General features: G+C 32.1%; 9 protein-coding genes across 13 annotated transcripts; 5 read left to right on the top strand and 4 right to left on the bottom strand.

The window, feature by feature from the left end:
• The first annotated feature begins 5,951 nt into the window (after positions 1 to 5,951).
• On the top strand, positions 5,952 to 8,295 carry LOC7483120 (protein DETOXIFICATION 48). The gene is made up of 2 exons (XM_002310111.4): positions 5,952 to 6,628; positions 6,756 to 8,295. The coding sequence occupies exons 1-2, from the start codon at positions 6,470 to 6,472 to the stop codon at positions 8,175 to 8,177; spliced, it is 1,581 nt and encodes a 526-aa protein (XP_002310147.3). The 5' UTR covers positions 5,952 to 6,469; the 3' UTR covers positions 8,178 to 8,295.
• A 12,745-nt stretch (positions 8,296 to 21,040) lies between these two features.
• Positions 21,041 to 21,917, top strand: LOC7483121 (calmodulin-like protein 30). Its single transcript, XM_002310112.4, has one exon. The coding sequence runs from the start codon at positions 21,079 to 21,081 to the stop codon at positions 21,691 to 21,693; it is 615 nt and encodes a 204-aa protein (XP_002310148.2). The 5' UTR covers positions 21,041 to 21,078; the 3' UTR covers positions 21,694 to 21,917.
• A 9,616-nt stretch (positions 21,918 to 31,533) lies between these two features.
• Positions 31,534 to 32,440, bottom strand: LOC7483122 (cell number regulator 1). Its single transcript, XM_002310693.4, has 3 exons — positions 32,159 to 32,440; positions 31,842 to 32,054; positions 31,534 to 31,746 (listed from the first exon to the last, which is right to left on the bottom strand). Exons 1-3 carry the CDS (start codon positions 32,391 to 32,393, stop codon positions 31,667 to 31,669), a joined length of 528 nt encoding a protein of 175 aa, XP_002310729.4. The 5' UTR covers positions 32,394 to 32,440; the 3' UTR covers positions 31,534 to 31,666.
• An 8,111-nt stretch (positions 32,441 to 40,551) lies between these two features.
• On the top strand, positions 40,552 to 41,580 carry LOC7483123 (uncharacterized). The gene is made up of 2 exons (XM_002310114.3): positions 40,552 to 41,119; positions 41,256 to 41,580. The coding sequence occupies exons 1-2, from the start codon at positions 40,646 to 40,648 to the stop codon at positions 41,307 to 41,309; spliced, it is 528 nt and encodes a 175-aa protein (XP_002310150.1). The 5' UTR covers positions 40,552 to 40,645; the 3' UTR covers positions 41,310 to 41,580.
• Positions 41,581 to 45,632: 4,052 nt separating this feature from the next.
• Positions 45,633 to 49,599, bottom strand: LOC7483124 (B3 domain-containing protein Os01g0234100). 2 transcript variants are annotated; one of them, XM_002310694.4, is made up of 7 exons: positions 49,364 to 49,599; positions 49,095 to 49,175; positions 48,213 to 48,244; positions 47,950 to 48,112; positions 47,645 to 47,851; positions 46,650 to 46,740; positions 45,633 to 46,547 (listed from the first exon to the last, which is right to left on the bottom strand). In XM_002310694.4, exons 1-7 carry the CDS (start codon positions 49,457 to 49,459, stop codon positions 45,784 to 45,786), a joined length of 1,434 nt encoding a protein of 477 aa, XP_002310730.3. In that variant the 5' UTR covers positions 49,460 to 49,599; the 3' UTR covers positions 45,633 to 45,783. The 2 variants fall into 2 exon arrangements, with proteins under 2 accessions (XP_002310730.3, XP_006380709.2); XM_006380647.3 differs by having other exon boundaries at positions 47,950 to 48,106.
• A 12,116-nt stretch (positions 49,600 to 61,715) lies between these two features.
• On the top strand, positions 61,716 to 66,400 carry LOC7469757 (uncharacterized membrane protein At3g27390). Of its 4 annotated transcripts, none has more exons than XM_024604916.2 (10): positions 61,716 to 61,983; positions 62,071 to 62,232; positions 62,403 to 62,511; positions 62,683 to 62,893; positions 63,002 to 63,135; positions 63,487 to 63,775; positions 63,854 to 63,960; positions 64,082 to 64,247; positions 65,065 to 65,513; positions 66,074 to 66,400. In XM_024604916.2, exons 2-10 carry the CDS (start codon positions 62,142 to 62,144, stop codon positions 66,225 to 66,227), a joined length of 1,710 nt encoding a protein of 569 aa, XP_024460684.1. In that variant the 5' UTR covers positions 61,716 to 61,983; positions 62,071 to 62,141; the 3' UTR covers positions 66,228 to 66,400. The 4 variants fall into 4 exon arrangements, with proteins under 4 accessions (XP_024460684.1, XP_002310151.2, XP_024460685.1 ...); XM_002310115.4 differs by having other exon boundaries at positions 61,716 to 61,997; positions 62,098 to 62,232; XM_052454797.1 differs by lacking the exon at positions 61,716 to 61,983 and having other exon boundaries at positions 62,012 to 62,232.
• Positions 66,401 to 69,502: 3,102 nt separating this feature from the next.
• Positions 69,503 to 71,110, bottom strand: LOC7483125 (cyclin-dependent kinase inhibitor 1). Its single transcript, XM_002310695.4, has 4 exons — positions 70,501 to 71,110; positions 70,329 to 70,384; positions 69,958 to 70,158; positions 69,503 to 69,797 (listed from the first exon to the last, which is right to left on the bottom strand). Exons 1-4 carry the CDS (start codon positions 70,834 to 70,836, stop codon positions 69,728 to 69,730), a joined length of 663 nt encoding a protein of 220 aa, XP_002310731.3. The 5' UTR covers positions 70,837 to 71,110; the 3' UTR covers positions 69,503 to 69,727.
• Positions 71,111 to 96,440: 25,330 nt separating this feature from the next.
• Positions 96,441 to 98,867, bottom strand: LOC7477953 (patatin-like protein 3). Its single transcript, XM_002310696.3, has 7 exons — positions 98,539 to 98,867; positions 98,196 to 98,377; positions 97,875 to 98,061; positions 97,615 to 97,776; positions 97,207 to 97,509; positions 96,793 to 96,968; positions 96,441 to 96,680 (listed from the first exon to the last, which is right to left on the bottom strand). The coding sequence occupies exons 1-7, from the start codon at positions 98,674 to 98,676 to the stop codon at positions 96,605 to 96,607; spliced, it is 1,224 nt and encodes a 407-aa protein (XP_002310732.1). The 5' UTR covers positions 98,677 to 98,867; the 3' UTR covers positions 96,441 to 96,604.
• A 26,583-nt stretch (positions 98,868 to 125,450) lies between these two features.
• LOC7477954 (uncharacterized) lies at positions 125,451 to 129,547 on the top strand. Its single transcript, XM_002310116.4, has 6 exons — positions 125,451 to 125,738; positions 126,374 to 126,609; positions 126,692 to 126,950; positions 128,325 to 128,504; positions 128,593 to 128,748; positions 129,108 to 129,547. The coding sequence occupies exons 1-6, from the start codon at positions 125,709 to 125,711 to the stop codon at positions 129,273 to 129,275; spliced, it is 1,029 nt and encodes a 342-aa protein (XP_002310152.2). The 5' UTR covers positions 125,451 to 125,708; the 3' UTR covers positions 129,276 to 129,547.
• The last annotated feature ends 14,632 nt before the right edge of the window (positions 129,548 to 144,179 follow it).

The raw sequence follows: 144,179 nt of genomic DNA, 5'->3' as shown, positions 1-144,179 counted from the left end.
CTATTTAAAAACTAGTTTATTCTTTTTCTAAGATTAAAAAAAAACATGTTTATTCTAATGTTGTAGGAATTTTTCCAAGCCAATTAGAAAAATATGGACTCATTAGATGCAAATATGACTTGAAGATACTTAAACTTATATTAATGTAACCAAGTCTTTATAGAATTTATTTTGGCATCACAAAAATAAATTTTATTCAAAATTACATTTAATTTCCAAATTTTACCATCTAAAATTACCTTTATTGCCAAAACCTATATATTGAAGAATACCTTATAAGAAATTATTTTATCAATGGTTTTATCACTCAATTCTTTTTTATAGGGAGAAATGCTCTTGCAATTTTAATCACCAAAAAGCTTTTTACCCATTATTAGCTAAAGTGATAAGCTTGTAATTTTAAAAGAAGTGTGTTTAACAATCAAGAATTAACTTGTTTGGCTTGATTAACTTATTTTATACTCAAGTTGTTTGTAACAATTATTTTTTTTTCAAAAAGAGAGATATAGCCATTCCTAATAGATGAAAGAACACATCAAAAATAAAAATATTCTATCTCCATCTATCTTGTACGAGTAACGGCTATTTTTGGGGTTTTTCATATATAAATATCACTTTTTTACTTAATGTGAGTTACCTCACAAAAAACAAGCTTATATTTATACATCACTTTTATGCTTACAAATTCTCTTATTTAAAAAGCTTTCATTATTTTTATAATCCTTTCAAAGCTTTAAATCTTCCTTACATCAAATTATTATTTCACACTCTCGTGTTAGATTACTTTCATAAAAAATTAAGCTCAATCTTATTATAAGGTGTGAGAATTATTGCGAGAGAAATATTTGCTGTAAAAGTGCAAGTGACATTTTAACCACTGGAAAAAAATATTAGTTGTGAGCCATTGAAAATGTTTAATCTTAATTATTGAAAAAGATTGTGAGTAGAAGGTTTAATCTTGATCATTGAAAAAGATTATGAAAAGCTTTCTAATCTTGATTCCATAACAAAATTAGTGTATCGGTAACGTCTCACCCATTAAAAAGACCGTGAATGGATAATGAATACTTGAATAAAAAATAAAGGAGTGAAGTGAGCGGTTTTCCAAACCACTATAAATTTGATGCATGTTTTCATGAAAACATTAAATTGGTTATACATTCATGCACAAGATGATGAAAATAAGCCGCGTTGGAAGGGTGACACTTTTTGAGTCTTTTGGAAAGCAACAAAATTTTGTTTGTCAACTTTGTATCCTTGACCAAATGAAATAAGAAATTGGACATATACATTGGAACTTATAAATGTGCTATTTGGTGATGTAATATTGTGGATCTATTTGCTATTCGGTGCCTTCCTTTTTGATGTGCCAAGAGGGGAGAAAAATATGGTGCTTGCATGCATAATATTAATTATTTAGGAGAAAAAAACATGGTATTTATGGTTGAATGTGGACTGTGATATGTATGAATTTTAATCCTCAAGTTATTAAGATATGATATGATGTTATTGATGGCATGAGATTAAGATTTATAATGATATATTTATGACATGCTATATTTTTAGTATATCTTAAACATGCATTTTGACAAGGGGAGCTTCTAATATTTTAAGATGCAAATTGCGAGTGATATGGAGACATAATATTAATTATCATCTTTATCTTCTTATAATATTAATTGTTTGTCATCATAAAATAGGAAGAGATTGTTAGCTCAAAGGTCTTTAATATCCATGAATTAATTATTTCGATGATAACAACAATTATTGAATTTAATACATATATCAAAAGTTTTAATGTTGTAGGATTTTTTTGCATTAATTTAAAGTAATATTAGCTTCTTGGATGCAAATATGACTTGAAGACGCCTAAACTTATATATATTAATGTAATCAAGTCTTTATAAAATTTAATTTGGTATCACAAAAATGAATTTTATTCAAAATTATTTTTAGATGCTGAATTTTACCATCCAAAATTACTTTAATTGCCAAAACTTATATATAGTGAAGAATACTTTATAAGAAATTCTTTTATTAAAATATTTTGGTGTTATCACTCAATTATTTTTAAATGAAGAGCATGAACGTTATCACATGTGCTCTGCACTTTTAATCACCAAAAAGCATGTTATACATTATTAGCTAAAACGATATACTTCTAATTTTGAAAGAAATATATTTAACACTTAAGAGTTAACTTATTTGACTTGATTAACTTATTTTATACTCAAGTTGTTTATAACAAATCATTTCTTTCCAAAAAGATAGATATAATGGTTCCTAATAGATAAAAGAACACATCAAAAATCAAAATATTTTATCTCTATCTATCTTGTGTGAGTAACGATCATGTGTGGGTTTTCCACATATAAATACCACTATTTCATTTCAAGTGAATTACCTCACAACAAAAAAAAACATATATATATATATATATATATTCTTACAACACTTGATGCTTACAAACTTTTTTTTTCTAAAAAGCTTTTATTATTTTCATAATCCTTTCAAAGCTTTAAACCTTGCATCAATTCACTATTTCACACTGATGAGTTAGATTACTTTAATAAAGACTTGAGTTACTCTTAATGTAATTTTCTCTTATCGTAAGGTGTGAGGATTTTTATGAGAGAAATAATTATTGTGAAAGTATAAGTGACTTTTTAACCACTCGAGAAAATATTGGTCATGAGCCTTTAAAATGTTTAAACTTGATCCTTGAAAAGATTGAAAGGTTTTCTAATATTGATTCCATAAAAAGATTAGTGTATTGGTAATTAAGATCTCATTTGTTGAGAAGACCGTGATGAATAATGAATACTTGAATGGAGATTCAAGAATTGAAGTGCGTGATTGTCTGAACCACTATAAAATTGATGTGTCTCTCTTGCTCTTTATATCTCTTTATCTATGCATTGCTTAGTTAATTGTTTTTGCTCAATGTTTGAGGTATTAAAGGGTTAGAAATCTTAAATTATCAAAGTTTCAGTTAAACTTAATTCATCCCTCTTAGATGCTATTTTAGACTTTCATATTTTATTTTAGGTTATTTATGATCTTGGGTAACATATTGATATTTTATTTTTGAAAATTAGCACCCTTTTTTTATAAAAAAATATTAATGAAATAACACAATTTTAAAAAATAATTGACAAATAACACAATTTATACATGTCGCAATTGGAAAAAGCGATATTTAAGCTTGTCGCTATTTAAAATCATGACATTTTAAAACAAAACTGTAAAATGGGCTACATACGAGGAGAGAGGAGATATAAGAGAGAAGAGAGAAGAGAGAAGAGAGAAGAGAGAAGAGAGAAGAGATAAAATAGAATTTAAGAAAAAGACTCAGAAGGCATACCCAAGTTTCGATTACGACACCACCGATATCATCAAAAAGATCTCGACAAGATGAATTCAATGGCATCAATAAAGGTCACCACCGATGACATGAGTGTCACACTTTTCGTCCAAAGGTGGCAGGTGACTCACTTGCTTTTGATGGCAAGTGTGTCCCACTTGGTTTACCGTTGGTGACCTTTCTTAGTGTCGTTGAATTTATCTTGTTGAAATATTTCTGATGGTATCGATGGTGTTATAATCAGAGCTTTATTTGTGTCTCTACGGTTTTTTTTCTATCTTTTCTCTCTCCTCTCTCTTCATAAATTATAATGAGGAGAGAGAAAAAAAGAAAAAAAAAAGAAAAAGACCTTAGAGGTACACCGAAGCTTCAATTACAACACCACTGGTATTATAAAAAAGATCTCGATGAGACGAATCTAACAACAACAAAGAATGTTACTAATGGTGATCAAGTGGGCCACACTTGCCACCAAAGGCAAGTGAGCCACTCACCATCCTTGGATGACTAGGGTGTTTGGCGTTGCGGTTGGACTGCGCTTTTGAAAAATTCTGATTTTTTTTCTTCAAATTAGTTTTTATTTTATTTTTGGATCATTTTGATGTGCCAATGTCAAGAATATTTTTATTTAAAAAAAAACATTACTTTCATGCATTGCCAAATGAAAGAAGTTTGAAAAGTAATCTCAACCATTATCTCAAACACCCCTGACAAATATGATATACTTAGGTCACCGCTGATGACTTTTCTTGGTGTTGTTGGATTCGTTTTATCGAGATCTTTTTGATGATACAAATAGTGTCGTGACAAGAGCTTCGGTGTGCCGAGGTCTCTTTTTTATTTTTTATCTCTTTTTTTTCTCCTCATTTTTTTTTGTATAGTCCATTTCATAATTTGTTTTTTGAAATGTTACAATTCTGAATAGTAACAAGATTGAATAGTAACAAGATTGAATATTGTGTTTTTCAATCATAATATTTATAAATTATGTTATTTTGCTATTTTTCTTAAATTATGATATTCTATCAATATTAAAAAAAATTATAATAAGCAAAAAAAGTCTAATATATTTCGCATTAATCGATCAAATGTTGACGGTTCGCTGTGTGAAGGGTCTGAAAGTTTGAAAACCATTCATTAATTGTAGTGGGTCGCAACAACTTTGTAGAAGTTTTTGGAGCATTTAGTCATGTGAGCTTTCAATGCCAATGCTTGCCCATTTTCGGCAAGGAACCTTTTTAAGAGTTCCCTAAGCATCTCTTTTTAATTGGAGCATTGTAATTATAGGGCGAGGCCATGTCTATTAGAAAGGAAGAAAGCAGACATAAGAGACTCTTGTTGTTGTTGCGTACGCTGTATATACATTTATTATGTTGCTTGTTTTGCTGTAAAAATTAAATCGACTGTGTCCCTACGCCAGTATTTCGTAGTAGAAGAAATTAAAGATATGAAGCTTATGGTGTGGCCACGGACCACTTGTCCTGGTCCCATGTTACCAGATATTATCGAGGGAAACTATTGATTTTAGGCGCCCATAGTAGGTTAATTAGCCTGTGTTTTGAAGGTAAAGAGTAGTAGCTAGTTCAATGGTAATCCTTTCCCAATTCAATTGTTTTTTTTTTTTTTTTTGATAATATCCACCCACAAGAATGATTGCTAAGATAGCAGAAAAGGATAACAGTAGAGAAGATACTCGTAGGTTCTCTTGTCCTGCTTGAACTCTTAAAGCTATTCACAATAAACAGCAGGCACCCTGGATGATTGATTACTCAAAAACAGTATGCTATTATTCACAAAGAGCTAGCAGACAGATTAAGAGAGTTGGTTTCATGATTTGACAGTGATTTTATTTTATATAATATTCCAGTTTTGACCCAATTTCTTCAAGTCCACACGCCAAGAATTTTTCCACTTCTAGTCTTTGTAACTTTATGTCACATGGAATATGAAGGTGCAGATTCAAAGTTATGTGGCTAGAAATAAAATCTATGGGTATGTGGTATCTAAGCCTGGAAGACGAGAATCATTGAGCCCTTGTACAAGGTTTAGTTGCCTCAGAAGGAAATTTGACACCACATTAATGCACTGTAAATGTAAATATAAACGGTATCTCTTGCATAGCTGGCCGGGCTACAGAAAAAGACTGTATATAGCAAGAAAGTCAGAAGAAGAACCTCATTCTTGAAGCAAATGGCCAAATGCGCCAGACTGCCACTCTCTGCCAGTGGCTTTTAGTCGAAACCAGGCGTGTGTGAACGATGTTTGAAGCTCGGAATCTTAGCCTTTGCTTCTACTTCGCTTATGCATGTATTGCACGAAGACTCCCACAAGCTTCGTAGGTGATATAGAATCACCAAACCCACAGCCTTCTTACTTTTACCCAAGCCAATTGATTTCATGCATTGCATGGCTGTCCAAAGGCACGTGGCAAGTACAGCACACACGTGCTAGCCACTTATGATATAGTAGGTGAGAAGACCCGATCCATGAAGTGTGGCCCACCGAGGCCTCTCTTATTTTTGAGATGGTGCGTGGGGCAAGGAGGACAATATGAAATTGGCAGAAAGAATGGGTGTTTCAGGCATAAATTGATTTGGATGATAGGTTGACAGCTTTTCATCTTTGGCATTTGGATTTTGGAGGGGCTGCCAGCAACTGTTTAATTTTGCAAGTGAAGGCACATACTTTCACTCTATCATTTATATTTACCAGAAAAGATAAAAACCAAAAAAGCTTGTAGGTTGGTTTAGTTTGAGAGTCCCGACGAACCCTTGAAGAAAAGGACGAGCCATCCGCATGGCCACCTCCCATCCTTATCCTCCTCACGCTCGTCTATTCTTCACCACCAAACCCTAACTAATCTGGTGATAAATACTAGAGAGAGAGGCTAGAGTGGAGTAAAATTGAAGTGTGAGAGAAATATTACAGAGAGGCCGTGATCTTTGAGTACTGAGCTTTATATGTACACACATATGTTAATGAGATACAAGGAGTTAATAAAAGAATGTCCTCTGATAACAAAACTTAAACCCTGAAAGTACTGTCACCTCATAAATACCATCAGTTAGACATTTGAGCCCAAGGCAAATCTTCATCTTCTGAAAAATGAATGATCAAGGGATTTCAGCTTCAATTCCTCTTTTAGGCCATTATAGTTGTCAAAAATCAAGTTTACTACTAGGAAGTGATAAGAGTGTCTTACCAGATAAGCAAGGATATTGTCTTCACTGCAAAGATCAAGCGTGGCGTCCTTCCCTTTCCCAGGTTAGTTTCACTGACGCCGCCATTCTTATACTTTTGTTTGTTTTCTTTGAAGTTGTTTTCATGGGGTTAAAACTAATTAAAGAACTCAAAACTCCAATTGTTTCTCCTTTGTGTCTCTTTCATTTAGGTGGTTGCAGAGATCAAAGAGCTCTGTACCATAGCTTTTCCTATGATCATCACGGGCCTACTTATATATGGAAAATCTGCCATTTCTATGCTTTTCATGGGGAAATTAGGGAAAGAGGTTTTAGCAGGAGGGTCTCTCTCCATTGGCATAGCAAACATCACTGGCTACTCTGTCATTTCCGGTCTAGCTATGGGCATGGAGGCCATCTCCTCTCAAGCCTGTGGAGCCAAGCAATGGCCTCTTATGGGCCAAACCCTTCAGCAAACGATAGCAATTCTCATCTTGGCATGCATACCCATATCTCTTCTTTGGCTCAACTTTGAACCTGTCCTTATCTTCTGTGGCCAAGACCGAGCCATCTCTTCTATTGCCTCTACTTACCTCGTATTTTCGCTACCAGATCTAGTCCTCCAATCTTTCATTAACCCTCTCAAAATTTACCTAAGAACCCAGAACATAACCCTCCCTCTCATGCTCAGTGCAGCTTTTTCACTAGCTCTTCATGTCCCTATCAGTTACATCCTGACTTATCGTTTCAGCCTTGGCATTCGAGGCATTGCTGTGGCAGTAGCCATAACAGACTTGAATCTGCTCGCTGCCCTTCTGCTTTACCTTTACTTCTCCGGCATCTGTAGAAAGTCATGGCAAGGCTGGTCCCTCCAATGCTTCGATGAATGGAAGCCGATTCTTAGCCTAGCCATCCCTAGTTGCATCTCTGTGTGCTTAGAATGGTGGTGGTATGAACTTATGATAGTCCTTTCAGGAATACTTGCAAATGCTCCTGAGGCAGTTGCCACTATGGGAATTCTAATACAAGCAACTTCTCTTGTCTATATCTTCCCTTCGGCCCTTAGCCTTGCCGTATCAACTCGAGTTGGCAACGAGTTAGGCGCAAACCAGCCCAACAAAGCCAAAATGTCTTCTATAATCGCATTATTTTGTGCCGTTTTGATGAGTATTATCGCCATGTTGTTCATGACATTAACGAGGCATGCTTGGGGTCAGATTTTTACCACCGATAAAGCCATACTGTCATTGACAGCGACAACAATGCCGGTGGTTGGGCTCTGTGAGCTAGGGAACTGCCCACAGACCACCGGTTGTGGGGTGTTGAGGGGCAGTGCTAGGCCAACTCTTGGTGCCAACATAAATTTGGGTTCCTTCTATGGTGTTGGATTGCCTATAGCTATGTTAATGGGCATCGGTATGGGTTTGGGCTTGCTGGGCTTCTGGTTCGGCTTACTGGTAGCCCAAGCTGTTTGTGCTATTGTCATGGTGGTGGTGCTAACCAGAACAGATTGGAAAATGCAGGCAAATCGAGCCAGAGAGCTTACTGGTATTGATAGTGAGGATGAAGCAGAGAGCAAAACGCTCGATGGATCAGTATCAATCATACGAGTGGATGACTTGATTATTGCTTAGTATTTTAGTTTTCTCATGAGTTTTATATATTTAAATTTTGTATTATAGTGTTTAGTACAGCCTATGCTCACATTTGAGCCTTCTTTTTTGGTTTGAATTTAACGTCAATATTTAGGTATATGGAATTTTCATTTGTCTTCCTTTCAAGTACGAGGCAGTAGTCTCATTGGGTGAGCACAATAATTAGATCATGCGTTATAGTAATTAATTTGGGGCCCTTTGCGGTTTTTTTTTTCCTTCAAATTTTTGGAGCCAGTAACCCTAGACGGAGAAGGGAAGGCAGCATAAGAAAAAGGGCAGCCCCCTTCCAATTCCAAGGCAAGTATATAAAAGCACGGTCACACTGACCACTAGTTTTCGAAAGAATGAAAGCATAAATTGGTTCTTACACCATCTCTAGAATAGGTAATTAGCGAAAAAACTTCTAAAAAAAATTGGAGTTTAATAGGTGATTCGCTATTTAGAACTTTTTTTTATTTTTTCATTTATTTTTATTCTTAAACTTGAATTTTCTTTCAATTGTTTATGACATGATGAGATAATATTAAGTTTGAAATTGTTATGGAAAAACCAAATTAAAAAACAAGGAACTGAAATGTAAAACACAAAAAATATATGGTTAATTTTAAATTCAAGAAAATTTTTATTTTGATTTAAAAGTTCATTTTATTTATTTTTTTAGTATCTGAAACTAAGAAATAAGAAAGAAAGTGGCTAAAAAACAATAGATGAGTGAGAAAATTATCGGTTGTCATGATTCTAACAACTAAAATGGTCAATCTTGATATTAAAGGGTTTTATTCAATAAAATGAGTTCGATGGTGGTGGTTTTTGACCTTCATCTTGCTGAAAAAGTAGACCGGGGTCTATTAAGACTTTTTGGGTTTGATTGATTTTTTATTTTTTTAGTGATTTTAAAATGTTTCGGAGTTGTTAATTGGTTTATAGAGGATTTAATTTTGTTTTGAAGGTTTTTCAGATACAATCAACTTTAAAATTGGGTTTTAAGGTCTAAAAACTTAGTTACATGATACTTTAAAGATATTAATTTGATTTCTTATGAATATCTTCCTCTTATGTTTTATATGAACTAATTGTATTTGAATGAAATTTTTATAGAAATAGAAATGATTTATTATTAACAACTACAATTACTCGCTAAGATAAAATGAATGAAAACATTTAAAATAAAAAAGGATAATAGATGTAAAACATTTACATGTGCATCTATTTTTTATTTTTTACTTTATATAAAGATTAGTTATATACTTTAATATTTAAGTAGTGTTAACAATTCTTTTTAGATTTATCAATTGATATTTTTTTTAATTTATTATATGAGGCATAAACAATATTTCTTCATTGCTCAATTAAAAATTAATTATGATACATGAAAACATACCCATAACACAATTTTTTTCTTTTTACATTAGAAATTAACTTAAAATCGCACCTATAGCATAACATAAGTAGATCGCTCTTGTATTTTTTAATTTGCATTAACAACTCTTTTATATTTTATCAATTCATATAGTTTTTAATTTATTTTATTAAGTGTAAACAATATCTTTGTATTTTTTTTAAATCACGATACAATAAACAATATCCGTAACATTAACACTTTTTTTACTATGTTAAAATTTAACTTGAAATCCTATGTGTGATGTTATGCGGATTATAAAATTGGTGTTAACTATATAGTTTTAAGAAGGCATTAGCATTATTCAAAATAAAGAGGTATTCCCTGGCTGACTTTGTGTGTTTTTGAAGGTGTGGTGCAAGATACTTTTCACTTGAAAAATACATTTGAATATTTATTTTTAAATTTTTTATAAAAAAAATACTAAATTAATTTGATACTTTTTCTAAACAAATACTCTTCTAAAACTCACCAAAAAAACAATTAGAACACAATACTAAATAGGAATGATGTAGACACAAGGCGAGCAGTAGCGAAGCCAAGTTAGATAGGCTTTTATTTTATCTTTGTGGTTTTGTCCGATTTCCAAAGTAATAAAGGCCTAGTAAAGGAGCTTGAGCCGATTGTTTTACTACCATTATTTAGTTGATTTTTCTATACCGCAAATGAAAAAAATAATCTTGGTCAAGGAGGATGTTCAGATAAATAGCACAGGCTTGTTGGTAACTAGAATAGAGGCCTAGATGAGATAAGTCTAACTTTTTCTTTCTTCTCGTAACTAGAAAAAGATGCTAGGGTAATGGTGACGTAAGCAAATATACTTAGAAAATATCCCAAATGAGTTGGGCGAAGTTCTTTGTGCACCAGACATGTAGCTTACCGAATCAGTAATTTATACACAGAAGTCATGGGTGATCATAGGTCCAATGCTCTAGCAAAACCAATTCCTAAGGCTCGGGTACATATTCATCATGCCAGTCTGATCTAGTATTGTAGAGAATAATCCGGACTGAAGCAATACTTCTAGATTCGCTCAACTTATAATCTTGTTTCCATTGTAATTTCATTGAATTGTCTTATAAAACTAGACCGAATCAAATAAAAAACCAGTACAAACCAACCAGTTTCGATTTGGTCCAATTCAAATTTTTTAGGAGTAAAATCCGCAAAACCTTTCAATTATAAGACAATTCACAATGAACATCCATTTTCAATGGATCAATTTTGTTGCAAAATCAGGAAAATTGATTAAGAGTTTAGAACAATACAAGATTTATAACCGTAGTTTAAAAAAAATACATCAAGCTAACTTTACACTAATATATAAAGATACAATTTTAACTGGATAGTTAATTGTTCTAAGAGTTGAATCTGTAAATACAAAAAAAAAATAAAAATAGTAGAAGCTAATCTCTTATCTTGAAACATTGAGGGATACACATGTGCATAATAAGCTAATAACTTATCATTGATCCATTTTGACTTCTCTTTCATGTGTACATACAAACTTTTTGTTGTTTGGTTGTACAAGCTTCGATTATTGTTCAAACACTTTTATTACACATAAAGTTTTATCGATAACATGTAAGGCTCAAAAAAGAAAAAAAAATAGAAGCCTTCAAGTGATGTTGATGAGAATCTATATCAAAGGTAGAAAACATAATATTTTTTTTCATTTGAGATTGGGTTGGGTTGAATTTCTTTTCTCAGCGTTGGGTCCTGCTGCCCAACAGGACCCAATAGTGTTGGGAAAAATACTGTGCATGTACTATAGATATAGACTCATTGTACTGTGGACCACATTGTAGACATAAAGTGTTTGCACCGTGGACGACATTGTAGCACCATGAGGTATTGTCTTTTGTGTTTTTTAGTCAAAAAATGCTGTTAAGTCTGGCTTGGCTTGGTCACTAGACCCAATGCTGCTGGGTCACTCTCCTCCTTAAAACCATCATGTAACCCCATTGACTTTACTAGTTCTTGTCGGTCACCTTTCAAGCTCCAAGAGCGAAGACATACCTTAAGAAAGCTTGAGATCGAACTTGGCTTGATCTCTCTTAGTAACTCATCATCATCATAACCCGCCAAACACACCAAATCAATTCAACAGTAACTCCACTATGTTTAGAATTTTTGTTCTTCCCGAGTCCAGGAACTAAGTCACCATCATCGCCAGCAGTTTCAAAGAAGGAGAAGGTTATAGTTGAAAAGGGTTTTTACTTTCATCCTTCACCTTTGAACACACCAAGAGGGAGTGAGTCGCCTGAACTACTAACTCTGTTTTCATTGATTTCATCGAGCCAAAGTAATCAAGATTAGGTGTTAAAAAAATGGTTACAGGAGAACATATTGGGCCTCGCTCTGCGGCCAGACCCAATGATATTGGGTTCGGTTACCCAATAGGACCCAATAGCGTTGGGTCCTGCTTCATACTTTATGAAGTTAGCGAGCTACAATGTTGTGAGGGCTTTCATTTGTGCGTTAAAGGGCAGTTTTTGTTATAGCACTAGGAATCGGCGCCTTTAGTCTAAGCTAAAAAAAGAGCGGCCTCCCCCAATCTCTTTGAGACATTTCTGCTATGTTCGGTGCCTCCTTCTTCATTCCAGGAGCTCCAATAGTCAACCGCTTACTTGATGAAATGCCTAATGCTCCAGACTCTGATTGTACCTATTAAAAATCTTTGGATGATCATCATTACTTTACTTCTATCCCAAGATGCAAGGAGATTTCTTACTCTCTAGTGAAGAAAGTTAGAGAGTCAGGTGAGATTTTACTAAAGGAAGGATTGTAAGGCAACTTTCAAAAGGTGCTAGTGATAGAAGAGAAGGAAAGAAACGTTGGTTCCTGCCTCTAGCAGGACTTAATAGCATTGGGTCTGGCTTGGCTGCCAGACCTAAAGCTATTTTAAGTCTGACTTGGCCGCTAAACCCAAAACACTTAGTATATTCTCTATACTCTTTATATTTTTTATACATTTGAAAAACATTTATCATTAACCCGCTGCGAAGCAAGGGCAATATGCAAGTACTATTTTAAAACTCATCGGAACATAATTAAAAACACAATACTAAATAGTAACGATGTAGACACAAGTCAGGAGCAGTAGCGAAGCCAAGCTGGATAGGCTTTTATTTTGTCTTTGAGATTTTTTTTTATTTCCAAAGTAATAGAGGCCCAGTAAAGGAGCTTGAGCTAATTGTTTTACTACCATTATTCAGTTGGTTCTTCTATACTGCAAATGAAAAAAAATAATCTTGGTCAAGGGAGGGTGTTTAGACAAATAGCACAAGTTGAGAGGTAACTAGAATAGTGGCATAGAAGAGACAAGTCTAACTTTTTCTCTTCCCTCATAACTAGAAAAAGATGCTAGTGTAGTGATGAAGTAAGATGATATATTTAGAAAATATCCCAAATGGGCTCGGCGAAGTTCTTTGTGCACCAAACATGTAGCTTATCGAATCAGTAACTGATACATAGAAGTCATGGGTGATCACTAGTTCGATGCTCTAGGAAAAACCAATTTCTAAGGATCGAGTACATATTCATCATGCCATGTTGATATAGTAATGTAGAGAACAATCCGAACTGAGGCAATCTTTCTAGATTCGCTCCCTTTATAATCTTGTTTCCCATTGTAATTTCTATTGAATTGTCTTATAAAACTAGATCGAACCAAATCAAAAACCAGTTCAAACCAACCAGTTTCGATTTAGTCTAATTCAATTTTTTTAGAAGTAAAATCAGCAAAACCTTTAGTTATAAGACAATTCACAATGAACATCCATTTTCAATGGATCAATTTTGTTGCAAAATCAGGAAAATTGATTAAAAGTTTAGAACAATACAAGATTTATAACCAAAGCTTTAAAAAAATACATCAAACTAGCTCTACACTAATAAATAAAGATACATCTAATAGGATAGTTAATTGTTCTAAGAGTGAATCTGTAAATACAAGAGAGCAAAAATAGTAAGAACTAATCCCTTATCTTAAGACATCAAGGAATATACACGCGCATTAATACGCTTATAACTTATCATTGATGCATTTTGACTTCTCTTTCCTATGCGCATACAAATTTTTTGTTGTTTGGTTGTACAAGCTTTGATTATTGTTCAAACACTTTTTTTACACATAAATTTATCATGTAAGGCTAAAAATAGAAAAAGATAGAAGCTTTCAAGTGATGTTGATGAGAAGCTATATCAAAGATAGAAAAACTAAAGATCCACGGTCATCACCGTAAAAAGTCCCAAGTGCAATAGAAGTAAGAAACCTATCTTTATTTGTTGCAGCTTCTCTACCATGGTTTCTTCTAGCTTTAGATTAAACTAGAGAAACGGGTTTTGGAGCTTTCAAGTGATGTTGATGAGAAGCTAGATCAAAGACAGAAAAAAAAGGTCCACGGTCATCACCATAAAAAGTCCCAGGCAGAAGCAAGAGACTCATCTTTATTTGTTGGAGCTTCTCAACAATGTTTTCTTTGGGCTTTAGCTTAAACTAGAGAAAGGGTTGTAAAGAAATAATGATTTTCAAGAAAGTAATGAGAGAGAGAGAGAGAGAGAGAGAGAGAGAGAGAGAGAGAGAGAGAGAGAGAGAGAGAGAGAATGGGAGACACGACATTGCAGACTGAATTTTTAAGCGAGGGAGACCACTAAAAGAACAAAAGATTTTGTTTTTCACTATGAGAGAGGAATGAAATTTTCTAATCTAGACGAGAGATAGAAAAGGGGCAGCTACTTTTAGAGTTAGAAACAAATTTAGCTTTTATACCTATTTTTTAAAGTAAATTCTATGTTGATTCAACCGTTCCTAGCTATTTGATTAATTGTAATTGATTTCTGGTTTCTTTGCTCACGCATGCCTTCCTCCATGTATCATTAGTAGTTCCCTGTGAGTGCAGCATACACTTTTCTTTTTTTTTCACTCGGGGGTATGGTGATTTTTTTTTAAGAATATAACCTTCTTAAAGCACAAACCACACCTCACAAAAGTAAAAAAATACATGTTTTTTATATGAATCTCACAAAAAAAAACCAACCATACCTCCAAACCAAATACCTCCGACTTCTCTTTTAAAAGCTGTTTTAGGGGGGCGTACTATAAGAATGTGTTTGTTTTTTAGGTAACTTTTGTGATTGTGGTTTGGATAAAAATAAGTTTTAAAAAAGTGTAGTTAACTGTGGTTAGTTGGATTTAGATATGTGTTTGATAAAAATTATAGTTGAAGTTTATGTGTAGCAAAAAAACATGTATAAAATGTTTCTGTTGTGTTTGAGAGTATGGTTGCAGTTATTTTTTAAAGTGTTTTTTTATTTGGAAATGCATTAAAATAATTTTTTTTTATTTTTTAAAAATTATTTTTAATATCAGCGCATTAAAATGATTTGAAAACACCAAAAAATATTAATTTGAAGCAGAGAAAAAAATAAAAATTTTCAAATTTTTTCTAAAACGCTTTTGAAACGCAAAAATAAATAGCATTGTACGAAACTCAATTAAAAAAAATATATAAAAACTATTTCACAAAAATTACATTTCAAACTCTATTTTTTAATGAACCGCACAACATAAAATATAATTTAATATATTATCAAATACCTTATTATATTTGTTTCACCACAAACACAACAGTTCTACTCAAGGTTATCAATTCCGTTTCGGTAAGTGTTTTATTTTTTCAATTGGAATGGAATGTTTCAGTTTCGGAGTGTTTCGGCATACCGTTTCAGGGTTGTACTGTTCATATATATATATAACAAACATAATTCAAATTCAAGATAAATTAATTATAAATTATGCAATACAAACACAATGCCAGACAAATATAATTTCAAAATTTAAAATAGTTCTAAATAGTCAAGATTAAATAGATCTTTAACTTAAAGTAATTCAACTTAAACAAAATATCAAAATATTATGAAAGTAAAATGTTTTAACATAAATATTTTAAATATAAAGTTAGGTCAATGTTATCATGGCTAATGGAATCTAAAGCATCCCTTATTTTGCTCAAATTCCTACAATGTATAAACATGAAAAAAACAATATGAATATAAATCATATATATTAGTGATAAATCTAATTTTAAAAAATTAATATCATTGTTAATGAAAATAGTAATAATAATTTTCAATATTATTATTAATATCATTGTTATTGGAAATAGTAATGAAAAAGAGCTTTTTATATTTGGGTGGTTTAATTAATTAAATTGAACAAGGTTCAATTTGATTCAATGGCTTTTCAAGAGCGGAACGAAATATATGGAATAAAACCGGAACGTTCCGGCTGAAATTTAGCAGAAAAATCCGGAACAGACCGAGATTTAAAATGAGAGATTAAGGTTTTAGGATTAGAAAAAAATTTAACAACCAAGAATTATTTAAGATTAATTTTTTATTTATTTATAATTAATGATAGACATGTTAATATTTTATGTTAAAGTATTTATATTGAAGAAGAATTTTCAACTAGATCCTAATATATTTAATTTGGTCTTAAAGTACTAATTAACCTATTTTTAAGCAATTTCTAACACATTTTAAATCTATGTACTAGTTAAGCACTTCAAATATTTTCTTCTAAGTTGGTCTCTCTTGCTATTCCTATATTTGTTCTAGACAAATCTAATATGTCTTCCAAGAATATATGTGAAAATAATTATAAGGAAAATCACTTTTTTCCTCTTGTATTTGTGATAATTGTATTCATCTTACTTCTTGACTAAAATTGATGAAATGTTAATCAATTTTCTCCAATTAAAAACTAGTCTTTGAAAAAGATCAAATTGCACTTCATTGGGAAATATGGATTGAATTGATCTTTCTTCCAAAAAATGGCTATTCATGCTGTAATGTTGTTTGGAAAGTTTAAATGATCGTTTCAGTAACTTTGGGTGATTTGGTGTTTGTGATTGTTCTGAACAATTCTAACATCTCAAGGAAGGAATTTTCAAAAAAGGTTATTTCAGTCTTTATGTTTGCAAAAATAAAAAAAATATATTCAATTTGTTTTGGGTTTTTTTGTGCTGTCTCTTATGTCTCAACTAAGAGGACTTTGAATTTCAAAATCGAACACTAAGAATTAATCACTCAATAAAAGTTATTGTTACCCATTTTTAGGTCCCCACAAAAAAAAAATACAAAGAAAAATAAAAAATATTAAGAAGAAATCTAAAAAAATAATAGCAGCGAAAAGAGAATGTCAGAGTGTCTAGAAAATGGCTAGAAATTGATTGAGGAGGTTTAAAAATACAAGGATTGAAAATTGACAGTATATTTTTGACTAATGAGAGCTCTGTTGACAAGAAAAATTCAATTTGAGGAAAACAAAGTTCAAAATCAGATGTTTATAGACTCGATTAAATTTTCAAGTCAATTTGGGCTTTATTTGGAAAAAATTAAAGTTCAGGGGTTCAATTACAATTTATCCAAGGACTTGCTACAAAATTTCAGAACTTGAGTGACCAAACTGAAAATGATCATTTCACATCTCAAAACAGTACCGTTTCAAAGGAGACTGTTCATCACCTTCTTTATTACACCAGGGAAGCCATTTCAGCAGGAAAAAGAAGAAACAATTAGCCTCAGCTGCCCACAATTCAATACTTTACTGAAACGTATGGCATTTATTCGGCTATAAAGCCAAAGAAAAAACAAACGCCCCTGCCATCGCCAACCGTTACCATTACTTCTGAAATAACGGTCCTGCATGTCTTTATTATCAGGGAAAACACATGCATTCTCTGGCCATAAAAGCCAGAGAAAGGACCGAACACAGGCGGGGGAAAAACAAAAAAAAACACAGGAGAAAAGAAACAGAGGGGAGGAGAGCAGAGAAATCCAGAGGGGGACGAATGAATAGGACTGAAAAACAAAGGGCACGCCCTCGACTTCTTCTTCAGTAGCAGTTCCAAAGCTCCATCTTCAACAGCCATTGCACCAGAAACAAAGCATTCTAGGGGAAACAAAAGGGGGGAGGCACGAAAAAGAAAAGAAAAGAGAGGGAGTAAAAGACAGGAGAAGGAAAACACAGAGAACGAGAGAGAGAATAGGAGAACAGGGGGAGAAAAAAAAACAGAGAGAACATGGGAGAACAGGGGAGCTAAAAAAAACAGAAGAAGAAGAGAAAAAGAAACTGAGAGGGCTGGACGGAAAAGAAAATGGATACAAAGTGAAGAACAAAAAAACACACAGACATGGAGGATGCACATGAGAATACAAGAAAAAAAAGACAAAAGAGAACAGGGAGGAGAGAGACCGAAAAACCAGTAAAGATAGAGAGGGACGAAGACACAAAGATAAAACTCAAGAGACGGACGCCAACAGAGAATAGAGAGGAAAAGCTAAAATAGAAGAAAGCGCTGACAAACCAGCCATCACGCCTTCGTCCCTACATTTCCGCCTCCAGGTTTGTTCCCCTCGTCTCTGTGCATGGATTTTCATTTGCATTTTACTATTCAAGTGAATTATAATTCACCTAAAAAGTAACTGAGGAAGCTCACGTGTGCCTCTTGTTTGCCCAACCATATCACTGGCTCGGGCTAGTGACCCGGTTGGGCCTGTTGGGTCCAGCCTAGCCACATGGGCTGAGCTAGACCCGACCCCTAAAAAAAACAGAGAGAGAGAGATTTGTGGTTTTTTGGCGTATTTATTTTAAGGTCTGTATTTTTATATTATAAAAATATAAATCTGGTATTAAAATACCTGATTTTCTATGAAATGTTACAAAAATATATATATCTGAAAAAACTAAAAAAAAAAAGGATTTTGTTTTCATGCATACGGCCAAGTCTCTCAAAGATAAAAAAAAAATCATATCGTAATTTCATACAACATAGAAAATTTCAAAAAAATATGTCTTAGCATGCATTTTCGGCTTTAATAACAAGTTTATTAAAGTCACGAGAACTAGGCTAATATTTCAAAAAAAAAAAAATTTCTTTTGGTATCCAGGATTATGATCTTATATGTAAGACATACTCTTGATATTAAATAGAAAAGTTTATTTTGTTTTTATTGATGCTAGAGCAATTAGGTTTTCTTTACCTGATAAGATAAAGATCTCTTTACTGAGGAGAACTTTTCTTCTCTTTTTAAGAAGTCATTGACAAGACAACTTTCAAAATCTTTAAATCACATCAAACCATGAAGCAACTTACCTCAGGTAGGGTGTGTTAGGGGTGCTAATACCTTTTCTAGATACAACTAGTCCCTTACCCGTGAATCTCTGACAAAGACCAACACACTCGGGTTTCCTAGTGACCCTGAACCAAATATTAAGTGGCGATTCCCAAGAAAGAAAGAAACAAACAAACGAAACTCGCCATCGACGCTACGCGCGAGCACGTGCGACAAAAAGTATCAAAAGATAACTAAAATTTAAGAAGAAGAAAATTTGTTGTAAATAAAAGAAAATATAATTATAGAGTTGTTCTTGATCTGAGTAAGATTCTTGATATGAGAATATATTTTTAGGTTTTTTTATGGTTATGAAAATTATTGTCTACTAATTATAAGCTTACTATTACAAGCTTATTGATTCTCAGCCTACTAAGGCTGCGTTTGGAAACACGGTTGTACCCGCGTTTCTAAAAAATTAATTTTGTTTGCTAAAAATTAATTTTTTTGGTATGTTTTGGATTGTTTTGATGCGCTGATCTTAAAAATGATTTTAAAAAATGAAAAACATCATTTTGATATATTTTAGCATGAAAAACACTTTGAAAAGCAACCACAATCACATTCCCAAACTGGCCCTAAATCTATTAGCCTACAAAGTTATCAACCTACTTGATAAACAAGTTTTGAAAACTTTGTGAGCTTGGTTGAATTGCATATCAATTGTTAGTTTAATTATATATGATGAATGATTTGTTCCTTTCTAATATCCTTTTTCAAATTGGAGATCTAAAAGTAACTGCTATTTCAATATATATTATTCTTTGTTTTAAGGATTTTGCAATACATAAACTCATATTTTCCTTCGTGTTGATCCATTCCTTGCTTTAAGATCTTATTCCTTGCTTTAAGAATCTTATAGTTTATAGATATTTTTTTTTAATGTAAGTCTAGACTTCTATCAAGTCTAATTCACAATTAGGCTTGGCTTGTTTTTCCTGTCTCAAACTTAATCTCTTCTGGTTAATTTTGTGTATAACACTTATTTCCTCCTTAAACAGCTCATTAATAACTGATTTGTTTCCTAAATTATGAGTTAATTGAAAATTAAAGAGACTTTAATGCCTTCATTTACATTTATATTAATTGGTTTTTCTTAGGATGATTTGAATATCCTAATCTCTAATTTCTCTTAATTTAAAACTCGTTTAATTTTTGTTCTCTTACATCTTGAGATGATTTTGACATTTAATTACACTCAATTTCTTCTATCTGTAATCCTTAAATTGAATCCAGTGTTTTTTCCTTGAACTTTAGATCTTTCTCTTTCAAATTCTGAATCAATGTAACTTGCTTTTTATTCTCTTTTCTCTTCTCATTTTCTATTTCTTTTGATACCTACTCTTTTATCCAATAGGTTAGTAACTCTGTATAATATTGTAGACTGTTACCTCTTCAAAGTTTCTTTTTTTTAATTGCCTATTTATTATAAGAGACTTTCTTTTTCTTCTAGGCTTTTTTCTTTAAAGAATTGATTCTCTACTTCCTTCTTCAATAGAGACCTTTACCAATTCTTTCTTTTCTTCTAAGTTTTATGGTAATTTTGATCTTTTCAATGCCATAGTTTTTTTTTAAAAAAATAAATAGAACACTTCAATTGTGATCGCTAATTATTTCAAAAATTTTTGTGCTTGATTTAACTAAGAAGACTTTTAATTTCAAAGTTTAGCACCTATCATTATTGGTGTCTTGTGAGAATCCAAATTCCCGTCACTCAAATGCCTTTTTCATACAAGAGATTCAAATATATTGCAAGGTCTAGCCACACTTCAACTCTATTTTATTTTAAAAAGTAACCGCGTTACGCGATAAGGCTAACAAATCCTTCATGCAATATTCCTCAGAACCAAATTCACTTGAATTTTCCGATCCTGGTCATCTCTCTTCCAAATAGATTAATGAAAAGGAAGCACCGATTCTTTCTTTTCTCTTCCACTATGCGGACTTTGAACTTGGTATCTTACCGAAAGGAGGGCTAGCTAGATGCGAATCAACTTGCAAGAGAAAGTAAAGAATAACCTTTTCCTCTACTTTCACTTTTCCCTTTTATATGCTTGTTGACCTCTTCTTCCTCCCCTCATGAATTCAGCATGAGATTTTCCTCAACTTGCATGAAAGCTACAGTGCAAGTACATCCATACTTTTACTCCATCGATCATAGCATAGAATGAGAACCTTTTCTTTCATGATATCATGATATTCTTCCGCGTAGAGGATATAAAGTTAAATGGAATCAGGAGCTTAAATAAGTACTGAGGTTATAAAGAATTTGAATACAGCTACTCATCATATACAAAAATGTCGCACTTGAGTTTTCTCAATTTTCATGGTCTTCCAAGAAATTCCTCCTCATCATCACTAACACCAACCGAGTCAAGAATTTATAGGGAGAAGAGGCAAAGCTGTAGTGTTTCAAAATCCATGCAACAAAACGTAATCCTGGGACAAAGCTCTAATGAGTCAAAATCTTTCCAACCGAATGTGGAAGAGATGAAATGGGTGTTTGACAAGTTTGACCTCAACAAAGATGGCAAGATTTCTCGTCAGGAGTACAAATCAGCACTGAGGGCCTTAGGCAAGGGACTAGAGGAATCTGAAATGGTCAAGGCATTTCAGGCTACTGATATTGATGGGGATGGGTACATAGACTTCAAAGAATTCATGGAAATGATGCATAACATGGGAGATGGAGTAAAGAGCAGTGACATTGAAAGTGCTTTTCGAGTGTTTGACTTGGATGGGAATGGAAAAATAAGTGCAGAAGAATTAATGGAGGTCTTGAAGAGGTTGGGAGAGAGGTCTAGCTTGGATGCTTGTCGTAAAATGATTCGAGCAGTGGATGGTGATGGGGATGGTTTGATAGACATGAATGAATTCATGGGCATGATGACCCGTACCATGAAAATGTGTTAGGGTCCATTTGGGCCGGATTTTTATCTATGATGACTCTCTTGTCTGCAACAAAGACCTGATTGTTATTTAGAGTTGATTTCTCTTCTTTGTTAAAGTTGGCAATTCATTCCCCCGAGCATTGTATCCTCGGAGGAATAATTCGATGTATCTGGAGTTGTGTTCTTCCTTTAATATAAAGTTGAGATTCATGAATAATTTTTATAATGAATCTCATGTTAACGTGAGAGGAGGAAATGCGTACAACTTAGAGTATATTTAATAACTTCTCGTATCCGTATAATTGTAATAATTACATGCTTGGATAAATTGAGCCCGGAATTTCTTCAAATAGCTAGTCTTACTTATATCATTTTCATATGATCCTCTTCTGTAGTAAGGAGACAACTAGATTTCTTAGTTATCCCTATCAGAAAATTAGCAAATATAAACGGACACACTAATAAAATATTTTCATCAATAGATTGCGGTGAATTTTTCCGACTAAATATGCCATTGCAGTATCCATTGATAAACACCGATGTTGTAATGTGCATGAAGTTATATATTACAATAGTAATCATTATAGGAATATGGTTATGAATGCGATGAGACTAAATCAGGGCTATGTTGTTTAGTCGTAGATGAAGAACCTAATGCATAAGTGACTAGGTTTTTTTATTTTAAAAAAACTCTGATGAACTATTATAGGATGAGTGCATAAATCATAGTAAATTATTTGCTATTGCACAAGTTTTCACCATCAAATCATATCATGGGCAAGTGAGGCCGGTTATGACAGAATTGTTGAATGAGTGAAAAGCATTTTACGTGAAGGGAATTGGCTGAAAGAGAACTTTCATGCTGCTAAATCCATAATAAAACCCCACGGTCTAGGATACTAGAAAATTGATATATATCCAAATTTCTGCACGTTGTACTACCTTGAAAATAAAGAGTTGATCGAGTATAGAACATGTGAGCATGCTCGTTATAAACCCAGAATTCGCAGGGAAATGACTCTTGTCACACATAGAAAACTTAAATATTTCTCAATCACACCTAGACTGCAAATGTTATTTATGTCACTGAAGACTGCTGAGCACATGACATGACATTATTCACATGATGCGATGGATGGAGTGATGATGCACTCTTCCTATGGTGAAGCTTGAAAACATTTTATGGGATACATCCTTAATTTTAAATGGAATCAGGTAACATGCATCTTGGGTTATGTAGAGACATGGATTCAATCCATTCGGGTCATTCGCTACTCCTTACTCTTGTTGGCTGATGATTTTCATGGTTTACAACCTGTCACCGGTGATATGTATAAGGCAGAAGTTCATGTTTTTATCCATGGTCATACCAGATCCTAATAGTCCGAGTTGGAATATAGATGCTTGTGTTCATTCGTTGATTGACATATGATGTATTGAGGAAACATGATTTTCAAATGAAGGTAGCATTGATATAGATTATCAATGATTATAGTACATATGAAATGGTTTCTAGTTGAAGCACCTATGAAAAAATAGCATGTCCATACTATATGAAAAATAACAAGGCTTTCACGTTAACAAATGATAGTAAAACATCTTTTTTTGATTGCCACTAGCGGTTCTTGCCAACAAATCACTTGGTTGGCAGAGATGAAAGGGATGTTGCATCGCCGCTACTGTCGGGTGAAGAATTGTATGACGTGGTGTCAGAGTACGATGACATTGTGTTTGGTTTTTACTCCGGTAAATAAAATTTTTCTGGTTTTAGTTTGACCCCTAATTGGATAAAACAAGGTATTTTATAGGAGTTTTCTTATTAGAAGACCAAATCCAAAGGATTTTTGCTTATATTTAAAAAAATATTTTTGACAAGAAAATATTATTCACTTTTAATATAATGATAAAAAAACAAAAAAGGGTAAATATATCCAAATTATTATTAGGGATAATAAATATTATTCACTTTTAATATAAGGATAAAAAACCTAAAAAGGGTTAATATCCAAAATATTATTATGAATAATAAATATTATTTACTTTTAATATAAGAATAAAAAAAAACTAAAAGTGGTTAATATCCAAAATATTATTAGGGATAATTTTTTTTTACTCAATTTAATATAAGGATAAAAAGCTTGTATGAGATTAATATCCAAAATATTATTGTAAATAATACAACTCATTCACTTTTAATATAAGGATAAAATTCACAAGTAATTTCATCTGAAATATCCAAAAAATCAAGTTTTACCTAAAAACACGCCTCGACGATAATTAAGGATATTTCACCTTCCCAAACCGATAAAACCAGGCTTTGTTCATTGAAAAAAATGCGCTATAATAGACCAATAAAAATAGACATCATTAGACCATAGCAAACAATAATAATAATAATAAAAAAATACAGCTTACCTTAGGTGGGGCATATTAGGGGTATTAATATCTTCTCTTTAAACTAGTTCCTTATCTAGAATCTCTAGGAAAAAAAAAAGCAATTAGGATTCTTAGTAGCCGTAATACTAGGTGGAGACTCTCCAACCAACTAAAAAGACCTTTCAAACCCTTGCCCGGGAAGGGTTGTTGCGACATCACGCTCTCATGACGAGGGTACGACATATGAAATGTTAAAATCACAACCCATATGATTAACCTAATAACAAATGAAATATTGGGTATGGACTATAAGGGTATGGTAGGAGGTGTGGATAACTTTAAATAATTGTGTCATTCTATATGTTCAAATGTGGTTATAACCTTTCTTTGACTAGTTTTGCAAAAAAAGAAAAAAACATATTCACAAACTGTCACACCTGACATCGCGGCGGCCTTAAAAATTATATAATCTTTGAAAAAAATGGATTTCTGGCATCCTGTTCTTTAATGGGGATATTCTCTGTTTAAGGAGTCGCCACCTAGCATTATGGTCACTAGGAACCCTAACTGGTCAATAGAGATTATATGGTTCGGGACTGGTTACATAAAAAGGAAGATATTATCACCCCTTAAACATCCTGCCTGAGGCAGGCTGCATTGCTAGTTTCATCTTAAATTGCTAAATGTTTATTAATTTATGCTATGAAAATTTGCTTATAATATTCCTGACTCTGGCGCTAGTGAATATTCAACTACGGATATTTCCAACTCTGGCGTTGGTAAATATTACGTAGCTATAAAATAAATTAGATCAATATTTTTTTATTCCCAACTCTAGCACCAGTGAATAAATAAATAATAATAAATTTATTTTTACGCATGCACATATTTTTTATTTTTTCTAGCTAAATAAAATAAAATACAACGAATAAAAATAATATAAATTTAAACCGGTATTTTTATTCCTGACTCTGGCGTCAGTGAATAAACCAATAAATTTACATTATTTTTATTCATCTAAATAAAATAAAATACAACGAATAAAAATAATATAAATTTAAACCGGTATTTTTATTCCTGACTCTGGCGTCAGTGAATAAACCAATAGATTTATATTATTTTTATTCATGCATACACATTTTTTTTATTTATTATTTCTTTCTATCTTTTTTATTTTTCTATTTTTTATTTTTTTTGGACTGAAATTAGTCACTGGCTCAAATCAGTACCAAGTAGCAGGCGTGCATGACAGCGCACGCCTGCTAAAGAAACAAAGGAATTGTAAAAGTAAAATTCACTGCTACAGTAGCATGTGAATTATAATTCACAGCTACTGTAGCAAAGCAAATGAAATATAAGGCAACAGAGAAGAACGAAGGAACTTACCTGATGCGCGGAGACGAAGTCGAAAACGAGGGTAATGGCCTGGTCAATGCTTCTGTTTTTCTTCTCTGATTTTCTGGTCCTTATTCTCTGTTTTTTCCTTCCCCGGCCTCTGCTGCGCTGCTGTTGTTGTAGGAGCACATGCTGAACGGCTCACAATATGGCATAAAGGAAGATGATATGTTGGGGAAGAAGAAGTTGCACCGCTGATTTACTAGTGCGGTCGTTGCTGGTGCAGAAGGAAGAAGCTTGTTGCTGTTGCCAGGGGAATTAATCCTGTTTTCTTTGCAGTTCACGGCTGAGAAAACCAAATGTCATTGCAACGTGCTGCTGGAATGAATATTAACTGGGGGCTGCTACGGGAAGAAGAGAGGAAAAAAGCTGGGGGGAGGGGGCAGCGGCGGCTAGCCTAGGACTCGGCTGTGCCTTTTTTTTTTTTTGTAAATGTCTTTTTTATGTTTTTGTAGGTTTCTGGTAATGGCTTTCTTTTGGTTTTTTTTTTTTAGGGTTTTTCTCTAATCATCCCCCCCTCTTCTTCGCATAGACTGGGATCAGTATTTATAGTGTAAGAGTCTTATCGCTTGTAAGAAGTAAAGTCTCAATCAAACTCATTCTCTTTTTTGAAATTCAAATTAGAATCGAATTCGAAATCAGACAACTTTCATTATCTTGAAGGTAAGGATTATCTTGAAAATAAGGATCATTTCGAAAGTAAGGATTATCTCAAAGATAACGATAGAATGGCAAAAGCACATTATAGTCCTTAATTTTCACGCAAGTTGATAAATCACACTTTTCATCGAAATAAGTCTCTGATCTTTTAATTTTACATTTTAAACCCTGTAAAAATTAAATTAAAAGTCAATGGGCCAAAATTGGGTTATGACACAAACTATAGGATAACTTCACCCAAACAGTTAGGTGATACTTATGGCTTTTAAGAAGTTTCTATCCTTTATATAAAAACTCCATCGATATATATTTTTAAAGCTATGAGATGAGGGGATGTACAGATGGTAGCAAAGACACTGTCTGGTTCTTCATATTTCGTTGTTGCCAATGTAGTCCTTTAAATAACATATTTCAAAGGAGATTAGAATCCATATCTAATTGGAGGGGTAAGTGGATAGTTGTGAGGTATGTAGGAGATGATATATTGATAGGAAAGTATTAGAAGTGGGGGTCTAGTTTTAGTTAAAGAATGCCCCACACCATATTGTAATTTAATTCTTATTTTAACCAATTCCAAAAGATATTTTTATGATCAACTCCATTCTAGTTAGGAAAGATACAACATGATGCTTTTAGGTAGTAAAGAGTGAGTGGAGAAATATATTTGAGGGTATGAAACAAGGGTTTAATATGTTTGATTTTCTAGTGTCTTTACTTTTTAGGTGGAAGCGTATGTATAAGTAATGCTAATAGGAGTAAGAGATAATCAAAGAGAAAGATAGAAGTCAATGATAGTGAAGAAGAGACTACTCAAGAGAAATCAGAGACCCTTTTCTAGTGAGATAGATCAAAGAATAGATGATCATGCTTCTGCTAGATTGACATCCAAGTATAGGCATACTGCCACTTCACCCACCAAGTTGACCACTCATATATCTCTTACAGCTTCATCTGTTCCCACTATAAATATAACATTGCATGGAATCGTTCACAAGTCCAACCAATAAGCTTTTCTAAATTTTCTCCTTCTATCTTAGAAAACACTACATAAGGTGTTTCTCAATTTTAGACCATTGGTTTTTCCCAAACCCTAAATATTATACTGTCTAAACAAGAGAGTAATAAAGTAAGGGCTTTTTTTATATATATATATAGAATCCTTGTTTCCAAGGAATGAATACAAAGAGACCCTAACAACCTTATCTTGTGTTTTCTAGACTCCTCATGAAATGAATCACTTTTACACATAATTTTAGTGATCATTTAGGTCATACTCAATAGTTGCTTTTCGAAGTAAGCTTTCTAAAATTCCTTTTTTATTCTTTTTTTTTTTATGAATTCCTTCCTTCTTTTATGTGTGTGTGTGTGTGTTATTTGTAATTTTTTTTTACTGCAAACCTTTCAAATGGATGCAACTAAAAAGGAAAATCTAAATAGGCATGTTACCTTTATTAAGAGGAAGCTTCAAGAATCTATAAGAGTTTGTACTAAACTCCAGGGGTAGCTTCGCGAGATAGAAACCTCATACCATATATCAATTAAAGATAAAGATACTTTTATTTCTGACTTGATGGTAGGACGCGGTGAAATGGCTAGTATTGAGGATGAACTAGCCACAACTAAAAGAAATGTTGCAGAAGATAAAACTTTATTAAACGCTCCTTTTGTTGAGCTTGCTTCTTTTAAGGAAGAATTGTTCAAGCTGCAGAAGATTAGGAATGGTCTTGAGAAGTTTATGGCCATTCATGGAAATATAACTACTTTATGTAATAATGTTGAGGATGAGCTATTGTTTTTATGGGTGATGTCCATTTTGATAATAGGGCCAAGAGAAATATTATGAAACTTTTGCATGCCTTTCTCATTCTTGTTCTTGACTATGATAGGATCTTTCCCTATCATGTCGCAGCAGCGACTTGCAAGGAATAATTTTCTTATGAATAAGAGAGAACTAGCTCCCAGCTTTTCTCATATCTGTTTGTATGGTCAAGAGCTATGTTGTGTGTTGGTTTTTTTTATTAGCTCATGTTATATGTGTTTTCAAATAAAATATAAAACATATTTTCAACAAAAATATGTAGTTTTTGTTATTTTATCTTTTTGTATCATAACTTTGTGTTCAAAATAAAATGTGTTGTTGAAACTAGGGATATTATATGGAATTTAGTAAGGAGACACTAAATATAAAGGCATAGAGATATAGAGATTTAAAATGTATCATGGAGACAATTCTTAATGAGAATACAAATCTATCATTGGACACAATCTAATCCTAATGAAAATAACTTAGAGATAATTAATAAAATATGGTGCCAAACCCAATCATGGAAGTAGATAACTTGAAACATGATGGGTGATACAAAGGCTTTAATGACATAAAATTTCTTAAAGTAAACATAAAATGAATTCATCATATAATGATAAAAAAAAAAAGGGTTTAGAGACCTGGTGGTGTTCTAACAAAAGTATATCTTTTGGTGGTTGAAGTGCTACGTGTGTGGGAGATTTTTCTTTTACTCATCCTACAAGTGGTAAGTGTTAGCAGTAATTATTCATGCTACTTTAAATGGGTCATTCCATTTTGGTGCTAACTTTTCTCTTCCTTTAACATTCCATGTTACCTCTAGTTTTCTCAATACCATGTCTCATACTTTGAAACACATGTTTTTCACCCCAACATTATGGTATTGGGCGGCTCAATGTCTACAAGTTTCATTTATCATTACAACTATATGTCAAGCTTTCTTAATCAAATCTAAGTTGGCCTTCAACCTGTTATTTTTTATATACATAAATAAGTGTAACACCCTGTAACTGGGACAACTTATTTCAGCGGGGATAACAGTTTCAGTCTTATATGTTAAGAGAAAAGGTGTCTTGCCCATTGAGTTCTTTTAAGTGGTTTTGTATGCCGATAAAATCTCATCAAACAATTCATTATACTATCTTTTGTCTTTTAATATCTTCTTCTTTAAACCATTCAATAATAGTTTATTTGCTAGCTCACTTGTCTACTTATTTTTTGTTAAGGAGAACCTATGTTCGATTATTTATTAGTGTTGATTATTGCATTAATCTCATGGAGAAGGGGTCTTCCTAACATAACATTATACATTAGGTAAATTTTGATCATCATGAATATATGTGGAAGCATACAATAGTTGAGGTATGTGTCGATGGTCATAGAAAAATCCAAGGCACCCTTCACTAACACTTTTCTCTCCTTAATCTCTATTAGATGATTCTTTACTAGAATTAACTTAAAGGTGTCCATGCCTATTTGTATCAGGGCATCCTTTGAAAAGATGTTCATAACACTTCCATCATCAACAAACACTTTATGCACATTATAGTTAATGTAGGACAGTAGAGATAACCAAGCATTTTCATGAGAAAATGTCACTTCTTCCTCATCCTCAAGAGTAAACATAATAAGTTTATGTCAAGGATTTTGTATTTTTATATGAGTATATGCTTCATATAGGCCTTATTCTTTCCAGTGGAATCTCTATCAGTTGAGACTCCCAATATCATATTGATTTTTGAGAAAGAAACTTGAAAGTATCAGGTTTTTCTTTTGGTTACTCATGGTGTTTTAGTTCTCTTTTCATAAACTATTGGAGATAGTCTTTAGCTACAAGACTTTTTATTTCCTTTTTAAAGCATAGCATTTTACTGGAACTAATTATATATAGTTTGCTTTATATTGAGAAGACACTTGTAAGGTAGAGCATATAGTTGCTCCTAAAAAGAGTAATTACGCACACCACTAATGAGTGCTTTTATCGCCATAGATTCTAGCAAGTTTTTTATTTTTGACACCTTCTCATCAAATCGTTTTAAGCCATAGTGCTTTCTCTTTCTTATTAAGTGATGTTAAAAAGTTTTATGGAGCTTTTCTTCATATTTATATTGATGCTAAAGTGATCAATTAGTTTATGACACATGTCAACAAAGCTAATTATAGAGATTGGCTCTATACTGTGACCTCAAACTTGGGACGACCCATAAAAAGTGATGGGGAGAATTTTACATATAATGTTAGTATCTTGGATCACTAATTCAAGATTGTTTCTAATATTTTGAATGTGCTCTCTATGATCAAATAGGCCATTGTAGTTGTTCAAATTCATCTTTGTAACTATAGAATCTCTAATGAGATGTTTTTTCAACATGTTTTAACAAAATCAAGGTTTTTTTGTCCTCATCCATGCATGGGTTTTTTGGCTTTGGACTACTAGGATGGGATTCTGATAAATAATAGGTTTATTGTTGAGAACTCTAACTCATGGCCTTGCCTTCTAATCTATAAAGATCTTGTTTTAGTGACGATATTTGCTTCTTGGAACGATATGGGTGTTATGCTTACTTTCCTCCACTTCATTTCGCTTATTTTCTTCAATGAAATGGAGTTTCCTATGCAACGAAAATGTTAGAGGAGTAGGTTGTTGAAAAATTGGTGGTCAATGAACAAGGAAAGTTGCTGGAACTCGACGAAGTTGAAGAAGATAATGGAAGGTCTGTAACTCTTCCACCTAGTGTTTCTATGTTATCAACCATGAAAAATCTCAAGTGATAAAAGGAATGGGAAAAAGTTTGGATAATAACCAAACAAACTTTTCTTTTAAGATTTATATAGACGACGCCACTGATAAAGTCAGTGAAAAACTTCAATGAATCCCTCTAGGTTTTTTCATGGCTAACAACGAGTTGAGCTATGTTGGTTTGAGGTCACCCATAAAAAAAACTCTTTAATGCTTAAGTTAGTTTTTAGACTATTTGTTGTTTAAAGGATAACATGAAAACATTATTTAGAAGATAGAAGAGGTGATTTTTCATTTGTATGTGGTTTAGAGATGAGTTTTCCTACCTCTTGTTGGCGATTGAGTTTTATAGAAACGTGTTCCACAACTTACCTTTCCCAAGATAAAGGTGTGACTTAGAGGCGGCAAGGCTATTTCATAGCTCACCCAGTTAGGTAACTACGTTGAAAATGTCTTTACTTGTGAAATAAGAGAGTCTTCACTGGTTTAGAAAACGATAATTCATTGGTCGTTTTGTTCCAATAAAAAGTGTGGGTTTCACTATTTTATTTATTTAATTGTATGGTAAAATTTATTATGTGTAGAGCATACTCAAATAAAATAATATAGAAAAATAGGTAAGAGAAAAATATGTATAAAAATACAAGACAGATCTTCCTCCACTTAACTGGGTTGCATCTAGGCGAGCTAGGCCTTTCAACCAGAGATCTCTTTTTTATGTATAGTACAAGCACCAACCTTTCAAGAGTCGTCATCGAACTTCAACCTATATATCCCTTTCCCTTTTCCATCTTAGAATTCATAGTATTTAATGATCAGTCTCAAATTTACTCTTTGCATTCATGTTGATTATTGCATAAACGAAAAATGTTTTGGGGAACCAAATCAATCCAAACAGCTAGCATCTAAGCACAATATATTTTATTAAAGTTCAAGATATATCATACGAATAGCGAGGGAAAATTAGATGGATGGATGGAGAAAATATTTGTAGAAATACAGGAGTAGTTTCTTTCAATATCATCTGCTCATGCCCCCACCAACAACTGGAGGGGCAACTGTAATTCCCCTGTTTTGTCTATCCATGTTAGCGTGCCAACCTTCAAATTAAACACAGTCAAATGAGTACAATGGTATCAGCTAATAGGATTAATGTTAGTTCTTAAGTATTGTAAGAGAGGTAATTCGTACTTACCAATCCCCATATCAAAACCACGATTCCTGAGTTCTCTATATTCCTGACAAAGTGCACAAGGCTCATAGAAGAAGTGAACCAAGCAATCTACACAAGGAGCCTCTTCCAAGTCATATTGTCCTCTCAATCTTGACCGATAGAAGCACGAGTACAAGCATGACAAACCTGTAAAACCCAGCAGCAGACCATAAACTGCACCACTTGCTGCATAAGCTGCATGAAAAGGCCAAAAGCAAATATTTCATCACTTAAAAAACAACATTTTAACTTGAGAAATTCACTATCTATATGCAGGTTTGCGTTGGATGAGGGCTTACATATTGAACCCTTATTGACTACCTCAGCAATTTGTTCAAAGGTAACACATGGACACATGCAAGTAACGAGACAATTTGCCGGGTCATCGCAACAATGGCAAAGACCAGTAGACCACCGTGTTGCGGTGGCGGTGGCTGAGGAGATATATGGAGGGTAAGGTTGTCTAGTAGAGATGTTCATTGGATACCCTTGGGGTGCATATTTTGGGTTGTCTTGATATACTGGAGGATGCATTTCTTCAAGTTGCTGTTGGCTCTAGTTATGTGAAGAGAGAACTGAGACTAAGAAACCTTATAGTTCTAAAAACGAAGTCATTTTTCTGATAGCTTAGGATAGTTTTATCACTCCTAGATATTACTTCAAGTTCCAAGATTAATTGCTGTCAGTCTTTGACCAGATTTGGGTAGCCCAAATAAAGCAAATCCTAGTTGGGTTACAATTTTTCTTTCCTTTTCTTCATGTCACACAAAGCTCATTTAATTACGCTCCAAATCTCAACACAAGTTCATATAATTTCTCCTCTAAGGACACTGAAAAAAATCATGGCTCTCGGAAGAAAATCTGAAAGTTGGCTTGTGGTCGTGGGCTGTCGAGACTGCTGGAATCTTTAGTAATTAACATCAGAACGATTGGTGGTGGGGGTCATTATAAACTTCAAATTATTAACATTATAGGCTCTCTTTGTTTTTTGTACAGAGGAAATATGTTAATTAAAGATAATTAGCATTTATAACAATTATCTAAAAAAACAATAATTTTTTTATCATAAATTCATAGCTGGTGCCTGGTGGAGGTGGAAATTAATGAGTGTGTGTATCTTTTATCGATGCATATACATTTCTTTCTTGCGAAGAATCTTTCAAGAAGAAGGACCAACTTGTTTTTAGTTTAGTTTCTGAAGACTCTCTATCCAAGCAACCAAAGTCGCAACTTTCATGATATCTTTATCTTCGAAAGAAGAGGGAGAAGGGGAGAGAGAGAGGGGCAGCACTTGGCTTCATAGGGAGGCGGTATTGGCGGACTACACAAATCATCACAGCTTACATGCTCGGCTTAAATCTGATTTTTAAAAAAAATTCAAATTAAGGTCATCATACTTGGATTCCACCTTTCTCAATTCTTTTCGTTTCGCCTTGCCATTTATTTTTTCCTTATTGAGAAATACACTTATATTCATTTATTTTACTTCTATTAAATTCCATAAGACAAAGACATAATATTGACAATTGATTAATTATGATAAAAGAGCAAAAATTATTATATATCGAGTACTCTTCTGTTGGATAACTCAAAATTAATATAAAGGGGACATGTATTTTACTTCATTATTGGCTATAATAGTTTTGAGGAATGTTATTAAACTTAATTTAGTTTGACGGGTTGATTTGGTAATTTGTCAATCTAAAATTTGATCTAAATTAGTTTTTTTTTTAAAAAAAAACATTTATCAAATTAAACTTGGATAACTTAGTAGGTCAACATGTGTCCTAATTGATTTAATTAAACCCGAGTGAGACCCAACCAAGTTAATTTTAAGAATTTAATTTTTATTTTTTATCCAAAACAATGTCACGTTATTTTTTTCTTTTATTTTTTGTCCAAAACAATATTATTTTATTTAGAAAAAACAATATATATATATATCGTTTTGTGTTGATATTGACATCCTTAGCTGGGTTAGACGAAAGATTTAGTATGATAACTATAGTTTTCATCATGGCTTTATTTTTCTATAAATAAATTAAAAAAAAAACCATGTCTTCAAATATGACAAGGAAAGAGAAACAGAAAAGAACGGGGAAGAACAAGCATCACTTTGAAGAAGAAGAAGAAGAAGAAATGGCTGAGAAGGTAGGGCTGCTTTTGTCGAACTCCACAATATTTATGTGCTTGTTATTAAAAGTGCATGTCGTTTTCTTTTCTTTTCCTTTTCTTTTAATTAGAATGAGGGCAGAGGGCAAAGGCCATGGAAGAACAAGATTACATTCTCCGACGTCTTTAATTATTTTATGGTAATGCATGCCAATATGAGTGTGCAACTTCGCTGATGTCAATTATTTTATGCTTATGTACGAGTGTTATGCCTCATTTTACTTTATATTTGGAAGTATTAATTTCTTCCGTATGAATATTGGAGCTAAAATTTAAAGTATATTATTTTATAAAAGAGTCAGTAACGAATCTCGACTATCTGAGACCTTTAATTAACTCTTTATTATATTATATAGAAGTCTATTAAAATTATCATGATTTTATTCTTTCCGGCCAATAAAAAATTATTCGATACTACACCTAGCTATTTTATTTTTTTTAATTGCAATATGATAAATCATATTGAGGTGCCTTCTTTGACTCAAGTTTCTTCAACATTTCTCATTCATCACATGTATCAAAATGAGTCTTCCTTTACATTTTGTACACTATATATATTCTACTATTAGTTAGTCTGACCAGGTAGAGAACATGCATTTCACCACGAGAATAAAGTTGTGAGCTTGAGTTCTAAGTGTTCAAGATATTATTAAATCTATTAAAGATAATACTGATACTGAAGATAAACATGGTCAACGATTACTATCATGATTAGAGATCACTGATACTGAAGATAATCATGATCTCTGATCATATCTGCACAAGAGATTATCACTGATACTGAAGATAATCATGATCAATAATTATTGATACTGAAGATAATAATAATCAGAGATTGATATCATAATCAGGGATCCATGATACTGATGAGATCATGATCAGGGATCACTGATACTGAAGATAATCGTGATCTCTAATCATATCTACACAAGATATTACTGATACTGAAGATAATGATAATCATATCTGCAACAGATATTTTAGGAATTAAGTGTATATTTTATCATTAATTGGATTTTTAATGATAGGATTTTTGAATCAGGGATTGTAATATATATATAAGATTATGATGTAATAGTATAGCAATTAACCAAGCAAATATATTTATGTAATACTTCTTCCGCACATCTTTCTCTCTTTATTCTTTTATCTTTCACTAAGAACCATGGAAATTAAGAAAAGATGCAACCAAAACTAAAGAAATGGAAAGGACAGAATATATTCGGTGCTCCACTACAGCACACTCGAGCATAATTATCTCCCCTTTTTTTTTTTTTTTTGGTGAAGCAATTATCTCCTTTTATGTGCTCGATCGTACGTAATTCTCAAGCAGAACAGCTAACTACAACGATATTTTGCCATAGCAAACAGTACTCCATATTCCAAAAACAACATGGCCATAATGTGTTGTTTTCAATTGAATCCCAACCGTGAAATGACGGTGGAAGATTTCAAAGCCTGGCTTCGTCAGTTTGAAATGGACAACGATGGACGTGTTAGCCATGAAGAGCTAAAAGAGGCTATTCAAAGCTTGAGGGTCTGGTTTCCTTGGTGGAAGGCTCGGCAGGTCATGAAGGTAGCTGATACCAATCACAATGGTCAAATAGAAGGTGTAGAAGAAATCGAGAAGCTTGTGAACTATGCTCAACAACATTTGCACATGAAAATTCATCGAAGCCATGGTAGGTGGTGAAGGTGTGTATTTGTCTCTTTGTGCTTGTGCAAGTAATGATTAATAATTCGTGATTTTCCCATGGAATGATCAGCTTCCATTAATTTGTGGTTGAGTTTTTTCCTTCTGTTCTCGACACCATTTGTCTTTGATGGACGTATGCTAGTCCTTCACGAGGTGACAAGTTAGTCTGTTAATGGGGTTTAAAACGGCATGTTATTCACAACCAGAGGACTGGGAACATTTGCAAAGTTTCTCTCCCCGATGGATTCATGATGGCATGTCGATCTGTGCAAGTTCACCATGTTTGAACTTTGTTCTTGAACAACATTTGTATGGAATAATTATTTCCTTTGATGCCCATTTTTATAAAAATAAATAAATAATCCTGTTTCGATGTCATGTAATTTAACGTTTTCATTAACTCTTCGGAGAAATCAATTTTACTACGTAATTGCTCTTAGTGGAGATACCATTATCTCTGAGATTCTTGTGATCTGGTTAGGGTTCTCAATACCAGGTCCAGCCTTTTGATATCCTCAGGCCTAACCATCATAAGCCCAAATTGGTAAATCATCTGGAAACACACCTTCGAATCCCTATCTATACCATCTAACCTTTCCCGGATCGCACGAATTAATTATCTGTTTAGAAGTATAGTTGTCATTATGTTTTTAAAGTATTTTTTATTTAAAAACATATCAAAATAATATTTTTTTTATTTTTAAAAAATTATTTTTGATATAGCATTTAAAAAAATATGGTGTAATCCCTTTTATAATTTAATTATTATAGATTATTATAGTAATTTTTTTTGTTTTGATCATTTAATATTTTTTTCCTTCTCAATTGGATTTTTTATGGTTGAATTCATAGCCAATTATTTTTAATTTATTAAAGAATAGTAAGATTAGAAGAAAAATAATCAAAGTGGAAAAGGTGGGGAAAATGGTTTTTTGTCTAGATATGAGAGATAAGGAAGGAGAAAAGGAGTAGTTGAATTCTAATGAAAGGAAGAAAAAAATTTGGTTTGTGCCCACCTTAACCATGAAAAGATCAGTTTTGGTGTTATAGTTAGTTCTATTCGATAAAAAAAAGTTCTAATAAAAAAAAATTATATTCATCTTGCCTGAAAAGATAAATATGAGATCTTGTTTTCATAATTTAAATTGTGAGTTTGACAAATTTACCTAGATATACTCAAGTTGTTTTTTGTAATGTCTTTTTAAAATTGATTTTTTTATTTTTATCCTTCAATATTTGATTGATTTGAATTATACTTCGTAATTTATTTTGATTTATTTTTTATTAGATAACCACATTCTTATGACCCGTGTCGTGAAATTTATAGGTTTGCTAGAATTGGTTCCAATCAATTCAATATCTCACTATGTTAATATTTAAAAAATGAGTCATCAAATATATATTATATTTTGAATTTATGATTTTTTTTAAAAACATGTTAATAATATCTTTAATTTTTTTTGTACTATGAGGCCGAGTGACTAGTTCATCAACTATATAGCAAGGGCAAGGGAACAGGTAAGTTGGATTGATGAGTAGAATTTGTTTTGCCACCAGACAGGAGAATAACGCATTGTCCACATGTACACTTCCGTACGCTAGAAAAAGTTAGATATTTATATGTGGCCATTAAACACTAGTAAATTAATAATAAAAAAATTAATCTTAAGTAAACTGTTTACTCCTATAATTTATTTTTTCTCAAATCCAACATTTGGAAATCCGAAAAAGAAAAAAAAATCAAATGTACGAACGACGCTCTTCGAAATTAGGTTGGCAATCAATAGAAACCATAGGCTTTGCTTGCTCCTATAATTCTTTCTTAATATGCGATTTTGAATCCCTATACTTTACATTATTTTGTGATTTAGTCCTTTCACTAATTGCTTGTTTCCTAAAATACCCTTTCTTTCTACTCAAAATTTCCAACATCAACCGCTACGAACAACACCGAGAAAGCATTTAAAAGGGGCAGCTCGGAATCTGAGAAAGATCTGATGGTCAACTGTACTTAAGCGACTAAACAATAATCTGCGAAACCAGAAGTCCCAACCTGCAAGGGCATAAGAAAGGGAGGCACCAAGCTATAAACTACTCGTGGTCTGATTTAAGAGGTTTGACTGGTCTTCACTCAAGGCATCGGTCCGTGGGGATCCCGACACGTGGCAGAGCCGGATTCGTTTGAGGGATTGAAAAGGGTTTTAACCATGTGAGTGACAACCATGTCCTTTGGGTACAAGTTAAATTAAAGAGACTACAATATTGAACCAGGGCCTTCTTTTTATTCTTCCTGGCCTGGCCAGGCCTGCGCTGCACATGTTACTAAGACCCATCCCAGTGGTACAAAATGTCTCAGTGTACTTGCTGTCTTATTATCTTTATCTGTCTTCAAGATGCCACTCCCCAGCTTGGAGACCTCTACTTTCCATTTCTATGGCATCTTAGTATTTTTTTTTTTTAAAAAAAGATCAAGTTAATAATCTCTTGGTATTTTTTTATTATTTTTTTGATGTTAAAAAATAAAAATATATTTTAATATATTTTCAAATAAAATATATTTTAGAAGCAACTTCTTCTTCTGCAATCTGCACTCATGCAATCCCTGAGTAGCTGATCACCAAATTTGTTTAATTTAATCAGATCCCATATAAGAGGCGAAATCTCCAAATCCAAGTTGATTCCAGGCTTTGCCAACTGTTTTTTTCTATTTAATTATTAGATACTCAAAATATCTCTGCCTTTCATGCTGCCACTAGCTACATTTTCAGGACAAGTACTACTGGTCCTCTGGACTCCTCTGCTTGTTGTTTAATTTTTATTTTTTTTAATATATAGAGAAAAGAAATTAAACAGCAAACAGACTAGCCCAGAGGCCCAAGAGTACTTGTCCAGAAGCAAAGGCGACTGACTGTATCCCTTCTTCCCTGTCGTTGCATTCTTTGAATGTGTAATGCCCCATTATTCCACAGAAGTTACAAGAACTAGCAAGCAACAGGAGAGGCTAGGTCGACTGGTAACTACATTAATGTCTATAAATATCAACTCAACTTTGGTGGAGAACTTTACTCATCCATCGGTCATATATCGGCTTTAAATATCTATAAATTAAATATTCATTAAAATAATATAACGGAATTAATGTATCTTTACATGATATTACAGTTCAAATAATACAAAAATATCGGATATAATATTTGAAAGATTATTCAACATATATAATATAAATCCGTGAATTGCAAAACAGGTTCTAAGTATCATGGATTAATGTTAAAACAAATTAAACAAAGTGATTGAGAGATGGGATTAGGGTTGAGGATAATGAAATTAAACCTGGACGGGTGTAATTAACTAAACAAAGATAATCACTAGCTGGATTATATTATATGCTTCATGGCTGCCACTTAATTAGTTCCTAATTACGAATAATTTGATCCCCACTAGCTAGTTGTGTAGTGTTTGATTTACGAGATTTTCATATCGTTTCGATACCAATATTTTTTTTGAAGCAAAGGGCTAAAGGGAGCTGATGATCACGTGGTTCCTTGATGGGTCGGTATCGATGGCCAGCTCATTCACTGCCTATTTACTTACAAGTCAAAGCTGGTCAAATTATCCAATGCATGCCACCCCAACCCTTCTGGACTGCTCTATCACTGTGCGCCACTATTTCCATGCCTCTCCAACTTAGCTAAAAACAACTAGATAGAGCATTTACGCCATTTATCTCTTAAACAAAGAAAGCTGTAGCACTGTATGCCAGCAATGGATACCAGCCATCTCCCTAAATCTGGCTACATGACAGCTTATTTTATCACAACCCTCCCTCATCTGTATCATTTACTCACTGTCCGGGCCATAAATGATTCTTATCTTTGCCTGGCATGCATGCATGCATGCATGCACTTCTTTTGAAATATTTGTGCATGTATACAAGATTTTTGATGAGCTAGAAAAACGTGCCATCATGCATTGATGGCAAGAACATTGCTAAGTTGGTAAGAAAATAGATAAAAAGAAAATCATTTAAATAATATTTAAATCGGTAATCCTGTTTCCCCGCTCTCACCTCTTAATTAGCGTTATTTTTTTTTTGTTGGTGATTAATAATTAGAGTTAATGATGCATTTGTTAACGTTCAAGCAAATTAATTATTAATCCTACATAAATGAGTGCTTTCGCCATTACCACTAGCTTGAGAATGTGAGACATGTAACCCACCAATGATCATCACTTAATAGTTAATGTAATTCCCAGATTGCTTCTAGTTGTTGGTTTGTCATCTTTCACGAATATAGGATCTTCCCAGATATCTATTTTGGCCACATTGATAAAGAAAATGCGGGCTTAAATTTTAAAATCTTTTTTACAAATCTTCCTAAGAAAGAACACCTATCAATAAATCTCTTTCTCAATTCAAAGAAACTTCGAGGGAAGTAATATACAAACATTAATATTATAAAAACATGCATTAACGCCTACTGGTTGGCTCCTCCTATGAAGATTGAAGAGACTGCGTACTATTTTATTCACTGGCCAGTTTATTGTTTTAGAAAATGGTAGAAGAGAAGAGTTTCTTGGAAACTTCACCCACACGGGCCACATTCGAGGAAAACAGTAAAAAAATATGGGATTGTATATAGAGCTTCAAAACAGGTCATCATTGAATACAAATTACATGTCATGACAAAAAAAATCACATCATGGATTCATGGTCATGCCATGCATGAATTCAAAAGTAAAAAACATATTACATGTTGTAGCTTTCTAGCTAGCCACCTCCCTCTCCCTGACTCCCCCCCTCCTTAGATATAAATACAAACACTACTGGGTGGGTTGTAACAGTGTGTGAGGGTCCCCTATAGAATTTATTAGGGCTAAATATTTTTCTTTCTCATTTTCCATGTTGTTTTGAAATCCCATGGCATGTTTAGACATGTACAACTCCGAGCACAAAGGTCATTGCCCTCCCATGAGCCCTAGAATCTCCTTTTCTAATGATTTTGTTGATTCCCAACAGATTATGAAGCAAGAAAGGAGCTCAAGAGAGACCCCAGTGTCCACTGACTTTGAATTCTCAGTGACAAACTACTCCATGATGAGTGCCGATGAGCTTTTCTTCAAGGGCAGGCTCTTGCCATTCAAAGATAATGGCAGCAACCAAATGCAAAGGACTATTAGAGATGAACTTCTTGTTGACGATGATGAGGGTGATGAAGTTTCACCGAGGCCACCTAAAGGTTCTACAAGGTGGAAAGGGCTCCTGGGCCTAAAGAGAAGCCACATTGGCTCCAAGAAAGTTGATAAGAGTGAAGGGTCTATGGAGAGATCAGTTGGTGAAAGTAGAAGGTCCGGTTTTGTCCATGAGGAAGTGCAACATAGCAAGAGTTCACAGGTTAGAATATATATATAAGAAAACTAGCTTGCAATTAACCATTTTCATTTTTCATTTCAAAATTCTGAAAAAAGAAAAGAAAACTTTCAGTTTTGTTTAGGGTTTATCCTGATTTAGCTTTGTCTTAAAACTACAGGAGATTGTGAGTGAAGGAGGATCAAGTTGCAGAGACGTGGAGATTGGAATATAGTGAGTGATCTGTACTTTGGTTAGAGTGGAATGACATTAATTTTTTGGAAGAGGAAGATGATGGTGATTTTCTTCTATTTTTAGCAGGAGGTTTGGAAAAAACTTTTAGAGATCTTGATTTGTGTTAGTTTGGTCGGTTATCAAACTTTGATTAACCTTAATTTCTCATTTGTTTTTTGAGCTCTGCTGTCCTTATCATCTCCTACAAGTTGGTGTTTTGGCTGTTTTCTTGTACAAAATGTTTGCAGTTGAAATATTGCAAGAATTCCTCTTGTCCTCGTCTTCACCACTGCATCTCATCGATAGATCTGTAGCTGGGTTCACAAAAATATATAAACACTGAGAACATTCACTATCTCGTAATTTTTCTTGGGTTTTTCTAACATCTGCATTGAAGAAAAAAGAAGAAGAATTCATTTTAATTTTTATAATTAGTAGAAATTAAAATTGTACCGTTTCTTTAGAATTTATGTCAATGATGGAGTTCAAACTTTCCTTTTCATTCTTGATATACTGTGGAAATGGAGTTTGGCACATGGATACCCCAACTTTCTAATCAATTCTATATATAAAAAAACAATTTTTCTATTTCATCATTTTCTATCCAAATTTGTCTTCACTTGAGTACTCCTTGTCCATACAAATGAGACTTCATAAGATTTATTATATTTTTTGTATTCTTCTTCTCTCTTGGGATCTCGTGAAATCTCATCAATGGAGTTAATTAGAACTATTTTGTAACAAAAAGGAAGAACTACAGTAGTTTATTAGTGATATTTAAGATAGGGCTGGGGCCAGATGATGAGCTATATGCAAATGACAGCCACATCCCGGCTGTTCATGCTGTAAGGTGCAGTTTCAACTTTGATCACTAACTACCCGAGTAATGGAAAATGGAACAATTTGCATATATTTGACAATTAATTTATAGAATTAGACGTCGAACCGTGCGGGATGTTTTTTTTTTTTTTTTCAATAAAAAAAATGTTTGAAAAAATATTAAAATTTCTTTTTTAAAAAAAAACCAATCACGTAAAAATAATTGAGCTAACCCCGATTAAATCGCTAAATTTATAGCTCAAATAACGAGATAATGCAAAACCTATTTTTTTTAATAAAAAGATGTTAAATGATGAAATCAGAAAAGAAAATAACTAAAAAAACAAAAAAAAAATTATGGTAATCCATATTAACTTTTCAGACTCATATCTAGGTTATTAGATTGGAATGATCATACCTGGAAAAACCACAAAACTCAATCTCCAACCAATTAAATATTAAACAATAAAATTAAAAAAAAAAACTATACAAAAGAATCAAAAACAATAAATAGCAATTAAAAAAATGAGGATTAACATTGAAATAAAAAATAAATCATAGAATAACTAAATGTTTTTTATTGAATGATGAAATTAAACCGATCAAATGTTGAAAGATGGAATTGAAAAAAAAATAATTAAACTATTAAAAAGTATAAAAAAATAAAGAAAATAGAAATTACAAGAATGGGAATCAACATGAAAATAAAAAAAATAAATTAGAGGAAAACTAAAGTTTTTTTTATTGAAGGATTAAATTGAAAAGAAAAATCAATTTAATAAAAAAACATTTAAAAGAATAAAATAAAAAATAAATTAGAGGATAACTACAAATTTTTTATTGAATTGTAAAATTGTAAAAATAATTAATTTAACAAAAGGAAAATTAAAAGAATAGGATTCAAATTTGAAACAAAAAATAAATTAGACAACTAAGAATTTTTTATTAAATTGTGAAATTGAAAAGAGAAATCAATTAACAAAAAAATTAAAAAAATAATCAAAAGAATGAGAATGAACTTAAAAAAAATAACATATCACCAATTAGGATTGAAGGGCGAACTTGAAAACAAATCAAAATTTTACAAAAAGATCTAGAACAAATATTAAAAATCAAAAGAATAAGAATTATAGTTGAACTCTCCATAAATAAAGGGGTAACTCTAAAATTTTACATGGCTATTGCAAATTTCAAGGGGATGTGATAAAAAAAAAAGAGTAAAAAGAAAGTGTTATCGGCATCCCACCACTGCATTGATGCCAACATGCGTCACCCCAATAGGAAGAAAACGACGTAATGCTCTCAATGACATGGAGGAATAGAGGTTTTGGCCGATGAGAAATGTCGAACATGTCGCCTGAAGGGCTCGAACACCTTCCACATGCGCCACCCACTTTACTTTTTCAATTATATTTTATATTTGTTCAAAAACAAAATTGTCTTTTAACTAATCTAATAATAATGAAAAAATCAATGTGGAAATATGAAACTGCCATAAATTCTAGTTTTTTTTTTTTCACTATACTTTTAAAGTCTGAAAAGACTTGTTTGTCTCTGAAAAAATTGGAATAGATTAATGGATCTAGTGAAAAAATCTAAGTAACCTAATAGCTAGTTTAAAGATTTTGGTAGGAATTAATGTAAATCCATCATTAATTTCACTACTCCAGGGTGAATATTGTTATCTAGAGTTTTAACTTTTGTTGATGTGGTGTTTCAAACCACTTGTCGTAAATCAACCTTTTTTAATTATGTCTATCAGTGATCAATTCAAAATTCAATATGACATTATTATCTTTAATAACAAGTACTTTGATGTTTTCTTCTGGCAACAAACCTCTGTTGATCATTCCAAAACCATCTTCAAATTCTTTAATTTAGTGTTAAGTTTGGAATAGGCTGGTCCATTAAGTTCTTTTATAGTTATAAATTCTTACTACTTTGATATCTTCAGAGTTTGCTTCAAGAATCTCTTTTGGAGTATCAAAATATTTTTTTATTATCGTGAAAGAATCCTTGTAGATCCTAATTTATAGTAATTTTTGAAATTTTTTTTCAACCCTTAAATTCAATGGCATCTTAAGCTTCTTTCCCATTTGATTTTGATGGTTAATTCTAATCCAAAAAAGAACTACAATCATCAAAATCATCAAAAATTTCAGTTTCAATAACATATTCATCTAGTCAGGAGGTTGCCTTCTCTTTGCTCATGTTTTTGAAACATATTCTCACACTAACTATGAATCCAGTGATCATCACCCTCCTCATAATTCTCTAGGTTTTTCACTATCAATTTATGAGTTAATTCTCCAAACTATCTCCGCAATTCCTCTATCATGAGTTCTTGGATATATTTTTTTCAAGATGGAACCTCCTCATCCCTTCATGCATGAGCATATCATATTTTGTGATATTTTTCAGCTACGATAATTTAACAACACACAACAAGCAATTAATCACTAGAAATTGTTAAGCTTTGATACCAACAATAAACCAATTAGACATAAGGTATAGGAGTCAAAGAACAAGGTAGACATAATTTTCAGAAAAATAGACCACACAAAAATCTTTATTCATGTTTTTATTGCTAAATAATTCTCTTCTAATAGTTAATTGCTCTAAAAAACAAGGGTCACAGTCTCTTAAACAGGCCTTTAACTATTTTTCTAGTTGACCCATTTTAAGCACCTGCACCAACATTCCCAAGTTAACTATTCATTAAAATTCTTCTTGTTAGGAGTGGCCCTTGACATGGTGGAAGGCAATAGGTACATATCGATGTAGCAGGGGAGGTTGTGTCCACTAGCAGGTGAGGGATTCTGGTATATCTGGGGACGAAATTACACAAATTGAAACCTGATAATTCCAATTGATTTTTCATGCTACCATATACAATTGTGAGCAGATAAAGGAGGATAAATTTGTAGTGTTTCCTTCGAGGAAGTTTTTGATAAACTTCAGTATTGCTTGCATGTCATCTAGACACTTGAAGAATGAAGATCGAAGATAATGAAATGAAGGGCAGATAGCAAGTAATGGAGCAGCGGTGAGTTTATGGCTCGGCCATGCTTATTGCTTGCTTCCTGCCAACATCGTAAGGAAAAACGAGGAGCACAGACGGTAGTGGACAGCATCTTGTGCCCTGCTTATTGCTTGCTTTCGGTCACCAGGAAAGAAAATATGATGAGTGCAAACCAACAATCAGCTAGAGACCAAATTCTACAGCAAAAGTGGAGCATCAGGTCCACCTAAATGCAAATCTTTTAAAGAGAGCAACGAGATTCTTCACAACCTCCAGCCGGCCTAGCTCTGACGTCCTTTCTCTCTTCTTTTATTCTTTGTTTTTGTTGAACAAGCAAAGAACATAAACTTGCATTAGTGCCCTGCTCTTCCAAGAAATCTCAAGTTCGAAACTCTCAGAAGAAAAAATAAAAAAACATAAACATAAAGGATGGTCACGTGCGACTTAATGTACATGCACCATCTTCCTAGAAATGACAACATGTAAAGTCCTAGAATGTTACAGCATTGTTTTCATATAAATTCCTAAAAACGTTAAGAGTCACAGCATTGTCCACATTATAAATCTTAAACCAAACACGTTACAAAAGCTGTTTATAGTAACCAGGGAGAAAAAAGAAAAGGCGACAAATACATCACCATGGAGCAAGAACCTGTTCTTGAAACTTGAGCTCATAGCCTTCAGCTTTCGACTTGAGCCTTTCAACATCAGCACCATATCTTTCATAGGTTTCCTTCAATTCCACAAGCTTTGCTTCAAGATTTATTATCTCATCTTCAGTTCGCACTCGTTTGAATCTAGCTTCTATATACCTCCTTGTTTTTGTGGCGCCTTCAGAATCGAAGGCAAGGCTTAAAAGGAGACCTAGCTTGGAGCGTAAAAATCCAACATTCATGCCAAATAGCTCAGAAGCCTTCAAAGCCTTGTCCCAAGTAGCAAATTCATCGCGTGAGGTGTTAAGAGTGCAAGCTCTCATTGCATCAGCAATATTAACAGTTTCAGAAATTATCCCAGCAATCAGCTTAAGATTAACTCCCTTGATAAGATTGTCATGAAGGAATGCATTCTGACTGCAGCAGAGTTTGTAGTACTTATTCCGAATGTCTTCTGAAAGTTCCGAATCTAAAAGTAACCCATCAACCAGAATGTTGAAATCCTCAAAGCTTTTGATGTCTTTAAATTGAACAGCAGGTAACGATAACTTGAAACCTTCTAGAACTTCTGAACCAACCTCTTCACTATCATTTTCAGATTGCTCGGCGGGTTGGCCAGCTTGCAGGACTGACGGTCTTGGTTGGCCAGACTTCTTATTTTTCTTTTGAACAATAGCTAGTGGAAGAGACCTGGGACGCTTCCTCTTTGAACTTTTACTAGCAGTATTGCCCCTTTCAGCGTTATCTTTTTTTACCAAGTTTGACACCCAGATGCAACAAGGAAATATTAAAAATTAACATACACAGGAAACCAAAAATTGCAAGACAGAGCCATAACCCAACTTGCCTGCAATGTTTTGTTTAATTTGAGCATCCAAATTCAGCAGACCTAGAGCACCATCCACTTCGGTCAAATCATTTGCCCTTATTACGTACACCTGCATCAATGAATCAGACACTTGTCATGAAGGGGGTGCCTCCAAAAGTAAAGCTTCAGTAAAAAGAAATTGCATGTCCTCATGATTTGCACCACTTATATTGCTGGAATCAGTCGAAGTGGAAAATTAACAATTTGGCTGTACTGAACAAGGGAAAGGTGTTGCTCCTTCAATAGAACTCAGTAGGTAGGGCATGCCATGACACCAAACATAGTATTGGACATCTTCAATTCGTAGTTGCTGTGTCAGTCAAAAATACCTTAATGCTATTGGCTAGTAAAACTTCAAGTGTTAACTTATATTTCTGACAGAAGTTACTCTCCAAAGGTATCATTTATGTATTGTAGGAGGGGAGGCACTTGGTATTAGACTTTCAAAGGGTCTGTCAAAGATGAATTCCAATACTTGACTGGGTTCCAAAAAAGTTGGACTTCAAACAACAAAGTGAGTTTTTTCACATAGCCTGCAGATGATGAAACATGCGCAAAATGAACCTGGTGAGGAAGTAGTGAAGTTAATTTTGCCCCCTGTATTGTGTTTCTCATGTTCCAGTCCCACAAGGATTACTGGTCATTTGTCCTGCCACTCTCTTGTCAAATCAGATATGATGTGAGTTATTTCCATAATTCAGCCTTTATTCCACAGAATAAAAAAGACAGTTCCTAGTTTCCAAACATGAATCATTCTCCCACCAACCAAAAGGCAGATGATAATCATTTCCAGCATGTTCTAAGGTATTTTCTACACTTATGAACACAAGGAGTCATGCAGCTCACATTAAATGTAGTAATTTCTATGTTTTTGCCATTTTATCATTCAAATTTCTAACCCAAACACATACCATATAATGAGTGCTGAAAGAAAAGGTCAGCATATGAACATAACAATCAATTCAAACCATCACCTTAAATGTGCAAGATTCGATTAATTGAAAGACCAATACATCCCCCTCAAACAATCGGTGTGCAACACAGAACTGTCTCCAACCAGCACTCAAGCCTGTCTTATATGCAATGTATTTCATCTTGAATTCCTTCCCACATTCATCTTGCAAAGTCACAGTAGCATCCACATGTGGTAAATGTGCTCTACAGAATTGTCCAGGAAGCCCCTGTTGTACGAAAACAACCGTGTCATAGCATATGTAAGCCCGTGTTTCTTTGGGAGGTTATCAACCAACTCAAGCTCATGCAATGTTGTTGCTCTTACCATCCAAAAACAACTAGCAACATGTGATCTGACCAACGATTTCACAAAGCTAGGGAATGCTGGTTCTAGATTGGATTGGACCTCTTCTGCCCGAATCAAAGCAGATGACCTAGTTTCTCCAACAGTGTTTGATCTTTCAACTGGAGCCCTATTCTGCCTACAGCTTCAGCAAAAGCAGAAACAAATGGATCACAAGTTAGATTTTCAAAAGCCAAACAGCTAAGACTGAAATAAAAGAAAGGCATAGTCTATTCCTCACTGACCAGATACACTTCCCTGCCTGACCTGATATCACCTGTTCAAGAATTTATCACAGTTCTTGTTAGTATACAACTGAGAGAGCAACATATATCACTAGCTAGTTATGGTCCTAAAGAAGCGAGATACTGAGTGGAAAAGTTTACAAACAATCCTGCATCTAAGTATTTCCAAGTGCTCTCAAGTCTCTAATCAGCATTCGTGCAGTTGCAAACCCAAGACTAACAATCCCCCATGTACAACTTGAGGAGCAATACCATCACTACACTCATTGTAATAGAGAACTAAAGTCATCTAGATTAATTTTGGTTGACAAAATAAGAATGACATAAAACATACCACAAGAAAGGCTAAAAACCAAAGGTCAGATATTGGCAGGAAACAAAGTTCCAGAAGTCAATTCCACCTGAATTATATTAGTTGCAGAAAATCCCAGCTGCATAGACGTATGGGTTCCAATTAACTTGCAAATGAGGGGTCAGTGATTTAGTTGAGTTCAGTAGATGACTAGATGGGTAATAGTTTTGTAAGAAAAAAAAAAACATTGCAGGATTAGACAAAGACTTTATCTATAATCAGTCTAGTTAAACAGGCAGCCATATTGTAGCCAATGTCTTTCATCTGAGAAGAAGGAAAGGAAATGGAAAACAAAACGGGACAACAACTGCCCCGACAGGAAAAGGCTCATATCCATGTCCAAAACAAAAAACACTAGAGAAAACACCTTGTCATACAACAAACAATTAGATGGAAAATCCATAATGTAGTGATACTATCAGCAAGAACTACAAAATACCCCATCTCCCCTACTTGTCAGGCAGGCATTACAATCCTCACATAAAACTAGAGGAGCTAAGCAACAGCATAACAGGAATTTCTTAACTTACAAACTTAAGTTTGGAATCCGAATATCTTCTCTTAATCTTCAGACGCTTAGCAGTGGTCTCCATCGGACTCTTCTGCTTACCCTGCCAACATTTAACATCCAAAATCACATCTTAATCACCTATTTCAAAAAGAAAAGAAAAAGGAAAAAAGCGAGATCTGAGGCGTCAGGCGGTGTTATTCTGTTAGAAACCAAGAGGATGAAGATAGACAGGAAGAGAAACAGAAAAATCGATGAGGAAAGAGAGAGAGCGAATTGAGCGAGAATTACGTCTCCGTCTTCCACATATTTCCGGTTCTCTTCATGAAATGGCTGCTGTTTAATCAAATCTGTTTCTTCAACTTCTTTTTTCACTCTTCCGCTCATGATTTCTCACCCAAATTTCTGAATAACAACCACAGGATTCGATCGAAGCCAAACCCCTGCCTTGCCTAGCCTTGTCCTGGAAAATGATTTTTTTTTTCGCTACAAAATCGTTTTTGTTAGCGTAATCCGACTGGAAAAGGCCGCAAAACGACTCCTTAACTGTCCAAATAATGTCGTTTTGGCCAGGTCTTCACACGTGGTTTTCACGTGGATTGCTGGATTCTTCATGCTTCATTTGTGAGTGTGCCTGCACAATTTGCTGGATTTCGCATGATGGTTTTAATTTTTCTTCTTCTTTTTTTTTTCTTTGATATATTGATATTACGCATATCTTTATTTAATTAATCTATCTTATACATCCTATAAAAAAAAATAGAATTATATATATAATAGTTGATTTTTGAAGTCATGAAAAATAAATAGAAAAAACTTTGATGTTTTCTGAAAATTCTAAATTATAATAAAAAAATAAAAAAAATAACACATCAATAGTTTATATAGAAATTAAAACTAAATCCAAATCTAAATATGAAAAGTAATTAAAATCTTATTATGGTGTAAGGATTATATTTCTTATAATATAAAAAATATAAGAAGGTTATTTCTTACCACATTGATAATATTATCATTAATTTATCATAGTGTAAGGATTATATTTCTTTTTTTGTAACTTCCTATATAACCTCTCTCTTTTTTATGCAGAAACATCATCACCCTATCTCATTACTTGAATACTTTAAGACGATGCTGTCTATCGACAGTTTCTTTGTAATTGGCATTACATCTTCTAACATAGTTGGTGTATCCATAGTCATCTTCATCTTATAAACCGGTACAGATCTATCACATGCCTAAGACAATATCAATAGTTTTTTTTTTTTCATCTCATGTGACTAGCCAAGCCTCCTCTATACAAATCATAAATGACTTTCTCTTATAATGAAAAACAATAAATGCAAAATTGATTATTTCTCATCAAGAACCCATCATGATTGTGAAAGTCATCAACGACAAATTCTCACTACAACAGTTATCTCATAACTCACTAAAATCATCATCACGCTCATAAAGTTCTTTCACACAATTGAATCTAATGATCGCTCCTCTTAAAGTAACCACTAAGGCTACTCTTCTACTCAAAGTATTAACAACTCTATTATAAACTCCAACCTTATACATAATTTGATTAATTTCAAAAAGGACATCTTAGTGGATTAATGTGTAAAAAAGGTGAAAACAGAAAAACAAGTCGCTACCTAGTTTTATAATAACTAGAAATCCTAACTAGTTTTTCATAGTTTATAAGTAAGAGGCTGATTATACCAAATAAAAGATAAAAATCACTCAAAGCTTTATGTTCATTTATTATGATGAAAATACCTTTTGTACTTACATACTAAGAATTTACATAAATTTTTATGTGCTTTATGTATTGATGGTAAAAGGCTATGTGACCTAAGACAATGATTTAGGATTTAGGCCAGGTTATTGGGTTTAATCCTCACTTTTGGAATACAAGCATTAGACCTAAAAAGGATGGTGAATGATAAATTAGGTTTTGGCCTATTTCTCGTGTTATATAAAAAATAGGCTCGAGGACCACTGCTTCCTCTCAATAGGTCTATGTAGGATAGCGTCGATCTGGCCTCAATTCCCTCACCACGTTAAGGAAGGATGTCACCAACCACATGAAAATAGATTCGCATGCATCAAACAAATTGTTATTTTTTTTAATTTATAATAATGAGTCATGTATTAAATGTTCCTATTATCCACTTATCAATATCTTTAAACAACAACCGAATGGTTCATTTATCTGAGGGTGGCTTCACTGATAATAACATAATTATTACATAACAAAATTATGGAAGAAAAATGTTGCACATGTGCGGCGTAGCGGCAATCATCCTCCGGGGTCAAGATGGTCAGGAATGATGTAGGTGAAAAAGACAAGGAATTCTTGTCTTTTATAAGTAGAAAAAAAAAGGAAAATAGGAGTTACCACCTAGTATTTTGGTCGTTAGAAACCTTAATTAATCTTAGAGTATGAGAAAGGGGATTGATTGCGTAAAGAGAAGGTATTAGTACCCCTAATACAACTGACCTAAAGTAAGCTAGGAAAGGACAAGGAATTCTTGTCCTTCATCAATAGAAAAAAAAAAATAGGAATCACCTCCTAGTATTTTGGTTACTAGGAACCTTAACTAATCTCAGAGTATAGGAAAAGGGATTGATTGTGTAAAGAAAAGGTATTAGCACGCCAATACGACTTACCTGAGATAAGCTACATTGTTTAATTATCTGATATAAACTAAGAAAAAATTATATTTCTTAATCATTGGCCTGTTTAAGGTTTAAGAAAAGTCTTCCTCAATAAAGAGGTCTTTAACTTACCAGATTAAAAACCTAGCCGTTCTAATGCTAACAAAAAAATAAATGTCTTTTTATTTAATATCATAATTATGTCTTATGTATAAGTTTATAATCCCACGTATTAAAAGAAATAAAATAAAAAGTTTTGGTATTTTTGAAATATAGGACAAAATCCTTTGGAAATTTACAAGGTCGTTGTAAAATCCATGCAATATTTTTAAGTTAATTAACCAACCATTAAATCAATTAAATTTAACCTTTATTATTTATAACTTTTAAACTGATTTTTAAATTAAAAACAAAAAGAAAATAGAAAACGTTTTTTCCTCATCATTGAAAGCTTTCATGACATAGATATATTCTAACGAGAGAAAGCAAATATATAATTAGCCAAACAATTAAATTAATGTTTTTTTATATGATTGAAACTTTATTTCAACTGTTTACATAAACAAAGTCTAAGTTGATCAAAATTAAACTGTTAAATTTAGGCTCGTCTTGTTTATAAAAGAGCTTTCAATTTGTTAATCTTAAAAGACATATTAAGGTTCATCCTTTGGCAAACCAAGTTTTTAAAAGAGTTGTCCTTCTGTAGTATCATAACTCATTTTTGGGTTATTCCCGAAACTTTTACCCTTTTTCCTTTTAAAATAATAAATAATAATAGCAAGAAGACTGACATTTGAGAAAAAGCAAGTTGAGGAGTATTCCAAATATACAAAAAAATTAAGATGTAATTTAGATAGAATTGGGAGCCTAATTATACCCATTGTACCCAAAACTAGAAAGACAATACAGATTCAAGGTCAAATCAAATCATTATTGGATGAATCTGTATAAAAATTAAGCCCAATGATATAATTAAATTTTTAATAGGCCAATTTGATTTAATCATGGGCCAAATTAAAGTTTAATTATATTGAAGAATTGATTTGGATCCAATTAAAGGATTTAATTAGGTACAAGGACTTAATTATACTTTAAATAAGTTGAATTAATTTTATTTGGGACTAAATTGGTAAAAATTAAATTTGAAAACCTAATTTGGGCTTAATTTAGAAGATTAGAATTTTATAGAACCAAACTTAATTTTCACAAAGTCAATTGATTCAAACCAAGGGTAAAATTGCAAGAAAATAAAAGTTTAGGGTCAATTAGGGTTTAAATTGAAGAAATCCTCAGCCAAGGACTTTTTTAAAAGAGGTGTTGAACTCTAGGGACTTAATTGGCTAAAAATAGGGGTTAAATTAAAAAAATTAAAAGTTTAATGTTGAATTGAGGGTCAATTTGCATAAATCTAAAACCGAGGATCTAAATGAAAATGGTGCTAAAATTCGGAGCTGATGTTGAAATTCGGTAAGGGAAAAATTGCATTAAATCAAAAGTTTATGGTCAATTAAGGTTGTAAATGAAAGAAATCAAAAGCTGAAGAGCTAAATTGAACTTTGGCCAAATCCCTAAATTAAAACCATAAAAGCCAAAACAACACAATTTGATTTATATGAAATGACGTGTTTTGACCAAAAACGGTGTCGTTTTGACCAAACAATACCAAAAAAAAAAAAGATCAGATGACTTGTCATCATCTGCTTCTTTTTTTCTTGAAAAAGCTGTTCGGGTGGCTACTTTTTAGGTGCATTTAATGCTTCGTCTTTTCACCAAACTTGACAAAACATACACCACCATGATGGCTTGACATTTGACCATGCCTCGGTATGGTTCCTTCTGGTTGATTGACACCACAACGATCATAGTGTCAGCCCAAAGAGGCCAACTCAGATAACTTTTAATTGCTAGAATTTGACAATTCATGATGACCACTTTGAGCCAACGGTTGAGATCCTTCTGGGCTGAATCAAGGGCCGAGATTGGTCCTTGATAAAAACAAAATATCTCTCTTCCACCTCTTATAAATAGGGGTGGATTCCATGCATTGAGGGAGGAGAAATCAGATGCCAAAGTTGGGAAAAAACCAGCCTCTCCTGGTTTTTCCCCTGTCATTATTGTTGTTCCCTCTCTCTCCACTCCGTTGTGTTCTCAGCCACTCCAGCCTCACCCATGCCGTGACCAATAATTACCTAACCTCCTCTACCAACTCATCTTCCCTCCGGCAACGATAGTAGCTGCCACCACCGCTAATTTCATCCTCTCCATCCATGCAATAATTCCAAGCAGCAACATCAGGAGTAACTTCAACAGCTACTCAGCCATGCCAGCCACTAGGAACGCCACCAGTAGCTCCTCTCCTTTGCGCCAGGTAGTCTCTTTCTCTCTTCTTCTTCTTCTTTCCTCCTCCCCCCTTGTGGTCGTTGCATGCAAAATTCATTTTGCATACAACGACTAAAATAATTAACATGATTGCTGGGCAGGGCCAATGACCATGTGGGTCGTGGGTTAGACCCGTTTCAGCCCAGCCCGGAAAAAAAAAGGAGAGAAGGCTCTTGGGCCGCCAATCATCCTAATCTGACTAAGTCGGGTTGGATCCATTTCAGCCCAGCCTAGATGGCTAGGCTGGGTCCTGCCCAATATATTTAATATTAATAAAAAAAACTTCAAATTTTTCAAAAGGTATTTTAAAAATATTTATGGTCCCTCGCATGGTTTTTCAATAATTTTGCATAATATCAGGTTGTAGACTTACACTGTAAGATACAGACCCATTACTAAAAATATTTGGTTTCCTCTAAAACTTCAAAAAACAATAAAAAATAAATCAGAAATTTAAAAAATAATTTTTCATTTCAAAAACACAAAAAAAATATTTTGTTTTTGTGTATACGAACAAATCCTACAAGTTTTTCATGCATATTTTCAAAAAAGATAAAATTGTATTTTTATAATGTTTTAAAAATATAAAATGGATATCGTAACTAGTTTATGATTATTCATTAGGGTTTGATCAAAATACAAAAAAACCATAACAACTATCATATTTGAAATGTTAGGAATTGGTTATATTTAGGAAATAAATACGATGTTAAATTTTAGGACTTAGAATAGTTATGATTTAACTTAATAAGGTAAAGACGTCCTCATGAAGAGAAATTTATCTTGAACCTTAGACAAGATCAATATACAGAAATTTAACCTAGAAAAACAATCAAATAACAATGCAACTTACCTTAGATAGAATGCACTAAAAGCAATATGTATTCCCCTTACATAACTAGTCTTTTACCTGGATTCTCTTATAGATGTTTTAGTAATAACTCTCTAACTTTATAATTATAATTTTATAATAACCAAATCCCTTTTTCTTTCAACACATTTTCACGAGAGAAACCTGTTGTCATTCTGGACGCCCCGACAAGCATCACCATGTGATTAAACTTATATGGTCGGTTTTTACTCTCTTTTTTTCCCTGACAAGAGTGATTAAATCACCCGACCACATTAATTAGGTCTTCTTGGACTGGCCTTATAGGTTGGGTTTTTATTTAATGGGTTAGGTTTTGTTTTGTTTTTTTACGATGACCATGAATGACAATTTCACTACTATTGTTTTATTTTGTTACGTTATCAATTAGGTGGGAATTAAGAGCTCGACGGATTAGATATTATTTTATTATCAACAAGCTTGACAATGCCTGGCTTAGATGCCCACTATATTGCTTTAAATAATGAAAGTAGAGAAGTTATATGATTCTTTTGTTCTTGACAATGAAGTAAGATAACAGTTTGCGATTTAAAATATTTAAAACATATAATTCCAATTTAAAAATTAAATAAAATTAAACAAAAAAAATTAAAATTAATTAAGTATCCCAAAGTCCCCCATTAAAGAATAATATCGTTGTTTAACGTATATACTCACCATGCAAGCTCTTAAAGATAGTGTTCTGTTATTGTTTTGGAATATAAGTGATGAAAAAGCATGGACATATTTCTGTATTTTTTTAATATATAAAAATTTATTTTAAAAATATATTTATTTTTTATTTATATTTCTTCTACCAAATACTTTTATATTTTTTTATGTACTATGATAGGCTATTAATCAAACAAAACATGCTTGGAGCCAAGTTTTCCAACATGAAGTCTAGTTAGAAAACTATAGAGTTGATCATTGCACCTATCTAATCAAATACCAAGTTTCATGACAACAAAAACCAGTTGAAAATTGTTATGGGAAAAACTAGTTATTTAACAACGCTTTATAGGACAATATTCAAATTAAAATTTATTTTTATTTAGTTGTTTCAAAATTAAAAAAGATATTTGTATGCAAGGAAAAAATTTAAATTCTGAAGAAAAAAAATTTGCTACATAAATTATTCTTTTCTTATTCATGCACTTTTTTTATTTGACTAAAACATGTTTTTTTTATTATTAGCAGCATGTTCTTTGAATAAGAAAAAAAAGGCAATTAAAATATTTTTTTGTAAAATTTTTAATAATTTAAAATAATTAGAAAAAATATATCCCTTCAATCTAAACTCCATTTTATTCATGCATTTCTTTTTTATTTTAACAAAAACATGTTTTTTTAATTGGAAGCATTGTTTTAAATAAATCATTTATCATGATTTGAAAAAAGAGTTTTAATAATTTATATTAAAAATCACGTCTCAATACAATTGAACAAAAATAGAATAACTAATAAGAGAAAATTATGTAAACAATTATAATAAAAAATATCAAAATAAAAATTTTATTTTCATTGAATATTCATGAACACATTAGAATTTTTATATATTAGATTCGTATATAATAAATAATGAAATGATTGCTAATGTTATCACAAAAATCTATAATCTTATTTTAAAACTATGAATAAATTGAATAATATTTTAAATATAATTCTAATTACTTTACTTATAGTCAATTTTAATAAAAGAAAACAATTCTAACAAAAAGCAAAAGGACAATATAAAAAGAGGCCAAACACTTAACTTGTTGGCTAATAAAAAACTAAGTGGAAAATAATTTTTGTTTGTTTAATTGATAAACAACATATCATTTGCCCTTTATTTTTAATAGAAATAGACAACATATCATCTATATTGATAAATAATATGCATTTACAAGTTTAAATTTTAGCTTTGGGTCCTATTTTCAACTATTTTTTACTTGTAAACATTAAAGAAACATCTTAAGAATTTTATTAGATCCATTTAATCTTAAAACACCTTTTAATTGTTCCAAAACCCTTAAGAAAAATATTTCAAGTCCTAATCTTTTGTTTCTAGCAAGCTAAAATTCTAAAACACCTTAATAACTTTTTACTCAGTAAAATGAGCCTACTAATACAAAGATCAGTTTTTTTTATAGTTAGAATGTAATCAACTAACCTCTTTCTCTCTCCTCCATTTTTTTTTAATTTCTCTCTCCTTTCTCAAAACTTAGGGACTAAAACATTAAAAAAAAAATGAAGTTTAGGACCTAAATGTAAAAGCATAAAACCAAAGGGATCAAAATGCACAAATGGATCACATTAGTTTAGGACCTAAACATAAAATTCAGATGCTTTTTTAGATGAAAATGAATATTTTCATGCGATAACGAAAAAGGCTCCACTTAGTTTTTTGTTTTTAATTTGTCTTTCTTCTTTTAATTGTTTTTATACTATACATTTAAATCATATTTCATTTAATTGACCTCTAATTGAAATTTAAAATTTTATTTGAAATTGTAAGAATATACTTAAAAAAAATCTCAACACAAAAAATTACCAACGTAACTTGCAAGGATGAAACTAAAAAAGAATGACACCCTTTTTAAACTATGTCATCCATAATGATTTTAGAAAAATATACATTAATAAACAATAAGAAAATATATTCTATCAGTTGTATTGTATAATATAAATTCACCATAAAATTATAAAATACCTCATAGATATTTTAGATAAAAAGAGCCACTTTAACTACAAGCAAGAACTCCTAGAAAATATCCAAGAAGTATTACCTAAAAACTAAATTGCATAGGCTAGTTACTATAGGAGTCATCATTGTTCAACCACAAACAAAACACTGTGGATGACACTGTGTATTTTTTTAAAATTATTTTCTAAATAAAGGATAATTACTTCTGAATTCTTAGTCTAAAGTGAAATTGAAAGAAAGGAGACCAGAATGAAAAATACACCAAACATGAATGTCGTGCCAGAAGTTTCAAAAAATATACATTTTAGTCCTCAAACTTTAAAAATAATGCATATTATACAATTGCAGTGCCCCAATATTTTTTCAATTTAATTTTGATACAAAAAGTTCATTTCTATTATTTTTAGGTTCCTGATTGAGAGAGCAGAGAGAGAGAGAGAGAGAGATCACCGGATTTCGGCGGCAGAGAAAGAAAAATATCGTTGACATTGATTTAGGCCACTAAAACGGTTAATAGTTGTGTAAAATCGTTTCATTTGATGAGGAGAGTTTATATTGGGTGTTTTTTTATCTTTAAAATTCATGATAAAACAGATCTAAGCTCGAGTAGATTTTAGTTTTTGCGACGGGTTTTGGATTTTTTAAGATCATTGATAGATTTATCATGGCTCCTAAGGTGTATTTAAATTAAATGTTTTGGGTCAAAATTAGTTGAAAAATAGGTGTTTGGGTAAAAAAATCTTAAGCACTGATTTTCTGGCCACTGTGGTAGCCAGAATCTGAGCAAATTTAGACGACACTTTGTTTGAGTTTTTTTTTTAAAAAAAATTCATTTGCCCCAAATGCAGCAAAAAAATAAGGGCCTAGTCGCACATGCCCTAACAAAATGGGTAAGGCGGGATTGCCTGGCCTGCCAAGCCTGACAACTCCTAGCCTTTGTTTTTGTAATTTTCTTTTTAATTAAAGCTTTTTTTTATATATGTTTTTTTTCAATTTTTTTTATTTATATTTAAATCAATACTCCTTCTCTTTTTTATTTATTTTAGTGAGCCTCTTTTAAATTTTAGTTATTTTTGTATTATTTATTTAATTTTTGAAGAGGTTTTTCTGATTCATCTATAACTTTTTTTAATCTTTTGTATAGATGAACTTTATTTTTATTTTTAGATAATATTTCTAATATGTGCAGTCTTGCAAGTATTTTTTTCCTCCATTTTTTTTATTCAATCAATCAATTTAATATGTGTGTCTATTTCTATTATTGTTTGATTGAATAAAAAAATTAATTTAATAAACAAATTTAGCAAATACAACTGGGTAAATACCTCGTTTTACGAGATTAAATATCTTGATCTACACATACCATTCAATTTTTTTAGTTTTTTTTGTAGTTATTGCTTGTGGTTTTGTTTTCTATTTATTAACAAGTATAGTTTTTAATTTATTTAATTGCATGTATACATAAAGTTTTTAATTTCACTTATAATTTTTTAAATTACAAAATCATGTTAAAAAAGTTTTTTATAAAATCTTTTATTAAAAAAAATATAACTCGGAATGAAACACGGTTAAATATATTGTAAGTCATCATTAAACATGCTCACTAATTGCTAATTTTTTTTAATGTTCTTTAATCGTTTATTAAAAAATTACTGACATGATTATTAGAGTGGTGTACATTTGGTTGTAGGACTTGACCATCCAAGCTAAATGATCCCCCGACCATCATAGCCAAATGACCAATCAACATGGCCAAATTAATCCACCACCACAATAGCCAGATTATCTAACATCCACCATAACTCATAATTATAACAACATAATATTAATTAAAGGACCATTTGTTTTTCAGAAAATATCTTTTTGAATGTTTTTATACTTGACCATATTTAGAATTCGTTTTCTAGTCAAATAAAAAAATTAAGTTTTAGAGAGGAATAAATATTTTTATAAATTACAAAAAGAAAAAAAAAACTTTTCATATTGAAGGATTCAAAATCAAAAACTAAAATGGAACACCAGTTCATTATTATTTTATAAATATATACTTTAAAGTATACAATCTTATTGAAAAATAAATTAATAATACATTTATATGTAGAAAATTATATATTAAGATATATCAATATGTAATATATAGAAATTACATCAATTTAATATATTATTGCATATAATATTTTTATTATATAATATTGCTAAAATAATACATTATAATACACCAAGATGATATATTATAATATTCATTAATATTTCATCACATTAACTATACTATAGAATTTTTTTTTTTTAACTTTTGTCAAACATTAGAAAGAAAATGTTTGATAATAATATTACTATTTAAAAAAAAAATAACTTAAAAATATTTATTTTTCATAATACAATCATATATATATATATATATATATAAACTATTTTTAAAAAATCTATTTTCTAAAAAATTATACTATATGCTAGAAAAAAGGGTCTTTCATTGTACCCCTACACCCACATGCACAATGGAAATTACTGTTACTAAGGTTCACTTTGGCCTTTGTAGTTTTTTTTTCTTTTAATTTGATCCTTAGAATTTTATGCTTTTACATTTAGTCCTCAAATTCATTTTCATCACTTTTTAATCCATATGTTATTAGAGATGAGAAAGAAAATTGATGAAAAATAAAAAGGAGAGAGAGAATTCAAATTATCACAACCCAACTATTAAAAAATATCAATCTTACTATTAATGTGTTTGTTTTAGAGAACTGATATAGATAAAAATAACATGAAAAAGACAACAAATATAAATAATACAGAATTATGTTAAATAGAGTCACCATATAAAAACTCTAATTTAAAAATTTATTATTGAATATTTTATTTTCAATTAGTCTCTTGAAATATAAATTAAACAATCCTACTTATACCAATCCTAAACCTAAACTAAATAACAAAAAATAAAATTCCTAAGCTAAATAGGAATACAAATAACTAAGAAAAAAAAATTAACTTTTCCTAGAAATCCTCCTGCATGCATTAGTCTCCTCGGTTTGGAAACAACTTGTTCTCGAGTTGAAATTATTTTTATCTCGATCTCGTCGATGTTAAATAAAGACTCTCAAACCTTTTTTTTTTTAGTGTATAATAATTTTAAATATCAACTTTAATCCCTTCATGTTGAATTTTGCATAAAAAATTTTCTTCAAGAGTATAATAATTTTAGATATCATTTTATAATAAATTCTTTTCCACTACATTCTAGAGTAATAAATTACAAACCTTAAACTTGCTTCATCAACATGTGTTGCATCCATATTATTGAGATTCCAAAGAATATTTATTTTAATTATAAAACAACGTTGTTAATAAAAAAAATATTGTTAACAAAAAAAACTAAATAAAGAATATGGATTTCAATTTAAGAAATGCATTTTCTCTTATTAAATTTAAAATCTTCAAATTCTTAAAAAATAGTTATTTTAATTATTATATAATTAAATAAAAAATTAGCTTTAAAATTGTTGATGACACTGTGTTGATACAAAATATATTTTATTTATAAAAAACGCTTTTCATATAGTTAATTTTATGTGTTTGGTATTATAATCAATGTGCTGTTTTAAAATATTTTTTATTTAAAAATATATTAAAATGATTTTTTATATTTTTTTAACATAAACATATGAAAACTATAACACTTTAAATTACAGAAGCACGCTGACAAACAATCACGACCACACAAGATAGAGTTAGCAAGATAACGTGGCAAGATATGAGCAGGTCAAATCCCACGAAGTTCTATTTCTTTCCATTTGCCAATTTCTAGTGTTTAGTTTGTACTCGACTTGGAAGGGGAAATAACACGTGTATCTGCCTATTCTAATACCTTAATAGTGTTGCGTGGGTATAGTTATTTTTTGAAGTATTTTATATTAAAATAAATTTTTTAAAAGAAATTTATTTATACATATTAAAAAACATAAAAAATTAAATTATAATCTTTTTAAAAATCTTGAATTTTAGCAAAACTGCGTCACTCCCAAACGGGCGCCTAATCATTCCCCATATGATTTTCAAAGCACCAAAAAACTAAGGTGGAGCAGGTGTTAATAGCAATAATGCAAATAGCAAGTATGCCTTCATGGCGTTGACGTCATTGCATGCCTCATCACCCTGGACGAAAAAACCAGAAAAACTGCCACAGCTTTCTCATGTTCTGCTTCGCATTTGACGATGTCTTTTGACTTTTTTTGGGGGCGGTTTTGTGTGTTGATTTCTTTCCTTTGTCTCTTCTTGCAAGAAACCTTGTCTTTCTCTCTTTTTATAATTTCACAACACAGGAGTCTCGTGGTATGGTTTTAAAGGTTGTGCCTTTTTCTCGTTTAACTACTATAATTGGCTTGTACTGAGAATATTTTTTTCCTGGGCTTATAACAGGCTTTACAATTCCTTTTTGGGTTACAGCCATTTCCTATCGGTTTGCTTTCCTGTTTCCGTGGTATTCTGGTATGGGAAAGTCAAACAATCTCCATGGTTGGTTAAGGTTTCTCTATGTGATTTTTGCCTTCTGCTCAGCTTTCTTCCTGGGAGCTCTTAAAGGTACCACAAGTTTGTTTATTTATTTTGTAAAACTGGATTTAGGTTCTCTTTAGGGGAAAAAAGGTTCGGTTATGGTGTGTTTGATTACATGCAAGTTCTAGTTTTGAATGTTTATTTTAAAGTTTTCATGTGAATTTGATGATGGGGTTTTGGGATTTGTATTGAATCAGGGCTGTTGGTGGGGCCTATTGCTGCTTCTGTACTAATATTAGGGAATGGTGCAGTAATTCTGGGAATGTTACCTCCACATATTTCCTGGACATTCTACACCCTTGTGAAGTAACTTACTCAGAATCTTCCATTTTAAGAAATTTCAAATATATTGCTCCTTTGGTAGTGTTTTTTACGTTGTAGAATATTGGATTCTGTTTATTTGGTTATAAGTTTTTTTTTAACGTCTCTTTTCCCTTAAGATTTTATGTTGATTTTGGCAATATTTGGTATCTGAAGGACAGATAGGTTTGATATACCTCTTAAAGTGGCCCTCTTGGTTGCTTTGCCTGCTTTATTTGGTATATGGCTGGGTTTAAGCATAGCTGGGACAGTTCTTGTGGGACTGGGGTATGGGTTCTTTGCTCCCTGGATTGCGAGTTTTGAGGCCTTTAGGCATGATGATGATGATGATGATGATGAGTTCAAGACATTATACCACTGTGTTGTGGTAAGTTGTTAGTTATCGCATTAATGCCATCTTCATGTCTTGTTTTAGTCCCCATTGCTTGATATTTAAAGTGTCTGTTTTTGTTAACTAAATTTTATAAACATTTAGGATGGAACTTGGGGAATTATTAAAGGCAGCTGTACTGTAGTTACAGATTTTGCAGATATTTGCTGCCATTCTTACCCCCTCTATTTGAAGGAGTTGCGAGAATCCTCTGCTTCAAATGAAATTCGAACTCTTAGGTAATAATATTGTTTTTAATAGTGATATCTTTCATAACTATGTTGCTTTCTGAGTTCTGCTCAACGATGTATTCTGTACTGCTTTCGTTTTGATTTACTGGGTTGTCTGGACTTGTACATAATGAACATAGCAATTCAATTTCAAGATTTTCGTTGCATGGTTCTCAAATAAAGATAATTGATCATTCTATCATTTGAGTTGAATAGTTATTGTACTGTGTATAAATGAAGTCTGCTCTATTTGCTAGTTAGAACCCGAATCAACATAGAAAATGAGATTGGAATCTTCTTTGCTATTGTTGAGTTCATTAATTTTTACCAAGTCATCACTCTTATAACACTGTCTTGTAGGTTAATTCATGTGCCTGGATGTATCATTGCTGGGCTGGTGGGGCTAATAGTGGATGTTCCTCTCTTTGCTGCAATTGCTATAATTAAGAGTCCATACATGCTGTTCAAGGGCTGGTATCGACTGCTACATGACCTAATTGGCCGAGAGGGCCCGTTTCTCGAAACAGCTTGCATTCCTATTGCTGGCTTGACAATCCTTTTGTGGCCACTAGTTGTTGTTGGGAGCGTCTTGGTGACCATTTTCTCAAGCATTTTCATTGGATTGTATGCATCAGTTATATTATATCAGGTTGGTTCATAGTTCAATGTATTTGTAGTTTGTCATCCATCAATAACGAGCTTACCATTATCATTCTGATGGATGCAGGAAAGATCTTTCTGGCGAGCTGTGGCTTATGTGATTGCAATGGTTGCGGAATTTGACGAGTATACAAATGACAGACTTTATCTCAGAGAGGGAACTTTCCTTCCAAAGTAATCCTTTTTCCTTATCATTCTCAAATTTGTGGATTTCCAGCTTAAACCAATACTTCTACAACTTTGTTATTTTGTGATGTCATATTTTAACTTTCAAAATCACGTTTCCTGCATCCAGGCCCAAATATCAAAAGAAAGGGACCTCTCACTCATCTGAGCTTTCTGTCGGAGGAAGCCTTGCCAAATTTAGTTCTGTTCATGTAGAGGCTCCTGCGATGCTTGTGCCAAGCTTTGCACATTCAAAATCAGTTAGGGAGACAGTACAAGAAGTGAAAATGGTTCAGGTATTATTTTTCTGATGCAGCTGTACGCTGCCCTTTGCTTGAAATTGTTATGTGAGCAATTAAATGAGAGTTTAATCAGCGGAAATATCCTGTCCTTCATTTTTGAAGTCGTCATTTTCCTTGTGCTTATGCGATGGTGAATTTACAATTAGATGTAGTTGCTGCCGTATGTGGAGCTGTTGTTTATATCATAGGCACTTTGATTTTAACTCCAAGGCAGTCTGGACTTGAGGCTGATCGGCAGCTAGATTATGGTTTTCGCCATATGCAAATTAACAAGTGGAGTGGTGCACCAAAGGATTTAAATAGGAACAGATTTATGAATTTCCTAGATGTTTGGAAATATGGGAAGATAGGCTACTTGGTTTAAAGAGTAGTGAAGATTCAGTACATGCAATTTGGTGGCCTGCTATATCTTGACGACCTCTTTTACTGATTGGTTTATGGTTATGTTGGTTGATGTAAATGGATGGATTAGCATTGTTTTGTTTGTAGCATGTGAGATTGAAGAATTTGACTAGAAAGCAGGAATTTTTTTAGGAAAAACATAATTGAATTGCCGTAAGTTACAATCAAATAAAAGAATATAGGAATTCAATGTTGGGGTTCTTAAACCAACAGGAGCAACTGATCATTTCACTAAAACCATAGGGTATAAATAGTATTTTATTCCCTAAAATAATACCGATGAGGCGAAGTTAGTAAAGTGTTTTTCTAAGGTTTTTTCTGCTGCCAAGTAATCAAACTCACCACATGTTCTCTTTAGATAATTAGATGCACGTACAAGTTTATGATGTTTGGCTCTAAATGCTTACAGGTATGGGGAGTAATGATGAGATCATGCGAAATGAGGGGCAGGGATCTTTTGGATTCTGGTGCCATAACACTGGCTGACCTCAGTAACTATTTGAAGGCCAGGGGTGGCAATGAAGCATCCGTTATATGTGTTGGCTTGCCTTGTTATTCATTTTTGCAATCCCTCCTGAATTCCATTAAAGCTGGTTCAGATGGTTTTCTGCTTTCCGATGGTACTGAAATAACACATCATAATAGACCAAATGACAAATTGTTCGACTGGTTCTTTCAGCCGCTGATGGTCCTAAAAGAGCAAATAAGGGTCATTAAATTGGAAGAAGGTGAAGAAAGGTTCTTGCAGAGAGTAGTTCTTTATGGAAATGATACACAACGCATGGAGACTTGGGATAATGGCAGTTTGGTGCCTCAAGAGGCTCTGCGAGCTGCTCAAATACAGGGCATCACCAGAAGGTATATCAGTTTCTGCATTCCTCTTTCCAAGTTATTAAAGAAGGAATACATTGCTTTCAATAACCGAGAAAACCTAAAGATCGGGGTGAGAGGTCGGAACATTCACATGATAGATAAAACGTCAAATTCTCCTATTCATTCTCAGCAATTGAAGGGACATCGCATTATTTTTACATTTCTTTCTTTATCAAGCTCTATTTATTTTTTGATGATAACAATAGACTCTTTTGAAATGCATATCAGAAGAATCCCAATTTTACATTGCTTATTTACCAAGGCCCTTTAACTGCATCATACACACATTTGGATCAGTGATTTTGAGTAGACAACAATATAAGAGATTGGTTAGTTCTTTCAACATGTTAAGTTGTGTTTTGTTACTATCTCGAGATCATGAACGGAGATAGTTGGCACAAAGGAGATATGATAATCGCTAAACATATATTTGTTTAATCTTTAACTTGATATGACTAGTTTTCTTCCTCTCTCTTCTGATATTGTGTAAAAAACTTGTCACCTTCAGTATTCCATTTGTCTACTGATAACGAATACATTGGCAGGATGATAGGAATGATTAGAGGTATATCGAAATTTCCCACTTACAGACGGAGATTTCGCCAGGTTGTGAAGGCTTTGATAGCATATTATGCGGAGAAGGAGGGTGTTACGAGATCCAGTTCCATGCGATCAGTAGCAAGCATTGAAAATGTATAGGCCGAAGCTCAACTCTGTCCCTTTTTGGGTTGCATAAAAGCCCATTGTTTTGTGAATTGCAATGGGTTATTTAAGAAGTACTCTTCACATCGCTGTGTAATATTCTCAAAACATCACTCTTGGTGGATTTTGAAAGCCTCCATTAAATTTGAAGCCAAGGGCTCTCTTTGCCATCCGCTCCACACATTGTCTTATATGTCAAGTTTGAAGAACCAACTCAGTTTATGCAAGGAATATCCCTGAGAATCAGTCACTGATATTCTGATACCCTCAGCTATTCTTTTCACCCATCATGTTATAAATCTTGCTTCTCAAATGCCCAAGTACACAACGGGTAATGCTTGATATTGCGAAAAAAATAATAATGAGAAAAACCTTCAAAAATAGGTTACGAATTAAGGTCATGATCTAATGTCATAATCTTCATTAGATTATTCCTTTTTTTTTTTCTTTTCTTGAACGCTCATCAAGTTATTCTTAATGGTCAGCATTTATGGAACACAAATGCCACCAAGAACATGGAATTTTTATTTTGATTGATATTGCATCTTGAGCAAGATGAATTACGAAGCTCCTTGGATTTTACTTGGAAACGTGTTGCTAACAAAACTCGATAGATTACTTGCTACTCCTAACATTACGACCTTCTTTAGAGTAAAAAATTCTCAAATCAATTAAAGAAAATAATGGCCCAATAGTTCTTCAGCAAGTTAATTAAAAAAACCACTGCTTGTGCAAAATCTTGGGATTGGGGCTGCAGGGCTAAAGTTGAAAGATAGTGTGTTATATATTTTTTTTTTTAGAAAATTTTAATTTTAAAAAAATTAAACCAGTTCAAAAACAATAAAAAAACACGACAAAATATTAATTTAAAATTTTCAAAAAATTTTAATAAGAAACCGGTTCAAAAACAACCACAAACACATAAAAAGTATCAAAGTTAAACGTTAATATGGAAATCCCATCAAATCGCTTTGGCTACCTTTTCTTTTTCTTCTTTTTATTGGCTTTTCCCCCCATAGAAACCCAGTCAGAATTCTATCGGGGAAAGTGTGAACCCCAAAGCAGCAAATGGGGTGTTTGTTGGAGGCACCAGATCCAAGAGAGATGGCCAGCTGCCAGCATCTGCATTCCCTTAGTATTATTATATTATGTGCCCATGTCCACAAAAGATAGTATTTTTTTCCTCCTCTTCGAACGTAAGAGTTACAGTTCAGTGGAGTCCTCCATACTACCAGCATATAAACACTCGTGTAATTGTGGTGCTATGGCGACTGCCCTCAATGCTGTGTATGGTAAGATAAAGAATCTTACCTTATATATAATCAAGTAACTAGCTAGGCAGAGAAGGGAATTCATGTCCTTTTAAAAAGATTAAAATCAATATAATTTGGACCTCTGATTTTTATTTTTATTTTTATTTTCCTTTGGATAATGATAGTTTGTACCAGTTTTTGTGTAATAAGATTACATGCCTCCCCTGCTATGTCTAGGATATTGTGCTGTCCTTCGACCTGCAGATGCGGATGAATTCTTATGTCAAGGATACTTCATGAATAGACATTACCATATCGCTCATGGCATCAAAGACTGACGTGGTTTAGACATTCCTCTGTATTTGTATTTTTTTTTATGCATGGGAGAGGACAGAAGACAGATAGGGTAGAGACTAGAATATTGGTGGGCGAACAAAAATATAACGTAAAAAAAAGAATAAGTTGGTTTATCACAATTATATATATTAACAAAAATTATAAACTATAGTAAAACTTTTTGATCGAGTATGAATCTATGATAGGATGTGGAAATATTCACTTGCTGCTATATTTAATTTAAGTGAAACCGAATTGAATTTTATAGTATTATTTTTGTTTCTGATTAAATCAAGTAAAAATTAATCCATTTTAAATATGATAAAATTGTTTTTCACGATGATAGTTGTTATAATAATAATAATTATTATTATTACTAGCGTAATTAAATAATATACTGTGATTTGATACTTACACGGTAGTTTCATTTTCTCTGTGTATGTTTAAGATATTTTCTCTAAATTAGCATGATTAATAATTATATTGAAAATAAATATTTTTTCAATGTTTATTTTTCCTTGAAAAGAATATATATACATAATGTTTTCTTACAAAACAAACACAACAAATCCTTAAAAACCCCTTTCCTCTGATGTCGGACAATATGAGTTAAAGAACAGTCCAATGACAAGTATTAAGAAAATACCTAAAATTAATTTTCCGTTACATCTCAATTCCTTACTTGATAAGCCTAATTTACAATTCTAATTTAGTCGGCTCATGAGTCATGACCCTTGACGAGCTAAGAGCTTAAGTACTGAGCTCAAGCTCGACTCGTTTACACTTCCTAGACGAGCTAAAAGATGGTTCGAAGATTGAAATAAATAAAATAAAATAGATCAGGCGCTGGATTTAGGCCACATTGCTATTCAATAACAGTTCTCATATAATAATATTATTTAAGGATAACGATCATGCTATGTTGGATAAGATAAGGTTACCCTTACTTTTATTGGCAGAGCAACATTAATTTATAGATTTTCTTAACATTTGCGTTATTCTTTTTTTTATTTATTTATTTCAAAACTCCTATATTTAATTTCCCCTATTTTTCTTAACACACCCACACGCCCAAGACAGAAAATCTTGGAAGAAAAAAAAAAATCTTGGAAGAAAAAACGCAAACACATGTGGACAAGAAAATGAAAGAACTTTGGAATATTGAAAAAGTAAAACAAAGAATATAGAAATTTATTTGGGTATATATATATATATATATATATGCAATCAAGGATAAGAAAAACTTTCCATTCTCAACCACGTGTTCGTAACTTGGACGGCAGGCATGGTGCGTGCACTTGCCACCTTCTATCCCAAAACCCACCCACCAAATTACCACACCTCGACCCACCCATCTTTTACTTTCATCCTTGTTAAAACAGATATATTTCCGAAATATCCGAAGAAACAAGATCAGAATTGAATTAAATGAATGACGACAAACAAGAGAATTCCCCCCTTCTCTTTCATTTCTTAATTTGATGCTGAGAAGAAAATCCAAAAGAGGAGAGAGCAGCGGACTTACCAGTAAAACAGACACGAAAATTATGGACAGTTGCCCCAAAATGTAAGAATCGAAAACAACAATTCCATTATTAACTTCCCCGAGTGGATCTTTTTTCTTTTTACTTTTTTTTTTTGAAATCTTTTTGCTGCAGAGCAAGGAATGAAGGAAGAAAAACAGGAAAGAAGCTTCTCCTTGTTATCACTACCACCGTACAGCACTCGAAGAAACAGATGATCAAACTCAGCTTCTGAATTCTAACTAAATCATAAATATAACAGAGAGAACAAAAAAGAAGAAGCTGTACACAGAACAACAAGGATAGAAAAATAAAAATCATGGAGTTCTAAATAAAAATAAACATGGCTTAATTAAGCATACGCCATTGTTAATTTCTTTCTTCCTCATGGGTTTAATCTAACCCACTCATAGCGTCCTTCCAACGCCTCATCTTTGTCAAAATCAAAGTTATACCTGCCATGGAAAACCAAAAACAATTAATCCCATTTAGTTTTTCTTGTCACCGTAATTTACCGAGTTTTCTTGGAGAAATAAATCTCAGTGTGCAGACGCAGTGCATGCACAATATGCATGAGTTGAATCTTAGAATTCAGTTGATATCCGTAATCCTTACTTGTCTTTGAAGCGTTGTGGAACAGTTTTCTCAATTTCGCAGAAGAATTTCTCAACCTCTTCATCTGTTATCCTTATCACCGCCGCGGCCGTTGATCTTCGATGGGAATTAGGCTTCTTCAATGGCGCTGGGGTTGCCGTTGAATCCATGTTTTCTGATGTTGATTCTTCCCGGAGAGCGTTTGAAGTCGGTGTTTTCTCTCTGTACATATATATAAAAAAGAAGAAAGATTAAATCAAGAGACTTTACGTATATAAATACTACACCAACTCAACTTAGAGAGAAGGAGTTTCAAACGGAACCAATTTAAATTTTTTTGAATTTCGAGAATTAAATGACATTAAAAACAAAAATAAATATCCCAAACAAACCTTTCCCTACGACTACTACTATAATACATTGACGTTTCTACTTCAACTCTCTCTTCCTGCAAAAAAATAAAATAAAAATAATAATAATTAAATTAAATTCGAAGCAATTAAAGCTGGACACACTGATAATTAATTCAAGAATTCAAGAACTGAGAATTGATGCAATTCTGACCTCCAGATCTGTGAACTTAATTATCTCATCACATGATCCATTGCTAGAACAACAAGAAGTAGACGACATTAATGAATGATTATCTTCAAAATCATCATCTAAGCTAGGGCTTGAACATCTCTCTTCAGTCACCATCCGGTGACCGGAATTAACATCCAGTGGATATGAAGCTGAATTGTCAGACCTAATTATTACGCGTTCTTGACGACTGCTAGTAACATTACTTCTAACTTTAATAGAGATCTTGATATGTCTTGATCTTTTCTTTGTAGCTCGAGTTCTGGTTTTCACCCCAACTTGAGCGGCGGCGGCGGCGGCGGCGGCGACTTTCACCATTGCAACGTCTTCGATATCTCTAGAGTGTCTTACCAATTGTAATTGAATTTTGTATGCTGATTCTTGACGGAGAGGATTGAGAAAGTGATATTTAAGGGATGGAGAGTGGTGGTGGTCCAGAGTCAGTTAACACTGACGGGGGGGATTTGTAACGGGGAAATTGACGGCGCCGTTATGGGGATGGATAGGCCGTTGGGAGAATGAGCCGAATTATAGGCGAATTAAGGAGAGGCACGTGGGGGAGTGTAGGTTAGGGAAGGAGAGTAATGATTGAGGTTAAAAAAGAAGTGGAGTTCGTACGGTTGAAATAGAAAGAAATGGCCTAAATGAATAGCAAGAGGGGAAGCGTGCGGTTGGTGTGGCAACTTTAGCGTGTGTGGCACTTTCATAGTTTTTGCGATTCAGGTTAGAAAAAATAATATTTTTTTAAATATTATTAATTATGATTTAATTTTTTTTTAAAGATACATGTTTGATTAAAAATATTATGAGATGAATTTTGCATGTAAAATAAATAAATAAATCATTCTATCTTTTATAAAATCAAAATTTAAAAGACATTTATATATAAAATCTAGTACAAAAAAAAACATAAACTATTACAACAAAGATGCCTATCTAGTGAGGAGCTGGTCTTAAGCATTCTTTTTGCTTGTTTATGTTATTAGTTTTGCTGCAGATCAACTCACATGTATTTTGTTGCGGATAAGATTAGAAGCTATTTAAAAAAAAAAAAAAAAGAATCAAGATAAATATTTAAAAAAAATAGAAATTTTGAAATAAGGATAAAAGGGATTTTTTTAAAATTAAAACCACTTATCTTTTTTAGAATTTTCTTTCAAGAATATTTATTATTTTTTAAAAAAAGCTCACCAAAAAATAATATTTTAATGATTTTGACAATAATATGTTAGAGATATAAGAATAATGCACTGATAGAGTGTTGTCATGAGTACTTTTTAAATTTTATTTTTATCTAATTATATGATAATAAGAAAAAGCTCTCGCAAGTATAAAAAATAACGTTATAATTTCATTCAAAAACTAATTAAAAATTGAAGTGCGCCACAGTAAAACACTTAGTAGAATTGTTTTTGTTGTAATTATAATATACCATTGCTAACTAATTTAAAAAACGTTTGGAAATGTGAGACAATTCATGTTTTTAAAAGATTAAATTTTTTTTTGTTAAAAATTAATTTTTTTTATGCTTTGAATTATTTTAATATGTTAATTTAAAAAATAATTTTTTAAAAATAAAAAAATATCATTTTGATACATTTCAAAATAAAAAGCATTTTGAAAAGCAACCGCAACCACATTCCCAGACATATCATTAGTGAATGGCCTTTTGCTCATGCCACTTTATATAAAAATAGAGAAATTATTAAATACTTTGAAAAACATCATTATAGTTTTTATTTATTTATTTAATAACATCTCCCCCTCTCGTTAATATATCAACAAACAAATTTTAGTATAAAAAATATACATGGAAATGACGATTTTATAAGAAAACCAATAAAATATATCCCTAAACTAGATTTCTGTAGGAACTTTAAGGTCATATTTACTAGAAATTAACCTTTTAAATTTCCTGGAAAAATGTAACGAGAAACAAGAAAAAAACCAAAGAAAACACATTTATTAGTTGAAAATAAAAGGTGTTTTCATGAAAACGCATGTTTTCTCATTTTCTAATAATCTAAAAACTGGAAAATAACACAATAATTGTTTTTCAAGTTCACCAAAATTAACCCAATTAGTGTGTTTTCCCCTTGGCCTAATAAAAACAAAGTAGACGAGGACTTGTTTCCTTTTCTTCCTCTCTTTTCCTTCTTTTTTTCTATTCTCCCATCATTCTAATCACAGTGTTAAATCATTGCAGACAAAATAGCTCGTTTGAACATGTTCCACGTTTAAATTACTAGCTTTTTATAAGCAACATCATGCCGTTACCATGAAACTTAATTTTTGGTTTGACGATTTAGAAATCAAGTGAATATTTAATATGAAGTTTTTATTTAATTTTTATTTATTTAATTTTATCCTTCTCTTTTTTATATATATATATAATTTCATCATTTAATATTAGACTTTTATTTAATTTTATCTTTAAGTATTGAGTTGATGATACATTTTTTTTTTGTATTTTTTATCATATAATAAAATAAAAAAATTATCTCAATTTAGTAAAGTTCATAATCTAAATTCCTGATTTAGCAGATTAACCTAGATAAACTTGATTTGTTTCTTTTTTTATTAGAACTTGTCAATGTCACATTCGAGTAATTAATTCTAACCTGATTTAAATTAAAACTCGAAACAAGCAAATAGTTATATCGTGAATTTTTAAATTTAAATCATTGTATCGAGTTTAATAACAATACTGAAAAGTTTTATATGTTCAAGATATTTTTTTTCATTTTAAATTTTTTTTAATTCAACCAACAATATAGCTAAAAATAAACTAGTTTGAATACTAAAAAGAAGTCTTACCTTTTTATCTTTCTTCGTAAAAGTAATAAATAAGTAAATAAATATAAACTAGACGTAGGAAAACATGCTGAAATTATACATGCAATGTTATTTTTATAGCAGCAATTAATTTTAACTTTAAGGGGCTGGTGTAATGGGTAAATTTCTTTTTTTTTAAAAAAAAACTTCGTAGATTTAAATTTTATCATCATCATTTATAAGAACTTAATAAATTTCTTTAAATGTAGAGGGTTATTGCAAGAAAAGACTTAATCTCAATTAATTATAAATTTATTTGAGGATATCCTTAATATTGCTCGGACCAGGGATGCTATGTATGACACGTATATTCATGTTTGACTAGATATATTTTTAATTTTTTTTTATATTTTCATATAATTAAAAGGGTGTTTGAGAGTGTTGTTGTAATTATTTTTCAAAATATGTTTTACTTGGAAATGTATTAAAATAATATTTTTTTTATTTTTTAAAAATTATTTTTGATATTAGCGTATCAAAATGATGTAAAAACATTAAAAAAAAATTAAAATAAAAAAAATTTAAAATTTTTAAAAATATTTTTTAAAAAAAAAAAAAACAGAACCTAAATAGTTTGATCATCTATATCCATGTCTGAAGGTCCAATATTGGACAGAAGCACTTTAAGATAAAACAAAGCAGCATAGATTTGAATGGAATCTTATCTGCTCGACAACCCATCCTTTGTTGAGCTGCTGTAGGCGCTACTTCCTATACCTTTCTCCGTGAGCTGAACAAATACTTCCATCGCTGTTTAGGTGGTTGCTCTTGCCTATAATATACACTTTAGAATTCCATTGGGATTGTAGATGAAATGATAAAATTTTAAATTTAATTTTTTAAAATTATAACTTTGAGTTTCTTTTAGTTTTAGTGTTACTAAAAATTTATATAATCGTTAATTTTAAATTTTTAAAATTAATTAAAATATACGCAAATTAATCCGAACAACTATGTTAATAAAAATAACAATAAAACAAATTCCACTATGATTCCGACCATTTTCTTGTTTTAGACTTGGCAATTTTCAGAGCCAGCCAGCCACCCTCAAGACCGTCATATAATTAGTGCAATATGATGCAGAGAGACCTAATCGGAGACTGGCACACGCTTGGTCATTTAATTAGTGCCATAAAGGCTTAAGGGTTAGGTAAATAGAGGAATTGATGAAGAAAATAGAGATATCTTGCACGTTAATAATACATATTTATAGGTGTACTTGTCACGTATGTTTTACCATCACGCACGGGGCTCAATTATTTGGACGGTTCGAAATAGTACACATCATGGACCCCTTCCATAAAAAAATTTGTGCTAACCTACCATTTATTTAATTTAGCCGATCCATGCAGTAAATATTTGTACTTTGAGTTAGTTTTTTATATGCTAAAAGTAAATTCAATTCATGTTTCGTGATGTGAATCTTACCACACAACCTAACATGAGATTTAGGTACCAGATTTTGGCGCCGTTTATTCCATACAAAACCACTTTTTTAACTTTTTAATGCTTATTATATTGATTTTTCAATTATATATTTATGTTTTTTTTATATATTTTGATAATAATAATAATATGAAAATTGAACTAATAATATACTTGACCGAAAATAAATTTTAAACATGTTCTAAACAAAGAACACATCAACAAGAATGACAGAAGTCTAAGAAAAAAAGCCAAATGAAGACTTAGTTTAAATATTTATTTTTAGTGCTAAATGTAAATTTTTATATCCTATTCGATAGCACAAATTAAAATGAACGTATACACTTTACTTTGCATACATTTAAGAGGATTGAGAAAACAATTCTAAGAATTCATTTACGTTAAAACTGATAAATCTGGAATTCTACATGAAGCAGTCGACCATTTGGTGATACTAAATGAACCAGTCGACCGCTTGTTCATTTGTGATGACACTTGAGAATTCTACAAGAACTGGTCGATTGATTGGCATTACCAACCTGAATCGATCAACTGTTTTAGCTGTCAGTGGGACTATAATGACTATAAACGACTAGTTTTTGCTAAAAATATATAAATAGCTTATTTAATGGTAAAATCAATAAGAGGATCTGAACCTATATAATATACAAGCTATTTTAAGTGGAAAAAATACATCAAAATCATCAATACTTAATTATACTCTTGGTGCTATTAGATCTTCATATTCTAGCACAAGAGTATTTAATCCCATACTCACTACAATTGAATACCTTCAAATCCTTTAAGTATTATCTTGTGAGATATAGGAATGTTAGAACATTGAATTGTATCGTCCACTATACTGAGAAAGTTAATTATTGTGATATCAAAATCACTTTTGTAAACCTTTAAGAGTTAGGTTAAAACTCTTGGCATTAGTGAGGTGTTTCACTAAGAAAAATCCAAAAGATGACATATCTTCAAGTGAAAGAAAAATCTTGAAGGAGGAATATCTTCAAGTTATGTAAGAAGCTTGGTACTGTTGATTTATCAAATGACAATTGTAATCTTGAACTTAGACTAGTGAAATAATACAATACTCAATACTAGTTTGATGCTTGAGGCGTGAATATAAGCTTGCCAAACCATATTAAAATCGAGTTTGCAATTTATCTCCCTTACTTATTTATTTTAAGCACTTTAATTGTATTATTGATTATTGAGTTTATTGAGTTTAATTGAATTAAATTACATTATTTGTTAGTATTAGTGAAAAACCTAATTCACCATCTCTTAGATATTACTATTGTCTTAATTCTAGAACAACATGTTAATCATTAGGAAAGTTGATAAATGAAAAATATTTTTTAGTCAAAAGAAAAGTTTAGCTTGGTTTTCATGAAAGTGTTTTTATTTTATTTTAAATGGAATACATTTTCTAAAAGTTGCGAAAAATTCAAAATATTATCTTATTTATTGATTATTTTAAATTTAGTTCTCAATCTTTTGATTGCTATACATTTTGTTTTGAATTTTTATTATTATTATTTTTTAATTTCATCCCTTAGAATTTGATTTCTATATTAACTTTGGTCCTCATTCTTTTGATTTTTATTTGCTTTTTCTCTTATCATTTTTTAATTGATTTTTTTATTTATCATATTTGATCTCATTATTTTGATTGTTATTTATTTTATTTAAAATAATTTATAGAATTGAAATTTGTTTTTCAATTTCATTATCTTTCAACTTTTTTATCTGTCAAATTTGGTTCCAATTATTTTGATTTATATTTGATTTATTTGAAATAATTTATGAAATTGAATTTTTTTTTCAATTTCATTATTTTTTAACATTTTCATCTATTAGATTTTGTCCTTATTTTTTTTGTTGCTATTTGTTTTATTTAAAATAATTTATAAAATTAATTTTTTTTAAAATTTCATCATCCTACAACCTTTTCATATATAAGTTTTGGTCCTATTCTTTTAATAAATTTGAAAAACAAATAAAACATAAATAAGTTGTTTTTTAACTCATTTTCCATAGAATAGCCAAATACTGGAAAATATTTTTAAACTCATTTTTCATAACACTACCAAACATACTTTAACTATAAGTCAAACCGTTAAGTTAATATTTCCTATCATGATTGACTTGTATTAAAAAAAAAAACAAATTTGCATAGGTGTAATGATATACATTGTAGTTAGTTGATATGTAATAATCTTGTAATTATTCCTCGTACCTTTGTGATGCGGGATTTACTCAAATCTTGTAATGATATATTTTGTAGCTTTATGTGATGTTAAGTGGGTTGCGGTCGAAAAATAAGCACAATATTGTAAATGCCAAATTCCTTAATGGAAAAAAGCAATACCTTTATGCACCAACACCCCCAAATTCAAAACACTCCATCAAATCTTTGACAATGTATCCGCTTATTAATGTTTAGAACCTTAAGGCCTTTTATACTTAATTATCACTTTAAAAAACAAAATAAATAAATATATTATGTACCCACTTAAAGTTTGTCAGGATGCTTCTAATTAATATGGGTTCGTGGCTTAAGGAAGTGGATGTGTGATGTATTATTGTGATTCTATAATGAGCTTTTTTATATTTTTAATTTTTTTGCTATATACCTAAGTAGAGGCTTAGATGTCAAAAGAATGGTTAATTATGTTTAACAACTAGCTTAGGATTTTATGATAAGATTGACGAATATAAACATTTCCAGAAATTAAATTTGATAATTTTGAATTTAACTATTAGATCGAACTTAAATTTTAGTGGTGGATTATTGATAAAAATACAAGTTATTTATGCCCCATGCTTGATTGATGCTTAGATTTGCCATATTTCACCCTAAAAGCCTTTAAAATCGATTTTAAAATTTTGGATCATATCTTAGACTTTTTTTCCTTGTTAATATCATATTTTAGCTTTATTATTTTTCCTGATCGGTTGTTTCCTATTTATTTACAAATGTTAACCTATCTTTTTAGATTTTTTAAAGACTTTTGCTAAATAAAACCACATACTTTTGTAACATTGGTTATGTTTTAATCTGGTGCTAGGGTTTAGATTAGATGTCTATTAAACTCAAATCCCTCCCTTTCTCTCTCGTCAATTAAACAAACAAACATGACTAAAATATTATTTTCATAGAAGTAATTCACTTGAAGCTAGAATTAGAGAAAATTAAATCATAAATGATGTAAGAGGTATAGAAGGGAGAGTAGTAAACATTTAAATGGTTTTCAATAAAAACTATTTGAAAGCATTCGATAAAAAGTTTATCACAATTGAATTTAATCAATGCGAAAATATACACAAGAAAAAAACTTTTCAATTTATCCAAATTCAAGTTATCCATCCTGATTCCACAAAACACCCAAACTGGATCAAATTTTGCTGAGGCATGCATAAAAGCCAACATAAGAACTGTGTTGTAGTCGGTATATTCCAACTCAACATATCTTGACTAATTTTCTCTCTATATTCTTAAAATAGTCTAAGTTTATCCATTAATATAATAAAAAAAATGAAAAATCAACAAAAAAAGTTCCCTTTTTTTCCAGAATAAAAGAAAGAAATTATGTCTAGTTATGGGGAAAAAAGATATAAAGAGGTGATTTATTTTTCATTACAAAGGCATGATGTGGAAGAAAAAGAGGCAAATTTAAAGTCTAGACTCTTTTTTTTTTTGCCATTAAAAAAAAAAAGCTTGGGAGATAAAGAGGGCAATGACTATATATATCAAGAACTCAATTTAATCAAACCATCTAGGTGGTGGCTCAGTGGTAAGAGTTTGGGACTAAGAGGTTTGCTCCTTCTGTGGTCTCAGGTTCGAGCCCTGTGGTTGCTCATATGATGGCCACTGGAGGCTTACATGGTCGTTAACTTCAGGGCCCGTGGGATTAGTCGAGGTGCGCGCAAGCTGACCCGGACACCCACGTTAAACTAAAAAAAAAAAAAAGAACTCAATTTAATCAATTATGAATCACATACTGCAAATAATCAACTAATCTTTAAAACACTAGTGTTGGATGTAACACAGTAGATTTTCTAGATCTATTATTTTTATTGTTTAGCTAATATAATAGCTTGCAAATGTTATAATGTCCCATCATTTTCACTGTTAAGGGATACTTACTGCCCGTTCATAAGAGTGCGAGGTCTCCATGAATTAGGAAGTAGTTTTTGAAAGCCTGGTTGAAACTGCTTTTCCCTCTTTATTTCTTGTTTCCTCTTTTTTGGCTAAACATAGGAATAATTATGCTTTCCATTCAATGTAAACAAAAGAATTCAAACTACAATTATGAAAGTAGGGAACCTAAAGTTACATCGAGTACAATTATGGAAATAAAGGGTTAATAAAGTTATGATTGATAGGTAAGAGCTGGGAGAGAGAGAGATTAACTTTTTTTTTTTTTTTGAAAAAAAGAAGAAGGGAAAGATATACTATTTGTTTAATCAAGGAGGGATCTACCAATAATTAACCCTTAACATGAAGCATATGTGAATGCTGCTGGATTTTTGATTCAAATTAAAGGGTGCCTAACATTATGACTTGTTCTAAATCAAAAGGATTAATGAACAATAAAAAAGCAAGATTCCTTTGAAGTAAGTTATATCGTAAGAAGAAAGAGATAGACAAGGCCACATGGATCTTAGCCATGGGTAGGCACAGAAAGCCAGAACAGATTTTCACCTCCCTCTCATAAATTAAAAAACTTGGGACTGCCGTCGTATAAAGAGTAATGTCCCCGTCCCCCGTCCTCCTCTCCTATATGGCTAAGATTACAACTTTAATCTCAAAGTGCTTTTGCATTACTTTAGTTGAAACTCTACATGAATAATTACAAAAGCTGGTCTGAATGATTAGCGTGAGGTCACCAAATATTCCCAACTAATCTTACTGGAATAATTTCCTCAACCTCCTTGATGCATGGGTTCTACAGTTTTCATGTCAGTTCATGTTTGCACTTATCCACTCCATTTCATGTATGCCCTAAGAATAATATTAGCTAGAAGAAACAAAAGAGGTGATCCAATCTGTGCATTTGTTGTGAGTGGCTCAAGGAGAGAACTTGATCTTGCTGCTAGGCTTATGTAAATCGGTCCAAAATTAACCAAGGGATTTCTCAGATACTTGGTTTCACCTTATAATCAGTGGCAAGAGTATCGTTGTCTTGTTTATTTAATATTTAGCTTTGGTGTTGTCTCCATGTTTAGTTTCAAGAATAATTAAGTAGTTAGTGCTTGAGGGAATATGTCTTACAATATATTGCACTATCAACAACATGATGATTGATGATAAACACACAGACTCCAAATTATGCACCGCATAAAGAATTAGAACAGATTAATTATAATGGCCCGTTCTCACTCAGAGCCACAGAACCAATCAAGTAAAAAACAATGAAATGGTGGTGGATCCAATGGAAATATTAAAGGTAGTAGATTCAAGCTCATGGGCATATTTTTACAACCCTAAAGGACTAGTAGGCTTTAAATTAAAATTAAACTTTTAAGTTTTATACCTCTTTATGATACTGCTAAATAACAGAAAGTCATAATTTCAAAATTTGCCTAAAGAAATGGAAAAGAAAGGCAGGGGAAAAGTAAACAAAATATATAAAAGAAAGGAAGGATATGAAAGTGGAATGAAGCAAAATGAGGAGTCTCTCAAGGTAGAGCAGTAGTAGGAGGAAGAAGGAAGTGATTTTTCATGAAACCAAGAGAGGGCAAAAGGGCCTTACGTCCGAGACATGTTTTCATTGACAGTGAGTTAAATTGTCCTTCTCAATTCCAAAAGCATTCCTTTTTTTTCTTTCCTTAGTCCCTAATCAAGGCCTTTCACCTTTGTTTCAGACAATTTTTGGACCCCAAGCTCCTCTCAAGTCATCTCCTCACGCCTTTTAAAAGTGTGACTTTTGCGGCTTATTTCATTTTATTATTTTTTGCTTCTTTTCAAAGTCATCATAGGAAACAAAATAAAGTAAAATGGTTGTCTTCATGGATGTTCAGTGGTGCCTACGCACATTGCTATAACATGTTTTTTTGTGAAAGCTCTAGCTAGGGTCAAGCTTCTAGCTAGCCAATTATCTAATTTTTACCGATTAATTAGTTAAAAAAACTCCACTTTATTACCTCTAGGAAAACGCCACATGTCATTCATGAAGTGGGTGTGGGTTGCCCAATTGGCTTGGTGATTGTGGGTCATGCTCTTAAATGGTCATGGGAATTTTAGCGGGATCGATTTTGACAAGAGACTTGAACTAGTGACAAACGATGCATATGTGATACAGGTCATACAACTGTAGCTTTGGGAAGATTTTCTGTATAACTGGAAGTCATAGTGTTTGGACCCTAAGGTGTGAATTAGAATGAAATGATGATAACGATCCAAGGGCCTCTCAAGAATATCAACCTCCAACAACTAGCAAGAAGAAAGATGATCAAACACAGGTTCGAGCCCTGCGGTTGCTTATATAATGGTCACTGGACGCTTATATGGTCGTTAACTTCAGGGCCCGTGGGATTAGTCGAGGTGCGCGCAAGCTAACCCGGACACCCACGTTAAACTAAAAAAAAAAAAATGATCAAACAAGATTGGATGCATAACCTTGATATTCCAATTATTAGGATAATAATTGATCACCATTCCATTATACTTTTATAATTTGTTTCTTTCTATCAAAATAAGTTGCTAAAAGAATCCATCAATTGATTAAATTAAAAAAATTAAAAAAATCAAATTAAAAAAATACCTCAAAAACTGATTTAAAAATTAAAAATATCACTCGAATCATGGGTTTAATTTTGATTTAAAAAAATTAAAATCGATACTGAATTAAACCAGACTAGTTCAATCTAACTTGAACTTATCTTAAAAAAAAAAAAAAACAGGGTATAAAATAAAATATATCCTTACCTAAATCATTTTATCTCTTTTTTAGCCGCCCCATCTGCCCCTCTCACTCGTTCTCTCCTTTCTTGTTAACCTAAATCTCCCTTTTAAGTTTTGACAGTAGCCCACCCGCACCTCCCCACCTCTTCTTGTCCTCTCTATCTCGTCTCTCCTTTATTGTTTATTGCTAAGGTAGTTATAAGAAAAAAAAATTATAATATTTTAAGCTCAGTAATATGGCTAGTGGTGTTTACTATTTTAGCACTGATCAAAAGTTAATTAATTAATGATATTTTTTTTTATTAATATGAATATCCGGGTTAGCTTATACATACTTTACTAACCCTATAATATCTCAATTAATTGATGATATCTTGCATCAATGTAGTTGTGGTTTTAACTTTCCACCATCTGTTTGTGTCCATTTTCCACATGTAAGAAAATTTTGTTGTGCTGGATTATTGGGTGAAATTGAGAGATCTAAAATTGATGATCTTGTTTAATGCTAGTGCAGGGAAAGAAAGAGTGCTTTGCAGTTGCCCTATTGTTTGTAATGATTTGATCTGACTAGATGTTCTGGCTTGGATGAACAATATGATTGATTTTGTTTTCTAGTATTTTTAGTTTTTAATGTGAAAATAAAAAAAACAATTCTATCTAAACCAATTCAGTTTGATTTGAATTGGTTTCAATTTTATTTGGATTATATTATAAAAAAATACTAACTCTCAATGCGGCTAGATTTTTTGGTCCAAGCCAAACCATGAATACCCTTATTATACACTATCCTGTTCTTAATTCCCAACTTATAATTAAATATATTGTAAATCAAACAATTTTCCTTTTTTTCTTACTAAAACCAAGCAAAGTATAGTAGTTTTAAAACACTTTACGTTGGGAATTGGGAAGCTAAGAAGGTAATTGTCCAAAAATTAGTCAATGCTATGCAATTCTTCGACACCTTTTCTTTCCTAGGAAAGAATGATGATGCGAATGATTTCGAATGCATTGTAATTTGGACCAATTTGTACTCGACAAACGGGGAATTATAGCAATATGCACGCACAAATTGAAGCTGTCGATTGTTGGGAAATTGATTCCATGCACACGCCAAATCAAGAGTTTTGATGAAGATTGTGCAAGAATCACTTTAATTCGAAAGTTCAAAACCTTATCTATATTTCTACAAAGAACATAGTGGCGAACAAGAAATCATAAGAGTACATGCCAAACAGTGAACCTTAACCATAAGCTGACAGAACGTCTGTAGAGTACATAAAATGGGTTTTTGATCAAGTGATGCAATTGTGATTAAAAGAAGAAGAAAAAGACTCAAACCAGCAACACAAGGAGAGAAGGCACTACTGGACAAAAAAAGGAATTCCATTTGTTTTTGACACAAGACTGGAAAAGGGTCGTCATCATCCATACCTAGCTATAAGATCATGTTGTAAAACACCTCTCACATTGTCACATTCATGCATTTAAGAACAATTGTGGTCCATTTGGAGACAACAACTGCGGTGGGGATATCCCCTTGTCCTTGGCAAAATTGACCCAAACACACCTTCTCAAGCCTTTTCCAAAATAGCAGAATGCATCATTTCTATTTCTATTCGTTGCTCTCAAACCTTGGCGTTTTCACGCCTGTCAGTATGTGGATGCACTTAAATTGTTGCTTAGCTCATCTTTTATATATTAGTTAAACTTGCTTTTAAAAAGGCACCAATATAATTCAATTCACAATCGCAAGTACTAATTCTTTTCTCTCTTCATCCAATTAAAAATAGTATGAATCGATTAACAAAAATAAAATGTGAAAATTAAATAAACACAAAAGAAATTCTTACGCGGAAAATAATCTTGATGTGAAAAAAACTATGGAATCATAACGTATTCAAACTTTTCCACTAATCACAAAGCTTTTCTCTAAATCAGCTAGAGAATATACATAAAGGCATAAAATTTATCATTATAAGGATGGATTCCATCAAGAACAAAGAAAAAGACTAGTTCTCATCAGGTCTTTTGAAAATATCTAAAGGTGGAAGGTTCTCAACAATCAATGCTATCTAAGTTGAAGATCTCATCATCATGAATAACATGTCAAAATCTCATATGGGTTGCAAATCATCATCCAATTAAGGTTCAAAGATGAATGACACACCTTTTCTTCACTCTCTCACACTTTCTAACCCGAACTACTCTAAAATCATAGCAAATTTTCAACATAATTCAGTCTGATCCAAAAACACCACAAACCACCTTACCGCCACCATAAACCATCCATTAATATGTTAAATCTCCAACCACCAAAGAGAATCTGAAATACATTTCCACCATTACAATCCACAAAATCTTTCCCCTAAAAAAATTAATAACCTAGTTGTAAATCAACCTCACAATGCCTACCATCATTACCATCAACACTAATGGTTTGATTTCCTTTTCCTCTTATAGACACATCGCCTTTAGCTCCATCAACAACCTTTTTCACCCACAACACAACTCACTAAAAAATCAGTGATAAGTACAAAATATATATATGTTTTTATTTATTTATGATCGTTTTTTAATGTGTTTTGAGCTTATCTGAGCTTATTGGAAGTCATTTTTATGAGTTTGGCATGCCTAAGAGACTTTGTGAAGTAATTGCTACAAGATACAAATTTATGCATTTTATGTTTCATACTTGCCTTTTGTGATAGGTTTTTCATTGAGTTATAATTTCAGAATGTGAACATGGGCTGAATCAAAGTTAAAGTACACATATCAAGCTTTCTAGGAAGGTATTATGGGCAGAAATACAAGTTCGTTTGGACCTCTAATCAGACCTGCAAAATTAAACTGAAATCTTATTTGCAGCAAAATTCTCTACTTTCACACTACAGATTCAAATGGGCATATCTTGAGCCTCAGATAGTGAAATTATGTGGTTCAAAAGCCCAAAATCTTCTACATCCATGACTACAACTTTTATGAAGGATTCCAAGTCAGATAAAATCATTTTGAAGGTGAAAATCCGGATGCAATCTGAAGGACAAGATTGGTCTCCTAATTTGATGAGGAAACTAACAATGTCAAGCATCTCATTACGGCTGAGAGTCTGACATAGAAATGGTGGGACTTAGGACCTAAGAAAGGTACAGATTAAGCCTCGAACATGCCATGAATGAAAGAATATAGCTGGGATAGTCGGATATTGCAAGAAATCAAGTCAGAAACGAAGTCTAAGTTATAGTAGAGTTGGAATTACAGTAGAGTTGTGACAATAGCGGAGTCCATTTTCAACATAAATTCTGAGGGATTTAACCAACATTAAGGACGAGATAAAGAAGGAAGGAATGAGGTAGCATAAGGACTTCTAATTAGCCTAAGAATTCTGAGGAAATTTGACAACCAAAGGATAGAATAAATAAAGTAGAACATAACTGAAAGATGAGCTTTGTAACATTCTTTTGTTCTTTATTTTTGTCAATTTTCCAGTAGCTATGAACTAAAATTTGGCTTTCGGTTCAAACAGAATACACATTATATCCATTAGCAAGTTGTGAGAAGTAATATTATAATTGTAATTCTTTCAGATTTAAGTATTTATTTTTCCTTGTTCAGAATTATGTTATTGATTGTTATTCAAGTTTAGTGAATTGTTTTTCGATGGCGTGTATGCTTTCTAGCTTTTTTTTAATTCGTAATTGTTGTTAGGAACTAAAGTAAGAAGCAAATGAATTAATTTGATTGTTGCAACTCTCATCTTGATTTATTAAGGAAGAATAAACTAAGTTAAATTGTCAAGCTTTTGAATGTTTGCATAGAATAATTTCACAGATTTTACTTTGAAGGCTACGACCGAGTGAATGAGAATTGCTTTCAATATTAAATTCGTTTGATGGTAAGAAATTGATTAGAGAGCTTTGTCTAATTAATTTATTCATAATCTCATCAATTTCTCTCAGCTTTGTCACATGTCCCCGCGCGGTGTCTGTTGGCAATTTTTCATTCCGTTCGTTTGATTGATCTTTGTTGAGTTCTTGTGATTCGCCACTTAGTATTTGATTGAAGGTTACTTGGAAACCTGAGTGTACTAGTCTTGTCAGAGATTCACGGGTAAGAGACTGGTTGTGACTAAGAAAGGTATTAGCACCCTTAGTGCACCCTACTTGAGGTAAGCTGCTTCGTGATTTGATGTGTTAAAGAAGTTTTAAAAATTTTATCTTTTCATCGGATATTAGAAATACGACTTACATGTAAGTTCATAATCTTTAACCGTGAACAAATCAAAATATTAAATTCTTCTTTATTCTTTGACGTGAATTATATTTCACGCTCACTGTTCATGCAGTGAACATTGGGTTGGGTCGTTTCTGGCCCAGCCCAAATTTCTAGATCGGGTTCGGCCCGACCCTAAAGTTTTTAAAAATTTAAAAAAAAATTCCAAAAAATCTTTCTTAAAACATTTGTGATTTTCTCGTGTATTTTTCTATCTATTTTGTGTAATATTAGTTTGTATTTTTATACCGTAAAGATACAAATCCGGTATTAAAATACCTGGTTTTTTTCAAAACATTGCAAAAAATTATAAAACAAAAAAAATAATTTTTTTTCATGCATACGGCCAAGTCTCTCAAAGATAAGAAAAAAATCATCACATCATATTTTCATACAACAAAATATACATATATATGTTTTAGCATGCATTTTGGCTTTAATAACCAATTTATTAAAGTCATGAGAACTAGGGCAATATTTTAAAAATACCCAAAAATTTTTTTTTTTCTTTTCTTTTAGTATCTGGATTATGAATTTATACGTAAAACATATTGCCGATATTAAAAAGAAAGTTCGTTTTGTTATTGATGTTAGAACAGTTAGGTTTTTATTCGATAAGATAAGAACTTTTTTATTGAAGATGACTTTTCTTAAACCTTAAATGGATCAACAATTAAAAATCTAATAATATTTTAACTTTTTATCAGACAATCAAATAATACAATTTATCTTAGATAGTTTACCACCTATATAGGCAGCTAGGTGGGACTTTTTAACATTATGTTTCCTAGGATTTACCATGTTCTTGTCAAAGCTACTAGTTATGCTGACAATAAAATCGTTGTTGCAGCAAAGCTATGCGAATGGGGTTTTGTTAAAGAATAAATTTATCAAAGAACGATCAGTTTTATTACATGTCCTGCAGAAAACAACCTGAATTTTTTCTTACGAACTAGCTTTGAGATTAAAGCAGAAGGAAAGAGCCTCCAGCTAACTAACCAACATAGTTAACATCAACATTATATTTCAGTTTGGTCTGTTCTAACACCAAGTGAAAACTTATTGCAGCTAACAACATGTATTAATTTTGGCCTGACCAAAATACGTGTGTGTGAGTCAGCAAGATTGGCCTCCTTGCATTGACGGCATTCCTTTTGTTGGCAAAGAAGCTCAATTAATTACATTTACATCTAATTACGGACTGGGAATGTGGTCCCTGGAAGGACAAATTTCTTTTAGTTTTTGTTCAATCAAACTTTACGATTAGGGTTGGCAAGAATGTGGATTTTTTGGCAATAATTTATGCATGGGCCATAATGTATCAATCGAGAACTTGGTGTACACATTAAAGGTTTCAACAACTTAAATATAAAATGGTATTTCCAGTTGTTTGAAAGAAAATATATAGAAACAATTCCTATTCTACCAAGAATTGCAAAAACTTCAATTATTTTCTGTAGGCATTGCTGCTGTTAATTAGTTATGTCTTGGTTCTGCTTGTTGCTATATCTGCTATTTCCATATTGCTTTTACCGTCAACTTTTGATTGCTATTTGCCTATTTCTGCCATGGAGGTTGAAGAACTGTGTTTATATCATACAGCTACCACTTCAGTTTGAAATATCACCGCGCCATTATATTCAATGCATCATATTTCGCATCTTCAAAGCTTCAAGTTTTAAGCCCTACAAGCAGATATTCTGGGCCACTTAGCAGACAGCTGAATTTCGTACTCTGTAATGGTTACTCAGCAATTACAAGGAAGGAGGTTGTGGCCCTTTTCCTTTTTCTCTGTTTTTTTTTTTAAGAGACAATGGTTGCCCGCTGCAAAATTAGACTTTCGAACCTTCAAAATATAACAGAGAGTAATTATTAGCATAAATTAATACAAAACTGTGCACGTGGAATCAGATTCTTGCCAAATACTCATTAAAACACACGGCACTTAAGCTTATAGAACCAGCATGATCCGAAGCTCAAATGTGTCGAAGCATGAAGAAGAAGGACCACCTTGAAAGGTAGTTTGAAGAGATAAGTAATTAAGTATCCTTTTTTTAAAAAAAATATAAATATTTTTAAATCAAATTTCACTTTGCTAGCTAAAACTTCTATTTTGTTTTTTTATCTGTCTCATGTATGACCCATCAAACTTCATTTTCTGTCCTAGAACGGGATGAAGTCAGGCACGCAACGTACCAGATCAGGCACCTTGACACGCCAAGTTATGATCGATCACTGTAATGTAGAACTCGAAGCATAGTGTGGGACTTGACAGGGAATGTATTACCTTCCTTTTTTACTGTATTTATTTCCATGAAGATTTTTTATTTATTTATTTATTTTTACCTGTTTTAAATATTAAAGAGTGTACGACTTTTCATTTATTGTTCAGAAAAGTACACTTGTAAATTAGGAAACGGTAACTAGCATGGAGTACTTTTGGACGAAGTGAACAATTTGCCACTTTAATTATTATTATTATTATTATTAATCCTTTCTTGAAGTACCTTATTTTAATTATGGAGCTTCAAGTAAAATAATGAAAATTGGAAATTAGAAAACCATTTCTTTTGTATCAAAGACCATAATGCCTCCAGCAAGCACCCAACATTTTATTATTATTAATCTGCTTTAATTAGCTAAAATTAAAAAAAAAAAAAAAAGAACAATAGACTTAAGATTTTATGTTGTTGATTTACTCAGTTAGATGTCTCTTTCTACGAACTCTTCTTATTGGTGAAAAAAATGAGAAGATGGAAATGTAAAAGGAATAGCAAACCGCGGGCACCACAAGATGGGCTGGGCCCACAGTCAGAATGAGAAACCGGAAGTATCCCTATCTCCACTGCATCAGATTCCAAAATTTGTCCTCATGGAGCTCACAGAAAACGACAGATCGTCTCAGCATGTGGCATGGCCACATTTTATCCAGGTGGGCCTTTTTTTTTTTTTTCTTCTTCTTCTTCTCTAATCTCCATGTCAATACAAACCTAAATAATTGAAATCACCAGGTGTCACTTGGCACTGAGCAATTTATACTCCCCATTGCGCTCTATCTTCGGCATATAACATTGAGTTTGATTGTTCATTGTTGGTCCCCATTATTCTAATTGCGAAAGAAAATCTCAAAATCTTCTCCATACATACAAGTCTGTTCTGAAAAGATGACTATAACATCCAGCTTCCAAACCCAGTGGCCTCAGCAGGTGCATAAAAGTTGTAGTTACACTTATTTTCTACGTTAAGTTTCTCGTCTGCATTATCCTAAATGCTGGAAAACTTTTCAAGGTGCATTACGGGTCAACAGTGTCATGATTTTGTTTGTGGGTCACCTCAAATTATCAAGCAATAAAGTTCAAGTGCGAAGCCAATGAATAATGTTTATAAATTAGCATGTTATTTTGAGAAATTTAATTATTTACAAGTGTCATGCATTAATTTGTCCTCATTCACAGAATTTGGTTGTTGTTTTGTTCTTTTTTGGAATTATATATTTCAAATAATTACATCAATTTAAACTAGAATTAATGCATTCCTTAAAGTAAAATCCACAGTATAATGGACAACAAACCAAATATCATTGTTTTTGTTTAGCGTAAAAAAAGACTTGTTACTCTAGCACGAATCTTGTGAAGAACATAATTAAGAATTAAAAAAATTTGTATTTTTCAATATACCCCACTTACCCGTACTAGACACTATTCACACGAAAAAATATTTTCACTTTCTTTAAAATATAATATAAAAAAAATTGAATTCCCCGTATAAATCTTAAATTGGTCAATTTCCATCAAATCTTTCCCTTTAAAAATATATTAGTGAAAATACAAATTTTCTTTTTGACAGGAGTAATGATGAGCAAATTAAGCTTTATCTATCATTTTATCATGGTGTTAATTCAATCATTCAAAATCACTCAAGTTTTATTAATGATTAGCTCCATAACACTTTGTGTTTTGTCTTGTAAAATCGACTCAATTGAGACAAAGTGTTAATTGCCATTTAATTGCTCTATTAATTGGATATGATACTATTATAGGAAAAACAATTATATAGCAAAACATGCTTCCTTAGGGTGGCATTGTTAATATTGTATACAATTCTAATTGTATATAAAAAAAAAGGATGACTGATACAATTGTTTAAGCCTTCTAAACACTTATTATATCTTAATCTAGTACCAGAGATCTATTCAAACCTATTCTTCAAGAGTCCTAATCAAAACACCAACACTGCACTTGATTCTGCTGTTGGTAAATTTGCAATGTCATTTTGCTCAGTTGTTCTACCAACAGCTCTTTCTTCATCAATCATACCACAATTGCAAGCCTCTACACCAACGCTTTATTCTTCTTTCATTATGATATCTAGTTTTGTGCTTCATCAGTTGCCATTATCTACATTAGTGTTTTCTTCTCCTCAGTTTGTTGAACTCTTACCAACTGCCCCTCTTGTTGCAGATTCTGCTCTTAGCTCTCATCTTTATTTTGTGGTTCTCTTAGTCCACACAAAGTAGGTTATTCCCTTAAAACTATCTCATAACAATTACTTGTATTGGAGGATGCAGATGAAACCTTATCTCCTAGGCTAGGGTATTTACTTTTTTGTTGATGGATCTCTACCATGTTCTTCCTCTCATCTTCTACCATCATCCATGGCTATTCTTGTCCACAATCCAACATTTATGTCATGGAAACAATAAGATCATATGATTATAAGTGGTCTCTTTTCCTCTCTATCTACTAAACTCTTACACTTGGTTATTGATGGACACACCTTGTCCTCCATATGGCAGACTCTTAAGCAATCTCTTGCCTCACCATCAAATTCTTATATTATGCATCTTCATGGGTCTTTCCAAGACCTATTACAAGGTGAGACACGGTCAGTGTCTATTTATAAAAGGCTAAATCTCCCTTTGACGAGCTTGTTGCCGCTAGATAACCCATTACTTTGGCAAACTTCAATCTCTATATTTTAGGGGTTTTCATGGAGGATTCAAAGACTTGGTTACTAGCCTCTCCACGAAAACTGGGCCACCTATGTATACTGAGTTGCATAACCATTTACTTACTAAAGAATATCTTCAAAAACGTTCTCTTGTGACCAACATTCCAGCCCCTCTACTACTTACCCCGTCCAGCAGCTCTTCTTCCTTCCTTGCTCAATGTCAATCCCATCAGTTTCATGGCCAATCAATGGGTGGTTTTTACAACTCTCTTACCGTGGTTCTAGAGGTTGGTTTCAGCGTGGATAGAGACACCACAACCACAACAATTACAACAATAATTCTCGTCAGAATGGGCAGCATGGTAGTTGTTTTGCCTACAATAATAAGTGGTCTAATAATCACCAAACCAATTGTCAGTTATGTTATGGTTTAGGACATTCTACTTCTTAGTGTCCATAATTGGTGAATTATTTTGTGCCAGCGAATGCTAACTTAGCATTCCATAATCATCATAGTATTACTCTAATTACTTGGTTTCTTGACATATGTGCTAATCAATATGCCATGCTTGATCTTATGAATATGACTGATTCAGAACCGTATATGGACACTAATCAACTACATGTTGGTGATGGTAAATGACTTAGTATATCGAGTGTTGCTCACTCTATCATTTGCATATCAAAACATACCTTAACCTTATCAAATATTCTACATGTTCCCCATATTAAAAAGCCTTTATTATTTGTTTAGAAATTTTATCTTGAAAATAATGTCTTTTTTGAATTTCACTTGTTTGTATATTATGTCAAGGATCTGCTAACCAAGAAAGTGCTTTTTTCAGGTCAGAGTAAGGACGGTTTTCATGTTATCTTTGAATCTTCTACAATGTCTTTACCTTAAACATTATTGTCTATCAGTCTGTCTACCTCTGCTGATGTTTGGCATCATTGTCTTGGACATCTTAGTCCACATACTTAAGTTTGTTAATGTCAAATAAAAAGGTGTCTTGTACTTTAAAAAATTCTTATTTTAATTGTCAGGCATGTTCTTTGGAAAAATCTTCCCTTTTTTAGGACCTACATGTCACAAAACCTCTACTCCATTTGAATTGCTATTTAGTGATTTTTGGGGACCCCTTTATGTTTTCTTATGATGGTTTTAACTACTTTATTATGTTTGTATATCCTCATACAAAATACATATGGTTCTTTCCTCTTGTTGCTAAATCTGATGTCTTTAATATGTTTCAATGATTTCAAGCTCATGTTGAACATCAGTTCTCCATAAAAATTAAATTGGTCCAAAGTAATTAGAGTGAAAAGTATAAAAAGTTAAACACTTATTTTAAACAAATTGGCATTCATCATTGCTTAATTTATCCTGATACTTATGAACATAATGACACCATTGAGCGTTGTCATAGGCACATTGTTGAACCTGGTCTCACACTTTTTGGTCAATGTCATGCTCTATTAAAATACTAGGCTATGCAAATTCTGTCCATTTAATTATTTGCATGCCCACTCCTATTTTGAATGAAAAATGTCCTTTTGAATGCTTGTTTTAGTTTGTTCCTAATTACAATTTTCTTTGTATTTTTGGTTGTTTATGTTTTTCTTTTTTTTTCCCTTACAATACTTATAAATTAGATTTTTGATCTACTTCTTGTGTCTTTTTTGGTTATAGCTCTTCGCACTTAGGTTATCGTTGTCTTATTCTGTCATCCAATCGGGTTTATATTGCTAGACATTTTAAATTTCATTAATACATTTTTCCCCATGCAAATTTTGAATAGATACAATCATCGACTCTATAATTTCTCATCATCTTTCTACCCTATTTATATTCCCCAAAATATATTACGATGTCCCTTGCTGTTTTATCACAAATGCCTTTATCATCCCTTCATGACCCTCATTTGGTATGTTATAGTCCTACTACTATATCTCCACCTGTTATTTCTTCTGTTGATGAGTGTGCAAGTACTGTTTGATTTTTTTTGTGCACATGACTCTCCTATTTCACTGGACACCTCATGGTTTGTGTCCTGGTCTGTGCCAGGATCAAACACCTCCCTGCAATCCTTTGATGTGTTGAGTTCCCCACAATCTCTGCTTGTTTTAGCATCCTCATCTCCGATATTCGCTATTGGTATGTCATTGCCTGGACTAAACTTGGTGGATGATCTTTTAAAATTTTCTCTTCTACCAGCCTCGGACTTTGCTATCCCATGTTAACATCCCATGATTCTTCACCCATGACAGCATAAAATTGCTCATCTTATTGTCTCCTCTTCTTCTCGTTTGGCTTCTCCTCCTAATCATGAGCCTCTCACTTTTAAGAAAGTAAATTGGTATATTATTTGGCATCATGCCATACAAGAGAAACTTAATGCTCTTCATTCTAATGGTACGTGATCTCTAGTTCCCTCTCACCCTTTATAAATATTGTTGGTAGTTGTTGGGTTTACAAAATTAAACTGATGGTAGTGTTGAGCACTACAAAGCGTGTCTGATTGCTAGAGGGTTCACTCAGCATGAGGGTGTTAATTACTCAGAAACATTTAGTCTTATTATTAAACCAACTTTGGTTTGCTTGGTACTTACTATTGTTGTTTCTCGTAGTTGGAAGATAAATCAACTTGATGTTCATAATGCCTTCTTGAATGGGACACTTCAATAAGAGGTTTACATGGACCAACCTCCGTAGTTTACCAACTTATACTGGGTACTTGATGTTGTAACTTTTAAATGAATGACCTAGGTTCCTATAATGATATTCACATTTCATAACATATAGGATACATGAAACTCGATGATACTTGAGATGACCAAATGGGTAAGGCTTTCCACTTGGAGTCCATTTTCTAATATGCCTTTGATATGGTGCTAAACTTCATTCATTATTTTCTAATACTTCTGGATCTAGAGTTTACTTAAATCCAGGAAGCTCAAGTGCTTTAAAAATGACTTCTTTTATTGTTAGTCATGTTTAAAAGGTCATAACCTCTTTACATGGTACTTTACATGGTAACAGAAAACTTGATGTGAGCTATAATGCATCTTATTCAATATGCTAGGATTTTTCAAGAGTTCATTCATTAGAAATTAAGGAACATACCAAATAGTTTATTAATTCTTCATACACTCAACACTATTTCCTTTGAGTGTTAATCAATAAAATTTTAATGAATCAACTACATATCAAAAGCTTTGATATATTGAGTTTTCTCTTTAACAAAATCATGGCATTTTATATTAGAAGCTTATAATGGCCAGACTTTTTGTGATGTCATTATTGCTTAACCTTTACAGGAGTTTATCAACTTGATTGACAATAAGATGTTGAGGGTATTTTTTTATCTCAATTGTCTTGTCACTTATCTCATAAAATCTCATACACAATAGACTTGTCCGGTGGTATTATAGGGAGAAACCCTAGGGGAATAGTTCTGGCCATTATATGTGGATATGTTTGCTATCCTATTAGTTTTGAAAGGGTCCATTATAACTTTGGGAATCAAACCTTAAAAGCTTGCTCCAAGGCCTACGAAGCTCAAAAAGTATAGACCGAGAAAATATATATCGGTTACTAATCACACTTCATTAACTCTCAACGAGAGTTTGAGGTATCATGAGTACTAGCATAGGGCGAAACCACATCGAGTTATCACTATTTCCATATATGCTAACTAGATGAAGTTTGTGTAGGACAAAATGTCATGTAATAAGAGTATGAGTATAAACCATATCTAATTCAAAGAATGATGAATAAAATTAATAAAGATGGATGATGTATAAAATGCTTACAAAAAATTATATAGACAAAGATATATATAAGAACATAAATCACGCAATAACAAATAATAAACACACATTAATTAGTTTAAGCAATCAAGCATAAAATATATACAAAGCATGTCAAGCATATTGTCACAAAATCAAATAATCAAATCTTAACCTTAAATCCCCAATAGAGTCGTCATTTTGTCATGAGGAACGTCTCGATAATTTGATTATGTGAAAGGGGTAAAAATAAATATAAAAAATGATATGACACTTAGTTTTATGATTTTTATAAACCTTAACTAGTCTTTTAAAGATTTTTAGGTAAGGGACTGGTTATACTAAAGAGAAGATAACAATCACCTTAGAACATCCCACCTAAGATAAGCTATATTGTTATTTGATTTTAACGATAAAAATATATATTATACATGCATGTTAATATTTTATCTAAAATGAATACTTATTTTTATTAGAGGTAAAAATTCCTAGGGCGGTGATTTGAGATGCAGGCTTGAAAATGAAGCGTAATCCTTGGTTTTTTATTATGAGGGCAAGATTCAAAATAATAATAAATGGAGACTCGGGTTTTGATTTATTTCTTTCTATTGCACAATTTATATTAATGCACAACAAATTAATTATTCCTCGAAACATATCCACCATAAAAAATCATAAATATTCCTACCAATTCAATTAATACAAGTATAAACCAAAAAAGAAAATCATGTGCTCATCATGAATTTATTCAAAACAATATACAAATTAATACATGTTCACAATTCAAAGATTAACGAAAGAAATCACAAAATTATTCAATCAACAAATAAATAACATGTAGGGGTTAAAATTGACCTTTAAGAGTTGTTGGAGTCGGTTGGAACTGGACTAGGGAGCTAGAATGAAGAAAGAAAAGTGTTGGAAAAAACAGTGTTGGCGTGTGTACTACACACACGAGACAACTAGTTTGGCTTTTGAGGTGTTTTTTCATGTGCCATTGGGACATGAAAGAGCATGGATGACTCCGTGATATAGACGACCTCTTTTTCTTGTTGTTGGTGTCGGCGGGGTCAGTCATCTCCATTGAAGATGGAAGATCGAAGGCTGGAAAGTTGGTGTTGTGTTGTTGGATTTTCTAGGCAATTTGACAACTTATATCTTGTCTCCTTTTGCTATTTGCTTAGGTTTTTCTTTGCAAAAACTCTTTCTTTCAATGTCGAGGTGTGCTCTCTTCTCTCTATATCTCTTTCTCTATTTATATTGCTTGAGATCCTTTGTAAGAAAACTAAACTAGAAAAATAATATTGCTTGAGATCCTTTGTAAGAAAACTAAACTAGAAAAATAATGTTAGGTAATTATATTTTTTTTTCCTGGCTATGAAGTTCTAATTAATTAAATTTTATTTTTTTAATGTGTAGAATATCTTTCAATAATTTTGCAATTTTCTTAGAATATTCTTCAAAAAAAGATTCTTTTTCTCTTTTGCATAATCTCTCATTATTGTTTTAGTCCCTAATCTTCTTAACCCCTTGTTCTTTCTTTCTTCTAATTTCACTCCCTAAAATCTTTTTCTTTCTTTCTTTTTTCTTTATCATCATAATTAAATTAAATACCAAAAATTAAATTTTATTGAAAATATAATTTTTGAAAACACAATGAGAAAAATAGGGTACATGATCCTGTTCTTAACAATACCCGAACCCTCAACACCGTATCCTAAGAATACAATTCTCATATGAAATCGGAGTAATATACGAGATCCAAGATTGTAATATATTTCAGGAGTGGATCTTGTTTGTTCTTATTAAATACACAATATAGACGTCTCAGTATATGGAAAAACAAAAAACAAAAAAGTGTTTTATAATCCAGTTACAATACAACAGAGCAAACAAGTTTTAGTTTTCTTCTTCCTTGGCTGGTGCTGAGTTAGACTGCCGGAGTTTCCTTTCCTCTGAAAGTAGTTTTGCAAACCTGCATGCATCACAAGTGTTTACTTACAATTTAGTGTGTGGTAGTCCAGCAATATATAATCAGAAATACTGATGCGGAAGGGTAACGCTAATTAATTGTAATTATATATTACCTTTGGAGTGCTTCTTCGTATGTACCACCATCCTCAAGCGGTTCATATGCACCAGTGTCCAAATTTATGCGCGAAACTGGACTCTTCAGCAGGTCCTCTCCGACTTTCACTAGATTTTCCAAGTTTTCTGTTGTTGCTATATCAACAGAAGATAGATCACCTTGCAGCTTGTCCTCCTGATTTTCAGAATAGCTAAATTAGTTTGATCAATATAAGTTTACAAAAAAAAAAGGCATTGAGCTTGTGGAGAGTATATTCTTCATTGACCTAACAATCATCTCATCCGCGTATTTGTTCATAAAATACTGTGGCTTGGTCATACAAGAAAAGATGTTATGTACCAGCTGCCAAAGAACCCTTTTCTTAATACTATATTATGTTTTTGAGAAATAATGTTGATGTACAGACTCTTACATCAATCCGGAGGTAGTAATTTTCAGAATGAAAGGCTTGAAAAACCACAGAGTTGTGGTAATCAACCATATCAGAACTAGCATTATTGTAGCAAGTTATCAAGGGAGTACGTCCATTGTGGAATAACCAGCCGATAACCCCCCACTCTGAAGCTGCTTTAGCACTGTATGTTGTTCCATTCTTATTGGCACCAGTCCCAATAGAGATCACCAGATAACGTTCATAATTCATTGGCTTGATAGGGAAAAAGTCTGGATTCTTCTTAGACATCTGTTTGGCTACTTCGCTAATGGCCACCAAGGTCTGCATGAATCAAATTGACAGACGAATTAATGAAATATCTATTGTTACCAAATTAAAAGTACGCTCCTTCCATTTTTTGTTCTTTTTTTTTGGAGAGGATCTCACTGGGTTATTAGCAGCTATGCCACCATCGATGAGGTTAAATTCTTCAAAATTTCCTTGTGCATCTTGGTTCTTGAAATAATGAGGAGGAAAATAAGTTGGAGCTGCTGAGGTAGCTATGCATATGTCTGAGAGTAGTGCATCTTTGATTGGATTGTTTGGAACCTCCATGAAGAAATGAATGTAATTTACTAAGGTTAGTAATGAAGTAGAAAAAGAAAACCAAACTGAAAACTGACGTGTTAATAATATGTAGAGATGACCTGATACGAAGAAAAGATCACAGGCTGGATTTTCTTGATGTCAAAAGTTGGGATAACCACATTTGTCAAGGTTTGGTGCAACCTTGTGTCCTTTAATATATCTCTTACCAGCTTGTGTAGATACTTGCCATCATACTTAGGTCCAGATATAGCTTTCCAAACATTTGTTGGCCAGGCAAAAATCCCACTGCATTTTAGCCGAATGCAAAAACAAAAACTATTATTAAATTTTCATTAGGCACAAAATTGATATATATGGTCCAGTATATATATCATGTCAAATATATATATCTAAGGATTATATATCCTTTGTCTTTATACCTTGTTTGTGGGAAAATTTTAGGTGAATTGTTAAGGTAAAAAGGAACTATATCTTTGGCATCAAAAAGAGGACGTTGCTGTTCGTTTGGTGCAGCTAACATTGCAGTTATGAGACCACCAGTACTTGTTCCTGAGATTACATCAAAATAATCTGCAATCCTTGCATCCTCGCCATCAAGCGCCTACATGCACCAGCCATAAAAGATATATAACATTAGAGCCATACGTTTTCCGTATAGATATATTCATGGTCCACTTGTATAAAAGTAAGTATATCATAGCTTCTGCAAAATTAATTTCTTGAGGAACAACTAAATTAGAGAAGTTTCGAAATTATACATACCTGTAGTTGAGCTTCAAGGTAAGCAAGAATGACTCCGGGCAAGATTCCTCTAATCCCTCCTCCATCAATACTAAGGATGGTAATCTTACTACCGTATACTGGGGGTTGAATTTTTAAAGAACCTTTTCTTGTCAACATGTTTGAGTTGCACGTTGATGAAGCTTGAAAATGGATCGACAGAATTAGAAATAGAATGAGCAACAAGTAACGTACTGTAAGTACGAGGAACAGTTTGATTTTAAGGATAGAAGAACAACTTAATGGAGTTGATCCATAGAAGTGGCTGGTAGTCTATCTCTATATACATGTAAGAGTATTCAGATGTATATGTATATATATATATATGTATATGTATATGTATATATATATGTATATATAGAGTGCACTAAACGATGTTAGGTGAAATGATTCCTTTCCTAATAATAATTTGGAGGTGCCTAAGGTGCCATACACGTTATCAAAAATAAAATAAAATCATAAAAACATTGGCTAGGTAGCTCTTATTAATTGATCATTCTAATCCATTAAGTATAAGATTAGAACTCAAGGCATCAAAGCGCTGACCTGACGAATTTAATTAATTAGGAAGGTTTGGCACGATAATCGTAGAACATTATTCAAGTAATTAATTGTTGGAAGAAAGGTTGTTGATTATAATATCTAATTTTTAAGTTACTTTTCTAATGAAGCAACCAAGCGGTAGAGTTTGCGTTTGTTCTTCCGTACGTGTTTCATGCTTCCAAAATAGTGGAGGGAACAAAAGGAAAGAAATTAACAACTCTCAAATGGAATTTGGATTACCTGGAAAGATGGTTCTTTCATCATATGTATATATAAAAAGCGCAGTGAATTTAATTAAATATATTTGAAGACTAGAAATGGCTTGAATTCAGTTGTATTTACCTTGTATCTATCCTTCAAATAATTTTAAATGGTTGTTGAAAAATTAAAATTATTTCCTCTTTCTTTTTTGTTTTGATTGGTCTACGTATTTAATAAGACTATTATTCATTGATAGGAAAAGTTGAAAATGTAAATTACTAAGATTGATTTATAATAGAAAAATTGGCAATCTTTAAATGAAAGGATTTGTTCTATTTTTCTGTAATTTCTTTTTTGTATAAACTATTGGCTATCAAAAATAGAAAAAGAAACATCGACGAAAAACATTTCGTCGCTAATTTTCAATGAAATTGACAATGGAGAATTTTCATCAGCAGTTTCCAATAGAAATAACAACAAACTACGTTTCGTTGATAATTACTAATTAAATCATTTATTGAGTAAAAAATAAAAATAAGATCGATTAAAAATCCATTGAGTTGAGAATAATGGAATGTGTTAGGTTGTGCCTTAGCCAACCTTCCTATTTATATAGAGGCAGCAGAACACTGCAGTAACTGTAATGATTACAACATCCTATATTAATTTTCTATTCTGATAGATACATGATATACATTTTATAATATGTCCCCTCAAGCTGAGGGTGGGGGATCAACCCGAAGCTTGAACCGAAAAGCAGTAAAGGATGCAACAGGAAGCGGTTTAGTGAAGACATTGGCAAGTTGATCCCGAGAGGGAACAAAACGAATCTGAATTTCTTTCTTGGCAACACGGTCACGGACAAAGTGATAATCCACTTCAACATGCTTAGTACGAGCATGGAAGATAGGATTTGCTGAGAGATAGGTAGCACCAAGATTATCACACCAAATGGTAGGAGCAGAGACTGAGGGAACCTGCAAATCTGTTAACAAGTATTGAAGCCAAATGACTTCAGCGGTACCATTAGCAAGGGCTTTATACTCAGCCTCAGTAGAGGAGCGAGCAACAGTGCGTTGCTTGCCGGATTTCCAAGAAATCGGCATCTGACCAAAAAAGACAAGATAGCCACTCGTAGACTTGCGATCATCAATACTACTAGCCCAATCTGCATCTGTAAAGCCATGTAGAGCAAAAAAGGAGCCTCGAGTGATATGGAAACCATAAGATGTCGTACCTTTAAGATAGCGTAAAATACGTTTGACAACGGCCCAATGAGAATCTGTAGGAGCATGCATAAACTGACAGACTCTGTTAACAGCAAAGCATATATCTGGACGGGTGAAGGTAAGATATTGAAGAGCACCCACAATTTGACGAAATCGTGTAGGATCAGAGAATGAATGATCCGGTAATAAAATGACTTTCGAATGGGAGACTGGAGTATCAACTGGTTTGCAGGAAGTCATACTAGCTCAGGTGAGGATGTCAAGAATATATTTATGTTGACGCAACATTAAACCCATACCGATAGACTGAACTTCAATACCCAGAAAGTAGTGAACAACACCTAAGTCACGAAGCTTGAACTCAGAGCTGAGTAACTGTATAAGGTGATGGAGCATAGCAGAGTTGCTACCCGTGAGCAGAATATCATCAACATACACCAGGAGATAAAAGATATTAGTACCATCAGATAAGATAAACAGGGAGGTGTCAACCTTGGAAGCTCGAAAACCGATGGAGAGCAAAAAATCACTTAGACGAGTGTACCATGCTCTCGGTGCCTGTTTCAAACCATACAATGATTTGTGCAATCTGCACACATGAGATGGAAGAGAAGAGTCAACAAAACCTGGAGGCTGTTTCATGTAGACCTCTTCAGTAAGAACACCATTGAGGAAGGCATTATGAATATCAAGCTGATGAATCTTCCAATTTCGCGAAACCGCGATAGAGAAAACCAATCGGACAGTGGCCTGCTTAATAACTGGACTGAAGGTTTCAGAATAATCAATACCTTCCTGCTGAGTAAAACCTCTAACAACAAGGCGCGCTTTATAGCGCTCAATACTACCATCAACACGACGTTTGATCCGATATACCCATCTACTACCAACAACATTCATAGAAGAATGAAACGGAACCAAAGACCAAGTACGATTTGAGCGCAAAGCAGCGATCTCATCACACATAGCATTATGCCAAACTGCATACCGGTCAGCATCAGAAAATGCAAAGGGCTCAGAAGAAGGAGAATGCAGTACCCGTGTAGAGGCAGAGGTGGCGGCAGCGGAAGCAGCCAGGTTTGCTGTCTTCGGCTGCCGCGGTCTGAGAGTCATAGGATGGCTGATGCGTACTGGTGGAGACACAGGGGAAGATGGTGGCAATGAGGAGACCTGTGGCAGCTGATAAGAAGATAAATCAACCATAAGTTGCAGACCTGCGGGAGAGGATGATGAAGAAGCAGCCTCCAGCATAGGACTGTCAGCAGAGGAGGGGCTGTCGGCAGAGACCGAATCTGCAGGAATGTTGGCCAGGGTGGGCGAAGCAGAGGAGGGGCTAGAGAGTGCCCCAAGACCATGAGGAAAGGAGATCAATTTACGACCTAAACCTGCATTATAAGGGTTAGATAAACAAGCATGTGATGATGGCCAAAGGATGGTCGGGAGGTGTGGTCGGGTGGCTGTTTGGAGTGGCAGAGCTGTGTGCTGTGGGCTGTTTGGGTGGCTGATGGAAGTGGGTGGTGGTGGGTGGTTTAACAAGTTTGGAAGGGTGATAGTAGCGGGTGGGATGGGGGTTGTGGTGGAAACCTTTGCAATCTGTTCAGAATTATCAAAAGGAAACACATGTTCATGGAAACGGACATGACGGGAAATATAAATGCGATGAGATGCAATGTCAAAACATCGATAACCAAGATGGGAGGAACTATATCCAAAGAACACACATGGAGAGGAACGAAAATCCAATTTATGATTATTATATGGACGCAGAAAAGGAAAATAGAGACACTTAAAAGTACGCAGAAAATGATAATCAGGAGACCGGTGAAATAAACAATCAAACGGAGAGCAATGGACAAGAACAAGAGTAGGCATGCGATTTATAAGATAAACAGAGGTTTCAAAAGCATAATTCCAAAATCGAAAAGGTGTTTTACATTGCCCTAAAAGAGTAAGACCTGTTTCCACAATATGCCTATGACGACGCTCTACTATGTCATTTTGTTCATGAGTGTGAGGACAAATCAGACGATGATGAATACCAACAATCTGAAAAAATGTGGATAATTTGCAGTATTCACCGCCCCAATCAGTTTAAACAGATTTTATTTTTAATGAAAATTGATGTTCAACGAGAGTCTGAAATTGATGAAAAACAGAGTAAACATCAGACTTGGCAACGAGAGGATAATACCATACATATTTAGTATAAGCATCAACAAAGATAACAAAATAACGATAGCCATCTGAAGAAAAAAAAGGAGCAGGGCCCATACATCACTAAAAATTAATTCAAGCGGAGCAGAAGTTTTGTGACCCGTAGGTCCTAAAGACAAACGTGATGATTTTCCTAAAGGACAACTTTGACATTGAAAATTAAGACGTTTGTTGTTACAAATGATCTTATTTTTCGAGATTAACAATTGAAAAATACGTGTAGTAGGATGACCTAGTCGACGATGCCATAAATCGGCAGAGGCGGAAGTGCAGGGAGACCAATAGGCTTGAGGAACTGACGTGACGGAAGACTTGGTAAGGGCATAGAGACCATCTTTACTCTGACCTGAGAGAAGGATTTCATGGGTGTTGAGATCCTTGACATAAAACACACGAGGGTGAAATTCAAAATAAACATTATTATCAAGACAAAATTTCTGAACAGAGAGCAGAGGTTTCGTAATTGTAGGAACATGAAGAACATTAGATAAGGTGAAAGAACGATGTGGTGTATATATTTTTGTATGACCGAGATGAGATATAGGGAGGCCCTTACCATCACCAACATGCAAATTATCATTACCAAGATATGATTCTGAAGTAGTCAAGGTGGCAAGATCAGGTGTGACGTGTTGATTGGCACCGGTATCCGGAAACCAATAAACAGAACCGGTTGAGGAGAGATTGCGCTGCACCAGATTGGCAGTAGGCTGTTGGCCATAACCTCGCTGCTGGAATTGAGGGCAATGGGGAGCTGTATGGCTGAAATTCTAACACAGTTGGCAGCGTGGATTCTGCCCCTTATTGCGCTGCCAAGAGCCCTGCCTATTGTCACCGAAGGAGGAGTTTTGGAAGCTGCGGTGATCAGGTCTAGAGCCAGCAAATTGGTTGCCTCTGCTCTTGGACTGGTTGGGACGCCAGCCACCGTTGAAGCAGCCCCTGCTGCGGCCAGAATTGCCAAAAGTCTGGCGCTGCGCAACAAGAGCAGAAGATGGAATGCTAGGTGTGGGCAGCAGAGGAGCATGTATAGCAGCAGAAGATTTGTGAAGAAATTCATGTGTGAGGAGATGGCTATGAAGATCTGCATATGATAAAGGTTCAGCCTTGGTAATAAGACTGGTAACTAAGTCTTTAAACTCTCCCCGAAGACCACGAAACACATATAAATTGAAATCTTCAAGTAAAACTGGCCGACCAGCAGCGGCCAATTCATCAAATAAGGCCTTCGCTTTTTGCATAAATTGAGTTACTGATTCATCACCCTGTCGAAGATCCTGAAGAGAGCCGTGAAGTTGCATAATACGAGAGTTGGAGGTTGAAGCGAGAGCTCGCTCAAGAGTGCCCCAAGCTGAACAAGAACTTTGACAGCCAACAACAAGATGCAAAACTTCCATAGATAGGGAGGAAAGAAGAGCACTTAGAATGAGTTGGTCCTGTTGTTTCCAGGTTTGAAAAAAGCGGATTTACCTGAAGAGAGATATCATCATGGGCAAGAACATGTGTTGATGGACATGTGTTGGAGCCATCAACAAAACCAAAAAAATCCTTGGCCTAGGAGATAAGGCAGCATCTGCATACGCCAATATAAATAATTGGTGTTTGTTAATTTGAGGGAGATGACTTGATGAGTGTGAGAAAGGGAGATAATGCTTGCGGCAGTAGAGGCAGCAGACGTGGGCTGCAAGAGGAGGCATTCACCAGCCATGGCAGAGGAGAATCCAGGCGGTGACGCAGCAGAGGAAAGCACAAGAGGCGCTGTAAGAAAAGAGGGCTGCACTGCTGGAGAAGAAGAAAGCTGGACTGCTGGTGCTGCAGAATTTGAAGATGTATGTGGCGGCTGTTCCATTGAAGAAGGGAGGCTGGGAGGCTGTGAGAAAAGTAGGTTTAATTTATTTTAGGGTTTTGTGGCTCGGATACCAAGTTGAGAATAATGGAATGTGTTAAGTTGTGCCTTAGCCAACCTTTCTATTTATATAGAGGCAGCAGAACACTACAGTAACTGTAATGATTACAACATCCTATATTAATTTCCTATTCTGATAGATACATGAGTAACTGTAATGATTACATCCTATATTAATTTCCTATTCTGATAGATACATGATATACATTCTATAATACATTGGCAATTCTATTAGTAATTTTACACATCGTGATTTACTGATGGAATATTTTTTTCAACAAATGTAAGTAAGTTATAATTGACAGTTCCTCCCTTTATTCTTCTTCCTTTTCTTCTTCTTCCACCAAAAAACTTAATACCAACAACCCCCCTATTTTATCACAAAGCCGGTTACCCCAACCCACCAGCGTCGATCTATATTTATTAGTAGTGTCAACATTGATTATTAATTTTTTTTGTGAAGTTTTGATACATTAAGTAAGCAAACCCACCAATTTTTTATAACTCATTTATGTTTTAGGTTTATTTATTTATTTTTTTATAATTTGCTTGTATATTCTAGATAAATTTATTGTATTAATGTGTGATTTGTATGCTAGGATTTATTTGGGATTTAGGAGAAATAGAATTTTGTTGTCATTTGATGAAAATGAGTTTGATTTTATAACTTACGTGTGTTATAATTGAATAAATGATGGGTTACTTTAATAGGTATCAATCATATTTTTTTAATTTTATTATTAAGTTGGAAAATTAAGGAAAATTGATTTTTTTAATTAATTAAATCAATATTATTCTATATATATATATAGGTGTCATAATTAAGCAATGAATTATTGTTTTTGGATGTATTAAGATTCATTTGAAGGGTTGTATAGGCATGATTATCTTTAAGGGGTTAAAGGTTTTATTAATTTTGTACATTCTAAATCGAGGAATATTAGTGCAAATGAAATTAGATGTCCATGTATGAAATGTAAGAATAAAAAGTTTAACCATAAATATGTTGTGATGATGCATCTACTTAAAAAATAGTTCGTCGATAAACACTTATGTTGGTATGCATATGGAGAACCATATGTTCCTCACAAAACCATGTTAAAAAAGATTGGTAGGCTCAACTTCTAATTCTAGCAACATACATGGATTTGCAGATGATAATAGCAATCCTTATAAGAGTATGGTGATAGATGCAATAAGAATGAATCATGGTTATTCAAGTGAAGAATCATGTAACATCCCTTCATATTAAAAATCAAATGTAGATACAACTAGGTTTTTAAAACTTTTAAAAGATTTAGATAAACCATTATAGGATGAGTGCATAACTCAATATAAATTATTGGCTATTGCACGAGTTTTTATAATCAAGTCAGGTTATGGTTTGAGTGAAGCCAGTTATGATAGCATAATTAAATGGGCTAAAAGCATGTTACCTAAAAGGGTTAGGCTGAAACAAAGTTTTTATATTGTTAAATCCATTATGAAACCTCTTAACCTAGGATACCATAAAATTAATGTATCCAAACTTTTACATGTTATACTACAGTGAATATGCAAATTTTACCAAGAGCAAAATATATTAGCATGCTCAATATAAACCAATAGTGGTAAAGAAAGGACATTTATCGCATACAAAAAATTGAGATCCTTCTCAATCATTCGTAAGTTGTAAAGGTTATTTATGTCTATAAAGAATTATGAACACATGGCATTATTAAGACAATGTTGTGGATGGAGTCATGTTTCACCCTATCGATAGTAAAGTTTGGAAGCAGTTTAATAGGATGCATCCTTAGTTTTCAATGAAACCGCAGAACATGCATCGTAGCCTATATACAAATGGATTTAATCCATTTAAATCATTTAAATCATTTATTGCACCATATTTTTATTGATTGGTCATAGTAACATTTTATAACTTGTCCATAGGGATATCTATGAAGCATAGTTTTCAGACTCGGCCGGGTCCAAGGCCCGGGTTCCGGGTTTTGACCGGGTCACCGGGTCGGTCGGGTCTTTTTTTTAATCAAAACGACGTCGTTTTAGTAATTCATGTTCTTGTTTATGGTTATACTTGGTCCTTACAGCTAAAGTAGGGATATAGATGTTTATCTTCAACCATTGATTGATGAGTTGAATTAGTTATGGTCAGTTGGGACTTTAACATATGATATCTCAAGAAAACAAAATTTTCAGATGAAGACACCATTAACGTGGACTATAAATGCTTGTCTGCGTATAAGATGGTTTTGGGTTGGAGCACATATGGAGAATTATCTTGTCCAAACTATATGGAAAGTAATTAGACCTTCACCTTAATGAATAGTGGTAGAGCCTTTTTTATTATCACTGAAGATTCGTGCCAAGTCATCATTGATATAGAAATGATATAAATGACTTTTTGAAAGGTAAGATTGAAAGGGATGTTGCACCGCCGATACTGTTGGGTGAAGAATTATATAATGTAGTTTCGTAGTATAAGGGTATTGTATTTGATTTTTATTTTGAAGTTATTGATTTTTATTAGGTTATTTTAATATTTACATTAAATAAAAATGAATGACTTTATGTGAATTTGTTTTGCGAGTTTACAAATATTAAAGCTACGTGTTATATCACAAGTGTGATGAAATCCTCTTTTGAGGAACCACTGTTTTAGTGGAGTCAGCTCCAGGATCATTCTAAATAGATGACTATAATAGATGATTGGTGTGGATTGTTTAAGGTAAGATAAAAAAAAAATATTTTTTGAGTTAGTATATAGTTTTTTTCTAGCATTTGTAATATATTCTATGTCATGTAGGTTCAGGAATTAAGAATTAGGAATTAGGAAATTATGATATTGTCTTAGAATTGGAATAAATGTTTAAAGACGATGTTGTGTAATCACTAAGTGGATAAATATTAAATTGACTGGTGATATGCTTGAGGCAACATGTGTTTTGATGGATGGTTATGTTTTTTGGTGTTGTTTACATGCACGATGTTAGCAGGATGAAATTTTAGGTAGAGCCATGTATAGTAGAAACTCTACAAAAACTTTGTTAAAATTGGATATATTCATTCATGTTGAATTTCACATTCATATTTATGAACTCATATAAGAAAAGAATTATAAGTGTTATAATGCATGATGGGAAATGTCCCAATAATGATGCAAGAATTAACAATACAAGGAAAATTTTACTGGAAAAAGGAAAACGAGAGTGTGGCGAGAAAAGTGTAGGGAAACCACAATATAATTAACTAAGTATCAAATAATTAACAAATTTTAAATTTAACGTTGTAATCTAAAAATTCCAAAATCTCGTGTATATTATTTTGTTCCAGGTTGTGTAATTTATGGTATGTGCCCATAAATATACATAAAACCAAGCCATCTTTTATGAAGTCGATGTGTAAAGGAAGTACATAATAAGTCATGTCATAAAGAGTAATTGTGAGAAGTTTCAAGAGTTTATAGCGGTGGAATAATTTAAAAAGTGATCATGATCTAGGTTATAAAACAAAAATAAAGAACCACATGGTTTGGTGAGCTAACAAGCCAATAAATCTCTCTCATTTATCAATCATGCAATGCACCTGGTAAAAGTTTTAAACTTTTTTCTTCTTCTTTTTCAATACGATGTTTATTTGTTATAATTTTTTACAACTTATTTATTTTGAAGGAACAATAGCTAGAGTGTGAGCCTACTCCAATGGAGTTATATGAGAAAATACATAAGAAAGGCAAATAAAAGAAAAGAAGTGAAGAAGTTTGTAGATAGCATAGCTGAGGTGTTCGTTGTAAGTTTTTTTAAAAAAAATATTCTTGTAATTTTTTTAATTCTTTTAATTATAATTGACTTTTTTTTTGTTTTGTAGGAAATATATGACATCGTAATATTTGAAAGCATGAAGAAGACACTTCCACCCATCCTCTTCACAATCCTCAATTGTGGTTGGAGGCTAGAGAAACTGATGGATCTGATAGGAATCGAGTTTATAAAATCTTTATGGCATCGCCAGAGTAATGAGGTTGGGCCATACTACTTCAATTCTAAGCACACAATAGTCTAGCCCAAGTCAGATGACATTGAAATTCAAATCGAGGGTTCTAAAATAGGTTGAGAAGTGAACAGCTAAATTAAAAGAATAAATGAAAGTCAGATTAGAAGAAGAAAATAGGCGAAATTGGGAGAAGATGATGGGATAAATGGATTCACATTATCTTGTTCCTTATTCTGGTTTTTTTGGCTCAGGATTTTCCATCTTCACCTCCACCTTCATTTGTGTAATGATGTATTTATTATTGTAAAATTAGTATTGTAATGAATATTGGAATTAATAAATTTTTGATGTTCAATAAAATTGATAGTGTTTGGTTTTATAGTGTTTTTTTTTTAATTTAACAACTATATAACTTAAATACGAATATATTACTAATTTTCCGAAGAACTCGCCAACAAATAAAAAAATTATCAATGATCCAATCAGCAATAGAGGCATTATTTAATCAAAAAGTTATAGAATGGTTAAGGTTTAAAATCTTCAGACTTAGCGACGAACATTCTATTTCAAATTTCATTGCCTACTCCATCGGTAATATTTAGATTGTATATACGGAATAGTTGATGGAAAATTTTATCAGTAGTTTATTTACCGATTGATGGTCGATAAAATCTGATCAATGTATTTTTTTTTTTTTTTTTTGCCAATATTTCGTTAGTAATTTGTAACACCAATATTAAATAGAAAATCCCTGATAAAACTTTTCCTGATGATGTGTTTTTATCAGTAACTCTATCGGCTATGTAAAAAACTAACAGAATGGTGTTTACTTGCAGAAAAAATATTTTGTCGATATTTTTCAATTTTTGGTGGTGCGTGGTCAAATAATTTTTAAAATTAGTTCATTTTATTTTACACTTAGAAGAATTTTGTTTAATTAACTATTGAAATAAAATAAAGAATATATATCAAAATGACTAATACTTCAAGGAATCTTTGTATGAACTAGGTAGTATAGTTAAAACTTGAAACAATATTTCTTCATGTTGTTATAAACAAATTCATATAAAAAATGAGAGCTTCATTTTTATCACAAATTCATGTAAATAGTTTTTAAAATTAATAAATAAAATAATTATTTGAATATTATTTTTTTAAATAGTTTTTTTATAAAATTAAAGTAAATATAATAAAATAATAATATAAATACGATTATAAACTATAAAATATTTCCAAAGTTTTATTTTGATTACTAACATTTTAGTAAATATTTGTAATTGATAACTCTTGAGAAACTTTGATAGTAAATAAAAATTGATGAATTATTAAATTTAAGATATTAATATTTATATTTTAATATTTTAGAATTGCAAAGTTTTTTACTGCTACAATTACTTATAAGCTTCTTTATTAAAAAAAAAGATTTATCTTTTCAATAAAATCTATTTATATCCCATGAATAATGAGGTATATAATGTGAAATAAGGCTTTATTTTGGACCTGATTAACTGGTAGTGCGATTATATAAGCATTAAAATAATATTAGCCATAAATAATTTATTTAAATTATATGAAGAGAAATTAACTCACAAGCATGAATAAAAATTTATTAAAATGATTTGTTCAAAGGACTTTTTTTATGCTAATAGAATTTTCCAAAATAAATTATTAAAATTTGATGAACACTTTCATTCAGAGGAGTTAGAGGTTATCAAAATCATAACCAAACATATTTTATATCAAAACTATGAATTCAATTTAACAATTTTATGATAGAAAAAACAATACCAAATTTTTTAGATTTACAGTGAAAAACTTTTCTTGGGATTTATACTCTTAATCCATCAGTACTATTTTTACCGACGGGTTCATGGACAAAAATACTCCATCAGTAAAACTCTCATCGGTGATTTCTAGTATCGGTGAGTCCGTCAGTAATAAAATTATTGGTGGATTTGCTAATGAAAAAAGCACGTAAATTATCCGCTTTATTATATCGGTATTTTTCTTAGAGAATTTGACATATAACCAACAGAAAGACCGTATATAGTTTCATCGGTGATTAAAGAGTAGCAGTGATATTTATAGTAATTATTTTCCAACTCTCTGGAATATACCGACGAACTTAATCCATCAGTAAGGCCGTCAATAATTATTTAAAAATAAATTAAACAAAAGTAGAAAATAATTAAAATAAATTAAATTAATATAAATCAACACTCAATAATCCTTAAGAACTGAGTTGCTTGGAAAAAAACATCAACTCAAACAAATTTGCAACAAATAAATAACACAAAAAATAAACAATAGCAACAAATAAATAAATCAACTAAAAACAATTTCCACCTAACCTAGAAAACCTATTCCTGAACCCATAATCCAGCAACAAATAAATTCATTTAATTAAAATTGAACAACAAAATTAACTAATAATAATTAAAATTGAATAGTATAATTGAAAAACAAATACAACTAAAAGTCAAAAAAATTGTTCTCATATGAAAATAATTCCTACAACAACATTCATACAATTATTAAGAATAGAAAAATTAAAAAAAAAAAAACAATACTAAGAAAAAAAATATAATGAATACAAACACAAAAAAAAATGAAAAAAAAATGAAAAATCTTACCTTAATTTCATTACGAGTGAAGCTGAGAAGAAAAAAAAATTCATAAAGTATGTTAATAAATATGTTAATTGGCAAAAAAAAAAAAAAAACTAAGAAGATAAAAGAAGAAAAGAGAAGACATACTTGCATGTAGAAGAGAAGAAAAGAGAACGAGTTGAGGAGAGAAGAGAAGATAAAGAAAAAGAGGGACGTTGGTGTTTTTTATAGATAAAGAAGACAAGGAGGAGGAGAAGGAGCATCTGTTATGAAATTAGTGATTTTGATCTTGCTTTACTACCAATGATTTTACTAATGAATAATTAATTATTAATATTTTTAATCATTCTGTCGGTTATTCTATTTATCATATTTAATTTAAAATTTTAATTTAATCAGAAATTTTCATAAACCCCTAAAATGTCTTGTATCTTCTATATATAATTGTCCCATGATCAATAAAATTTTCTTTTTTTCTAAGCAGATTTTAGCCATTTATTAATACATCTTCTCCAAAATAAAAATAGTATCATTAGCAACTTTTGTTTTGACATTGGTTCAAATCACTATATATATTAGAATAGCATTATTAACCAATGCTTGATAAAATTGTACTATTGTTCAAATCACTCTATATATATATATATATATATATATATATATATATATATATATATATATATATATATATATATATATATATATGGGCATTTCGTGCCTGAAGACTAAAAAACTAAAATAAAATGGGGGAAAATTCTCATTTAAATTGATTAATTTCTTAAGTTTCCTTTTCAAATCATGCTTAGATGATAGAGGGACACCTTCATTAATTCATTGAAATTAATTAGAATAAATAAAAATTATGAGGGCAGAAGTAAGAGTCAGCTGCCCCTTCGAATAAACAATGGTGAATGGAACTTATCCTGACTGATCATGAAACGCGTAATCACTTCTGACGTTTCTTCCAGTTTTCAGTCATCCGTATAAAAATGCCAAGTCGACTGAAGAATTTGGAAATTCAAATCATGAGCGACATGTTCACTAATTTATGGAAATTAATTAGAATAAAATAAAAACTTTTGAAGATAGGACAGGTGTAGGAATGATTGATGCCAGTAGAATGAACAACGATGGAGGATGGGTGTTGCAATCCAATTTTTTACTTCTATTTATGTATATATTTTTTAAAAGAAATAAGAAATTATCCTTTCAATAAATTTAGTTAATTTTAATGATTTTGTTGTTTTGTCATTTTTTATGTGTAAAAAATAAAATAATAATAATAATAATACAAAAATATATATTTTAAGTTAAAATTAGACCAATAACTAAGCATCATCATAGACACAAATGAGATTTAAGAATTTTTAGGACATAATTAAAGGTTCACTTGAAGAAGAAATTGAAGAAAAAAGCTTAAATTGATTTAATTTAGCTAAAATATAAAGAAATTAAAGCTCAAGAATGAGTTTAGAACAAATAGCAGAGTTAGAAAATCAATTAAGTTCTTAATTGAAAAAGCAAATTGAAATCAGGAGTTAATTTGATGTAAAATTAGAAAATTGAAAAATAATGACTGAAATGGAGCCTTAAAGAGATCAAAGGGCCTAAAGTAACTGAGTCATGGAAAAATTGAAAGAAATTAAGATTAGAAGATGAAAATTGACCAAAAATAATAAATTAAAAGACGAAAAATCAAGGAACAAAAAGCACCAAAACATGGGACCTTACTGAAGTTCGATCTGATTGAATTGAAAAAAAACCATAATTAGGACTCAAGATAGTGTCGTTTTACATTAAATAAAATAGCGTGTTTTGACTAAAAAGGAAAGAACATGGTGATGAAGATAGGAAGGAAACGACGTCGTTTTGTTCATGGCTTTTGTAGATTTCTGGGTAAAAAGAAAGAGAAAAGGATGATGGTGTCTCATGCAACTTTAGTACTTAATTTTGGTCCTGATTAAGTCTTTTGATGGCAAGAAATGATGAAAATGTGTTTTCTAACATATAGTCTACAATCTTGGTGCGAAAGATTAGGGTTTAACTTTCAAAACCAACTACAGATTCTAAGTCAAACATACCTTCGCAGACAGCCAGCCAAGCCTTTCTATTCTGGTGCAAGATTTGATTTTCAATATTTTAATCCTCTCTCTACAAATCAAGCAGCGAGATATACTTAATTTTCAAGAATCAATCCTTATAAAGATGATAATAATCTATTTCCTTTTCAAGGAAGATTGAACTCACCCGTAAAAGGCAGAAACAAGTCTAAACAAGGGTGGCGGAGAAGAAAACTAGTGAGAAAGAAGAAACTAGTGAGAATAATAGAGATCGAGAGGCAGAAACACTTACACAAGAGAAAGAAAAGGAGGCAGAATTCACATCAAACAGTGGGGAGAGGCAAATGGCAGTATTGAATCCAATACATCCAGTTCATCCTAGGAGCAATAGCCATACTTAATCAGGTTCAAATCTTTGTATGGTGATTTTGAATCATACTTTCTGCAACATATCCTTGTGTAAAGCCTGTTAGGAACCATTAAGTTCCTATTTGTTCTTATTATCGGAATGTATGTGTGAATATTAGACATCATGAATCATTAACTTCTGGTATTTGAATTTCAACGAGAATTATGGGTTTAATACTCTGTTCCAGTTATGAATCATGACTAAAATAAAGTGAACATGAATGATAGTCGATAACTTCAAGCAAGGTAAACATGGGTACTTTCAGCTTGTATTATTAGGAACAATATCAAGGGACAGTAGTAATGAAATTTGCACCTTAGACAGTAGAAAAGGCTTAAGTTTCTCTTTTCTTTTCTTTTTTTCCTTTCGTTGCTGTTATAACCCCTGCAGCACCAGTACCTACTCTCTCTCTTTTTCCCTCAAACAAGCTTTCCCTGGAATAGATGCATGCTTACGTAAACCTGCAAAAGAAAATTGGAATGGGTGCTGGCAAATCCTTGAAATATAATTATTTTGATCTTCAAAGCATGAATATGGGCTCCTACCTTATGTTTATTGGGCTAGGCTTGTAAGTTAAAATTTTAAAAGAAATCTGGGTATTCTTTGTTGAGTCCATTTGCCTGTGGCTTTCTTTGAATTCCAATTTTGGGCTAGTACATGAAAGTGGGTCGTTATCATCCTTTCTTGGTTTGGGTTTCTAGTTTTGCTTAGGTCCAAATGTTATTGCGGGCTTAAAAATAACACTATGTGGACTTGCATGGGTCAATGGGCTGATTTGTTTCATTTAATTTAGAGTGGATCAAGATTAAATAGGTTAATTCATATGAATTTATTTTTTATTCTAGACATCGGTTTGTAAATAAATCTTTTTTTTTTCTTATCTTTTTTTTATTAGTCTCTTCTTTAGGACCGATTTCAAAGTTCTCTTTTAAGTTTTTTTATCATAATTTTATAATTGATAATAAATTTTAACAATCAAATCAACATGTCTCTTATTTTTAAAGACCAACATCAATTTTTTTTTGTTCTTCTTTTCGCAAGATGATTTAAAAAAAAAAACTAAAAAGAATAGCTAGGGTAATTAATAACAATAAAAAAAATAAATTTATGAGAAAATATATAGTAAAGGTAACCTTTCGCGAGAAATGATGTTGTAAAGGTGACTTTGTTCTTCTCTTAAAACATAATTAACCTCTTACATACATAAATCTCTAGAACCAGTGCATATTTTAAGATTTCTAGTTTCCTTCAATTACTAGGTGGCGGGTTCTATTTTTCACAATATACATTTTAACCCTCATCATTACGATGTCTACCGAGATACAACAAAATAACAACTCTACTAGGAACCCTAGGATTTCGCCAAAAATGATGAAGTCAACAAACCAATAAACATAGTGAGTATAGCATAGTAAATCAACTAAAAAAAACATCTGGTCGGATTTCCTTGATGTCATTAATTATGAGCTCTGAGTTGCACCACAATGCCTTACAGAAGGTCCTCAATAAAGCTTATGTCCCCCAAAACATCACAAAAGATTCTATAGAACATATAGTTGGCTAAATCTAATCTACCAACTACATGTTTTTCTCTGAGGATGAGCTTGAATTTGAATGAACTATTCATAATAAGTCATTACACATCATTATAAGGTGTGAAAAATGTATAATTATCAAGGTTCTTATAGATAATGATTTTGCTTTGAATGTCCTACCATGACATATACTGGATAAGATACCAGTAGATATTTATCATATGAGGTCGAGCACCATGATTGTTAGAGCTTATGATGGGTTGCCTACACAAATTATTAGGAATATTGAGATTAAGCTAGTTATTAGTCCATAACTATTTCAAGCGACATTCCAAGTGATGGACATTCACCCTTCATATAACATATTGTTAGGAAGTCCATGGATTTACACGGCCAGAGCTATCACATTATCTTTACACCAAAGAGTAAAATTCATCATCAATAGAGGCTTGGTCACTATAAAGGCTAAAAAAGCATTGCCAACAATAAGGAATGGAAATTCCCTACATTGAAACTGAAGACAGCACTAATGGAAACCTACATGCTTTTGAGTTGGTGAATGGTGAATGGGTATCTGAAAATACAGTGCTGAGAAAACCTCAAGTTTCAGAAGCTTCCACGATAACCGCAAAATATTTGTTGAAGCGTGGACTACCATTCCAATATAACCCAACCATGAGTATGGCTAAAAGGTCTAATATGATGGGAATAAATAGGCTTGGGATTCAAGCTTGGAAGGAAAAATTACAAAAAGGCAGTTGAGATCAAGAGAGAAAGAAGGATAGCTTGAATGGAGGGGCATGAGCCGAATAAAAAAATGATGGAAACTACTCCTTTACATGTAACATTTCCACTACCCTTTTATATGATAAGGCCTGGAAACGAGCTAAAAAGTCTGAGGAAGAAGTTCAATGATGCTTTTATCAATTGTTTAAAGAGATGTGAAGGAAAATTTCTATGAAGAATTTAAGATTAAAAGACTCATGAATTGTTGTCCCAACTGACTGTCAACACCTTGAAAGATGTACCAACAGAATTCATGAGAAGGCTAGTTGAAAGAGAAGATTTGAATAATTAGGAGATCCAATAAGTCCTTCTTGTTTTCAAAAAGTAATAGTATGCTTATTTATGTAATTTTTTGTGTTTGAAAGTATTTTTCTTACCTTGCTGATAATTATGACTCAAGATATTGGCAAAAGATTTTATTGTTGTTGAGACCTTTTTTTAAAAAAAATTAATGAGATCATGCATGTCTTCTTCAAATATATCTGTGACTTGCTTATTTTTTACTCACAAAACACTTTTTGTTTTCAAGAAATCTGAAAGAATACAAATAAAAAAGATATAAAAAAATACAAAGATAATAAAAAAACTAATAACATAAAAAAGATATAAAAAAACTTGAGCTCGTTTGAGTTAATATGCAAAATTTGCAAAATCATGACTTTTTTTGCTTTTAAACATTTAGAAGTCATTATATAATGCATTTGAAAAGAATAAAGATTAATTTATTCCAATCAATAATACAATGACAAATTAGTAAAATAAATAAATAAAAATACCCCCCAAAGCAAGTACAAGTTTTTTTTTATTAGAATCGTGAAAAAGTAATTATAGTAGAATAGTATTAAATGTCTATTTATGATGAATAGTGCTATATGTTTACCATGGCAATAATTTTTTTTTTTTTAATTTTCATGGTCGTCCGAGGGGAAACTTCCTAGACCTAATCTATCATCTTATCCAAACCAAATATAAAAGAAGTATGCGCCATAATTGACATTTCAACCCACCCCGGTTCACAATCCTTCCAAATTCATCTGGTCTATTGTCACAGCACGATAATTAACTGCACACCTCCCGTCCTGACAACAGCCAGCCCCATTTCATTTTGTCGTCTTGTGGTCTATTTATTTCCGTTTTCTAATTTTACGATTGTTTTCTTGTTTTTGGTATCTTCCCATGACCAATCATCCCAAGGCTTCACCACTCAGCTGAGCCCGGTTGGCACCTCGTTATGCACACAATTGACAAGCCCTCGCATTTCATGAGACAGACCTGGTGCTCGGTCAAATAGCGTATTGACTGCCCTCTTCTCAATGTTAAACTCATACTTTAATTATGTTCTGTAAATATTTACTAACAACTTTAATATGATTTCTCTGTCCCAAATGTTAAATTTTGTTTTGTGTATAATGCAAGGTTGAATTCTGTTCTTGATTTGTTTTTTCAATTATAATGATATGTTTGATTTTGAAATATTTCGACATATTATTTCAGACTTGTAGTGTTTTTATTTATAATTTAAAAATTATAATTTCAATTCAAATTCAATGATAAATTAATTTGAAATTCTGTAATTCAAATTTTAAATACAAGTAAAAATATGGGAGTTGATCTAATGTGACCTGATCGACTCAACGAGTCCAAAAACCTAGACGTCTAATAAAAATATAATTTAATTAAAAAAAATTTAAGATGATATCTTTTTCTTTTAAATATTAAGACAACAACATATTGAATTGATCTAGACCATGAGATCATAAAACGATCTAATTCAACTCGGGTTAACTCGTAAAACCTATTATACGGGTCATGAGACTATGATAATTTTATAGAAAAAATCAAAATAAATAACAAAATCCAATTCATAATAAATCAAATATTGAAGATGTTAAAGGATAAAACTAAAAAAAAAATCAATTAAAGAAATAGATAAAAAAAACTTGAGTCAGCTGAGTTAACCTATCAAACATGTGACATAGGTTACAAGACTGAGATAACCATGAAAAAAACAAACCATAAAAATTATAAAGTTCAATCTCCTATAAACTAAATGTTTAATGATGAAATTAGAAGAAATGTAGAAGAAAAAAAGCATAATTTAGCCAGGACATAACCGGAAAGTTTATGCAAGAATTTGGCTTAAATTTTTGAAATAGATAGAAATGTTAAATAAAATGAAATTTATTCTAGTTTATTTTTATTTTTTTTTCGCCGAAAGTAGATATATTTGCCATGTTAAATATAATACAACGAAATTGATAAACTTGGTATAATGCAATTCATGGCTTATTTGGGGCAATACCTAACGGAAAAGAATGCATATCAACAATGCATAATGATACCTCTCCCACCTTTCTAAGTACAAAAAACCAGAAAGGAAATAGTAGTAAACATAAAAGAATTTGATTATACTATGAATTATTGTTGTATTATAATAATAATTGAAACATGGGCACCACTGCCACCAAATTGTGCAGCTTCAGGGTGGGGTTCACGTTCTAAACAAACATTTCATGATTTTCTTTTCTTTATTGTTTTCCTTTCTCATTATGGAATAGAAAAGAAAACTTCAACTTGAAGAATACGTTGTGGGTAGGTAGTAGGTGACGTAGAACTACTAAGTTTTTTTTTTTTTAATGTGAATGTTTGGGTCAATTTGCATATATCTTAATTAATCTTACGAGTTTTGAAGTTAATGACCATGTAAACTTCAAGTGATCATTATATTAGCAACAACAAGAGGAGCAAACCTCTTGGTCCCAAACTCTTACCACTGGACCACCTACTAGAAGATTAACAATTATGTTTTATTACTCCATGTTGTTTCATTTCATATGCTTTGTGTATTTTTCATATGCTTTGTGTATTTTGAAAGCATTTTTGTTGAAGATGGTCCATATCTATTAGTTAATTCTATTCATTTGTTGAAGAAAGCAACCTCTATGGTGATTTCGAATTCTTGATTACAAAAACAATGCTTACATGCCGTCCCTAACTCGCTTGCTGACCAACATAAGATGAGCAAAGTAAACGCTTGTAAGAATATTCAGCACAAAAGCTTAGCCATTTGTTGCAAGAACGAAAATAAAATCCTTTCTAGAAAAGTAAGCATATAATTCACTCATTGCCAATGATGACCATCATTGATGACATTGATGGTCATACTCATGTCATGCGTGGCTAGGATGTCTGCTACTCATTTTTCTATTCCTACTCTCACAATTGTTTTTCCTTTTTGTTTTGAAAAATTTTTAAAGTATCATTAACCAAGTTAATAAAACATTGATTTGCCTCTTATAGGTTTACTTTTGCTGGTGATTTTACTCGTTACGTTGTTTTTGTGGTTCATTTCCTTCAAGAGGTCCATACCCCACAACTTCAGCAAAGTGTGCACTCCTAGATCTTTACCATCTATATATATATATATATATATATATATATATATATATATATATATATATATATATATATATGGAAAATGGTAATTGAGTTCTTTATTGAATTTGTCTTGACGGCAAACTTTTAAGATTTTGGTCTAGCTAGATTAAGGGTAGGTTCTAATTTTAAAGGATTGGCAGTTAAGAAACTTCGTTCGCGTTCTTAATTTTTGAGTTTAAATATTAAGGTCAGTAACCTTCTTTTTTTTTCCTGAGTGTATCAAATAAATATGAGGGATGGGTTCGTAAGATTGTTCAGAAAAAAGAAATAGTATCGATTAATGAATAAACTAATTAAAAAAATATAATTACTGTGTAAAAAAAGCAGGTTATCTTTCAAAATATAAAAAAAGACTCAGTCTGAACAATTGTAATTGGGCTATCTTATTATCATAAGGATCGTTTAAAACTCGTTCAAAGACGTATGGTGACTGCATTAATTGCATGGCCACCTCAAAGTTCCCTTATGTTAAAAGTTACTAGAATTGTAGAATTGTGTAACTGAGTAACGTTATTTTTAAAAAAAAAAATGTTTTTTTTTTAATATTATAAAATATATTTTTTTATTTTTTAAAATTTATTTTTAATATTAATAAATCAAAATGATATAAAAACATTAAAAAATATATTAATTTAAAATAAAAAACATAATTTTTTAAAATAATTTTTTATAAAAAAAAACAAACAGGCTAATGGCTAATGAAAGTGAAAAATGCAACAAATTTATCAATACATAACATAGTAGTATTTAATTGAAGTCAACTCTTAAATCCTAATTGCCAATAGTTATCGGGACTTGAACATCTTTTAAAGCTAGGATGTTTGAGAGTAATAACAATTATTTTTTAAAGTATTTTTTATTTAAAAATATATTAAAATAATATTTTTTTATTTTTAAAAAATTATTTTTAATATTAGCATATTAAAACGATCTGAAACCATAAAAAAATTAAATTTTCATAAAACACGGTTTGCACCGCATTTCCAAACTGTGTTGTCTCAATATTAGTCTCCTAGTTTAGTAACTAATATTGTGTTTTTCTTCGCAATAAGAGTGAATTTATTTTTACTTTTTAAAAAATTAATTTTTTTTATTTGCTTCAAATTAATTTTATTTTGGTATTTTTATATCCTTTTAATATGTTGATGATAAAAAAATTAAAATTAAAAAATATTATTTTAATGTATTTTTAAATAAAAAAACTTTGACAAACAACCGTTACTACACTCTCAAACATCCTCTTAAGAAACTAGTGGACCTCATGCTTATTTGGCATTGGTTTGTTTTAAAAGCAAAACCATTTTTATCGGCTTTTGATTTTAAAAAAATATTTGATGAATGTCTGTTTTACTTTAAAACTAGGCTATTTTGTGCTATTGGTATAAAAAAAACTTAAAATCTTGGCATAATAACATAACTTCAAAAAAATATTGATGAAATAGTATATGCTGTAATTATTGTGGTTTCAAAACGCCATATATAAAGTAGTTTTGATTAAAAACACAACATTAAGTAAACACCACATTTACAAAACATAACATATTTATATGTCGCATTTTGAAACTGGTACAACCAACAAAACACTAGCAACCTTTAGATTTAATTGATTTATTGGAGGGAATTGCTTATCTTATTTGTCTTGGTTTGTTTCCAAAAAGTGAGGACAGTTGGGCTATTGTTGTTAATATAATAAAGTGATTTATCCTAATTATAATTTTACATTTCTTATCTTAATGATCTAAACATGAAACTTTCTTACCAAGTTTATTTTTAACTTAAAACTTTCTTCTCCACAAAATGTTTAAACACTTATGGAGACTTAAGCCAATTGAAAATTATTTATAGGGTTTGTCCATTTAGAATTGATCTTTCTAATAGTAACTTAATCCTAACACCATTCTTTTCTTTCTAAAATTAAATATTGCTTAAAAAATATTTTTTAATGTTTCTTTTTTTTATAATTTATTTGGTAATAGATAGAAGTTTAATTGTATTAATTAAATTATTCTTACTGTCAAATCTTTTTCTAACCACTAAATCAAAACCTTTAACTGAATATTTATGACTAAGTGTCTAATCATAACAAATAATAAATAAAATGCAGAATCATCTCTAAATGCATAAACAAAAGATATTATTACATCATCATCAATATTTATTGTCTCATTTTAGCCCAATATATTATCATCTACATTATCACCAGACTTAAATTGAGTCATATCTATGTGTGATTAGCATATGAATTGTCAAACATACTTTCACCATCTTTCTGCAGCAAACCATTCATCAATAACATGTTTAGCCTGCTCCTAATTGACCAAAAAATTATGATGCTTTTTTACCCATTCAACCATAAATTGGGTTAGACAAAAGAGTTGATTGATTACCCACATACAATTCTATCATATTCAATCCACTTTATATAGAAGAATCATTCAATGTCTTAAAACTAACATCACTTACAATCGATACAAAATAATACTAATGTTCCCCAACTTTAGACTTCCATCAAAGCCCATGATATATAGCTTGTTTAGTATCCACATAGGACATGCATAAATTACCATTCAATAACATATTACTTTCACCATTGTAAGTGATATTATTGTTCACACATCAAGAGCAATAATACTATTGTAATGATATAACATAAAAATGTTATAAGATATTTTGTAGACAAAAAATAAAGCCGATTCCGGTCAATTTAACATAAATCAATCAAAATCTCCAAGACAACTTAGTCGACAAGTCAACACGAAACTTAATTGATCAAAATGCAACCTAAATCATGTTATTTTCATACTTATTTGTATGAAATCAACCATAATTGGTTGATTTCATATCTAATTAACACAAATCAATCAAAATCCTCAATTTTGACAACTTAGTCGACAAATCCATGCAAAGCATAATTGATTAAAATTAAACATGATTCATGTTATTTCCACGCTCAATTTTAATTGCTTAAATTCATAGCTATTTAACACAATTAGTTCAAATCCTAATTTAAACAAACCTAATTTTCAAACTAAACTCTAATTTCGAGCAAACATAAAATAACTATAAAATGCACCAAAATAATACAAATGTAGGTTGTTTACCTTACGTTTTTCAACTAGGAAGTGGTGGCAGTCCAATGCACGTGCCTCAGGGAATGGTGGTAGTGTTTTGGGTGGCGGTTTAGATGCTAAACATGGTGCATGGAGGTTTGAAGATGGGGAGAGTGATTTTTTGGTGTGTTTTAAAGCTATGAGTGATAGTTTTGACCTTTTTTTAGATAAAGTCGGTGTAGATGACAAGTTTTGACAATTTTGACCCTTTTGTTTTATAGAGAAAGACAATTTAGATGACAAGTTTAGAGAGAGAGAGAGAGAGAGAGAGAGAGAGAAAGATGTTGCAAATGTGGAAGAAAGGAAGAAGAAGAAACTAGGTTAAATTTCATGACTTGTCATGATTTACAATTGTGACATCATGAGTTATTGCATTTTAGAAACACGATATTTAATAGATGTTGTGATTTTGAAACTCGACAACCTTAAATGTCACGATTGTAAATCATGATATGTACAAATTGTTCTATTTATCAATTCTTTTTCAAATTGTGCTATTCTGTTATATTTTTAATTTATTATGCTAATTTAAAAAGAATTCTTAAAACTAATTAAAGCACATGAAAATTAAAAAAAAAAGGCCTTGCTTTTTTAAGCAAAAATATAATATCCATGCTTAAAAAACAATTTATTATTGAATCCACTATTTTATATAGAAAAAATGTAATTTCTTTATAAGCATAGTAGTTCATTACTAAACACTACTTATATTAATGTTACCTTCTTTTTTTATTCACAATGCACCACAATATAATATAACAACATTAAAGAGACTCCCATAACAAATTGCTTTGCTTTTGATAACTAAAAAGATAGTATTTTACTTTGTTTTAAAAGCAATATCCCTTTCTTTTATTTTCTTTTAAAGTGTTACATACTTTGATTTCAAAGTAAAATATACTATAAACAAACAATGTTTTTAAAGAAAAAATAAAAAAAATATGTGCTTTAAAAACATAAAAATATTAAAAAGGAATTTGTAACTTTGATAATTAATCCACTCAAAATTAATCACAAATTTAGTCCGTTTATAAGCAAGTTTAGATAAACTATCCCTAACAAATTAATTAATTTATATTTTTTTCATGCGCATTTCTTCTATGAAATTCAACCCAAGATCATAAGTCATAACCTTTACATGAGCTATCACTTCAATTTATTTTATGTTTTTCTTTTTAATTTTGATAGACCAAATTAATTTGAATTGAAGTGCAAAATTAAAAAGAAAAATTCAACTTACAAAATAATAATAAAAAAGAAGTAAAAATCAAGAGAATAATGACTAAATTTGAAAAAATATATATAAATCAAGATCATGGATTCAAGGATGAAGTTAAAAACAAATTAAAATTTGATAAAAGAGTTACTAATCAAACTTAATAAATCAAAACATTGATGATCAAACCTGAAATGTCATAAAATAAAATGACAAATCTGATTTTTTTAATGGCCACCATGAAATTCAAGGGGAGGAGAGAGAGAAGAGGAAAAGAAAAGGAAGGGGCGAGTAGTGACCAACTATCATCGTAACTACCATACACGCATCTCTAAGTAGAAGGGGGTGCCGCGTAGCTTTCAATGTTGTAGCAGAAGCTTGCATTCCTCCACCAGATAGCGGCTCACGTGTCACTTGAAGGGCACAAAAGCCACCTTACACTAAGCACGCGCCAACAACTTCTTTTTAAATGATTTTTAAAAATAGAAAAGATTGAATTGTCCTTAACACAACTTAATAATAACAAAAAAAACTCATGGGAAATGACATAAACACCACTGGACGCAGGGCTTAGAAAATTTGATTTTAGGAGCAATTTAGTCAATTCATTTTTTAAAATAAAGCAAAAAAGCAAAAATGGCCCTCAATACTAATTAAATGAAAATAACTTTTTAGAGCAATTTAATAATTTTATTGTAAAAAAAAAACTAACCATAATATCCATTATGAGTTTGGCAATTACATTTAAATGTTATTTCTGTGGCGGAGTAAAATTGTAAATTTACTACGTGAAGCCACGGTAAATTGTGAGGATATGCACAGTATTTAACTGATTCCAATTAGTTTTTTTTTTTAATTTTATAAATGGTAGTAGGAATTTGAATGGCTTGCTAAAAAAAAAGTTGGAATTAAAAGCCTGCATATTATTTGAGATCAACCTGTAAATTGAATTAGTCTTTCATGGTATTTCGTATTGGAACAAAAGTCAAAGTCTTACCAAGAATTTAGAGTTGTGTTTGGAGAGTGAGACTTCGAAGCAGCAGACACAACCTCAAACACTTCAATACATTAACTCACGCCATATCCCTTCATGTACGGCAAATGTGCACGCCTACGTATGAAAAGATGACTCCTGCTTTCACATGGTCATAGAAACTTGGGCCGGCTCATAGCTGACTCGATTTTTAACCTAAATCTCGGGGAAGTTAAAAAATAAATAATTCATAGTTAATTTAGTCTGACTCAATTAAATCAAAATTTATCTTTAACTTTTTAATTTATTTTAAAACAATTTTTTTTTAAATTTTTTTAAATTAAAATAAATTAACTTATGTATTCAATTTATAATTTGAATTTTAAATTAAATTATAAATCAAATTGAGTTAATTTATGAACCGGGCCTGAAGCTGAATGACTTACTTAGTTTTAATAACCTTGCATTTACATTATTACATACCTAAACTTAGACTCTCCTAGGAAAATTAAAACAGATGTATGGTACTAATAATTTAATAATTTGACAAAGTCTAGAGGGGAAATCTATAACGAGGCAGGCAGTAAAGCCAGCTGCTGAATACAATAGCAGGCAGCGGCTATTGTTTGGGGTATATTACAAAAAGATAAATAAAAAGCAAAGCACAGGCCTTAAATGAAGCGTTGTTTTCCACAAGGCTTCAAATAAAAAATAGCTCCAAATTTTGTCAAGTTCTCTTTGGCAGCTTCTTTAAACTTCTCTCACTATTTGAAGAGACTTTGTGACTGAGTCCACTAGATGAATTCATCCATTATTTGTACGGGTACTAGCAAAATCTGAAATAGAGAGAGAGAGAGGGGGAGAGAGAGGGTGTCTGTTTTTATCTATACTTTTTCTTGCTTTACCTTTGTTGGGTTCTCTGGAAATACAGCAATGGCTGAGTATATTTGTGTATTAAACAAGGTGCCCACTGATTCTCACTTCCCCCTCTTTTGTATGAGTAGAATAATGGGATTTCCTTAAAATGCTGCTAGATTTTTTTTTTTAAATTTTATTATCTGGGTAGTGTTGAAGGATGCTTTTTTTTTTTTTTTAGTTTAATTAATTTTAGTGGTTATATTTGCTGTAGAAAAGGCTGTTTCTTCTTATAAATTGTTGTTTCAGTTTTGTAAGTTGATGGTTGTGTGGAACATGTTTTGAAATGGGTTTGTTGAATAATGCATGTCCCGATCTGGGTTTTTTTTGGTGGTTTTCCTAGTTGTTTATATTTCAATTTCTAAGCTTATTCTTAGCTTACTGTTCTCCAACCGACACTCCATTTGTTCTTCCTTTTATGAAGATCATTTATTTTTTCCTTTTCTGGCTGTTTATACGACATAGATTCTATGGTTTTGGTGCTTTCTGTTGTTAATTGTTTGTGGTGAAACATTGTTGTTCTTTTGAATTATTTCTATTAGCACAGTAATTTCTTCACCTGCCAAGCTAAGATCAAGACTGGAACGATAATTTTAGTTTAATTTCAGCTGTTCCTTGTTCTTTAAAGCTAGTTTGCATACTATTTCTTCCATTATTAACAAGCTTAATTTGCTCTTTAACAGGATACGATAATCATAAAGCCTGCTAAGAAAACTCCCATTTTGTTAAGGATGATAGTTTTAGTGTTTGCAATGGTCTGCGGTGTTTATATCTGCTCAGTTTGTTTAAAGCAGATAAGTACCCATAGTAAAATTAAAATTCAAGATATCCAAGTCATTGAGAGGCCGTCTCCTGATGTTGACCATGAAAATTTGCAAATTTCTAGTGTACATTATCCAAATCCTGAAACTTTTAGCAGGTAATTGGGCATTTCTGCTTTTTGTTTTTGAATTGGATTTAATTAAAAGGTGTGCTTAAGTACTGTGTTGGTGTGTTTCCAGGGCTGAATGCGCTCATAATCCTGTGCGGTACTTTGCTATATTATCAATGCAAAGATCTGGGAGTGGATGGTTTGAAACATTGTTAAACAGTCATGTTAATGTAAGCTCAAACGGGGAGATATTTTCTGTTTTGGATAGGAGGATAAATATTTCATCAATTACACAGACTCTAGATAAAGTCTACAATTTGGACTGGTTCACAAGTGCTTCCAAGAATGAATGCTCCGCGGCAGTTGGCTTCAAGTGGATGCTTAATCAGGTAACTGAGGTTGAAAAGTAGGTTAAAGTTTAAATCTTTACCTTATTTGTGCTGCTAGGTGGGGTACTAAAAGACTTGTTTGATCACACACTGTTGGCACAGTAATTAGAAACGTCAAGCTGGCAACTACCACTCTACATTAGTGGTTGCCCAGAATAACCTATCAATCTAAATCATGAAATGGATTTAGGTGTTTCCTGTTTTTCATTGATGCGCTGCTTAAATAGTGGTTTTAGTTTGAAAGGAAAAAAAGAAGGAAAAAATAGTATTTATGATAACATATCCAACTTTAAACTCTCAAGGAGACATGCCCCGGTTCAAACTGTTTAGTGTTTAACAATCTTGTATTCATGTGTGAAACTATCGTAACATGGTATTGGCTTACCTCATGGTTCATCCAATCAGGATATATGGTATTAGAAACAAAATGGCAAGAAGGAACAGCATCAACCTTTAGAGAAACAAAATGGCAAGTAGGAACAGCATCAACCTTTAGAAACAATTGACACTTAAAAGTTCTAGTATTATTTCTATAATAGGAATTCCTACCAGATTTGTGAAAACCCCTTTTTGGATCTAAATTAATCGCATCAGCTTCTTGTATCTTGTTAAATTATTGGTACCTTAAAATATGCAGATATAACAGTGGTAAGGTAGTATTCTTCGTTGTTTCTTTTTTATTTGATGGATATCAGCTGATGTTCAGAAGGGTTTGTGAGCTGCGAGCTGCTGTTTTGCGAGTCCAGTTTCTGCGGTGGGAGAACAGGGTGGATAAATAAAGTGTAGCTGATACTGAATTTAGGAGGACTAAAAGTTGTGTTTTTTGTATGTTATTAATCTATACCCAAACAAAAACTGTGTTTGGATGTTAATAAGGAATTTCTTCATTTTCTGTCTGGTTTTTGGAAACCAGTTGCTGTACCATGCAAGAGCACTTTCTAATTTAGAGACCGAAGGCAGTTAACATTTTTGATCATAAGAAGACAGTTTAGCTTGATAGTAGTACTTTTAGTAATTTTCACTTGGATAACTTTAAAGGAAAATGTTTACTATTTTGCTTATATAAACTATAAAAATAAAGGAATTTTATGGTTTCCATATTTGCTTGAAGATTATATACTTTTAGGACTGCACTTTGCGTGGTTGAATGAGGTTACAGAAGTGCATTTTTCATTTTGTTTCTGCATGTCAGTTTTTTTTCAATTTCTCTCAACTATTTGCTAAAATAATATCCAGCTAAGGGAACCTTAGGGAGGCAGAACCCCCATTTATATATGGGGGACTAGAAGAAGGATCATGTGCATGTGTTACTGAAAGTTTGTTTTGGGGAGGAAAATTCCGAAGTAATAATCTGGCCATTTTTTTTTCATGCAGGGAGTAATGCAGCATCACAAGGAAATAGCAGACTACTTCAACCGCAGGGGTGTATCTGCAATATTTCTGTTTCGAAGAAATCTACTACGTCGCATGGTTTCAGTTCTTGCGAATTCCTATGACCGTCATGCTAAGCTATTGAATGGGACCCACAAGTCTCATGTTCATTCCACAGAAGAGGTCCTTCTTTATTTCCCCTGCTCCCACCAACTCGAACTCTCTTTCATGCTACATATAGTGTTGAGCTTTCAGCTGTAATTTCTTGTAGGCCGAAACACTTGCAAAATACAAGCCTATGATCAATTCCACACTGTTGATTTCTGATCTGAAGGAGGTTGAGATAACAGCTACCAAGGCTTTAGAATACTTCAACAGCACCAGGCATATTGTTCTGTACTATGAGGATCTCATCAAAAACCCCACAGTAAGTTATCATGTCAAGTTCTCACACAAAATACATCTTGTTTTCTATATTTTGAAGTTCACTGAGAAATACCTTGATCATTGGAATGATTCTTATTTCCTAACATTTCTGCCATTCACCAGCTGATCTTTAGATTAATTCTAACTATTCTTTTATTTTTTAGTATCTATTTTAAAATTCTGGTGAAATTTAATTTATGTCTTGGGCTCCCTTAAATGGTTCCCATCTTGAGATAATCCTTTCCTCTGGAAACAGTCTACCATTTGAATTGTCAGTTTGTGATTGTGGTAGTTTTGCATTTGTTGATAGCACTGTAAATCGTCTCTCAAGGCGCATTATTTATCATGCTTGTGCTGCAGAAACTAAAAGATGTTCAAGCATTTCTAGGCCTTCCAGTGATGGAGCTAATGAGCCGTCAGGTCAAGATACACAAAGGTCCATTGTCAGACCATGTTAAGAACTGGGAAGATATCAACAAGACACTGAATGGAACTGCATACGAGAGTTTCCTCCAAGCTGACTATTAAAGCTATAGCTAGTCTGCTAACTTTTGAACAGTGTGAATACCCACTTTAACTAATTTTGTTAGAGCTGACAAGGTAAGTGGTTCCCATAAAATTTTTTGACAACCATACCCAGGTGCGATCTTCCAGGCTTGTATCTTTTTTCTTCACTCAACTCGTTGAACTTCGTGCAAAATTTCTTCACTCGACTCGATGATCTTTGTTCTCAAACTCTTGTATCCCCCCGATTCTAAGCAATACCATGTAAAAATGTCATCTAATCAATTTTAAGCAAATACGAGCAATTATTCAGTAGGAAAATGTGTATTTGGTAACCCACAAGGGCCAGTACAGGTGGTAAAAGACTTTTGAGTAAAGACAGTGGGTGGTCGAGTTCTAGTTGCAACCGTGGATATATAGCTTGTGTGATGGAGCCTCCAAAAAAACGCTAGCTTGTGTAGATAATTCTTGTGTGGTGGAGCCTCTCTCCAAAAAAACGCTAGCTTGTGTAGATAGTTCGTGTGGTGGAGCCTCTTTCCAAAAAAACTTCCAAAAAAACGCTATTCTTGATCAAGGGATCTGCCAAGGATATAAAAAAAGAAAAAACTGTGTATTAGGTCTCTCTACTCCTTTTTGTTTCAGTTTGGTCCCACTTTTCTATCCTAATGTCATTCCTCGTCTCCTTATTTCTTTATAGCTCATTTATTTCCCATGGATGTTGGAAAAGTCTTATAGGATTTGTGTCTCGGTTGCAGGTACTTGATTCCAACTTGCTAGGTAATCGGATTTTAGCTGTCAAAATCACAGTAATCTAAAAATCTAGAGCCATTGTTTTTTTGTTTTTTAAATTATTTTTTGCTTTAAATTAATATTTTTTTTAAATTAATAATTGCTACTCCACTTCAAAACATCCACTTGCTTGTTGCTAATTTAGCTTAATTTCAGAGGGCATTATTTGATTTACCTGGTGTAGTGCTTCACAGCTTCCTCAAATTGAATTGTTTTGTATATCTAGCTTTCAAGCATGCTAGTTTTCTTATGTTCAATGGGGGAGTGCGAGACTAGAATTATATTGAATGCATAATAGTGGCAAGTCTTTTTAGTTTCTACATGGGAAACACAAGCGCTACATGGCTAAGCAAACCGAAGGATGATAATTCTCTTAAACCTCACTGGCTGCTTGATTTCTTTTTCCATGAAACGTTTTAAAATCAATGACCTTTGTCAGAGACCTGGCTCGGCGGTGGGAAATAAATGCTAGCAAATTCTTCTCGTTTTAAGCCGTGTCAATTAAAAAAAAAAAAAACACAAGAAGCTGAAAGTCCATTCCAATAGAACTTGCAACGGCCAGTATAGCTTGCACGAAGGTTAGGATCTAAGAGTCTAAGACAACTGGGTCAAGTTTAGATAAAAGTAAGCACGCCGACATGGTCTTGCAAGTTGCAGGCCCGAGTGGATCAGCAAGTTTTTTTTCGGGGAGTAGCTTTTTTTTGGGCAAATAATAACTTGTGCACACAGGATTTTGTCCCGAGGGAGAGAAAAAAAGAAAAGATTACGAGTATGCTTAACAACCATTATTTTTTTTATTTGAGTAAGAAATATTTCTAACTGCTTAATTTTTTAAGTTGAAATTATTATTTTCCTTTGATTTTTAAGTTTCAAGTATACATAAGTTTCAGATTAATTATTTATGTAATTGAATATTTATTAAAAAATTGTGATTAGCTACTTCAAATATTTTTTTATGAAAAATCAGAAGAGCACGTCTTTCTATAATATATATATATATATCATTTATAATTATCATGTCATCAATATAAAGTAAAATTAATATGTGACCTTTATTTGTCTTCCATACAAATAAGATAAAGTTATATGCATTCAAAGCAAACCCAAACTAACTCATTTTATAGTTAAATTTAACAAACAAAGCTCAAAGAGCTTGTTTGAAAAGTTTTAAAAAGAAGACACACTTATCCGAAGAATGATCATAAATAGAAAGAGACCTTGTTGGAAGTAAAGCAAGTGTGGTATAAAATCAACATAACAATGCAAGGTCAATAACTCAAGAATAAGAAGAAGATTAAGAGAAATGCATGCTTTTATTAAGTTTTTCTCTCTAAACTCTCTTAGTTATTCTCTCTTTTTTGTGCTTATTAATAATGCTAAAGTACAAGCTTTTTTGTAAGTATAAAATCCTAGATAATCAAGGAATTAAACTAATACAAGGAAATTCTAATATGAACAGGAATTGTATTCTGTTAACTAAACTAGTTGACTGTTTCAAAATCCAAAATCTGGTTTATTTTCAACATCCCCCTTTAAAGTTGATTTGTTTATAACTCTCAACACATTTCTTATTTTGATAAAAAAAATCATATTTGAGTGGCTTTGTGAATATATCCACAACTTGGTCTTGTGTCTTTACATATTTGACTTCAACTTCTTCGTTTGCAATGCAATCTCATCAGTAATGAAATATTGTGTCAATATGCTTACTTCTATCATGAAATACTGGATTCTTTGCTAATACAATGACTGATGAGTTGTTCACATATATTTTAGTAGGCTTTTTTTTGTGGCATTCACAATTCCTTTAATCATCTCCTTAGCCATATGAAATGACAAACACATGATGTAGTAGCTATATATTTAGCTTCACATGTTGACAAAGTGACTATAGATTGCTTCTTTGAACTCCATGTAAATGTTGTGTCTCCTATATAGAAAACAAAACCCGTTGTGCTTTTTTTATCATCCATATCTCCAGCCCAATCACTATCACTATAACTCACTAGTTCAAAGCTATTAGAATAACCATAGAATAAGTCAAAATCAACAGTACCTTTGATATACCGAAGATCTCGCTTCATTATTTTTTGATATTTTCACTCCACACTCAACTAGAGTATATTCACTTTTGCACAATCATCCATCTTGAACTTCTTGAGAACCTCCCTTGCAAACTTCTCTTGATTCACAAAGATTTTTTTTATTTGATATCAATCCCTAAGTAGTAGGACATGGGACCAATATCTGTCATTTCAAACTCTTTGGTCATTACTTGTTTGAAGTCTTCAAACATCTTTGGATTATTTCTTGTAAAGATTAAGTCATCCATATACAATCATACAATAAGAGAATCACCACTCTCTTTGATCTTTACATAGATAACATATTCATAGGGCCATTTAACAAACCTATTTTCTAAGACATAACCATCAATGCGATTATACTAAGCCCTTGAGTCTTGCTTCAATCCATACAAGACTTTATTCAACTTAAAAACCTTATTTTTATAACCAATAGGTTGCTAAATATAGACATCCTCCTCAAGAAAACCATTAAAAAAGACTTATTTAACATCTATTTAATAAATTTTCCATCTATGTTGGGTAGTGGTGACAATGATTAATAGAATGGTCTCCAATCTAGCAACAAGAGCAAAAACCTCATCACAGTCAATCCCATGCTTCTGACTATAGCCTTTTACCACTAACTTTGCCTTGTATCTCTCCACCCCTCATTTGACATTCTTTTTTTCTTTATAGATCCACTTGATACTTATTGGCTTCTTTCTAATTGGTCTAGAAACCAATCTCTTTATCCATAACAATTCTTGATTTTGCATCCTTTTTACTTCTTCAAATACTATAAGATCACATCTAACAAGGTGAAAATATAATATTACATCATCAATATGATTAGTTACCCTATATAAGTCATTAAGGCTCCTTATATATCTTGGTAGACTTGGTAGAGTGCCACTGTCACGACCCGATCCCCGGATCCATGACCGGCACATAGGCAAGGTTCCCCTCCAATGTTCCATACCTATGCGAACCCAAACTTACACACAAACTTATCATAACTCAATTAGAGTTCAACGCAGCATTAATAACAAAATCAACTTCATAATATAATTGAATTGTCTTAATACAAAAGTTTATACAAGTTCAGAGTTTTTTTTTTTGGAGCACTAACTAGACATAAAGTAAAGGTACAAAGTACAACCAAAAAGCAGGTTCTGAAGGTCCAACAAAATGACCTGCTATCAAGCTATAAGCCTGAAAAGGATAAATAATGAGATGGTGAGTTCAACAACTCAGTGAGTAGATAACGTTCAATATACACACACGAGGTAATACAGCAATGAGAAATATATATACAAGTATGGCTTTAGGTTCTTATGGAAGTGTTCTCAAATTGGCCATAACAAGAAGATCATATGGTAAAACTCGTCAGAAAATCAAAATGCAATGAGCATGAGGCTCCGTACTGTGGGATGATCAGTCCACACAGGTTGGTGACTCCCCCGACCAACTAGGGTTCAAATACGATGTGCACAAAGACTAACACTACCCTGTTAGCATGAGTATTCTGACTAACATACCATAGGTTCATAATCATAATCAAACAGACATATTCATATCTCAAGGCTCAACTCATGACATCAATCAAATGAGGAGCTATCAATTCAGAATTCAATTCAAAATATATACTGGTTCATATCAAGAATTCAGATTCAATAATTGATCATGCTTTATCAAAATAAGGATAATAATCAACATATATATTATCAAGAAGCATGATTCAATTCATATTAACAAATCAAATATTTATACTATTTCTCATGCATATGGAAAATTATCCACTCACTTGACTCAAAAGCAACAAAACTCAAAGCTGATATCGAAGGAAATCCTACTGACGTCCCGCCGGTAGAATATCAGGATTATCTGAATATAAAGGAGACATATTCAAGAATGACTCAAAAGAATATATAACCTATTTAATACACTTATCTAAGGGTATATTCCATAACCCTAAATGTTTTTGAACTAACTAGTTATCTTTCCTAAAAACCCAACATTTAACGGTTTTCCCGAAATCTAATCCATAATAAAACAACTAATAAAATTGGCAATAATTCACTAAATAACCCTTAATTATTCATCAAACCAATCTGCAAAATCTAGTATTACAGCTAGGGACTAATCTGTAATTTATCCTATTTTTAAGGGTCAAATTGCAATTTTTGTCTAATTGGAGGACCAAATTGAAATTTATCATAAATCCATGAATATACTGAAATTCTGACCATAATTAGTACTCATTTCTGTCCAGATCATCTCATTATACTCCAAGGACCATTCTGGAATTTTACCAAATTTTTAGGGTCAAATTGTAATTTTTATCAAATTGGAGGACCAAATTGAAAGTGTTAAATTCTCTTATCTATACAATAATTCTGTCCATAATTCATATGTTATTCTGTTCAGAATCTCGGAATATGCTCCAGGGACCAATCTGCAAATTTTCCAAAGTTTGGGGACTAAACTGTAATTTTCCAAAATTGAGGGACCAAACCGAAATTTTGTCATCTTCAACCTCAAACCCAGAATTCTCACAGATTACCTACTGTTCTTGCCAAATTTCTAACTCAACATTCACCATTTACACAATTCATAACTCAAAATCATCATCTTTCAATTCTATCTCTCAAAATCAACCAAATAATCAAATACCCACAACAATTAACCCATAACATTCAACTTAATTCATCAATTAAACTCAAAACACAAATTTTCAAAACCCTAACATTCATCCAAAACCGAAATTTAAAGCTAAAGAAAATATATTATACACATTAAATCATAAATATTACCCTTTTAACTTATTTCCTCCAACTCCTTTCCTTCTTCCCTTATTTTTCCCTCTTTTCTCTTCTTCTTCTTTCTCACTTTCTCTCCTGCCGATTCTCTCTCAAAATTCAGATCCCTCTTTCCTTTTCTTTTTCTTTTTTTTTACTTCCTATTTATAATTATCATCTCTTTATTCAATTACTACTATACCCCTCATTTAATTTATTCCTACATCTAAGCATTCAAGGGCTTTCTAGCCTTTTCCTATGTCTTTATATTCAAAACATCACAGCCACTACTTGAGCTTCCACTAGAATAAGAAAAAGAAGAAGAAGAAGAAGTTGAGCTCATTGGTATAGATGGAGGTGTAACTATAGGTTCTTGATGATCTTCATATCTTTCCTCAAGAACTGGTAGGAAGTCATATTTCTAACCATCATTTACCTTCCAATCCTATGCTTCTTTTTCATTAAACTCAACATCTCTACTAATCACCATCTTTTTTTCATTAGGGTTGTAAAGCTTGCATCATTTGGACTTTTGATTATAACCTACAAAGATCATCTTTTTACTCTTGTCTTCTAGTATGGTCCTTACTTGATCATTTACACGCACATAGTCGATGCTCCAAAGAACTTTCAAGTGAGAAACCCTTGACTTTCTTCCCCTTCATGTTTCTTATGAAGTCATGCTATTCAAGCCTTTGTTAGGACATCTATTTTACAAATAGATAACACAATCAATAGTTTCGGCCCAAAACTCTTTAGGCATCTTCTTGGTTTTGAGCATTCTTTTTGCCATGCTGAGAATGCTTATATTCTTTCTCTTCATCATACCATTTTGTTGTGGTGATCTAAGCACCATTAGGAGTCTCTTTATATCATGATCTTCATAAAACTCAATAAAATCATTGGAACAAAATTCACCTTTTATCCGTCCTAAGTGATTTTATAGAATAACCATTTTCTTTTTCAACTAATACCTTAAACTTCTTAAAACAACTAAACACATTAGACTTTTATTTTAAGAAGTATACCCAAGTTTTTCTACTATAATCATCAATAAAGAGTAGAAAATACAAATTTTTACTAAATGAACATGGTTTGATAGGACCATAAACATCGGTATGTATTTTTTATAGGGGTTGACTTGCTCTTGATATAGACTCCTTTGGAAACCTCTTGCGAAATTGCTTACCCACTAAACATCCTTCACATAACTGATTTGAATGTATAATGAATGATAAACCCTTCAACATATCCTTTTGTGCCATCATCATCAAGTTATCGAAGTCTACATGCCCAAGTCTCATATGCCAAAGCCAAGTTTCGTCTTTCAAACATGCATTTTGGAAAAAAGATGAAACTTAAAAAAAAGGAGCGACCCTCACTGTCACAGATCATGCCCACACACGCCTCACTTCTACCTTCCCTGAGGCACACCCTTATTTTTCTCTTCCAACTATAACCACCCACAAATCCACTTCTCAACTCACGAAGATAGCAACACTAGTTTCCTTCTCTCCCTTCACCTATCTCTCACACAAATCTATAGTGCCATACACCCATAATTCCTTGCACAATAGCTATCCTTGCCAAACCATGACATCTCTCTCCTTTCCCTCAACCGATCAATAGTGCCAACTCTTGAGAGCTTCTCAAATCACTAATCTTTCCCTTTATCCTCGGGGCAACACCAATAAAACCTCTCGACCCAGCATTGTCGTTGTCCCATTTTCCTCTTCCCTGTGACAGCCTCCTCAACAAAATCAACATCATATTAGCCTCTAAACAAGCCTAACCTCAACTAGCTCTGCCATTCTTCCTCCCATAACCAACCACTATTTAAGCCGACCACCATAGAAACCAGTAGAGAGGGAGAGAGATAAAAAAAAAATGAACCCATGAGGAAGAAAATAGAAGCAGATCTGGAAAAATAAAAAAATAAAAAAAACTATTGTGTGTTGATTTCTTTGTTTTGCAGGCAGCGATGATACTCACCCCTGGTAGGGAAAGGAAGAAGGGAAAGAGTCGCGTCAAGTGCACCAACATTTATTCTTCAGACGACGACGACACATGAAGCCAAGTGTCGACAAAGGCAACGGTGTGAGGATACACGTGCCACCACTGTTTCCATGTCTAGAAATATTTTCTTGTTACTGTAGCCTCCCTAATTAATTCCCAGCCTTCAGAAGATCGATTCATGACCTCAAATTATTTCTTGACAGTATTGCTATAATGTTTAACATTTGAGACATGTTTTTTGTTTTTGTATAATATTTGGACTGTTTGTATATTTATTTGAATTGATTTATGTTTTTTTAAAATAAATAAAAAATAGTTTCTTTTTATTTTTTAATCCAAATTTTGCAGATTTATTTACTGGCGCCAGAATTAAGAATACCATATTTTTTAGGTTATGTAATATTTACCAATACCAGAGTTGAAAATATTCATAGGAGAATATTCACTGACACTAGAATAAAAAAATATCATAAGAAGACCATAAAAAATAAAAACAAAAAAAAACAATACAAACCTTTAGTAATTTAAGATAAAATCAGCAATGCAGTCCACTTCAGGTAGGACGCTTAAGAGGTGATAATATCAAACTTCAATATTTATGCAATTAAGCCTTTGATTTGACCAAATTAACTTCTGAAAATTACAATTCAACCCTTATAATTTAATTTCTTCTAATTAAAGCCTAAATTGACTTTTAAAAATAATCTTTTCTTACAATTAAGCCTGTAATAAATTCGAATAAACCTTGAAGAATTCTAATTGAGCCCTTCAACATCAAATTTTGAATTTTCCTCATCAAATTAAATTTATTTTTTGTTAATAGGGCCTTCATCAGTCGAAAATACATTGTCGAAATTTTTTTTCTCGTATATTTGATCTTTCTCAGTTAGGCTTCGACAATTTCCTGAGCATTCTAGTATATTTTTCTTATTGATATATATAAATTTTTTTTCTTCCAACATTTTTTTATATTTTATTTTTTTATTTGTTTATATAGGCCCTCAAAATACAAAACAACAAACATCATATCTTGGATACCTTAAAATTTATAGCAAAAACATTGTCTCTTATTTTACAACTTAGAACAATCAACAACAACATGTCATGGATACCTTAAAATATACAACAAAAATATTGTTAGTAGTGGTGAGAAGTCATTTGGATTTCAATGTTGCAAGCCAATTTTCTTCCAATAAAAAATTAGAAACCATGACTTCTAGCTGGGGAAAAAAATATCTCTATGAAGAATAGAGGCATGAACGAACTCAAATTCATTAATTAGATCCATAAGAAATTGCATTACCGAAAGATGGTCTCGATATGCAGTGAATTTGGCAGCATCATTGGATGTTCCTAAGTAGGCTAAAAAAAGGCTAATTGATCCCAAATAGCATGCATTTAAGCAATGTAATAATGAATAGATTGACCGGATTGTCAAAGAACCATTTCAACCCAATAACTCAAGCTGTTAGATAAGACCCCAATATAATATTTTATATTACTCTCTAACACACCCCCGCAAGTGAAAGCCTTTAGATTTTAATTAGAAGAGAGAACGAGGGTGGTGAGATTCGAACTCGTGACCGCTTGGTCATCAAGGCTTTGATATCAAGTCAAAGAACCATCTCAACCCAATAACTTAAGCTCTTAGATGAGGCTCCAAGATATAATTTATATTATTCTCTAACACATTCCCTAAAGTGAAAGACTTTTGGGCTTGAAACTTGCATAGGCTCACACTACCCTGTGCTTAATTTTTATCAACTAGAATGAAGGTGGTGAGATTTGAACTCGTGACCACTTTGTCAATAAGACTCTGATACTATGTCAAAGAACTATCTTAACCCAATAACTTAAACTGTTAAGCGAAGCCCCAAGATATGATTTTATATTATTCTCTAACACGGGTTACGACCCCAAGTGATGAAAAGAAAAAACCTACGTAGTATAAGAGAAAACCTTACTGTAGAGGCTAAATTGGGTAAAACGAATGACAAGAAAAATTGACGGAACATGTTTGAAAACCTTAAAAAGTGATATGATCTAGATAGAAACTAGTAAAATTAAACCGAGGCTCACCATAAAATAAATAAACAACCAAAAAAGAAAAAAAACCCCTTAAAAGGTTTTGATACCATATGAAAAAATAAAAGAGAAAATATATTTATGCGATATATATTGAATTGTATGAATACAAGGGGTTTATATATACTCTTACCATACTTATATTGGCAATATAATCTAACAAAATTCTTTCATTATTTTACTGATATGTAGCCACAAATCAAGTGTAAAGACAAGAACTAAAAATACTTGAAATATTTGTAATCATCTAATATATTTTAACAATTGTTTTTGGTGTATTAGTTGTTCCACTTATTAGAGCAACATAATAAAAAGAGAAAGGTATCAAGTTATTTGAGCTACATAATAAAAAGAGAGGGGTATCATCATGCGTTAGGGGATCATTGTTATTAAATTTGTTCCTGCTCAATTGGTTGACCCGAAACTTGGACAATTCAAGTTTCACAAAAATATAAGAGAGTTGACCTAGTATAATTTGGTCAAAAATTCAGGTTGACCCGTGACCCGGTTGATCCGATCAAAATCCAGTGATTTAAAAAAATATATTTTTTTTTCTAAACGATATCATTTTGATTTTGTTTTAAAAATTTATTTGGGATAGCTGCCCAACCCACAACCCAGACCTTATATTAGATCAAGTTTAGTAACAATGTTTAGGATACAATGATTTTAAACCACCAAACATAACTATATCTTACTACTCATATTTTAGTTTTTACTTAGTTGTAAGAAAAATAATTTTAGTAAATTACCAAAACCTAATAGGTCTTGGGAAAACATTGTTCACTATGAGTGAAAACACTGTTTATTGAAAAACATATAATGACAATTTTTCTCTTCTCATTTAAAAATATTGAACTGGCCATTGGGGGCAGTGAAATCTTTTCTTAAGGTTCATTATTCATCACTAGATTGATCGGGTACAAATACGACTAAAATACCCTTGAAAGAAAAAATCTTAAACTAACATCTACAAGTTTTTTTTTGTATTTTTATACTGGGTTTTTCATCATAATGAAGTTGGATGAGGGACAATTTAGTATTTTAATAAATATAAACTATATTAAAAAAACAAAAAGTTGCTGGTGGGAGGTACTTGCGCTTTTCGGGTGGCGCATGGTAGTGGTGGAGTGGCGGTGTAACACTAATGGTCTTTTTTTGTTCTCCTCCCACGTTTTTCTCTCCTTCCCTCGATAAGCACACTAGCCATGCAAATTTTCAAAGTCGTCCTCTTATTTATTGAGATTTGAACTTCGGTTCTTATTATTTTGATTTTTAATTTTTGTTCTTGGTTCTTTTGTAAAATCTCAATTTGTTTTCAATTTTATCATTTAATCCCAATTGGTGATATGTTATTTTTTTTTTGTAATTTGGTCCCTATTCTTTTGAATGTTTTATTTTTTTATTCTTTTGTTAAATTGTTTTTTCTTTTGAATTTCACCCTTCAATAAAAAAATTGTAGTGTCCCTCTTATTTATTTATTTTATTTTATTTTGATCATCATTTTTTTAATTACTATATTTCATTTTGGATCCTTTTGTACAACTGATTTTTTTTTTCAATTTCATTATTCAATATTTGATCGGTTAGTAATTGAGTTTCATGATTTTTCCAGATAGAGTGCTTCTAGTCTAATGATTCGAGTCATGAGTTTGAAAAGTTAAAACGGGTTGACATCAATGTTTTTTTAATTATTTTTTTCTGATTTTATCATTTAACATTGATTTTTTTTAATTGAGCTTTGTGATTTTCTTTGTTTTTTTATCAGGCTATCTTGATATCATAACTTGGACCGCAAGTTTGGCGGGTTAACCCAAATTGTTTTAACCCTTTTTATGGAGTTGCTTTTTTTTTTTCTTAAAAGGAATTTTAATCTTTTTCTAAACATTGTTTTTTTATGCAAAAATAATAATAATAAAAAAATCTAGCCCCGGTGCAGAGCACGTCCACATGTAGTAGACTTGATAAATGTGGATGACCTGTTCACGTTTCAATAGAAGAGAAATTGGTGTCATTCCATAAAAGTTGATATAAGAATACCTTTTTTATTAAAAAAAAACATATCCCTTTTAAATTACGTAATATATAAGGCATCCCACCTGCAGATTCACCCTATATATACAATTATTTTTTTCACACAGTAAACAAACCTAGCTAGTTTTAGGTGAGCCAACTTGAAGATAGCAGACTCATATTCCAAAGCATTAGCATATACTTTTCGAGAAAAATTATAGGGAGACCAGCAGAATGTCAGTGCCGACTACACATGCATTCAAAAAGCTGCAAGCCAGCACTCTCAAGGTCTGTGGTTGGAAAGCTGACCACCTTACCTCTTGACTTTTATTATAACATGCTTCTATAGCCTCAGGACAAGAAACGCCAACATTTTGCATTAAAGAAATAGGAATAGAAAGAAAGAGTATCAATTGAAAATGTGAATGGTGGGACTTGGGCACCATTCATATTGGTTTTAGCTGGTCGTGGCCTTAATTATTGCAGATTTCAATTAGATTGGAATGGTTAAATAGTATATCAGATCAGAGCAAGATACGTTTGCTCTCGAAGTAATTTTTAAATGAAGGAGCACATAAAAATTAACGGTTGCACGGGGCATGCAAACTGTTGACAGAGCATCCCGATACTCTAAGCTATACCACACAGAAGCAAAAATGTTTGAGAATGCGAGTGTATATGTGCGTGTGAGATAGAACTGATCTTTTGGTGGTAAAATATGGAATCATTTACTACTCATTAATTCTTTATAACTTATATTTTTTCTCTTCATTAAAAATAATAAAAACATATGTTGGAATAAGATAAATGATAAACCAGAAAGATATAATTATAAAATAGGAGCAATTTGGACATGTTTGGCTAATGAAATCTCTAAAAATACATGAAAGTAGGCATTTAGTGTAGTTTTTGTCCTCCAAATAAGCCTCTGATGGCTTTTCAATCAGTATCAGATTGTGGAGCTCGGAATAAGATTTTCAGATTGGACTTACGAGCCCCTATTGGACTCCAAGATCACATGCTTGCCTTTCCAACAAACTTCCTAGACTTATTTCCATCAATCTAGTCCCATGTATTCATCAAATTAATAGATTTTTTTTATAATAATCGAGAGCTTTATTAGAAAGCCATAACACCATTAAGAGAATGATATTAATTTTGGATGAAAATAAATACAAAGATACTATCCTTCTTACACTAAAACAAGATGTAAAAAAAGCATGAAAGAAAAATATACAAGCTAGATGCAAAGATTAAATAAAAGATACTTGGACATTACTTATTTGTCCAGCCTAAAATGCTTTCAAATCCTATAAACAAGTTGTTGTCAATGCATACAAAGTAACGCATTAGTTGTTTTTGCGTTTCAAAAGTATTTTTTAAAAAATTTAAATTTAAATTATTTTTATTTTTATTTTAAATTAATAAATTTTTAATGTTTTCAAATTATTTAGATACACTAATATCAAAAATAATTTTAAAACTAAAAAAATAATATTATTTTAATATAATTTTAAATAATAAATATTTTAAAAAATAACTACAATCACAGTTTCAAAAGCTGTTTTAGAGCACTATCAAACAACTCAATCCGGTTTCTTATTCTCGAAAATCCAATCATTCCTAACATTCCTCGCTGGTCATCAACAGGACTTTAGATTTGTGCGGGCCTTTAACACACTAACCTCTGATGGACTTGGGCTTAAACTTCTCTTCTCCATTTGCTTTGAGTTAGACCTATGCTCATGATTTGAAGTAATTGGACACCAAGTCTATTGGTATATCCATAAAAAAAAAAAATATTTATTATTTATATTAAATCTATTCATCCTATATATAAACTAAATAAATTAGTTAACATTGATTTATCTTAAATTTATTCAATCTATTTTAATAACACTCTTAAATCATTATCAATTATCTATATAAATTTAAATTCCTATATATTTACAGAAATTTTCAGCTCAATAATAAAATTGATAAAATATAAAATAAGCTCATTAAATAAGTTATTATTTATTTTATTACAGAACACCTAAGTCACAAATTCAAAATTAATTTCATCAAATTACAAACAAATATAATTTTTTAAAATCTTAAACAAACCCTAACATGTAAAAATCATACAACAAATTTCTATGGAAAAAAAGCTGTAAAACAAGTAAAGACATAAATAATCTACATATACTTCAAAAATATACAATAAAAATTAACATTTTAAAATTGAGTTAAAAAAATAAGAAATTTTTCTTACTTGATGCGAGGAATCCTAAAAAGAAATTGAATTAGAATGTGGATGCTGATAGACTAAGTGTTAGGATGACCGAATTTGTGGTGGGAGGTTGATTTGTGATAAAATAGGGGGGGGGGTCTGTCATTTGTTGTAGAGTTGATGGAGGAAGAAGAAGAAATAAAAGAGAGGAGATCGGTTACCAGATCGTAACTGAATTATTATCGACAGATTTACTAATGGATTTCATTAACGAATTAATTTTATCGGTATTTCTGCCTTTATAAATGACACGTTATTGTATCTTTTGACTTCTTCTTTTTAATTCCTTGTTTTTCCACTGTAATCCCTTCTATATATACCGAGGGAACATTTTCGTCGGTGTTTATCGAGGGATACAATGAGAGAATATTCTGTCGGTAAAGTTCACTAGAATCTATCGATGAAAAATTTCCATTGATATTTTCGTTTGTATTTATCAATTTTCTGATAGTTTTAGTAAGTGTTATAGAATTTTTAATATATATCTTTATATATCTTTATTAGTGGGGGCTTGACAGTGTGCCAAACCCACTCGGTGTGCCAAGCCCAACCATGAGGGAGCTTGGCAGTGTGCCAAGCTTAGCTTTGAGTGAGCTTAAATTTATCATAACTCGTTATGTCTCTATTGTTTAACTAGATAAAATGAGTGAAATATAGCTCACAATGCAACTCAAAATATCTCAAAGATAAAGTTACATTCCAGCCCCTTTCCCCTACAAAGGACAAAATTCATAGGCTATAAATATATTATAAGACCTTCAAAATAAAGGTTCACAATCTTCATTCTCTATTACAAATATATTTTTTAGAGCATCTCTCTAGAATATTATTTTATTTTTCTCTCTAGAAAGATATTTATTTAAGCATCAGAGAGTCTTCACCTCCATCA

This window comes from Populus trichocarpa, chromosome 7 (assembly GCF_000002775.5).
Source record: "Populus trichocarpa isolate Nisqually-1 chromosome 7, P.trichocarpa_v4.1, whole genome shotgun sequence".
Taxonomy (NCBI): domain Eukaryota; kingdom Viridiplantae; phylum Streptophyta; class Magnoliopsida; order Malpighiales; family Salicaceae; genus Populus; species Populus trichocarpa.
The sequence above is the reverse complement of the archived record's forward strand: the minus strand, read 5'-3'. Positions and strand labels throughout refer to the sequence as shown.

Coding starts and splice junctions, on each gene's coding strand:
- LOC7483120 (XM_002310111.4), top strand. CDS start 6,470: ATGAATGATCAAGGGATTTCAGCTTCAATTCCTCTTTTAGGCCATTAT. Junction 6,629..6,755: donor GGCGTCCTTCCCTTTCCCAG/GTTAGTTTCACT, acceptor TCTTTCATTTAG/GTGGTTGCAGAGATCAAAGA.
- LOC7483121 (XM_002310112.4), top strand. CDS start 21,079: ATGTCGCACTTGAGTTTTCTCAATTTTCATGGTCTTCCAAGAAATTCC.
- LOC7483122 (XM_002310693.4), bottom strand. CDS start 32,393: ATGCATCCTCCAGTATATCAAGACAACCCAAAATATGCACCCCAAGGG. Junction 32,055..32,158: donor AGTCAATAAGGGTTCAATAT/GTAAGCCCTCAT, acceptor CTTTTCATGCAG/CTTATGCAGCAAGTGGTGCA. Junction 31,747..31,841: donor TGGTTTTGATATGGGGATTG/GTAAGTACGAAT, acceptor TTTAATTTGAAG/GTTGGCACGCTAACATGGAT.
- LOC7483123 (XM_002310114.3), top strand. CDS start 40,646: ATGGCATGTTTAGACATGTACAACTCCGAGCACAAAGGTCATTGCCCT. Junction 41,120..41,255: donor AACATAGCAAGAGTTCACAG/GTTAGAATATAT, acceptor TTAAAACTACAG/GAGATTGTGAGTGAAGGAGG.
- LOC7483124 (XM_002310694.4), bottom strand. CDS start 49,459: ATGAGCGGAAGAGTGAAAAAAGAAGTTGAAGAAACAGATTTGATTAAA. Junction 48,245..49,094: donor CGGATTCCAAACTTAAGTTT/GTAAGTTAAGAA, acceptor ATTCTTGAACAG/GTGATATCAGGTCAGGCAGG. Junction 46,548..46,649: donor AATTAAACAAAACATTGCAG/GCAAGTTGGGTT, acceptor TGGTAAAAAAAG/ATAACGCTGAAAGGGGCAAT.
- LOC7469757 (XM_024604916.2), top strand. CDS start 62,142: ATGGGAAAGTCAAACAATCTCCATGGTTGGTTAAGGTTTCTCTATGTG. Junction 62,894..63,001: donor CATTATACCACTGTGTTGTG/GTAAGTTGTTAG, acceptor ATAAACATTTAG/GATGGAACTTGGGGAATTAT. Junction 65,514..66,073: donor ATACAGGGCATCACCAGAAG/GTATATCAGTTT, acceptor ATACATTGGCAG/GATGATAGGAATGATTAGAG.
- LOC7483125 (XM_002310695.4), bottom strand. CDS start 70,836: ATGGTGAAAGTCGCCGCCGCCGCCGCCGCCGCCGCTCAAGTTGGGGTG. Junction 70,385..70,500: donor TTAAGTTCACAGATCTGGAG/GTCAGAATTGCA, acceptor ATTTTTTTGCAG/GAAGAGAGAGTTGAAGTAGA. Junction 69,798..69,957: donor CCACAACGCTTCAAAGACAA/GTAAGGATTACG, acceptor TTTCCATGGCAG/GTATAACTTTGATTTTGACA.
- LOC7477953 (XM_002310696.3), bottom strand. CDS start 98,676: ATGTTGACAAGAAAAGGTTCTTTAAAAATTCAACCCCCAGTATACGGT. Junction 98,062..98,195: donor AAAATTTTCCCACAAACAAG/GTATAAAGACAA, acceptor GCTAAAATGCAG/TGGGATTTTTGCCTGGCCAA. Junction 97,777..97,874: donor TGATCTTTTCTTCGTATCAG/GTCATCTCTACA, acceptor TTCTTCATGGAG/GTTCCAAACAATCCAATCAA.
- LOC7477954 (XM_002310116.4), top strand. CDS start 125,709: ATGGCTGAGTATATTTGTGTATTAAACAAG. Junction 126,610..126,691: donor AATCCTGAAACTTTTAGCAG/GTAATTGGGCAT, acceptor GTGTGTTTCCAG/GGCTGAATGCGCTCATAATC. Junction 128,505..128,592: donor ATGTTCATTCCACAGAAGAG/GTCCTTCTTTAT, acceptor AATTTCTTGTAG/GCCGAAACACTTGCAAAATA.